At 39.5% G+C, this 144,179-nt stretch overlaps 1 protein-coding gene across 1 annotated transcript; it reads right to left on the bottom strand.

Annotated features, from left to right (window-relative positions):
- Positions 1-35,405: 35,405 nt before the first annotated feature.
- On the bottom strand, positions 35,406-108,114 carry LOC128652689 (vomeronasal type-2 receptor 26-like). The gene is made up of 5 exons (XM_053705620.1): positions 107,969-108,114; positions 107,713-107,827; positions 100,177-100,401; positions 48,676-48,799; positions 35,406-36,325 (listed from the first exon to the last, which is right to left on the bottom strand). Exons 1-5 carry the CDS (start codon positions 108,112-108,114, stop codon positions 35,406-35,408), a joined length of 1,530 nt encoding a protein of 509 aa, XP_053561595.1.
- Positions 108,115-144,179: the final 36,065 nt, after the last annotated feature.

The raw sequence follows: 144,179 nt of genomic DNA on the forward strand, positions 1-144,179 counted from the left end.
ATGCCTTGTGTTATTGGCTCACCCACGTGCATTGCTATTTCTTGAACAAAAAATATCTAAAAAATTAAGCAAATTAGATAATAGAAGTAAATTAGAATCACCTAGATTACAAGTTTTGAGTGCTATAGGGAAATTAAAGAACGCAACAAAAGTTGCATTATTTAACCCCCTATAGCGCTGCCATTACAAGTTTAAAAAAAAACGGCTTGTGCAGGCGATATGGCTGCGTTGAGCTACATACCGCACACAAAAGCAGCAGTGTTTTTTGTCGTGTTCGTGCATGCTTTCCCCATAGACATCAATGGGGAGAGCCGGCTAAAAAAAAGTCTAACACCTGCGATCGTGGAAACAAAAGCTCCGTAACGCTGCCCCATTGATGTCTATGGGGAAAAAAAAATATTGTGTAAACCCAACACCCTAACATAAACCATGAGTCTAAACTTCCCTAATCTGCTGCCCCCGACATCGCTGACGCCTGCCTACAGTTATTAACCCCTAATCTGTTACTCCCGATATCGCCGCCACCTAAATAAAGTTATTAACCCCTATTCCGCCACACCCCAACATCACCGCAACTTTATACAGTTATTAACCCCTAAACCTCTGGCCTCACATAACTACCACTAAAAAAAACTATTAACTACTAAACCGCCAGCCCCCCCCCACATCACAACAACGTAAACTAAACTATTAACCCCTACACCTACCCCTATACTTAACCCTAACCCTACCCCTAAACCTAACCCTAACACCCCCTAACTTTAACATAATTAAAATAGATCTAAATTAAATTTTCAATCATTAACTAAATAATACCAATTTAAAACGAAATACCTGTAAAATAAAACCTAAGCTAGCTACAATATAACTAATAGTTATATTGTAGCTAGCTTAGTTTTTATTTTTATTTGACAGGTAAGTTTGCATTTATTTTAATTAGGTAGACTAGTTAGTAAATAGTTATTATCTATTTACTAACTACCTAGTTAAAATAAATACAAACTTACCTGTCAAATGAAACCTAACCTGTCTTACTTTAAAACCTAACATTACAAAAACAAAACAAAACACTAAAATCACAAAAAAAAAAAAAAAAAAACAATTACAAAAAAAAAAATGAAATTACCCCAAAAAATAAAGATTATTCCTATTCTAATAACCTTTTAGAAAAAAAAACTACCCGAAAATAAAAAAGTCTAATCTAGAATAAACTATTAAGGGCTTTTGGGGGGGCCCTTAAAGGGCCTTTTGTAGGGCATTGCCCTGAGATAAACAGCTCTTTTGCTCCAAAAAAAATACAAACGCCCCCTAACACTATACAAAACCCCACCCCCACAAACTAACAAGGGCCCTTAAAAGGGCCTTTTGGGGGGCCCTTAAAAGGGCCTTTTGTAGGGCATTGCCCTAAGTTAAACAGCTCTTTTGCTAAAAAAAAAACACCCCCTAAAAATATACATTACACAAAATAACAAACAAATTATCAAAAATAAAAAAATATTCCTAATCTATTACCACAAAATAAAAAAAAATAATCTAGAATAAACTACCAAAAGGGTCTTTTGTAGCATATTGCCCTAAAGATATCAGCTCTTTTATTGAAAAAAATATTACAAAGACCCACTAACATTACAAACCCCCACCCCTCCAAACCCACAAAATAAAAAACTATCTAATAAACCTAAGCTACCCATTGCCCTGAAAAGAGCATTTTTATGGGCATTGCCCCTAAAAAGGGCATTTAGCTCTTTTACTGCCCAGACAATAAACTAAAAAATAAACCCATCCAAAAAAACCTTAAAAAAGCCTAACACTAACCCCAAGACGATCCACTTACAGTTTTTGAAGTCCTACTTGAATGATCTTCATCCTGGAGTTGAAGTCCTGATCCAGGCAGTGAAAATTCTTCATCCAGATGCCTCTTCAATCCTCATCCCAGCAGTGAAGTCCTGATCCAAGCAGTGAGAAGTCTTTATCCAGGCAGCCTCTTCAATCTTCATCCAGATGGCATCGTCTATCTTGATCCCAGAGGCTCGGAGCGAGTCCATCCTTAAGACATCCGGTGCGGAGCATCCTATTCATACGGTCGCCTCCATATAACGAATCTTCAATGCAAGGGACACGATTTAAGATAGCATCCCTTGCATTCCTGATTCATCATCCAATAGAATTAGAGCTGCTTAAATTCTTTTGGATGCTCCACGCCGGATGTCTTCAGGATGGACCTGCTCTGTGCCACCGGGATCAAGATAGAAGATGCCGCCTGGATGAAGATTGAAGAGGGCACCTGGATGAAGACTTCTCGCCTCTTGGATCAGGACTTTGCCGCCAGGATGAAGATTGAAGAGGCCGTCTGGATGAAGATTGAAGAGGCCACCTGGATGAAGACTTTTTGCCACCTGGATCAGGACTTCAACTCCGGGATGAAGATCATTCAAGCGGGACTTCAAAAACTGTAAGTGGATTGTCTTGGTTTTAGTGTTAGGCTTTTTAAAGGGTTTTTTGGATGGGTTTATTTTTTAGTTTAGGGTTTGGGCAGTAAAAGAGCTGAATGCTCTTATAAGGGCAATGCCCATACAAATACCCTTTTCAGGGTAATGGGTAGCTTAGGTTTTTTTAGAAATAGTTTTTTTATTTTGGTTGGGTGGTGGGTTTTTACTGTTGGGGTTGTGTTTTTTACAGGTATAAGAGCTGATATCTTTGGGGCAATGCCCCACAAAAGGCCATTTTAAGGGCCATTGGTAGTTTATTTTAGGCTAGGGTTTTTTTTTATTTTGGGTGGGCTTTTTTATTTTGATAGGGCTATTAGATTAGGTGTAATTATTTTTTATTTTGGATAATTTCGTTTGTTATTTTCTGTAATTTAGTGTTTGTTATTTTTTGTAACTTAGTATTTTTTTATTTTTTTTTATAGATACTTTGTAATTTTTAGAGTAGTGTTAGGATTTTTTAATTTGTAGTTTAGTTTAATTGGTAGTTAGTTTAATTTTAGTTTAATAATTATATTAGTTTAATTGTTAGTTTAAATTTAGTTTTTTTTTAATTTGACAGGTAAATTTTAATTTAATTTAAGCTAGGAAAATTGTAATTTGAATATAAAGTTAGGGGGTTGTTAGGTTTAGGGGTAAATAGTTAAATTTAATTAATTTCAATGTGGGGGGCTTTTGGTTTAGGGGTTAATAGTTTAGTTTAGTATATTTCATTATAGGGGCTTGCGGTTTAGGGGTTAATAGGTTTAGTATAGTGGCGGCGGTGTAGTGCTTAATAAATATAGTATAGTGAAGGCGATGTGGGCAGATGGCAGATAAGGGGTTAATAATATTTAATAGTGTTTGCGATGTGGGGGGTGGTGGTTTAGGGGTTAGTATGTTTTTTATAGTGGAGAGGATGTCAGGGAGTGGCAGAATAGGGGTTAATATTTTTTAAGTGGCGGTGATATCCGGAGCGGCAGATTAGGGGTTAATAATTTTATTATAGTGTTTGCGATGCAGGAGGGCCTTGGTTTAGGGGTTAATAGGTAGTTTATGGGTGTTAGTGTACTTTCTAACACTTTAGTTATGAGTTTTATGCTATAGCTTTGTAGCGTAAAACTCATAACTACTGATTTAAGATGGCTTTATGGATCTTGTCATTTTAGGCTGTAATGCTCGCTTTTTAGAAAGAATGGAAAACTCGTAATACCCGCGCTATGGAAATCCCATGAAAATTGTCATTTATAGGAGTGCAGTACTGATATTGCGTTACAGGCTAAAAGGCTTGCGGTACACCTTTACCAACAAGACTTGTAATGGCTGCGGTAGGGAGAATGATGCATTATGGTGAGTCCTGGGATTATCAGGATGACACCTATGGAATAGGGACATCAATCTGGGTACATGAAGGTTAGAGGTAGGTTCCCAAGAGTCGTCCTCCTGAGTAAAGCCCTTCCAATGGACCAAATACTGCAAATGTCCTCTATGAAGTCTGTAATCCAACAAAGTCTCAACTTCGTATTTATCGGTGTCCAGAGTGGATGAAGCAGGAGGTAAAACAAGATTTGAGTCTCTCATCAGTTTAGCCAGTTTCAATAGGGATACATGAAATGTCAGATGGATTTTCATGGATGGAGGCAACGATTTGGTGACAGCATTCTCATTGATTAATCCCGTGATGGTGAAGGGACCAATAAATATTCCACCAAGTTTCTTGCTGGGTACATGTAATTTCAGGTTTTTGGTGGAAAGCCAAACCTGGTCCCCTACATTATAGGTTGGTACTGGGTGTCTACGTAGATTGTAGCATTTCTATTGGGAAGCTTGTGCAGCTGTGATGTTCTGACAAAGATAATCGAAGATTTCAAGTAAATAATTATAATATTCATCCACAAGAGGTGATGGTGACGGAGTGGAATCAGTTAACAGTATCTTCGGATGGAAACCGTAGTTGGCAAAGAATGGGGACAGTTTTGTAGATGAGTTGACAGAATTATTGTAAGCAAATTCTGCTAATGGGAGGTATTGAGCCCAGTCATGTTGGTGATGAGAACAATAACAACGAAGGTATTGTTCCAACCATTGGTCTAATTTTTCCGCTTGGCCATTAGTTTGTGGGTGAAAAGATGTTGTGTATCTGTGGTCGATTTGAAGTTTCTCACACAACTTCCTCCAGAAATTCGATGTGAATTGCATTCCATGATCAGTGATCAGTATTGGTGGGAATCCCATGGAGTCTGACTACATGTTTCATGAAGAGATCTGCAGTTTCTGTGGATGTGGGTAATTTGTGATACGGAATAAAATGTGCCATCTTAGTGAAAAAGTCAATCACAACTAAAATGGTAGTTTGATCATCTGAGCTTGGGACTTCTATGATAAAATCCATGCCAACATGTTGTAAAGGCTTTTCTGGAGTCGTAATCGGCATAAGTAGGCCATAAGGTCATTGTCTCTCGGGTTTGGAGGTGGCACATACAGCGTAAGAAGATATATAATCCGAGATGATTTTCCTCATTGTCGGCCACCAGAATTGTCTAGTGACTGTCTCTAAAGTTTTAGTAACTCCAAGATGTCCTGAAGTAGGTGAATCATGAAAAGTTTGAAGCAGAGGAATAAGTAACTCATGTGGTAAATACATTTGTTCATTATGATAAAGAAGACCATCTGGTTTCAATCTTAATTCTGAGTGGGGAATTTCTTTGTCATTTAACAATGAGAGACGTATAGCTTCTTTGATACCTTGTTTTGTAGTCACACAGAGGAATCGTTCAGTTGGAATAATACTTGTGGGACTTGTACAAGTAGGTGGCTTGAGTTCTTTTCTTGACAAGGCATCTGAATTTCCATTCTTGTTAGTTGGTCTGTAGAAAATATATAAATTACATTGGGAGAAGTACAGACTCCAATGAACCTGTCTGGCAGAAAGGGCTTTATTCTTTGCCAATAATTCAAGATTTTTATGGTCTGTGTATATTATTATCGGAATAGATGCTCCTTCTAAGAGGTGTCTCCAATGTTCCAATGATTTCCAAATGGCTAAATGTTCTTTGTCCCCGATGGGGTAATTTATCCAGCAGGACTCATAACTTTGGAGAAATAAGAGACTGGGTGTATTGGAGATTCGGTAGATTCCCTTTGTGAGAGAATGGCTCCTATTGCGAAATCTGAGGAATCCAATTCTAGTATATACTGTAATTTTGGATCTGGGTAACGCAATATGGGTGCAGTAGTGAATCTTTGTTTGAGATGATCAAATGCTTCTGATGCTGTAGATGACCATTGGAATGGAGTAGATGAACTGGTCAGACGAGTTAGAGGTTTTGCAATTTTTTAATAGCTTTTTAAACATTTTCTGTAGTAATTTGCAAAACCAAGAAATCGTTGCAGTTCTTTCTTGGTTGTAGGTTGTTTCAAATTTTTACTGTTTGGACCTTGTTTTCCTCCATCTTTATTCCAACTTTTCTTGTGATAACCAAGAAAAGTTATTTCTTTGCTATGGAAAATAATTTTTTCTGGCTTGGCGTATAGTTGGTGTACTCTAAGTCTTGATAATACTTTCCTGACACCCTTAACGTGTTGTTCCAATGTATTTGAATATATAAGAATGTCATCAAGGTAGATAACAATACATACGTCAAGGAGGTCTCTGAAAACATCATTAATGAAATGTTGGAAAGTGTCTGGGGCGTTGCAAAGGCCAAAAGGCATAACCGTATACTCAAATAGTTCATATCTGGTCCTAAATGCTGTCAGCCACTCATCTCCCTCTCTGATACAAATTAAGTTGTATGCCCCTCGTAAGTTGAGTTTTGTGAATACTTTTGCTTGTTGTAAGCGTTCTATAAGTGCAGGTATTAATGGGAGAGGGTACCTATTCTTGATGGTCCTTTTATTCAATTCTCGATAATCAATGAGTGGCCTCAGGGAGAAATCTTTGTTTCTTACAAAAAACATACCCGCACCTGCAGGTGATGTGGAAGGTCTAATGAACCCTTTTTCCAGGTTTTCATTGAGATATTGCTTCAGGTGTTCTAATTAGAATTGACTAAGAGGGTATAGATATCCGTAGGGTAAAGATGATCAGGGTTGGAGTTCAATTGGGCAATCATATTTGCGATGTGGCTGTAAATTTTCTGTCTTCTTTTTACAAAAAACATCTAAAAAATCTATATATTTGGTAGGAAGATTTAATTCTGTGTCAGGAATCTGTATGAGAAGGTTATGTGGGTAACAAGTTTGTTGGCAATAGTTTGAACCTAGAGTGACCTGTACATTTTTCCAATCTGATTATGGTTGATGAAGTTGTAACCAGTTTAACCCTAAAACAATGGGGAAGAGGGGTGAAGGTAGTACGTCAAAAACTAGGTACTCAGAATGACCACATGATGTAGATACTAGTAGTGGTATTGTGTTATGTGTTATGGGACCCGTTGTGATTGTAGTACCATCAATAACTCAAATCAAAACAGTTTTTTGCTTAACCACAAGTGGAATTTTATTATTTACAACCAAAGTGCAATCTATATTATTTCCTGAAGATCCGGAATCAAGGATGAAAGTTGACAGTAATTAGCTTTCAGGGCATTAGTTACTGCTGAGTGTATGGTTAAAAACTTTCTTTTCTTGGATTTTAGCAATAGAGGACAGTACTTTACAGTATGACTGGGGTTAGCACAGTACATACAGAGTTGTTGAGACCTGCGACGGTTCCTCTCTTCAATAGATAAAGTTCCTTGAATAATACCGATCTCCATTGCTTCTGGGAGGTTTTTGTTGCTGCTTGAAGTAGATGGATCAGAAAATTGGTGTTGTGCACCCTAGGAACATATTCAGCTGAATTATGTTCAAACTTCCTTTATCTGAGTCGTATATCAATTTGGACGATCATTCTCATTAAGGCCTCAAGTGTCTTAGGGGGTTTAGTGTGAGCTAGCTCATCCTTTATAGGCTCTGATAATCCTAGCCTGAATTGTTTTTTTAAAGCAATAGTGTTCCACTGAGAGTCAGTAGCATATTGTTTAAATTCTGTGATGTAATCCTCCACATTCCTTTTTCCTTGCTTCAGGCTGCGCATATTCGTTTCAGCTGTATTTTGGATGTTTATATCCTGATAGAGTTCATTGTTAGTTTTAAAGAAATCTTCTAATGAAGTCAGGATGGGGTCGTCCGATTCGTAGAACTAGTCTTCCCATGCCCTGGGTTCTCCTCTTAAAAAAGAGATGACAGTTAAAACCCTTACTTTTTCTGTGTTGTAGGCTATTTAAGTCAAATACGGCTAGATTTGGAGTTTGGCGGTAAAAGGGCTGTTAACGCTCCGCGGGTTTTTTTCTGGCCGCACCATAAATTTAACTCTGGTATCGAGAGTTCAAACAAATGCTGCGTTAGGCTCCAAAAAAGGAGCGTAGAGCATTTTTACCGCAAATGCAACTCTCGATACCAGAGTTGCTTACGGACGCGGCCGGCCTCAAAAACGTGCTCGTGCACGATTCTCCCATAGGAAACAATGGGGCTGTTTGAGCTGAAAAAAAACCTAACACCTGCAAAAAAGCAGCGTTCAGCTCCTAACGCAGCCCCATTGTTTCCTATGGGGAAACACTTCCTACGTCTGCACCTAACACTCTAACATGTACCCCGAGTCTAAACACCCCTAGCCTTACACTTATTAACCCCTAATCTGCCGCCCCCGCTATCGCTGACCCTGCATTACACTTTTAACCCCTAATCTGCCGCTCCGTAAACCGCCGCCACCTACGTTATCCCTATGTACCCCTAATCTGCTGCCCTAACATCGCCGACCCCTATGTTATATTTATTAACCCCTAATCTGCCCCCACAACGTCGCCGACACCTACCTACACTTATTAACCCCTAATCTGCCGACCGGACCTGAGCGCTACTATAATAAAGTTATTAACCCCTAATCCGCCTCACTAACCCTATCATAAATAGTATTAACCCCTAATCTGCCCTCCCTAACATCGCCGACACCTACCTTCAATTATTAACCCCTAATCTGCCGACCGGAGCTCACCGCTATTCTAATAAATGTATTAACCCCTAAAGCTAAGTCTAACCCTAACACTAACACCCCCCTAAGTTAAATATAATTTTTATCTAACGAAATAAATTAACTCTTATTAAATAAATGATTCCTATTTAAAGCTAAATACTTACCTGTAAAATAAATCCTAATATAGCTACAATATAAATTACATTTATATTATAGCTATTTTAGGATTAATATTTATTTTACAGGTAACTTTGTATTTATTTTAACCAGGTACAATAGCTATTAAATAGTTAAGAACTATTTAATAGTTACCTAGTTAAAATAATTACAAATTTACCTGTAAAATAAATCCTAACCTAAGTTATAATTAAACCTAACACTACCCTATCAATAAAATAATTAAATAAACTACCTACAATTACCTACAATTAACCTAACACTACACTATCAATAAATTAATTAAACACAATTGCTACAAATAAATACAATTAAATAAACTATCTAAAGTACAAAAAATAAAAAAGAACTAAGTTACAGAAAATAAAAAAATATTTACAAACATAAGAAAAATATTACAACAATTTTAAACTAATTACACCTACTCTAAGCCCCCTAATAAAATAACAAAGACCCCCAAAATAAAAAATTCCCTACCCTATTCTAAAATACAAAAATTACAAGCTCTTTTACCTTACCAGCCCTGAACAGGGCCCTTTGCGGGGCATGCCCCAAGAATTTCAGCTCTTTTGCCTGTAAAAAAAAACATACAATACCCCCCCCCCCAACATTACAACCCACCACCCACATACCCCTAATCTAACCCAAACCCCCCTTAAATAAACCTAACACTAAGCCCCTGATGATCTTCCTACCTTGTCTTCACCATGCCAGGTTCACCGATCCGTCCTGGCTCCAAGATCTTCATCCAACCCAAGCGGGGGTTGGCGATCCATAATCCGGTGCTCCAAAGTCTTCCTCCTATCCGGCAAGAAGAGGACATCCGGACCGGCAAACATCTTCTCCAAGCGGCATCTTCTATGTTCTTCCATCCGATGACGACCGGCTCCATCTTGAAGACCTCCAGCGCGGATCCATCCTCTTCTTCCGACGACTAGACGACGAATGACGGTTCCTTTAAGGGACGTCATCCAAGATGGCGTCCCTCGAATTCCGATTGGCTGATAGGATTCTATCAGCCAATCGGAATTAAGGTAGGAATTTTCTGATTGGCTGATGGAATCAGCCAATCAGAATCAAGTTCAATCCGATTGGCTGATCCAATCAGCCAATCAGATTGAGCTCGCATTGTATTGGCTGATCGGAACAGCCAATAGAATGCGAGCTCAATCTGATTGGCTGATTGGATCAGCCAATCGGATTGAACTTGATTCTGATTGGCTGATTCCATCAGCCAATCAGAAAATTCCTACCTTAATTCCGATTGGCTGATAGAATCCTATCAGCCAATCGGAATTCGAGGGACGCCATCTTGGATGACGTCCCTTAAAGGAACCGTCATTCGTCGTCTAGTCGTCGGAAGAAGAGGATGGATCCGCGCTGGAGGTCTTCAAGATGGAGCCGGTCGTCATCGGATGGAAGAACATAGAAGATGCCGCTTGGAGAAGATGTTTGCCGGTCCGGATGTCCTCTTCTTGCCGGATAGGAGGAAGACTTTGGAGCACCGGATTATGGATCGCCAACCCCCGCTTGGGTTGGATGAAGATCTTGGAGCCAGGACGGATCGGTGAACCTGGCATGGTGAAGACAAGGTAGGAAGATCATCAGGGGCTTAGTGTTAGGTTTATTTAAGGGGGGTTTGGGTTAGATTAGGGGTATGTGGGTGGTGGGTTGTAATGTTGGGGGGGGGGGGTATTGTATGTTTTCTTTTACAGGCAAAAGAGCTGAACTTCTTGGGGCATGCCCCGCAAAGGGCCCTGTTCAGGGCTGGTAAGGTAAAAGAGCTTGTAACTTTTTAAATTTAGAATAGGGTAGGGAATTTTTTATTTTGGGGGTCTTTGTTATTTTATTAGGGGGCTTAGAGTAGGTGTAATTAGTTTAAAATTGTTGTAATATTTTTCTTATGTTTGTAAATATTTTTTTATTTTCTGTAACTTAGTTCTTTTTTATTTTTTGTACTTTAGATAGTTTATTTAATTGTATTTATTTGTAGCAATTGTGTTTAATTAATTTATTGATAGTGTAGTGTTAGGTTAATTGTAGGTAATTGTAGGTAGTTTATTTAATTATTTTATTGATAGGGTAGTGTTAGGTTTAATTATATCTTAGGTTAGGATTTATTTTACAGGTAAATTTGTAATTATTTTAACTAGGTAACTATTAAATAGTTCTTAACTATTTAATAGCTATTGTACCTGGTTAAAATAAATACAAAGTTACCTGTAAAATAAATATTAATCCTAAAATAGCTATAATATAAATGTAATTTATATTGTAGCTATATTAGGATTTATTTTACAGGTAAGTATTTAGCTTTAAATAGGAATCATTTATTTAATAAGAGTTAATTTATTTCGTTAGATAAAAATTATATTTAACTTAGGGGGGTGTTAGTGTTAGGGTTAGACTTAGCTTTAGGGGTTAATACATTTATTAGAATAGCGGTGAGCTCCGGTCGGCAGATTAGGGGTTAATAATTGAAGGTAGGTGTCGGCGATGTTAGGGAGGGCAGATTAGGGGTTAATACTATTTATGATAGGGTTAGTGAGGCGGATTAGGGGTTAATAACTTTATTATAGTAGCGCTCAGGTCCGCTCGGCAGATTAGGGGTTAATAAGTGTAGGTAGGTGTCGGCGACGTTGTGGGGGGCAGATTAGGGGTTAATAAATATAACATAGGGGTCGGCGATGTTAGGGGCAGAAGATTAGGGGTACATAGGGATAACGTAGGTGGCGGCGATTTGCGGTCGGAAGATTAGGGGTTAATTATTTTAAGTAGCTTGCGGCGACGTTGTGTGGGGCAAGTTAGGGGTTAATAAATATAATATAGGGGTCGGCGGGGTTAGGGGCAGCAGATTAGGGGTACATAAGTATAACGTAGGTGGCGGTCGGCAGATTAGGGGTTAAAAATTTTAATCGAGTGGCGGCGATGTGGGGGGACCTCGGTTTAGGGGTACATAGGTAGTTTATGGGTGTTAGTGTAGTTTAGGGTACAGTAGTTAAGAGCTTTATGAACCGGCGTTAGCCAGAAAGCTCTTAACTCCTGCTTTTTTCAGGCGGCTGGAATCTTGTCGTTAGAGCTCTAACGCTCACTGCAGAAACGACTCTAAATACCAGCGTTAGAAAGATCCCATTGAAAAGATAGGCTACGCAAATGGCGTAGGGGGATCTGCGGTATGGAAAAGTCGCGGCTGCAAAGTGAGCGTTAGACCCTTTAATCACTGACTCCAAATACCAGCGGGCGGCCAAAACCAGCGTTAGGAGCCTCTAACGCTGGTTTTGACGGCTACCGCCGAACTCTAAATCTAGGCCTTAGTAAGTTACAGGCATTCTTGAATTGCCTGTACATTTTCCTGTCTCCAGAAAAGGTATCAGGTAGTGAGACTACAGACTCATGAATAGGTTCAATTATGCTGGGTTTATGAGCTATTGAATCCTTTATGATGGTATGTAATGTTTGATTTTCCATTTGCAATTACCTAAGTCCTTGACCTATTTGGTTGACTCTTTGGGATCAATTATATACAAATTCGGGTATCTCTGCTTGATCCATATTCCTTTTGGGGCTTAGTATTATGTGACGTTGTATTCCAGTGGTTAAGTAAAAGATCACAACTGCAATAGCTACAGTCTCCTTTAAGTATATAAGTGTTTGTATCACCTTTGAAGTTAATTACTATGTGACAGGAAGTAAACTAATCATATGGTGATTAAGGTGTTAATTTAAATCTAGCTGTGAATCAGTTAACTCACAGGAGCTGACCTTACAAATTTAACAAGCTGCTTACATCAGCTGATTCAAAGTTCAAGCAGTAGCTTAATGTAACAGCTTGCTTGTTCCCGTTTAGGGATCAGAGACCTGTGACGTTAGGAGTGACGTCATATGGGGCAGAGCCAAGTTCCATGCCGGGAGAAACTGTTTGGCTATTTCCTACGGTAAGTGCTCGATTCAACGGCAGATTACCTGGTCACTGAGGAAAGAGTATTAACTCCTTGTGCGAATACACTTGACAGTCGGCTGTGGTTCACGTGGCTTGATCTGGTAGCAGGCGTCTCAGTACATGGAGAGATAGCAATTTAGAGAGAGTTACGTGCAACGAGATATTGTAGAGAATCCACTTGAGAAAGTTACTGCAGGTGGGGTTGGTGATAAACTCACACTGAGATTGAGGAAAACAGAAGGTAAATGAAGTTCCTTTGGAGAGCGCTCAGTACATCGACTTGCTGAGTACAACAATAAAAAATACTAAGCACCTGGTTCTGTAGGCATGGAGCATTTAAAGGTAAAGTGGGTTGGGCTATACACACAAGGGTTGAGCTATGAATCCTGACAATGAGTTTCAAAGACTTTCAAATAGTTTTGGACCACTTTTCTTTCACCAACTGCTCCAGGTCTCTAAGATTGGAAGGGTTCCTTTTCCCAACTGTTGATTTGAGATCTCTCTACCTGTGCTCTATGGGATTGAGATCTGGACTCATTGTTGGCCAGTTTAGTACTCTCCAGTGATTTGTCTTAAACCATTTCTGGGTGCTTTTTGACTTGTGCTTTGGGTCATTGTCCTGCTGTAAGACCCTTGACCTCTGACAGAGACCCAACTTTCTGACACTGGGCCCTACATTGCACCACAGAATTCTTTGGTAGTCTTCAGATTTCATAATGCCATGCACACATTCAAGACATCCAATGTCTGAAGCAGCAAAGTAACCCCAAATCATCAGTGAACCTCCACCATGTTTGACTGTAGGGACTGTTTTTTTTTTTTTAAAGCCTCATTTCTTTTTTTGAAAACAGTAGAATGATGGGCTTTACCATAAAGCTGTAATTTTTTTATTGTCTGTCTATAGCACATACTTCCAAGAGGATTTTGGCTTCCTCAGATACATTTTGGTAAACTCCAATCTGGATTTTTTATGTTGCTGTGTCAGCAGTGGGGTCCTTCTGGGCCTCTTACTATAGCATTCCTTTTCATTCAGATGGCAACTTAAAGTGCAAGCTGACACATTTTATCCTTGTGCCTGAATGTCAGCTTTGAATTTATCTTGACGCTTATCTAGGTTCTTTATCCAACATTCGAACAATCCGTTGCAACATTCGAACAATCCTAAATTAGGTAAATATGTATTAAAGGAAGCTGGCCACTGATACAGCTGGTCTTTTTTTATATATATTTCTTCTTTTTCTTCTTGGAATGTGAGTACAATAAGGTTTTCTACTACCAAAGATTATTTTGGAGCTTTAAAAATTATTATTATTATTAGAATTGACGTTTAATATTAAGTAGAGTATTGAATGACCATTTGTTCGGTATTCAGCAACAAAGAATCATATATTGTTATGGCAGACAAGAACAGTAGTCCAATCAAATCAAAGTGTAAGTTTAATTAGTTTGAAATATTTACGTCCCCTACAGTAGTTGTTAATAGTTGTTAGTAAAACCCTTTTTGTGATGTGTTTCTGCAAGTTACTCCTGAACCTAAAACCCTTCATCATAATATCATGACCACTTGTTATGGTGTTGATCTTTTTGAGAAAAACTAAATTTAGTTTCAGCTTTATTTTGTCCCTTAATGTACTTAAATATTTCTTTTATATCTCTTATCTGTCTTCCTCCATCTAAGCTTCACATATTTTAGTCATAAATTCCTTATTTGCAAAATTAATTTTTTTAGACCATTTACCATTTCAGTAGCCCTTCTTTAAACAGGTTCCTGTTTATATCCTTCTGGAGATATGGGCCCCTAGTTATCAAGCCATCAACTTCAAATACGCTGGAATTCCGCAGCGTATTTGTGGCGAGGCTGATTCGCCTTAGTTATCAAGCCCTGCTGCCCGGCAAAAGTAGAATTTTGTGATGTAAGCTTCGATCCGCCGGGCAAAGTCCGACACAGATCGATTCTTACGTCACTCCAGATGTTCCGCACACAAGTTCAGCACAATCTGACTACTTTTGCTAGTTATCAAATGACTAGCAGGTACGCTCGGCACTTTTCCAGCCCAGCGTACCTGGTTTTCAATCCGCCGCTCTGGAGGAGGCGGATCCCATAGGAATCAATGGGAGTCTGACCATAGCGAAAGTTCATGTTCGCTGCTGCCCGACATCCCATTGATTCCTATGGGAGCTGTCTACACCTAACACCCAAACATGTACCCCGAGTCTAAACACCCCTAATCTGTCCCCCCTACACCGCCACAACTAAATAAATGTATTACCCCCTAAACCGCCACTCTAATAAACTTATTAACCCCTAAACCGCCGCTCCTAGACCCCGCCGCAAATATAATAAATGTATTAACCCCTAAACCACCGCTCCCGGAGCCCACCGCCACCTACATTATACCTAGTAACCCCTATCCTGCCCCCCCTATACCGCCGCCACCTATAATAAATTTATTAACCCCTATCCTGCTGATCCCAGACCCCGCTGCTACTAAATGAATTGTTTAACCCCTAAACCGCCGCTCCCGAACCCCGTCTCCACCTATATTAAACTTATTAACCCCTAATCTGCCCCCCCCGTACACTGCCGCAACTAAATAAATGTATTACCCCCTAAACCGCCACTCCCGGAGCCCACCGCCACTCTAATAAACTTATTAACCCCTAAACCACCGCTTCTAGACCCCGCCGCAACTATAATAAATGTATTAACCGCTAAACCGCCACTCCCGGAGCCCACCGCCTCCTACATTATACCTAGTAACCCCTATCCTGCCCCCCCCTATACCGCCGCCACCTATAATAAATTTATTAACCCCTATCCTGCCGATCCCGGACCCAGCCGCAACTAAATAAATTGTTTAACCCCTAAACCGTCGCTCCCGGACCCCGCCGCCACCTATATTAAACTTATTAACCCCTAAGCTGCCCCCCCTACACTGTTGCCACCTATAATAAATTTATTAACCCCTATCCGGCCCCCCTACACCGTCGCCACCTATAATAAATTTATTAACCCCTATCCTGCCCCCCCTACACCGTCGCTACCTAGAATAAAATTATTAACCCCTAAACCTAAGTCTAACCCTAACCCTAACACCCCCCTAAGTTAAATATTAATTAAATACATCTAAATAAATATTATTCTTATTAACTAAATTAATCCTATTTAAAACTAAATAATTACCTATAAAATAAACCCTAATATAGCTACAATATAACGAATAATTATATTGTAGCTATTTTAGGATTTATTTTTATTTTACAGGCAAATTTCAATTTATTTTAACTAGGTACAATAGCTTACCTAGCTAAAATAAAGAGAAATAAAGAGAAATTTACCTGTAAAATAAAAACTAACCTAAGTTACAATTACACCTAACACTACACTATACTTTAATAAATTATTCCTATTTAAAACTAAATACTTACCTGTAAAATAAACCCTAAGATAGCTACAATGTAATTAATAATTACATTGTAGCTATTTTAGGAATTATATTTATTTTACAGGTAACTTTGTATTTATTTTAGCTAGTTAGAATAGTTGTTAAATAGTTATTAACTATTTAATAACTACCTAGCTAAAAGAAATACAAAATTACCTGTAAAATAAATCCTAACCTAAGTTACAATTAAACCTAACACTACACTATCATTAAATAAATTAAATAAATTAGCTACAAATAACTACAATTAAATACAAATAAATAAACTAACTAAAGTACAAAAAAAAAAACTAAGTTACAAAAAATAAAAAATAAAAAGTTACAAACATTTCAAAAATATTATAACAATTTTAAACTACTTACACCTAATCTAAGCCCCCTAATAAAATAACAAAGCCCCCCAAAATAAAAAAATGCCCTACCCTATTCTACATTAAAAAGTTACCAGCTCTATTACCTTACCAGCCCTTATTAATTACATTGTAGCTATCTTAGGGTTTATTTTACAGGTAAGTATTTAGTTTTAAATAGGAATAATTTAGTTAATGATAGTGTAGTGTTAGGTGTAATGGTAACTTAGGTTAGGATTTATTTTACAGGTAAATTTCTCTTTATTTTAACTAGGTAGCTATTAAATAGTTAATAACTATTTAATAGCTATTGTACCTAGTTAAAATAAATAGAAATTTCCCTGTAAAATAAAAATAAATCCTAAGATAGCTACAATATAATTATTATTTATATTGTAGCTATATTAGGGTTTGTTTTAAAGGTAAGTATTTAGTTTTAAATAGGATTAATTTAGTTAATAAGAGTTATAATATTTAGATGTATTTAATTAATATTTATGTTAGGGGGTGTTAGGGTTAGGGTTAGACTTAGGTTTAGGGGTTAATCATTTTATTTTAGTGGTGGCGGTGTAAGGGGGGGCAGGATAGGGGTTAATAAGTTTAATATAGGTGGTGGTGGGGTCCGGGAGTGGCGGTTTAGGGGTTAAACAATTTATTTAGTTTCGGCTGGGTCCGGGATCGGCAGGATAGGGGTTAAAAAATGTATTATAGGTGGCGATGGTATAGGGGGGCAGATTAGGGATTAATAAGTTTAATATAGGTGGCGGCGGGGTCCGGGAGCGGCGGTTTAGGGGTTAAACAATGTATTTAGTTGCGGCGGGGTCCCTGATCGGCAGGATAGGGGTTACAAAATGTATTATAGGTGGAGACAGTATAGGGGGGGCAGGATAGGGGTTACTAGGTATAATGTAGGTGGCGGTGGGCTCCGGGAGCGGCGGTTTAGGGGTTAATACATTTATTATAGTTGCGACAGGGTCTAGGAGCGGCGGTTTAGGGGTTAATAACTTTATTTAGTTGCGGGGGGCTCCGGGGGCGCCAGTATAGGGGGTAGAACAGTATAGTATAGTGTGAGTGCTTAGTGATAGCTTATCAATAAAGCTGTAGAAAAGCCGAAGAGCAGCGAGATCGGATAAGTGATAACTATCACAGTCCGCTGCTCATCGCCCCATACTTGGTGCGCGGCTTTTTGACAGCTTTTTTGATAACTTTGGCGAGATTTTTCAGGTCTGCGGCGGCGATGGTAGGCGAGCTTAGGCGGGCGTATTGGGCCGGCAGACAGGTTGATAACTAGAGGCCATGGCATCCAGACATGTTCTCATGTTAAAGCCTTACAAATGATATGTAAAGTGGCATAAGAACTTTACATTTTCCTCTTCTAATACTTATATAGATAGACAACCAAGCATTCCACTGGCCTTACCTACCATACTACTGCAATGTTTACCAAGTTCCTTTTATAGAAGTCAATGGCTGTTTAATCTTCTCTTATTAAAATCCCTTGGATTTTTCTTTTCTAAATGGATACATTTTGCAAATTATAATTGTGTACATTAGATCCCAGTCATTTCTCAAATTCTTGATTATTTTTTTTTTAATATAATTATTTTTATTATGTTTTTCAAGAAAATACCTCAAAATATACATCAGAAATATACCTAAAGAAAATAGTTAGTAAATTTTTACTTCATTGCAGAATATCATATCTTGTAAATGTAGAGACAAACTTTGTTTAAGAAACAAATAATTATAGAACGTCTAAAAGAAAGAGGAGAAAAGCAAGATTGGAAACACTACCAACAACTCCTCTTGATGTTAAGTATATACCAAAATGGGAGACCTATGTTGTTGTGAGTGAGGTGTCAATTACAAAGTATCTTATAGTATGAATTTTCAAAATTAAATAATGGGGTTATTTAATTAAATTGTATTGTGTGTGTGGTCTTTGTTAAAAAAATAAAAGCAACATTGAGTACAATATATTTTTATAAAGATAAAACATGTTCAACTTCATAGGTCCATTGTTGGAAATAAGGTACTTGCAATTTATTTTATAGTCTAGGGATCAATCTCTTTTTGCAATTAATCAGACATTGGAAGAGTTGTTTACGGTATAGGCATCAAATTGTAGGGAAGTTATTAAGGAGCATTATGACTGGATCAAGTGTGATATCTATCCCAAATGTACAATCAGTATAGATATTTATTTGATCCCAAAAGTACTGCAATGCTGGGCATGACCTCCAAATATGGTATAAGTTTCACATCTCCCCGCATTGTCGCCAACATTGTGGAGAAGCTCCAGGAAACATGTTATACAGTCTACAAGATGAGATATACCACCTAAATTAAATTTCATAATTTAACTCCATTATTGTACATGAGATGAGGGATTTATTGATAATATTGAAGATAGTACTCCATTGTGAGTCAGACAATGTAATTTTAAGTTATTTTTCACATCTAGTCCCATGAGAGGGTTTATGACAGGAGAAGGATCTTCTTAGTATTTTATATATAAGAGAAATGTGTTTTTTAAGATATGGAAGAAGAGTTACAAATCTGTTTAAAAATCATAAGAGACCTTAAAAATTTGGTTTTATGTAGACTATTAAAGATGGCATGATGTGCTTGAAAATAAATTAGCTACTTGTCAAAGGGTGGTCGAAATTCTGTTTTATGTTCTTTTTGGGATTTAAATAGGTGATTATGTAGGAATTGATAGATTGGAATATGTGAGGGTTTATTCTCTATTAGAGAAACAGTGATGATAAAAAAGAGGATTGTTAAATAGGGAGGTAAGAGTTGAAACAGGGCTAGATATTCCCTTTATTGAATGTATCAATTTATCCCAGACCCCCAAGATGCTAGACACACAACAGTTAGTATTTGCGCTTAAGGCCTAAACTTCTTAGAAAGTCAGCAGAGTTTACTTATTAATAGTACTTTAAGGATAGAGTACTCCCACTGCACCCAGGGTTTTGAAGGGCTGCTATGATTGCAACCTGCAATTCAAGATAATTGTATAAAAGGTTAGGGACACCCAATCCACGGTCTTCTTTCCTAAGGTAAAGTACTTGAAGTACTTGAATTCAATAAAGAAATGTGGGTATAAGCATCATTTTAATGGTATTAATATGTCCCATCCAGGAAAAGTGGCCTTGGTTGTGCTATATGTGCAAGAGTCTTTTAGTTTCTGTCTGTAGGGAGGCATAATTTTAATTAAACAGTTCAGAGGGATTAGAAGGTATATTTAAACCTAGATAGACGATAAAGTTAAAAAATGATAAGGCAGTTTTGGATTAATTCAATATTAGAAAGTGATATATTGAGTGGCATGATGACCAATGTATCTATGTTGATTGAACAATTTAAAACATGTTTTTATTCATGATGTAGTGTGCATAAAGGGAGTATAAACTTTCTATGACACCGGACAGTGAAAAAATTTAATTAACAAATTAAAAAGAATTCTGTGTTAAATGGACTATAGTGATCCCTTCTATATCAGGGCTAGTTCATACTAGGATAGCCAGTATTTCTACTGTAAGAGCAAAAAAGAGAGGTGATAGGGGGCAGCCTTGTCATGCACCATTTCTTATTGATAATTTTTGGGATATAGATCTATTTACCCAGACCTTAGCTGAGGGATTTATATACAAAGCCTAGATCAGAGTGAAAAACTGGGTAGAAATTTAAAAACTTGGACCCTTGATCTATAGATTGGAAAAGGGATGATAGTTGGGGAGCCAAATGTGTTTTAAAAAGTTGAGGCTATCTGGGCCATGGGATTTGCCATAAGGAAATGATTTGATAGCTTCCAAAACTTCTTGGATATTAGGGGTCAGATTAATGGAGCAATATTTAATGCTCCCACTCATGCACCAACTCCGCTAGAAGTAAGGTTTTTGTGTTTATCGAGTAGTGCTCGTATTACGAGTTTAAAATAAGGAGTTTTTGCTTGCACATTAACCAGATGCGTGTTAACATCAGAACTTTGAATATCATTCACACATTAACGTATTCCCCCAGTGAAGTCAAATGAGCCAGAAAAGTGTGTGTGTGTGTGTGTGGGGGGGGGAATTAACAGCCTACTTGCTTGTAAACTTGATCACATATTTCTAAGTGGGCTAACCCAACAGGAAAATATTAATATTTCATATTGCAATGTTCGTCACATAGAAGAATATGTTCTATTTATTCATAAATACATATTTCTACATATATCAGATTAAAAAAAATAAAATAAAATAAATATATATACTGTATATTTATATACACACATATATATATATATATATATATATATATATATATATATATATATATATATATATATAGTATAGAGTACTTAGACTTTGATAAATAAAGGTAAGTTATAGGATGTTATGGTCACTTTTAGACCTAGATAAATTAAAGGACAGAAAAATTAGGGATTGGAAGACAATGTTCAGCACATGCTAGTTCTATCTGGGTAAAGCTGACTTATATATTAATGGGGGAACCTCCATTTCTTGCTTAATTATAATAGGTGTTGCGGTATGGTGACTCCAGAGGGAATAGCAGTATAGATTGGTAAACTCTTCAGGAACAGAAGAGGAGTTCTGCCCGCATGAAGATAATATCCTATGCAAAAGTAAAGCTAGTGACTAATGAAGGAACTATTTTGTGTCCCACATATCAGCCCATTATATGAACCCTATTCTAACCTAACTTAATTATTATGAAGTCTGCAGGATATGAATATTTCACTAAGGGATGTTATACAGTAAAATAAGATAAAGTATTGACTACCCTTAATAACATTAACTTAGCTTAGACAGTGTTATTGTGTATATGCTTATAGGGCTTAACTGTAAATCACATATGATTTGCAATACTACTATAATGAAAACATTTTAGTCATGCATGTAAATTATACGGTTGGGATGCATGGACAGTTTCAACCCATTAGTGAGATCTCAGGCTAAAAGTTTTCATGAGAATAAGACTTGGGATATTGCTGAAAAGGTACAGCAGTTTGCTCATATTGCTTTAGAGTTTATTGTAACAGAACAGGACTCTGTGAGTTGCTACCTTAATGACTAGTAAAATGTCACTAAATATGTTAATGTGGGAGAGTCCTGGCGTATATGACTTAATCAACCCACACCATGGCGTTTGGAGCTGGAGGTACTGATTGGGGTAATGTGTCCTGGGTGTAAGAGTTGCCGGCTCCAAGGGCTCAGTACTACCAATTGCTTTGTTTTCAGAATCTGACTCTCAGAGACAGGACATAATTATCCTCCTAGCTCGTTCCCGGGGCAGTGCGGGACAAAGCTGGAGTTGCTGTTTGTCTAGCCATCAATGGGCCTCCGATCAGTTCTCTTAAGCAGATGAGATCTGCAAATAATTCTGCACAGCTCCTTCTCTAAGCTCTGGAAGTGGGTTTGTATAGTCTGTGTCATCTTAGTTTACCATCGATCTAGCGCCTCAATTTGCGTTATATGTCTCAGGTGTATCCTCTTCAAGGAGATAATATTTGCTTATAGCCATTTAATTGCAATAAGCTGTTCCCCCTTAGAGATGGTGATTACGGTCTAAGCGTGAGAGTGAAATCTGCACACACAAGGCACAGTTAAGTGTGGGGACAGTATACAGGTTTCAGTGATAGGGAAAGGCCTCAATGTAAATAATTCAGTACTGAGAGCAATTAAGCCGTGCCACGATCTAAAACCCTATATCTCAAGTCAGGACGCCAACAGACAAGTCTCTCCACAATTTTAAATTAGATAGTCCTTGATCTGCTTTGTAGAATTAAAGAACTGTGAAGAAAACTTGAAGAGCTGAAGCTCAGTGCGACCAGTAAGATGGCCGCTGCCCGGAAGTCCCCCTGTAATGTTAGGTTTTATTGTAAGGCAGGTTAGGTTTTATTTTACAGTTAACTTTGTATTTATTTTAACTAGGTATTTAGTAAATAGTTACTATTTACTAACTAGTCTACCTAGTTAAAATAAATACAAGCTTACCTGTGAAATAAAACCTAAGATAGCTATAACATAACTATTAGTTATATTGTAGCTAGCTTAGGTGTTTTTTTACAGGTAAGTATGTATTTAGTTTTAAATAGGTATTATTTAGGTAATAATTGTAAGGTTTATTTAGATTTATTTTAATTATATTTAAATTAGGGGGTGTTAGCTTTAGACTTATGCTTAGGGTTACATTAGGGTTAGGTTTAGGGGTTAATATATTTATGTAGTGTTAGTGATGTGGGAGGCCAGAGGTTTAAAGGTTAATAACTTTAGTATAGTGGCGGCGACATTGGGGGCAGCATATTAGGGGTTAATAAGTGTAGTTAGGTGGCAGCGATGTTAGGGGTGGCATATTAGGGGTTAATAACCATAATGTAGGTGGCGGCGATGTTAGGGGCAGCAGATTAGGGGTTAATAACTGTAATGTAGGTGGCGACGATGTTAGGGGTGGCATATTAGGGGTTAATAACTGTGATGTAGGTGGCGGCAATGTTAGGGGCAGCAGATTAGTGGTTTTTAGACGTGGTTTTTATGTTAGGTTCAAAGATAACTTTTTCTTTCCCCTAGACATCAATGGGGCTGCATTACAGAGCTTTTGTTTCCGCGGTCGCAGGTGTTAGGCTTCTTTTTTGTCGACTCTCCCCATTGATGTCTATGGGGAAATCATGCACGAGCACGTCAAAGCAGTGCTTGTTTTTCAGTGAGGTTTGGAGCTCAACGCAACCATATCGCCCGCACAAGTCTGCTTTTTACAAACTTGCAATAGCAGCGCTATAGGGAGGTAAATTAACACCGCTTTTGTGGCGGTTGTTAATTTCCCTATATCGCTCAAAACTTGTAATCTAGCTGTAACTGCCTAGTTAAAATAAATACAAACTTACCTGTGAAACAAAAGTAAAACCTAAACTGCCTTACACTAAAACCTAACATTACAAAAATAAAAAAGACTAAAATTACAAAAAATAAGAAACTACCATTACAAAAAATAACACACGAAATTATCCAAAACAATAAAATCTATTCCTATTCTAATACCCTGTAAAAAAAAAAATCCCACCACAAAATAAAAAACCCTAATCTATAATAAACTACCAAGGGCCCTTAAAAGAGCCTTTTGTAGAGCATTACCCTAAAGAAATCAGCTCTTTTTCTACAAAAGAAAAACAAACACCCTCTAACAGTTTACAAACCCCCACCTCCAAAACCCTAAATACAAATAATATTAACCCTAATCTACCCATTGCCCTGAAAAGGGCATTTCTATGGGCATTGCCCTTGAAAGGGCATTCAGCTCTTTTGCTGCCCATTAAAAATAAAAAATGGCTATTCTAAAAAAAAAAAAAACTACCCCAAAAAGAAAAAAAAAACATTACACAAAATAACAAACAAATTATACAAAATAATAAAAAAAAATATTCCTCATTGCCCTAAAGAAATGGGCTCTTTTTCTAAAAAATAGAAGCAAACACCCCCTAACATTACAAACCCCCATCCCCCAATCCCACAAAAAAAAAACTAACTAAAAAAACCTAATCTACCCATTGTCCTGGGGTTGGTTGGGTGGTGGGTTTTACTGTTGGGGGGGTCTTAGTATTTTTTCAGGAAAAAAGAGCTGATTTCTTTAGGGCAAAGCTCTACAAAAGGCCCCTTTAAGGGCTATTAGTAGTTTATTGTAGGCTAGGGGGTGTTTTTATTTTGGGGTGGCTTTTTTATTTTTATAGGGCTATTAGATTAGGTGTAATTGTTTTTTTTTTGCATAATTTAGTGTTTGTTATTTTTTTGTACTTTAGTATTTTTTTTGTTTTTGTAATTTAGTATTTTTTATTTTTTGTAATTGTAGATTTTTTTTTTTAGTAGGGTTAGGTTTTTTTTAATGAGTAATTTATTTAATTTGCAGTTATTTTAAGTTAAGTCTAATAGTTATGTTAGATTAATTTATAGTTTAAATTTATTTATTTTTTATTTCCCAGGTAAGTTTTTATTTATTTAAAAATAGGGATCTTGTAATTTTAATGTAAAGTTAGGGGGTTGTTAGGTTTAGGGGTTAATAGTTTAATTTAGTTTTTGGCAATGTGGGGGGCTGGCGGTTTATGGGTTAATAGGTTTATTTAGTGGTAGTGATGTGGGAGACCAGAGGATTAGGGGTTAATAACTTTATTTAATGGCAGCAATGTCAGGGAGCAGTGGAATGGGGTTAATATCTTTATTATAGTGTGGGCAATGTTGGGGTGCGGGGGAATAGGGGTTAATAACTTTAGTATAGTAGCAACAATGTCGGGGAGCGGTAGAATAGGGGTTAATAAATGTTATTAGTGGTGGTGATGTCGGGAGTGGCAGATTAAGAGTTAATAACTTTAATTTAGTGTTTGCGATGTGGGAGGGCCTCGGTTTAGGGGTTAATAGGTAGTTTATGGGTGTTAGTGTACTTTGTAACACTTTAGTTATGAGTTTTGTGTAACAGTTTTGTTGCGTAAAACTCATAACTGCTGCTCTCAGATGGCGGTATGGATCTTGTCGTTATAGGGTGTAGAGCAAGCTTTTTAGCCTCACCGCAAAACTCGTAATAGCTGCGCTTTGGAAATCTCATGAAAAAAACATAATTTTTTTTGAGTGCAGGACTGAGGTTGCGTTACAGGCTAAAAGGCTTGCGGTAATTACAAAAAAAGAACAGTGCGCCAGCAAAACAAATGTGAATGACCGTGTTGATAATAGCAAGCAGAAGTATTGGTCACATATAGTAAAAATAAATCAATAGTGATATATGTCCAAAATAAAATAAAGTCCAGAAACTAATACCAAAATACTCAGTAACTTAGCTGGTACTGGTGTGTGGGTATTTCTCAATATATCAGATTGTCAATCAACAGATGTAATCACGATTCACAGACAGAGGAGGCTTGCAACTTCTTCAAAGCTTTTGTTGGTGTCCCAAAAGGAATGAATCTGCAGAAATTTAGAATGAAAAAGAAGAAGGCGCCACCATAGTGCACAATCAGTGGATCAAACAAGCCCAAATGCGCAAGTATAACTGGTACTTACAAGCTCCCAGACACTTGAGAAGTGTCACAAACGCCTTCTGGAACTTTTTGAGTCGTCCAGCTAACTCTCACTCTTGCATAGGTCCACTCTTATGGATATTAGTTGGATACCGGCTGTATTACTCTCCCAACAACACCACAGGTTAAAGGATCTGGTCTTGAATTTCACAGCCTCTTGTCCTGTGTTATAGGTGGCCTAACTCGGTAGGATGGATCCCCACAGCTATAAGCGTGCTTATAGCACACTGAATATCAGGGATTTCCAAGAAGTGGTGAGAATATATGATTAAAATATGTAATAATAAAATTAAGTTTGTGTCAACAAAGTCTTCTAAAAGTTAAAATGACTTTATTTAACAACACGTTTGTCGGTCTTAGGTGACCGTTTCAACAGGTGCACCTGATGAAACGGTCACCTAAGACCGAGAAACGTTGTGTTGTTAAATAAAGTCATTTTAACTTTTAGAAGACTTTGTTTCCACAAACTTAATTTTATTATTACCTATTTTAATCATATATTCTCACCACTTCTTGGAAATCCCTGATATTCAGTGTGCTATAAGCACGCTTATAGCTGTGGGGATCCAGGCTACCGAGTTAGGCCACCTCTAACACAGGACAAGAGGCTGTGAAATTCAAGACCAGATCCTTTAACCTGTGTTGTTGTTGGGAGAGTAATACAGCCGGTATCCAACTAATATCCATAAGAGTGGACCTATGCGAGAGTGAGAGTTAGCTGGACAACTCGAAAAGTTCCAGAAGGCGTTTGTGACACTTCTCAAGTGTCTGGGAGCTTGTAAGTACCACTTATACTTGCGCATTTGGGCTTGTTTGATCCACTGATTGTGCACTATGGTGGCGCCTTCTTCTTTTTCATTCTAAATTTCTGTAAAAGGCTTGCGGTACAGCTATACCGTCAAGACTTGTAATGGCTGCGTTGCTGTTAAAGCACAAACGCAAAACTCGTAATCTATGTAATTGTGATTTAAGTTATTTCTTATAGAGACCGTTGGTCTGATCTTTCAGGCCTATACACATGTTCCCTCAGTGATCCAAATTGTTTCCAGATTATCAGTTTCAGTAGACTTTATATTGTATTCCCTACCCTGTTTTTTTCAAATAACTGCAGCATGACAGTGTTATTGCCACTAAACCAACATTGTTATTATGGAAGTATATTTGGGTAATTTATTTTCTAAGCTGTGAGTGTGTGCACAGATTGCAAGACCATTTCTACTAGAATTTGAAGAACTGGAACTTGGGCTAACAGTTGTGCCATGTGCTGAGGGCAGGTGCATTTATTAGTGCTACCCCCTTTTACACATTAAATTACTTCTCAAAAAGCATTTATCTAGCCCAGGGATAGCCAACTTCCTAACCTACGGGAGCCACGGATCAGTATTTTTTTTTTAAAATAAAAAGAGGCCACAGATCAATATTTTAGAACTCTTAAGCATATAATTTGATGGCTGCAGCCAAATTATATCTTTTTTTTAAAATCCAGTGGCATGGTGTCTGATTTGGGGAAGGTTGCAGGGTATCCACTATCTGCTTTCCTCCCTCTAGATGCTTCTTTTAAGTTGCGGCCATCTTGATTGTCCACCACCAGAATTCCTCAAAATACAAATTCCCCCCCTCCCCCCCACTTTTCCTTTAGGCCACAGAAGCTATTTCACATCTTCTTAGTTTTCCCTTTCCCCAGGGGCTGAAAAAAACTGGTGCAGAGGGTCACATGTGGGCCATACCTGATCTAACCAAAAGATTGATAACAGTTTTTCATTAGATAATTATTTATGTTTATAGCTGCAGCTGAGCCTTTTCAATGCAACTACAATTAGCTATTTACATTTTAAACTGTTGCTTCAGTGAAACAATGGTGCAATACTTACCATGTGTCTGTCCTGTTTTTTGTCACCAAAATCCAAATTCCTAATATGCAGCTACACATGTATTAATTAAATTAGATTCAACAGCTAAAATTATGTGAAAAACCCCAGAAAACACTTTTCAACTTATTAATGAGAAGTACCCCAAAGAGTTATTGAATGTAACACTGATTTTGCGCATGCGTAAAACAAGCTAAAATGATGCACCTGCAGTCTTGGATGGTACTAGGAAGCAGCATCACCAAACATAAAAATCCAACATGCTCAATCAATTAAAGCTAATCAATTAATAATAGGCACTTTTATCCTAATAAAAATGTACTGAATTAAATATCCAAATAAACACACATGTCCATTATACTGATAATGCCCTGTTTAAATATTGTAAAGAGACACACACACACATATTGATGGTTTTGAAGCTCTACAGCTTTATTGGTCCTATCACCTATTAGCATCATTACTTACAATTAAAATGGATCAGTTAACTTATATGCTCTTTAACCTGTGATGTAATCACTAAAACCACAAAATTGTCATTTTTTGTTGTTGTTAATCCTGTGCCATTGCTTTTTGCATTACAAAACTGGGTGTATAACAATTATTTTATTGGCAGTTAAAGATTGCAAGCTTAAAAGGCCATAATAGTCAAAAAAAGGACATGCTCTAAGTCATTAATATGATCTAACGAATTAGAGCATATCATTATTTAACTATTATGGGTCAATAAAAATTATTAAAGTGAAGGTAAACTTTGTTGAATGAAAGCCTGGTTTTTAAAAATACTATTAAAAACAGGGGCACTTTCATTCAACAAAGTTTACAAAGCAGCCATTTTGATTAAAAACGTACCTTTGTTTTTTTCACAGCCAGAGCAGCTTCCCCCACCCGGAGTTCCTCTCTTCACACGTCATCAATGACTAATCCGGCTTCCTCCAATCACGGCATGGCCTCAGGCAATGACTCCCCGGGTGGAAAGCTGTCAATGGAGGAAGCCGGATTAGTCATTGATGACGTGTGAAGAGAGGATCTCTGGGTACGGGAAGCTGCACTGGCTGTGAAAAGAACAAAGGTAAGTTTTTAATCAAAACAGCTGCTTTCTAAATTTTGATGAATGAAAGTGACCCTGTTTTTAATAGTATTTTTCAAAAACCGGGCTTTCATTCATCAAAGTTTACCTTCACTTTAACAGCAGAAACATGTTATGATTTTGACCACTGAAAAAACACACTGACAATATATGCAGAAGTTCAGAAATCATTATCTAACAAAAACAGAGTTTGACCATCCCTTAAGTGTTTAATTATATTATGCATTGCATTATCCCTACTTCATGTCCATATACAAGGAAAATAGTAGCAATAAGCTAATTTACATTGTCTTAAATTAGAAATAACAAGATTTTCAAGACATGTGTACCTTAAAGGGACACTAAACCCAAATTCTTTCTTTCATGATTCAGTTTCTTAAAATTGCATGCTCTAATTTACTCCTAGGCCTCTACTTATCAAGCTCCGTACTTACCTGCATTCGCTGGCCCCAATACGCCCACCTAAGTTCGCCTAACCTTGCTGCCGCGGACCTGAATACGTTCGCAAAATTTATCAATAAAGCTGTCAAAAAGCCGCGCACCAAGTATGGAGCGATGAGCAGCGGACTGTGATATTTATCACTCATCGATCTCGCTGCACTTCAGCTTTTTCCCAACTTTATTGATACCGCTGTCACTAAGCACCCACAATATACTATACTGTTTTAACCACTATACCGCCGCCCCCGGAGCCCCCCGCAACTAAATAAAGATTTTAACCCCTAAACCGCCTCCCAGACCCCACCGCACTATGATAAATATATTAACCCCTAAACCGCCGCTCCCAGACCCCGTCGCAACTATAATAAATATATTAACCCCTAAACTGCTGCTTCCGGACCCCGCCGCCACCTACATTATACCTATTAACCCCTAATATGCCGCCCCCTATACCGCCACCACTTACATAAAGTTATTAACCCCTATCCTGCCGATCCCGGACCCCGCCGCAACTAAATAAATTGATTAACCCCTAAACCGCCGCTCCTGGACCCCGCCGCCACCTATATTAAACTTATTAACCCCTTTTCTGCCCCCCTATACCGCCGCCACCTACATTACATTGATTAACCCCTAAACCTAAGTCTAACACTAACACCCTCTAACTTAAATATTATTTTAATAAATCTAAATACATATTACTATTATTAACTAAATTATTCCTATTTAAAACTAAATACTTACCTGTAAAATAAACCCTAAGATAGCTACAATATAATTAATAATTACATTGTTGCTATTTTAGGATTTATTTTTATTTTACAGGCAACTTTGTATTTATTTTAACTAGGTACAATAGTTATTAACTATTTAATAACTACCTAGCTAAAATAATTACAATATTACTTGTAAAATAAACCCTAACCTAAGTTACAATTACACCTAACACTACACTATCATTAAATTAATTAAATAAATTAAATATGATTACCTAAAATTAAATACAATTAAATAAACTAAACTATAGGACAAAAAAAAAAAACACTAAATTACAGAAACTAAAAAAATAAATTACAAGAAGTTTAAACTAATTACACCTAATCTAAGCCCCCTAATAAAATAATAAAGCCCCCCAAAATAATAAAATGCCCTACCCTATACTAAATTACAAAGTAATCAGCTCTTTTACCAGCCCTTAAAAGGGCATTTTACGGGGCATTGCCCCAAAGTAATCAGCTCTTTTACCTGTAAAAAAAGAAATGCAACACCCCCCAACATTACAACCCACCACCCACATACCCCTACTCTAAAACCCACCCAAACCCCCCTTAAAAAAACCTAACACTAACCCCCTGAAGATCACCCTACCTTTAGCCGCCTTCACACAGCCGGGTTGAACTCTTCACTCAATCCGGGCAATGTGATCCTCCATCCGGCCGAAGTCTTCATCCAAGCAGGACAGAAGAGGTCCTCTATCCGGCCGTAGTCTTCATCCAAGCGGCATATTCTATCTTCATCCTTCCTGCGCGGAGCGGGTCCATCTTCAATCCAGCCGACATGGATCCATCCTCTTCCAACGACGTCCTAACACCGAATGAAGGTTCCTTTAAATGACGTCATCCAAGATGGCGTCCCTCGAATTCCGATTGGCTGATAGGATTCTATCAGCCAATCGGAATTAAGGTAGGAAAAATCTGATTGGCTGATTTTATCAGCCAATCAGATTGAAGTTCAGTCCGATTGACTGATCCAATCAGCCAATTGGATTGACCTTGCATTCTATTGGCTGATCCGAACAGCCAATAGAATGCAAGGTCAATCCGATTGGCTGATTGGATCAGCCAATCGGATTTTCCTACCTTAATTCCGATTGGCTGATAGAATCCTATCAGCCAATCGGAATTCGAGGGACGCCATCTTGGATGACGTAATTTAAAGGAACCTTCATTCGGTGTTAGGACGTCGTTGGAAGAGGATGGATCTGCGTCGGCTGGATTGAAGATGAACCCGCCGCGCCGGAAGGATGAAGATAGAAGATGCCGCTTGGATGAAGACTTCAGCCAGATGGAGGACCTCTTATGCCCTGCTTGGATGAAGACTTCGGCCGGATGGAGGACCACATCGCCCGGATTGGATGAAGAGTTCGGCCCGGCTAGGTAAGGACGGCTCAAGGTAGGGTGATCTTCAGGGGGTTAGTGTTAGGTTTTTTTAAGGGGGGTTTGGGTGGGGTTTAGAGTAGGGGTATGTGGGAGGTGGGTTGTAATGTTGGGGGGGGGGTTATTTTTTTTTACAGGTAAAAGAGCTGATTACTTTGTAATTTAGTATAGGGTAGGGCATTTTATTATTTTGGGGGGCTTTATTATTTTATTAGGGGGATTAGATTAGGTGTAATTAGTTTAAACTCCTTGTAATTTTTTTTTTATTTTCTGTAATTTAGTGTTTGTTTTTTTTGTACTATAGTTTATTTAATTGTTTATTTAATTGTATTTAATTTAATGATAGTGTAGTGTTAGGTGTAATTGTAACTTAGGTTAGGGTTTATTTTAAAGGTAATTTTGTAATTATTTTAGCTAGGTAGTTATTAAATAGTTAATAACTATTTAATAATTATTGTACCTAGTTAAAATAAATACAAAGTTGCCTGTAAAATAAAAATAAATTCTAAAATAGGGTTAGTGTTAGACTTAGGTTTAGGGGTTAATAAGTTTAATATAGTTGCGGCGGTGTAGGGGGGCAGGATAGAGGTTAATAACTTTAATATAGGTGGCAGCGGTATAGGGGGGTCAGGATAGGGGTTAATAAGTTTAATATAGGTGGCGGCGGTATAGGGGGGCAGGATAGGGGTTAATAAGTTTAATATATGTGGTGGTGGGCTCCGGGAGTGGCGGTTTAGGGGTTAAACAATTTATTTAGTGGCAGTGGGCTCCGGGAGTGGCGGTTTAGGGGTTAAACATTTTATTAGAGTGGCATCGGGGTCCGGGAGTGGCGGTTTAGGGGTTAATAAGTTTAATGTAGGTGGCGATGGTGTAGGGGGGCAGGTTAGGGGTGTTTAGACTCCGGGTACATGTTAGGGTGTTAGGTGCAGACATTTCCCATAGGAATCAATAGGATATCGGGCAGCAGCGAACATGAGCTTTCGCTGCTGTCAGACTCCCATTGATTCCTATGGGATCCGCCACCTCCAGGGCGGCGGATTGAAAACCAGGTACGCTGGGCCGGAAAAGTGCTGAGCGTACCTGGTAGGAATTTGATAAATTCCAAAAGTAGTCAGATTGTGCCGAACTTGCGTTTGGCACATCTGGAGTGACGTAAGAATCGATCTGTGTCGGACTGAGTCCGGCGGATCGTAGCTTACGTCACTATATTCTACTTTTGCCGGTCTGTAGGGCTTCATAAATATGGCGAATCAGCCTCGCCACAAATACGCTGCGAAATTCCAGCATATTTGCGGTTGACGGCTTGATAAATACAGGCCCTATTATCAATTTTTCTTCGTTCTCTTGCTATCTTTATTTAAAAATCAGGAATGTGATGCATAGGAGCTGGCCCATTTTATGTTCAGCACCATGGATAGCGCTTGCTTATTGGTGGGTAAATGTCAGCCTCCAAAAAGCAAGCCCTATCCATGGTGCTGAACCTAAAATGGGCTGGCTGTTAAGATTTACATTCCTGCTTCTAAAATAAAGATAAAAAGAGAACGAAGAAAAATTGATAATAGGAGTAAATTAGAAAGTTGCTTAAAAGTTCATGCGCTGAATCATGAAATAAAAAAAATTGGATTCAGTTTCCCTTTAAACTACTCTTAACTTGCAAATCCTTGTACATTTTGCTATTAAAATAAAAGTGTTATATAATTTTAAAGCATTTATTTGCTCACACGATGTTTAATCTTCATCCTTCCGGCGCGGAGCGGGTTCATCTTCAATCCAGCCGACGCAGATCCATCCTCTTCCAACGACGTCCTAACACCGAATGAAGGTTCCTTTATATTACGTCATCCAAGATGGCGTCCCTCGAATTCCGATTGGCTGATAGGATTCTATCAGCCAATCGGAATTAAGGTAGGAAAATCCGATTGACTGATCCAATCAGCCAATCGGATTGACCTTGCATTCTATTGGCTGATCCGAACAGCCAATAGAATGCAAGGTCAATCCGATTGGCTGATTGGATCAGCCAATCGGATTTTCCTACCTTAATTCCGATTGGCTGATAGAATCCTATCAGCCAATCGGAATTCGAGGGACGCCATCTTGGATGACGTAATTTAAAGGAACCTTCATTCGGTGTTAGGACGTCGTTGGAAGAGGATGGATCTGCGTCGGCTGGATTGAAGATGAACCCGCTCCGCTCCGGAAGGATGAAGATAGAAGATGCCGCTTGGATGAAGACTTCAGCCAGATGGAGGACCTCTTATGCCCTGCTTGGATGAAGACTTCGGCCGGATGGAGGACCACATCGCCCGGATTGGATGAAGAGTTCGGCCCGGCTGGGTAAGGACGGCTCAAGGTAGGGTGATCTTCAGGGGGTTAGTGTTAGGTTTTTTTAAGGGGGGTTTGGGTGGGGTTTAGAGTAGGGGTATGTGGGAGGTGGGTTGTAATGTTGGGGGGGGGGTATTTTTTTTTACAGGTAAAAGAGCTGATTACTTTGTAATTTAGTATAGGGTAGGGCATTTTATTATTTTGGGGGGCTTTATTATTTTATTAGGGGGATTAGATTAGGTGTAATTAGTTTAAACTCCTTGTAATTTTTTTTTTTATTTTCTGTAATTTAGTGTTTGTTTTTTTTGTACTATAGTTTATTTAATTGTATTTAATTTTAGGTAACCGCAGTTAATTTATTTAATTAATTTAATGATAGTGTAGTGTTAGGTGTAATTGTAACTTAGGTTAGGGTTTATTTTAAAGGTAATTTTGTAATTATTTTAGCTAGGTAGTTATTAAATAGTTAATAACTATTTAATAATTATTGTACCTAGTTAAAATAAATACAAAGTTGCCTGTAAAATAAAAATAAATCCTAAAATAGGGTTAGTGTTAGACTTAGGTTTAGGGGTTAATAAGTTTAATATAGTTGCGGCGGTGTAGGGGGGCAGGATAGAGGTTAATAACTTTAATATAGGTGGCAGCGGTATAGGGGGGTCAGGATAGGGGTTAATAAGTTTAATATAGGTGGCGGCGGTATAGGGGGGCAGGATAGGGGTTAATAAGTTTAATATATGTGGTGGTGGGCTCCGGGAGTGGCGGTTTAGGGGTTAAACAATTTATTTAGTGGCAGTGGGCTCCGGGAGTGGCGGTTTAGGGGTTAAACATTTTATTAGAGTGGCATCGGGGTCCGGGAGTGGCGGTTTAGGGGTTAATAAGTTTAATGTAGGTGGCGATGGTGTAGGGGGGCAGGTTAGGGGTGTTTAGACTCCGGGTACATGTTAGGGTGTTAGGTGCAGACATTTCCCATAGGAATCAATAGGATATCGGGCAGCAGCGAACATGAGCTTTCGCTGCTGTCAGACTCCCATTGATTCCTATGGGATCCGCCACCTCCAGGGCGGCGGATTGAAAACCAGGTACGCTGGGCCGGAAAAGTGCTGAGCGTACCTGGTAGGAATTTGATAAATTCCAAAAGTAGTCAGATTGTGCCGAACTTGCGTTTGGCACATCTGGAGTGACGTAAGAATCGATCTGTGTCGGACTGAGTCCGGCGGATCGTAGCTTACGTCACTATATTCTACTTTTGCCGGTCTGTAGGGCTTCATAAATATGGCGAATCAGCCTCGCCACAAATACGCTGCGAAATTCCAGCATATTTGCGGTTGACGGCTTGATAAATACAGGCCCTATTATCAATTTTTCTTTGTTCTCTTGCTATCTTTATTTAAAAATCAGGAATGTGATGCATAGGAGCTGGCCCATTTTATGTTCAGCACCATGGATAGCGCTTGCTTATTGGTGGGTAAATGTCAGCCTCCAAAAAGCAAGCCCTATCCATGGTGCTGAACCTAAAATGGGCTGGCTGTTAAGATTTACATTCCTGCTTCTAAAATAAAGATAAAAAGAGAACGAAGAAAAATTGATAATAGGAGTAAATTAGAAAGTTGCTTAAAAGTTCATGCGCTGAATCATGAAATAAAAAAAATTGGATTCAGTTTCCCTTTAAACTACTCTTAACTTGCAAATCCTTGTACATTTTGCTATTAAAATAAAAGTGTTATATAATTTTAAAGCATTTATTTGCTCACACGATGTTTAATTGCTGATACGTTTGGCAAGTTTAATTTTCCTTTAAGAAACCAAAACATATAATTTCTATGAAGTGTCATAGGTCTGTGGTTTAGTGACCACTCCACCATTTAAAATTGTTTCAATCTATATGATGAACCGAAAACACAGTTTATTATGCCAGAACTATTTATATACCACACCTTAATTATAGACTGATATATATTTCATTTGTTTCTATAACAGTTTCGTATATAAAACTAATTTTATCATCAGTGTAAAGATGGCATGTCTAATCACACATTGGATCATGCATACAACAGATATAATCTAGCTTCTTGTATGTTTGTGCTTTCTTTCATTTGTTAAAGTTACTCTGGTGTTCAGTTCAGGTTTTATTAGAATAATGTAACATTTTGGAAAAAAGATACAGAACAGGAGTCCAGCAGCAGAAGCCAAGATGGCAAATATTTCCACAACCACCATATATTTCCCTTTGGTGCTAAGATAGGCTGGGATAAAGGAGATCCAAACACTACAAAAAATTAGCATGCTGAAGGTAATGTACTGAGCTTCATTAAATGTATCTGGTAGTTTCCTCGCCAAAAAGGCAACAAAAAAACTTAGTAAAGCCAAAAACCCTATATAGCCAATCACAAGGTAAAATGCTATGGTAGATCCTTCCTTACATTCCGCTATTATCTTCCCAACCTCTACTTGGCTATTATTGTACAGGAATGGTGGAGAGTAAAGGAGCCACACAACACATATGATGCCCTCTCCAGAAGAGCAAACAAGAACTAAAGAACTGGATGTGTTCTTACCAAATTTCTTGGTTTGTTTTGGATTAGGTTTAGTAGCATTAAAGGCCAAGATAACAATAACGGTTTTGGCTAAGACACAAGAAACACCAACTGCAAAAGAATTTCCAAAGACTACTTGCCGAAGGAGGCAGGATACCTTTGTAGGTTGTCCAATGAATAGGAAGGGACATAAAAATGATAGTATGAGGGAAAGGAGGAGGGTGTAGCTAAGATTCAGGTTGTTGGCTTTAACTATTGGAGTCTTCTTGTACTTAACAAATATTGTTAATACTATAGCTGTGAAGCCAGTGAATACAGCAGTCATAAGAGCAAGGGTTAATCCCAATGGTTCCTCATTTGACAGAAAATCAATTTTTCTTAGAATACACTTATTCCTCTTAGCATTAGACCACTGATCCTCAGGGCAACGCCAACAGCTTTCCATATCTGAGAAAACAAAAAACAAACTCATTACAATCAAACAAGTGGATAATGTTCTTAAAGGGACAAAAAAAAATCTTTCATGATTTTGATAGAACATACAATTTTAAACAACTTTCCAATTTACTTCTATGATCAAATATGCATCATTATCTTATTATCCTTTTCAGAAGTTACAGCATTTCACTACTTGCAGCTAGCTAAACAAATCTAATTAGCCAATCACAAGAGACAAGTGTGTGCAGACACCAATCAGCAGCTAGATCCTACTAGTGTAGGATATGTACATATCCTTTATCAACAAAGGATACCAAGCGATTAAAGCACATTTGAAAATAGAAGTGAATTCAAAAGTATCTTAAATTGACATTTTATCTGAATCATGCAAGTTTAATGTGACTTTCTATTTCTTTTATAAATGGGAAATAAATATCTAAGAAATAAATCTTAGAGACAATGGAAGTTTGTGTGCAATATTTTTTGGAATAATTTTTATTAGACAGTGTTAATATGAGTGTAACTGTACTTTGTAATGTATTTTTGAAGTGTTTTGGGCAAATTTTTAATTTCACAACATAGTAACCACAGCTCTGAAATCGCTGTAAAGATTCTATAGTTGGTCAAGATTGCTTTGGCAAAATCTCTATTTCCCTCCACTTGTAATATCAGTGCAATTTCAATGGTGTGCAAACGATTGTGAAAAGCCTAGCACAATTGTTTGCGTACCACTTGTAATCTAGCACTAAATTGGTTACAAATAACCTCCTAGATTTAGCGTTTGGCGTTAGCCATCAAAAGCAGCGTTAAGGGCTCCTAACGCTGCTTTTAGCCGCCCGCTGGTATTTAGAGTCAGCCAGGTAAAGGTGTACCGCTCACTTTCAAACCTCGACTTTTCCATACCGCAGATCCCCTTACGACAATTGCGTATCCTATCTTTTTAATAAGATATGCCTAACGCTGGTATTTAGAGTCTTGGAAGAAGTGAGCGTTACACCTCTACCGACAAGACTCCTAACGCCCATGAAAAGGCTGTAGTTAAGAGCTTTATGGGCTAACGCCGGTATATAAAGCTCTTAACTACAGTGCTCTAAAGTACACTAACTCCCATAAACTACCGATGTACCCCTAAACCGAGGCCCCCCACAACGCAAAAACTATAATAAACTTTTTTTAGCCCCTAATCTGCCAACCGCACATCACCGCCACCTACATTATCCCTATGAACCCCTAATCTGCTGCCCCTAACATCGCTGACACCTACATAATATTATTAACCCCTAATCTGCCCCCCCCCCAACGTCGCCGCCACCTAACTTCAAGTATTAACCACTAATCTGCCAACCGGACCTTGCCGCTACTCTAATAAAGTTATTAACACCTAAAGCTAAGTCTAACCCTAACCCTAACACCCCCCTAAGTTAAATATAATTTAAATTAAACAAAATAAATTAACTCTTATTAAATAAATTACTCCTATTTAAAGTTAAATACTTACCTGTAAAATAAACCCTAATATAGCTACATTATAACTCATAGTTACATTGTAGCTATTTTAGGATTTATATTTATTTTACAGGCAACTTTGTATTTATTTTAACTAGTTACAATAGTTATTAAATAGTTATTAACTATTTAATAACTTCCTAGATAAAAGAAATACAAATATACCTGTAAAATAAATCCTAACCTAAGTTACAATTAAACCTAACACTACACTATCATTAAATTAATTAAATACATTAGCTACCAATACCTACAATTAAATACCATTAAATAAACTAAACTAAATTAAAAAAACAAACAAACACTAAATTACAGAAAATAAAAAAATATTACAAGAAACAACTAATTACACCTAATCTAAGCCCCCTAATAAAATAAAAAAACCAAAATAATAAAAGTCCCTACCCTATTCTACATTACAAAGTAATCAGCTCTTTTACCAGCCCTTAAAAGGGCCTTTTGTAGGGCATGCCCCAAAGTAATCAGCTCTTTTGCCTGTAAAAAAAAATACAACCCCCCCCAACATTAAAACCCACCACCCACATACCCCTACTCTAACCCACCCAAACCCCCCATAAATAAATCCTAACACTACCCCCCTGAAGATCTCCCTACCTTGAGTCATCTTCACCCAGCCGGGCCGAAGTCTTCATCCGATGGGGCAGAAGAGGACATCCAGACTGGCAGAAGTCTTCATCCTATCCGGGCAGAAGAGGACATCCGGACCGGCAGACATCTTCATCCAAGTGGCATCTTTTATCTTCATCCATCCGGAGTGGAGTGGAGCCATCTTCTTCCCAGCCAACACGGATCCATCCTCTTCAACTGACGCCTACTCGCCGAATGAAGGTTCCTTTAAATGACGTCATCCAAGATGGCGTCCCTCAAATTCCGATTGGCTGATAGGATTCTATCAGCCAATCGGAATTAATGTAGGAAAAATCTGTTTGGCTGATTCAATCAGCCAATCAGATTCAAGTTCAATCCAATTGGCTGATCCAATCAGCCAATCAGATTGAGCTTGTATTCTATTGGCTGTTCCGATTGAATCAGCCAATCAGATTTTTCCTACCTTAATTCCGATTGGCTGATATAATCCTATCAGCCAATTGGAATTCGAGGGACGCCATCTTGGATGACATCATTTAAAGGAACCTTCATTCAGTGAGTAGGCTTCGGTTGAAGAGGATGGATCCGCGTCGGCTGGGAAGAAGATGGCTCCGCTCTGCTCCGGATGGATGAAGATAGAAGATACCGCTTGGATGAAGATGTCTGCCGGTCTGGATGTCCTCTTCTGCCCGGATAGGATGAAGACTTCTGCTGTTCTGGATGTCCTCTTCTGCCCCATCGGATGAAGACATTGGCTCGGCTGGGTGAAGACGACTCAAGGTAGGGAGATCTTCAGGGGGGTAGTGTTAGGTTTATTTAAGGGGGGTTTGGGTGGGTTAGACTAGGGGTATGTGGGTGGTGGGTTTTAATGTTGGGGGGGGTAGTATTTTATTTTACAGGCAAAAGAGCTGATTACTTTGGAGCATAGTAAAAATCAATCGTAACACCAGCAGAGTAACAGAGAAACAGCTGGTCCTACTAGTTTGGGCTAGTTGCCGTAATCTAAGACCTGCTGTGTACTACAACAAGGGCGTTTAAAAGTAATGCTCTGCACAGTTATTTGCTACTGTGGGATACAACAAATACCTCCCACTTAACCCAGGGTTGAACATATAATATTTGGGGTATTGCAAGCAGAAACAACATTTGGTGACAAATAATGTTTGGCAGACATGTTATAATTACATCAATGCATGTATACATATATACAAATTACAGAATATAGAAATATGTAGGTAGCAATTGTAAAGGAAAACATACAATAATAAATGAAAGAACACATATCAGAGTGACCAATACATAAACACATGTAAGTATACTATTATGGGACATGTTTTACAGTTTGGAAATATTAAGGTTAAAGGAAATATGTCTTAAATTGGACACATGGATCATTAACAAATACCTTGATCTCAAAATGATACCTAGAGGTCTCAGGGTAAAAAAGTTTCCTAATTTTGTCATCACTGATAGTGAATTTATCAGTGAGTGGAATGATGTTTTATCTGAATGTTCACTGAGACTGATGGTTTTGTTAGTTAAGTATAAGTCTAACCAACTTCAATTAGTGAGGAATGAAATTGTTAATGTTAAGCTCCAAAATGGTCTTGCAAAATATAAAGAGCTACAAGAATATAGTAGCTTTGACAAATTGTTGGCCGAGGTAGTTGAGAATAACAGAATAACCCTCATTTCTACTAAACATACCAAATTCCTTAGAGATCAGAGGGATTATAATGAGGGAAAAGTATTTATATGGCAAAAACAAGCTAGGTTTAGAGGCAGAAACTCCAATAAAAATAAGAATAAAAATAAGAATAAATCTAATACCATCGAAGGGAGTGAAGCCTCAGGTAGTGAGGAATCAAGTGGTAGCTCATTTAGTTACAAAAAAAAACAAAAATAAAAATAAAAACAAGAATAAAAACAAGAAAAATGTTAGCTTTGCAGACACAGATTCAACCGATGATGAACATTCATCACTTATTGCCACTACATCAGGTGAGGACTTTTCAGGATCTGATAATGAAACTATATCTTTTCCCTTAGCAGTAGATCCATCAACATCCACAAACTTACTAGTTGCACCCAGTAATGTTAGTAGTGCTGATGTAGAACTTAGCCAAGGTGCTAGGCTTAAAGTAAGCAAAAACTTAATAAGTGGGACATCTAGTACTGCAAGGTTAAATACAGATGATGGGGTGCCTAATGTGTTATCTAACAACATTAACACTAACAAACAGCAGGTTGTTTGGCCTGTCATCAAACAACCCACAGGGGGAGAAACGGAAGTGGAGAGCAAACACAGGTATTGTCTAAGAGACAACAAACGTCCAACTTACGTAGCGTTATAAATCTGTCTTCACACACACTCACTCCAACTGAAATTAGGGTGTTAAATTATGGCTTGGGCTTTTGTCCAAATAATAGCTTCAAACTATTTAACACCCTAGTGGACGTAAACAGATTTATAAGAAAGCTTACCCTTCAGAAACACTTTCAAAATTCTGAACTTACATACACAAATACTGATAATATTGTCTCTCCAAACAGAACTGAACCTCTTCATTCTAATATCAGTAATTTTCAGGATGTTTGTGATATTCCTGTATTGGAAAGCTTACAGACTGAATCAGATACCCTAGAAGATTCTGCTAAGGGTATTTTTCCAAAATTTAAATCACCATCTAAGTTTTACCCGATTCAGAGTAGAGGCAAGACATTAGAACTCTACCATAAGAGAGTGGTTGAAGATTTAACCTCGCTATACTATTCTGACAGACCAAGCTCCCACAACTTGTCACTAAGAGAGAAAGAGGCGCTAAGTGCCCTTAAAAATAATGATTCTCTCATTATTAGAAATTCTGACAAGGGTGGGAGCGTGGTGCTCTTAGATAAAGATTCCTACATCTCTGAAGCAATGAGACAATTGAGTGATCCAGTCACTTATTGCACATTGCCATATGACCCTACCAAAAAGTTTCAAAGAGAATTATCTAGCTTGTTGGATGATGGAAGATATTTGGACCTTATGGATGATGAAACCGTTAAATATCTCTATGTTGATAACCCAGTGGTCCCTATCTTCAATCATCTGCCAAAAGTACATAAGAGTCTAGAGGAAGTCAAGGGACGTCCAATCGTTTCTGGCATTGGCTCCCTTTTGGAGCCATTGTCAGAATGGTTGGACGCCATCTTGCAACCCATTGTTCTTTCATTGTATAGCCATATCAGGGACACCACACACATTTTACAGCTTCTAGAAGAGGTGGTTTGGACACCACAGAGTAGTTGGCTTGCTATAGATGTGGTGTCCTTGTATTCCACCATCCCCCATGATATGGGCCTTAGTGCCATCAGATACTTTTTGGAATCTTTTTACTCTATGGACAAGTCAACAGCCAATTTTGTCATCAGAGGGACCAGCTTTCTGTTAAAGCACAATTATTTTGTGTTTGAAGGGGTTTTCTATCTGCAGAGACAGGGCACCGCCATGGGGGCCAAATTTGCCCCCTCTTATGCCAATATCTTTATGGGGTGGTTAGAGATCAATTATATCTATGCATATAGAAACCCTTTCACCCAACATATACAAATGTATAAACGCTTTATTGATGACTTGATCATCATGGTCCTCTGATGAGAAGACTGCTGTTGAATTTGTTGACTTTCTCAATTCTAGTAACAATGGAGTAAAATTTACCCATGAGTGGCAGAGATCTGAAATTCATTTTTTGGATGTTAGCCTTATGGGAGAGATCAAAACTGGGAACATCAATTCAAAATTGTATCGGAAACCTATTGCAGGAAATACCCTTCTACATAGCAAAAGTGCCCATCCTAAACATGTTTTTAAAGGCATTGCCAAAGGGCAATTGCTCAGGGCTAGAAGGATCTGCAATAGGGAATCAGATTACAAGGAGGAGAGAAAGAGGTAAAACATAGATTGCTTGAGAGAGGATACAATCACTCATTGGTTAATAATGTCTTGAATGAAGTCACTAGTATTGAAAGAAAAGACACCTTGCAGAGTAAAACCAACAAAACACCTGACAAACGTACAAATTTTATCACTAAATATTCGTCAGAATTTTATGAAATCTGCAATATTCTAAAGAAATATTTTCCCATATTATATGGGGATAAACAACTTAAAGCAGTAGTGGAAAAAGGTTTTAAATGTGTCTATTCTAGAAATTTAACCCTAGGAAATATCCTGTCTCCTAGCCAATTACCACAGGATCCTAAACCAACTACTTGGCTCTCTGTGAATGGTACCTACAAATGTGGAGTCTCAAGGTGTAAGGCCTGTGACTTTATTATAGAAGGTAAAAGTTTCTATTCATGTGTCACGAATCAAACATACGAGACAAAAGGGTGCATTAAATGCTCCACTAGCTATGTAGTCTATCTTATCGAATGCAATGTTCACCATCTGCAATATATTGGCATGACATCTAGAGATGTACGCACAAGAGTGCGTGAACATTTAGGCTATATAAAAAATGAAAAAACTTGTTCTGAGTTGGCCAGGCATTTCATTGAAGTTCATTGTGGAGATGTCAGATCATTTAAATGGCAGGCTATTGAAGCCATTAGGAGACCATCTAGAGGGGGAGATAAAGATGCTATATTAGCACGCCAAGAGGCATTCTGGATATTTAAACTCCGTACTCAGACTCCTAATGGCTTTAATTCAGAGTTTGATTTAATCAACCACTAGTGCTAAACCTTATGCTCGGCATTAATGTCACCATACACATTCCAGTATTTTTTTTTGGCTAGTTTTGGCTGTTTCATGTATACATGTGAGTACGCTTATATGTATATATATGTATGTACATGTGTATATATTTTTTATAGTCTAATAGGTAGTGTGCATGTTAGTTTTTAGAAACTTTAAGGTTCCCTTATATAACACTTTACCTTGTACCAGATACTTCCTGGCTTTATTAAGCGTACATTTCTATTCACATCAATACATAGATTTACAGCCATACTTGACTTTGATAAACATGTAGCCATACTTATAAGCCTAATCCCTAAATTAAATTAAATTATAGTTACCGCACAATAGACATCTATAATAATGGAGAATGAAATATTTCCCATCTATTGTTGTTGAGCTTTATTGATTGTTCTATTTAGGGATTTTGATGTTAGTCACTTATTTGCTTATATCTTATATCTACTTTTGTTTATCTAAGTATAAGCCATAATAGTATTCTTACATGTGTTTATGTATTGGTCACTCTGATATGTGTTCTTTCATTTATTATTGTATGTTTTCCTTTACAATTGCTACCTACATATTTCTATATTCTGTAATTTGTATATATGTATACATGCATTGATGTAATTATAACATGTCGGCCAAACATTATTTGTCACCAAATGTTGTTTCTGCTTGCAATACCCCAAATATTATATGTTCAACCATGGATAAAGTGGGAGGTATTTGTTGTATCCCACAGTAGCAAATAATTGTGCAGAGCATTACTTTTAAACGCCCTTGTTGTAGTAAACAGCAGGTCTTAGATTACGGCAACTAGCCGAAACTAGAAGGACCAGCTGTTTCTCTGTTATTCTGCTGGTGTTACGATTGATTTTTACTATATCACAATAAAGTTCGTTGGATTACTTTTAAACTTGGGACTCCTGAATCTCCTTCTTTTTCTTTATTTTACGGGCTACAAGGAGTCAATTTTTCCTCATCAGGAGCCCTTACAGCCTCATCTTTCTCTATGGCAAGCTGTTGTTTTACACTTTTCCCCCTAGGAGAGCTGAAGATACGGCACTAAGTGGATTGGAGACACACGCTGCAAACCCCTCAGACGCCGGGCTTGCAAACCAAAGGCAACGCTGCAATAGGAGGCTCGTCTAGTGAGTAATCCCGCACCGGAGCTGCGGTTCACCATGACGACGGAGCCTGTATCCTGCAGGTGATGGGATCCTTTGATGCAAGTTAAAGGAAAAGCATTTGAGGGGTGAGTTTGAAAGCTGTCTTCCTATTCATTTGTCCCTGCTGGGAATTTGGAACTGCTGCTGTATTCTGGCTTGATTCATAAGTTTATTTGGTGCACGTTCACTGTGCTCTCCTGGGGGTGATACAGCTATTTGGTCGTATGACTTTTTTTCCCATAGTGTATATATATTTTCATTTGATACGGAGCAAATATACCTATGGGAAGCCTGCTGTGTTCTATTTGTACTTTGGGGCATGCCCCGCAAAAAGCCCTTTAAGGGCTGGTAAAAGAGCTGATTACTTTGTAATGTAGAATAGGGTAGTGACTTTTATTATTTTGTTTTTTTTTATTTTATTAGGGGGCTTAGAGTAGGTGTAATTAATTTAAAATTCTTGTAATATTTTTTTATTTTCTGTAATTTAGTGTTTGTTTTTTTTGTAATTTAGTTTAGTTTATTTAATTGTATTTAATTGTAGGTATTGGTAGCTAATTTATTTAATTAATTTAATGATAGTGTAGTGTTAGGTTTAATTGTAACTTAGGTTAGGATTAGCTGTTAAATAGTTAATAACTATTTAATAATTATTGTACCTAGTTAAAATAAATACAAAGTTGCCTGTAAAGTAAATATAAATCCTAAAATAGCTACAATGTAACTATGAGTTATATTGTAGCTATATTAGGGTTTATTTTACAGGTAAGTATTTAGCTTTAAATAGGAGTAATTTATTTAATAAGAGTTAATTTATTTTGTTTAATTTAAATTATATTTAACTTAGGGGGGTGTTAGGGTTAAGGTTAGACTTAGCTTTAGGGGTTAATAACTTTATTTGAGTAGTGGCGAGGTCCGGTCGGCAGATTAGGGGTTAATAAGTGTAGTTAGGTTGCGGCGACGTTGGGGGGGGGCAGATTAGGGGTTAATAAATATTATGTAGGTGTCGGCGATGTTGGGGGCAGCAGATTAGGGGTTCATAGGGTTAATGTAGATGGCGGCGGTGTCCGGAGCGGCAGATTAGGGGTTAATTGTGTAATGCAGGTGTCAGCGATAGCGGGGTCGGCAGATTAGGGGTTAATAAGTGTAAGGTTAGGGGTGTTTAGACTCGGGGTTCATGTTAGGGTGTTAGGTGCAGACTTAGGAAGTGTTTCCCCATAGGAAACAATGGGGCTGCGTTGGGAGCTTAACACTGCTTTTTTGCAGGTGTTAGGTTTTTTTTCAGCCCAAACTGCCCCATTGTTTCCTATGGGGGAATTGTGCACAAACACGTTTTGCCAGCTTACCGCTACCGTAAGCAACACTGGTATTGAGGGTTGAAGTGGCGGTAAATTCGGCTCAACACTCCCTTTTTGGAGCCTAACACAGCCCTTCAGACAACTCTAAATACCAGCATTGTTTGGAAGCAGCGGTAGGAAAAAAAGCAGCGTTAGCTACGCGGGTCTTTACCGACAAAACTCTAAATCTAGGTGAACTTCTTTAGCTTTTTTTATCATGTTAAATAGCTGCTTTTAGTTGTTGTATTTCAATACCTAAGTATTTGCTGTGGAAAAGCTGTGGAAACATAGCCAGGAGAATAAATTACACTCCCAGTGGAGTGGTAGTAGAGATCAGTCATCAAATGTTTATTTTCACTTGTTCTCTCTAAGTACAGAGATAATTACACTGTTATCTCTAATTAAACAGAGACAACATAAGGATGGTGTTTGTGTGTGTGTATGAGAATGTGTGTGCGTGTCTGTGTGTGTGTGCGTGTGAGAATGTGTGTGTGTATGCATGTGTATATGTGTGTGTGTGTGTGAGAGAATGTGTGTGCGTGTCTGTGTGTGTGTGTGAGAATGTGTGTGTGTGCATGTGTATATGTGTGTATGTGAGTGTGTGTGTGAGAATGTGTGTATGCGTGTCTGTGTGTAAGAATGTGTGTGTGTGTGTGTGTGTATGTGTATATGTGTGCATGTGAGTGTGTGTGTGAGAATATGTGTGTGCATGTGTGTCTGTGTGAGAATGTGTGTGTGCATGTGTGTCTGTGTGAGAATGTGTGTGTGCATGTGTGTCTGTTTGAGAATGTGTGTGTGTGTGCATGTGTGTCTGTGAGAATGTGTCTGTGTGTGCATGTGTGTCTGTGTGAGAATGTGTGTGTGCATGTGTGTCTGTGTGAGAATGTGTGTGTGTGTGTGTGTGCATGTGTGTCTGTGTGAGAATGTGTGTGTGTGTTTGTGTGTGCATGTGTGTCTCTGTGAGAATGTGTGCATGTGTGTCTGTGAGAATGTGTGTGTGTGTGTGTGCATGCGTGTCTATGTGAGAATGTGTGTGTGTGTGTGTGCATGTGTATATGTGTGTTAGGAGAATTGATAGTCTTGCAAGCTGAACCCATTTTAACGGGGTTTGGTTTCAATGAGCAAAACTAAGTACAACCCCAATTCTAATAAAAGTTGGGACAGTATGGAAAATGCAAAAAACAAAATCAAAGCGTAATTTGGAAAATTCAACTCACTCTGTACTTAAAAAACATTATTGACACATTATTAACACATTATTTGATGTTTTAGTTTGTAAATGTAATGTATTTTTTAAAATATACACTCATTTAAAATCTGTTGACTCCAACACGTCAGGGGCAATTTATAACTAATAGCGATGTGACAAGTTGAAATAAGAAGGTGATGCGAAACAAGTGAGGCAGTTGTGTAATCATAGTATATAAGGAACCTCTAAAAAGGCCTAGTCCTTCAAGAGCAAGGATGGGTTGAGGCTCGCCAATCTGCCAACAGACCCCTCGGTGAATGATCTAACACTTTGAGAACAACATTTCCCAAAGACAAATCGGTAGGATTTGGGGCATTTCACCTTCTATAGTGCACAATATAATTAAAAGATTCAAGGAATCCGGTCAAATCTCGGTGCGGTAGGCAAGCCCGAAAAAAACACTTCTGAATGCGCGTGATCTCTAATCCCTCAGGCATCACTGTCTCAAAAACCGTCATGAGTCTGTAAAGGATATCCTGACATGGGTTCAGGAATACTTTGGTAAACCTTTCACCGCTGCATGCACAGATGCAAGTTAAGGCTTCACTATGCAAAGCAGAAGCCATACATCAACACTGTCCATGTAAAACAGATTTAGCAGAGAAGCTTTAGCACGTCTAAAATTGATTAAGTGCACCCTATATCTTCAATGGAGATCGTAACAATGCAAAATATTTCTGGTATTATGCGTCAAGGTGTTTGACTGGGAAGTATTCAAAGTATATCTATATACTTATATGTGCATTTATGCGTTTATATGTGTAAATATGTATGTGCACATATACTCTACATACATATATATATATATATATATATATATATATATATATATATATATATATATGTACACACATATAGAAATGTATACACATACAGAAATGTATACACAAACACACACACATATATAGAAAAGGGCACTCACTGGACTTTAACAAAATATCCTCAGAGTTTCTTTGGGGACACGTTCTGTTTTATGTTTTGACATTTGACAAAGTTATGTCTTGGTAATACTTGTTTGAATTAAAATATTTTGTTAAAGTCCAGTTAAAGTCCAGTGAGTGCCTTTTTCTATGGGAGACTGTTTACAATAATTTAAAGTGCATCCTGGCGGTTGTGACATTTTGTAAGACTGTGCTTATATATATATATATATATATATATATATATATATATATATATATATATATGTATGTGATGTAATATATAATGTCATTGTAACATGTTGTGTAACATATTGTATTAAAAATATTGATTTCATTTTATTTAAGCATTATTTAAGAACACCTCTAAACATGAAAAAATATTTTATCAATTCCATTTATTAAGTAATTATTATTGTAATTAGTATTCTTTTATTGTTTTAAGAAAAGTGTAAAGGGTTTAGGTATATGAAATACTTTCAGCTGTAAAGCAGTTGTATGTGTTTTAAGTATAACAAAAGTCAATTATATATACAGTATATACATGAGAGAGAGAGAGCGAGAGAGAGATAGAGAGAGAGAGAGAGAGAGAGAGAGAGAGAGAGAGGGAAAGAGAGAAAAACAGAATTATAAGTAACCTCAGGAATGAGAAGGTTTAATTGCCACAAAGGAGAGCTAAATGATGGACGTTACTTTATTTTGGGCTGTGTGTAATTGTGCTCATCTGTTCACAGATAAATAAAACCTATAACACTACATAATTTTGTTGCTTAAACAGCAGTGTATACTTCATCTGAGCTATTTCTATTAACATTCTATTAGAAATCAATGGTTACTGACCAGTGGTGTTAGTAATCTCTCCCTCTGGACATGGGATACAGTTGTGACAACACTTGGCATTTTCTTTTTTATAAACCTTCACATATCCCGGCAGGCAACTCTCACTGCATACAGACCGAGGAACCTAAGATCACATGACATTGTCAACTATTATGGTGTCTAACTGGAATTATATGTCACATTTTACTTAACAAATTCCATGCATATGAAGGAGCGCTATTGAAACGCTAAAACATTTAGGTTAGAGCTGTTTATTATTAGGAGGAAATGCTTAACTATTAAACTTTCATGATTCAGATAGAACATGCATTTTTTTTTCAGTTTACTTATATCATCTAGTTTGCTTTGCTTTCTTGGTATCTTTTGATAAAGTTTGTTTGCATGCAAACAATTTATTGTGTTGAGATACGCACGCTAAATTCCAGCACTCGAGTGAAAGCATTAAATAGCTTGCCCAATATAGGCTATAAAAATAGAATATTAAAAAAACAATCAATTCCAAGAAAACAAGTTTTACACAGTGTAACGTTACAAAAATAAAAAGCACTTTGGAAAATATAGAAAACCACGGCTACTGTCTTCTATGATATTTTATTGTTTACACGCTTACTAAAAAATCATGCCAAAACTAGAAACATTTTTATATAATCGCGAGATTGTGTGTGTGTTTGTGTATATATATATAGGGTTTGATTAAATTACCCCAAGAGCTAGTGGTCCCATGAAACTACTTAGTCGCCCACTTTTTCAATGAGTCATACGAAAACTTGTAATTCACCGTTATATACTTTTATTACACATTTGTATTATTCTCTTACCTAAAAAGAGATATTTTTTCTTCAAATGCCAGCAAGCTGAGGCAGGAATAGACAGGCGCACAGACAGTCAAGGACAGACAGTCAGCCACACACAAACAAGTACACACATACATATACATACAGCCACAAAACACACACACACACAAATACACACACACACAAAACACACACATACATGTACACACATACATATACATACAGCCACAAAACACACACACACAAATACAGACACACACACACAAAACACACATACAAGTACACACATACATATACATACAGCCACAAAACACACACACAAATACAGACACACACACACAAAACACACACACACAAATACAGACACACACACAAAACACACACATACACAGATACAGACAAATACATATACAGAGCCAGGAGATTTATGCACCTAGGAGATTTATGTTACCAGGAGATTTATGTAACCAGGAGATTTATGCACCTAGGAGATTTATGTAACCAGGAGATTTATGTAGCCAGGGGATTTATGTAGCCAGGAGATTTATGTAGCCAGGAGATTTATGTAGCCAGGAGATTTATGTAACTAGGAGATTTATGTAAACAGGAGATTTATGTAGCCAGGAGATTTATGTAGTCAGGAGATTTATGCAACCAGGAGATTTATGTAGCTAGGAGATTTATGTAACTAGGAGATTTATGTAGCCAGGATATTTATGTAACTAGGAGATTTATGTAGCCAGGAGATTTATGTAACTAGGAGATTTATGTAGCCAGGAGATTTATGTAACCAGGAGATTTATGTAGCCAGGAGATTTATGTAACCAGGAGATTTATGTAGCCAGGAGATTTATGTAACCAGAAGATGTATGTAGCCAGGAGATTTATGTAGCCAGGAGATTTATGTAGCCAGGAGATTTATGTAACCAGAAGATTTATGTAACCAGGAGATTTATTTAGCCAGGAGATTTATGTAACCAGAAGATTTATGAAACTAGGAGATTTATTTAGCCAGGAGATTTATGTAACCAGGAGATTTATGTAGCCAGGAGATTTATGTAACCAGGACATTTATGTAGCCAGGAGATTTATGTAACTAAGAGATTTATGTAGCCAGGAGATGTATGTAACCAGGAGATTTATGTAGCCAGGAGATTTATGTAACCAGGAGATTTATGTAACTAGGAGATTTATGTAGCCAGGGGATTTATGTTACCAGAAGATGTATGTAGCCAGGAGATTTATGTAGCCAGGAGATTTATGTAACCAGGAGGTTTATGTTGTAAAATCACAAAATAAAACTAAGTGCTGTTGCCACTAAAATAAATGAAGTCTCTGAAATAGTGCTGTAATTGGTGGTATAGGGGCCCCTCAAACACAAAGAAAGTCTCACCAAGCGAGATCCATATTAGGGTAAGATTAATACGTATTACCTTCCTCCCATGGGTGGTCTAAAGTTCGACCGGCTTGTCAAATAACACCTCCGTGAGGCGCGTATGTGGCTCGTGACGTCACCGACCAGGGGCGTTGTCTCCAAGCTAAGATCCTATTGGTCAGGATCGCTGAGCATGAAGTATAGTGGCCTCTATATTGTAGAATTGTAGAGTTAAACAGGTCCCCGCTCTTAGTGCAGATAAGCACGCAGGATTAGACTTGTCATACAGCAGCTCCATAGGAACTTGTAGCTTATTATTAGTTCCAGTTTATTCTTGCTCTCCTTGGGCTCTGTGTATTCGATATCCAAAAAGCTTTACCTGGAACAGTGTCCTTCTCAGCACAGTCTTAATGCTCTTGTGTGGGTAACATAAAACACAGGATAGCTGCGGCTTCTTATCATCAACGCGTTTCTCCCTCTTACAGGTCTTTTTCAAGATGAATTTGCTCCAGTCATAGCTTCCTTTTAAACAGTCCAAACACATTACCTATTGGTCAGGTTGGATTAATTAGTGAGACAATTGTATTCCCTGTGGTAATACTATTGGCAACAGTATTGGCAACTTTCTAGCACTTGTAATAAAAAAGAACCGCAAAGAGCAAAAAAGGAAAGAAAAATTGTTTGAACATAAACTCTTACATAGAGAATTACGTTAAAAATGTATGTAAAAGACTAGAGTTTTTAAGAATAATAATACAGTAAAGAGTCCGGAATATGGACAGACATCTAGGAAATATATATACACATGTGTAAAATTCGTTCTCTTAAAAATATATATATATTGTACACTAATAGTGAAGAAGTTAATATATATAACATATTATAAAGTTTACCTAATGGTAATAGGCAATATTAGATAGAAAAAATATATATATATGTGTGTATATCACTGGCGGACAGTAGCCGCTTGAGTGCAAAATTCGTGAAAGAATGTAGTTACGCTGATGCATTTAAAAGGGTGTATATTGTGATTTGGGTATATCAAAGATGGGGGTGAGGGGGGTAAGTATAATAAGAAATTAAACTAAGATACTATTAAGGTGTGATCAGCACACTTAGTGCATTTATAATAAAGGAATAATATAAGTAATAGTGCGAAAATGTTTCACTGTGAAAGAATTTTTAATATATAGTGCAAATCAAGGATGTGTATTACAACTCCTATCAGAATCCATATTTAGGTTCATAATATATACACATATAGGCATATATAACTTGCAGGCTTCTTATTCAAAGAGATTCTCTCTGATAAATGATATAAGTGTACACCACACCCACACATAAGCACATATATATGCATATACATATCTATATACACATTACTGTATTTAAACTAGTGGATATTTAGAAATTAGCATATTAATCCAGAATAAATGGTGAAATGTCTAGTTCAGAGTTCAGACCAGCTGGATATAGAGTATCATATTTATATATGTACTCTGCCTCTTTTATACGTAATATTTTATCTATGTTTCCTCCCCTCCAGTGGCACTTGATATGTTTAATTCCCCAGAACTTTAAATCCTTCGTTCTCACTATGTGTACTTCTTTGAAGTGCTTATATAGTCTGGTATCTTCTTTATTTTTCTCTATACAGAGGAGGTGCTCTCTAATCCTGTCTATTATCATCCTCTTAGTCTCCCCAAAGTATATTAAATTACATGTGCATTGGAGTATATATATATGACCCCTTTAGTTGTGCATCTGATAAGATCTTTTATTGGGATTATTTCTCCTGTAGGTGGGATTTTTAAGGAGGTTTTCTTACAACTAGAAAACAGAATAATGTCCCAGGAGCCGGCAAATATAAAATATATCCAATCTTTATTTGAGTAAATGTAAAAACAGCATACGGTTCAGTCCATCAGAACAACAGCACAAACTGACCAGATTAAAACACAACAAGCGGGAGAGAAGCTGTGCTCCTCATGCAGCAGACATGTTTCGTGCTTACCAAGCACTTGTTCACTGCTTAAAGGAGCAGCAGCTGCCTTCCGCTTAAATAGGCTACAGCTGTGACTATATTTAAAGATACATCACACATATTAATATTTAGATATTTAAAAATAATTATCTCCCTCATGCAGTGTATATAACTTGTTTAGATATAAAAGCACTCTACATAGTACAGGAAAACATACGAATTGATAGACATTTCATGATACTTTGAATGGCAATTATATAGCAATTTATAGAGTGCTAAAACGTTAAAAAGATTTGATTCATGAAATAGCAAAACTTATAAATCATAACTAATATCCTAATTCAATCCAAACAAATAATACTACAGAAAGTCTATCTAGTCTGTATAGATAGAATTTATCATATATATACAGATCCCTATACACATAGATCTATATCCCTCCTTAGGTTTAGACCATGGGGCATAGACGTATTTAGGGTAAATATCCAATACACCTCTCTTAAATTAAGTTTATTTTGTCTATTGCCTCCTCTTCTCCACCGTGGAACATGGTCTATACCCTGCAAGGATAAAAGAGACGCATCAGAGTTGTGGAATGTTTTAAAGTGTCTTGCAATGGGGGTGTCAGAATCTGGATCCTCTATGGAACGCACATGTTCAAGGAATCGTTCTTTTAGGGGTCTTTTGGACCTCCCCACATACTGTTTTGAACAGCCTCTGCATGTCAAAAGGTAAATGACATGTGTAGTAACACATATTATGTAAAACTTGATCTGATGCACTTTTCCAGTAATGGAAGAGGTGAAAAATTCACTTTCATTCACAGATTCACATGTTTTACATATCCTGTGTCTACATTTAAAGAAACCCTTTTTTTGTTTAAGCCAGCAATTCTGTTTTAATCTCGGTAGATCAGATGGTGAAACATAATTACCCAAGGTTTTTTCCTCTTTTGGAGATGAATTGGCAACCTTCACTGACTATCCCTTTAAGGATTGGGTCAGTATGTAAATTCGGTAGGGATTCCTTTATTATTTCACAGATTTTGTTATATTCAAGGCTATAAGTAGTAATAAACTTAGGTTTGCCTATCTCCATATGTCCTTTATTTTTATTTTTATATTGCAAAAGTGTGGTCCTCGGTATAGTATCTACCTCTTTGCGAGCTTTTTCGCCCCCATAGCAGTTCCACGTCCCTGGAGATAGAAACCCCCATCGAACATAAAGAAATTGTGAGTCAGAAGATATTCAATGGAGTTTAACAGAAACTGTTTAGTTGCAGGGTTAAAGTTACTTTTGTTGTTTAAAAAGTAATCTATCGCATGTAAGCCTTTGACATGTGTGATTGAGGTATATAGGGATGTCACATCCAGCACCAAAAATCTATAATTAGATTTCCATTCCACAGTTTCAAGTTTTAAAATTAAAGAGGTAGTATCCTGTATGAAACTAGGTAATTCCTTAACAATTGGTTGAAGAAAACTGTCAATCAAATCTGAAAGGGGTTTGTTTAAAGAATTAATGCCGGCTATTATAGGACGCCCAGGAGGGTTGGTAATGTCCTTATGGATTTTTGGCAAATAGTGATAGATAGGGATAACTGGATGTTCAGGGACTAAACTTTCTTTAGTAGCCTCAGTGATGATGTTGTTACATCTAGCATATGAAATTAATTCAACCAATTCTTTTCTGAACTTTACAGTGGGGTTGTCTTTCAATTTTATATATACTTCCCTATCCTGTAGCTGTCTATTGGCTTCTTTTAAGTAGTTGACCCTGTCTAGGACCACTACATTCCCTCCCTTGTCGGAGGGCCTTATGATGATAGACTCATTCTGATTTAATTTGTCTAGGGCGCTCTTTCCTTAAAAGACAGGTTCTTTTTGCTCTGTTTGGGTGTACTATTTAGTGCCCTAAGTTTGTCTTCAACTACTTTCTGAAAGATCTCTACAGCATTAGATCTGGAATGTACAGGATAAAATTCACTTTTTTTCTTGAATTTACTTAAGTTAACATTTTTTTCAGTAATCAAACCTTCAGTGTCAATTGTATCTTCATCTAAAAGTTCCTGTAAATCAGTGACACAACAAATGTCAGTGAATGTCAGGTTATCATGATTGACAATTCCCTCTGATGTATTACTCATCACATTATTGGTTTCATCCTGTGGCCTCTCAGCATTACCAAAGTGTTTGTGCAACATTAATTCGCGCACAAATTTGTTAATATCCACAATGGTGTTAAACAAGTTGAAATGCTGAGAGGGCACAAAATTCAAACCTTTGGACAATACTTTTAGATCTAATGTAGTTAGTTGCATACTAGACAAATTCAAAACATTATTTTCTCCTAAGCATATTTCTTCTTCCGATTCCCTGCTCTCGTTTGATAGGGGGTCTGTTGTTTCTTTGGAGTCTCTTCTGTTCTCCCTTCCCCCACCTTGTTCACAGTTTGTTTTTTTGCCTTTCCCCTTTTGCCTCTATGTATGTTTTCTTTTTTACTGCTGGCACAGTCTCTCGCTGTTCGTTTTTTGAGACACTGGTGGATGGCATTTCTTGTGGAATTTGTAAAACTGTGGGGATAGTTTCCTCAATGTAATTCTCCCCATCAGAGGACGCTATTTCATACTCAGTGTCATTATCAGAAAAACTGACTTGTTTTTTAGATTTGTTCCTCTTGTTTTTGTACCACCTCCTTCTCTTTTTAGGGTCCCCACCCTCATTTGAGTCCCATCTATACACAGAATGGTGATCATAGTCATGTTTGTCCCTTAGAATTTTCCTGGACTTATACTCCCAAAGCTCCTGACGAAAAGTTTGCATATTTTTTTCAAACTGTTTATCATACATTTTAAAGTCAGGGTCTTTTTGGATTGTTTTTAGTTTATCTTGTATATCCTTAATTTCAATTAGAAGATCCACTCTTTGTTTCTGTTTGTGTTTTATTAATAGATCTATTAAGGCAAATGAGCATGTGTCCAATATAATGTTCCATTTCATCATGAAATCATTATCAATTACTCTAAAGGAGGGGAACTTTCTGATGCGTAGTCCTCTAGGGATATGTTTGTTGTTTTTGTATATGAGGAAAGTCTTAATGTCTAACTCCAATTTTAAATCTTTTTTCCTTTATACATCAATTTCATAAAATAAGGTATCGATGGTATAAACCACTTCATCCTCAATGTCTTACAACTATGCTGACAGGCCTTACATGTATGGCATGGGAAGTAACCTGCCACTTTCTTTCTGGAGAGGTCTTTATATGTGTTGGTTTGTATTTTATTTTCTTGAAAAGCACTGGGTACTAGTATCTGTTTTAGATTTCTTGTTTTCCAAAAAATGAGTTTCGGTCTATTGGTCAGTTTGTTTCCTATAATGGGGTCTGATTGTAAAACATGCCAATGCTTATTAAGAATCTTTCTTATAGTTCCATGATCATTACTATAGTCGGTAATGAATGGGGTATCGATAATGTCTTTTGTGTCCTCAATGTTTTTTTGTTTATATGTAAGGAGTGTCTGCCTATTTGTTGATCTATCTCTTGTAGTCGCCTTATTCACTAGATCTTCATCATATCCCCTGTCCTTGAACTTCTCAACAAGTGTCCCTATTTGTTCCTCAAAGTCCGATAGTCTAGAACAGTTCTTTCTAATTCTTAAGGCCTGACCAACAGAAATGTTGTTCTTCCATTGATGTAGATGACAACTTTTTGAGTGTATAAAGCTGTTTGAGTCTACATCTTTGAAGTGTGTCTTTGTTTCAATTGAATTATTTATTACCATAATTTCCAAATCAAGAAAAATAGCACTTTCTTTACTATAGTTATGTGTGAATTTCAGGCCTCTGTCATTAGTATTCATACTTATTAACATATTATTTAATTCGGTTTCAGAACCTCTCCAAACCATTAACATATCGTCTATATATCTCCTATATATTATATATTAAGTTCTGGGGAATTAAACATATCAAGTGCCACTGGAGGGGAGGAAACATAGATAAAATATTACGTATAAAAGAGGCAGAGTACATATATAAATATGATACTCTATATCCAGCTGGTCTGAACTCTGAACTAGACATTTCACCATTTATTCTGGATTAATATGCTAATTTTTAAATATCCTCTAGTTCAAAAACAGTAATGTGTATATAGATATGTATATGCATATATATGTGCTTATGTGTGGGTGTGGTGTACACTTATATCATTTATCAGAGAGAATATCCTTGAATAAGAAGCCTGCAAGTTATATATGCCTATATGTGTATATATTATGAACCTAAATATGGATTCTGATAGGAGTTGTAATAGATAGGAGTTGTAATACACATCCTTGATTTGCACTATATATTAAAAATTCTTTCACATTGAAACTTTTTCGCTCTATTACTTATATTATTCCTTTATTATAAATGCACTAATTGTGCTGATCACACCTTAATAGTATCTTAGTTTAATTTCTTATTATACTTACCCCCTCACCCCCATCTTTGATATACCCAAATCACAATATACACCCTTTTAAACGCATTAGCGTAACTACATTCTTTCACGAATTTTGCACTCAAGCTGCTACTGTCCGCCAGTGATATACACACATATATATATATATATTTTCTATCTAATATTGCCGATTACCATTAGGTAAACTTTATAATATGTTATATATATTAACTTCTTCACTATTAGTGTACAATATATATATATTTTTAAGAGAACGAATTTTACACATGTGTATATATATTTCCTAGATGTCTGTCCATATTCCGGACTCTTTACTGTATTATTATTCTTAAAAACTCTAGTCTTTTACACACATTTTTAACGTAATTCTCTATGTAAGAGTTTATGTTCAAACAATTTTTCTTTCCTTTTTCGCTCTTTGCGGTTCTTTTTTATTACAAGTGCTAGAAAGTTGCCAATACTGTTGCCAATAGTTCGGTCGAACTTTAGACCACCCATGGGAGGAAGGTAATATGTATTAATCTTACCCTAATATGGATCTCGCTTGGTGAAACTTTTTTTGTGTTTGAGGGGCCTCTGTACCACCAATTACAGCAGTATTTCAGAGACTTCATTTATTTTAGTGGCAACAGCACTTAGTTTTATTTTGTGATTTTATATTATATCGGAGACGTCCAATTTTTACATCTTTACGTTTATGTACTCTATCGAATTGTTTTATTAAATTTTTGGCATAGCCAGTTGATATACCTGACTTTGTGATTCACTGCTGCACATTTAGCTTTCTAGCACTTCTCCATACACATTGTTCTCTGACATTATCTTTTTTCCCTATACGTTAGGGACTATAGGGTTGGAGTAGTTTGGTGCTCTCTTGCGCACACTTTTTTCACTCACAGGAGATTTATGTTACCAGGAGATGTATGGATCCAGGAGATTTATGTAACCAGGAGATTTATGTAGCCAGGAGATTTATGTAACCAGGAGATTTATGTTACCAAGAGATGTATGGAGCCAGGGGATTTATGTAGCCAGGAGATTTATGTATCCAGGGGATTTATGTAGTCAGGAGATTTATGCAGCCAGGAGATTTAAGTAGCCAGGAGATGTATGGGGCCAGGAGATTTATGTAACCAGGAGATTTATGTAGCCAGAAGATGTATGGAGCCAGGAGATGTATGTAACCAAGAGATTTACGGAGCCAGGAGATTTATGTAGCGGGAGCTGTATGGAGCCAGGAGATTTATGTAACCAGGAGATTTATGTAGCCAGGAGATTTATGTAATCAGAAGATGTATGTAGCCAGGAGATGTATGGAGCCAGGGGATTTATGTAACTAGAAGATGTATGTAGCCAGGAGATGTATGGAGCCAGGAGATTTATAGAGCCAAAAGATTTATGATCCAGGAGATTTATGTAGCCAGTAGATTTATGTAACTAGGAGATTTATTTAGCCAGGAGATGTATGGAGCCAGGAGATTTATGTAATTTGAGATTTATGTAGCCAGGAGATTTATGTGACCAGGAGATTTATGTAGCCAGGAGATTTATGTAACTTGAGATTTATGTAGCCAGGAGATTTAAGTAACCAGGAGATTTATGTAACCAGGAGATTTATGGAGCTGGGAGATGTATGTAGCCAGGATATTTATGTAGCCAGAATCTGTACATAGCCAGAAGATTTATGTAACCAGGAGATTTATGTAACCAAGAGATTTATGTAGCCAGGAGATTTATGCAGCCAGGAGATTTATGTAGCCAGGAGATATATGGAGCCAGGAGATTTATGAAGCCAGGAGATGTATGTAGCCAGAAGATCTATGGAGCCAGGAGATGTATGGAACCAGGAAATTTATGATCCAGGAGATTTTTGGAGCCAGGAGATGTATGGAGCCAGGAGATGTATGGAGCCAGGAGATTTATGTAACCAGGAGATTTATGTAGCCAGGAGATTTATGTGTCAGGAGATATATGAAACCAGATATATGCAACCAGGAGATTTATGTTGCCAGGAGTTTCATGTAGCCAGGAGATGTATGGAGCCAGGAGATTTATGTAGCCAGGAGATGTATGGAGCTAGAAGATTTATGTAACCAGGAGATGTATAGAAACAGGTGATATTTGGAGCCAGGAATTTTATGATGCTAGGAGATGTATGGAGCCAGGAGATTTATGATCCAGAAGATTTATGTAACCAGGAAATGTATGTAGCCAGGAGATGTATGGAGCCAGGAGATTTATGTAACCAGGAGATTTATGTAGCCAGGAGATTTATGTAACCAGGATATGTATGGAGCAACGAGATATATGTAGCCAGTAGATTTATGGAGCCAGGCGATGTATGAAGCCAGGAGATGTATGGAGCCAGGAGATGTATGGAGTCAGGAGATGTATGGAGTCAGGAGATGTATGGAGTCAGAAGATGTATGGAGTCAGGAGATGGATGTAACCAGGAGATTCATGTAGCCGGTGAGATGTATGCAGCCAGGAGATTTATGTAACCTGGAGGTTTATGGAGCCAGGAGATGTATGTAGCCAGGAGATTTATGTAACCAGAAGATTTATGTAACCAGGAGATTTATGTAGCCAGGAGATTTATGTAACCAGGAGATTTATGTAGCTAGGAGATGTATGTAGCCAGGAGATTTATGTAACCAGGAGATGTATGTAGCCAGGAGATGTATGGAGCCAGGAGATTTATAGAGCCAGAAGATATATGATCCAGGAGATTTATGTAGCCAGAAGATTTATGTAACTAGGAGATTTATTTAGCCAGGAGATGTATGGAGCCAGGAGATTTATGTAACTTGAGATTTATGTAGCCAGGAGATTTATGTGACCAGGAGATTTATGTAGCCAGGAGATTTATGTAACTTGAGATTTATGTAGCCAGGAGATTAAAGTAACCAGGAGATTTATGTAACCAGGAGATTTATGGAGCTGGGAGATGTATGTAGCTAGGAGATTTATGTAGCCAGAAGCTGTACGTAGCCAGAAGATTTATGTAACCAGGAGATTTATGTAACCAAGAGATTTATGTAGCCAGGAGATTTATGTAGCCAGGAGATTTATGCAGCCAGGAGATTTATGTAGCCAGGAGATGTATGGAGCCAGGAGATTTTTTTAATCCAGGAGATTTATGTAGCCGGGAGATCTATGGAGCCAGGAGATATATGGAACCAGGAGATTTATGATCCAGGAGATTTTTGGAGCCAGGAAATGTATGGAGCCTGGAGATGTATGGAGCCAGGAGATTTATGTAACCAGGAGATTTATGTAGCCAGGAGATTTATGTGTCAGGAGATATATGCAACCAGGAGATTTATGTTGCCAGGAGTTTCATGTAGCCAGGAGATGTATGGAGCCAGGAGATTTATGTTGCCAGGAGCTGTATGGAGCCAGAAGATTTATGTAACCAGGAGATGTATAGAAACAGGTGATATTTGGAGCCAGGAATTTTATGATGCTAGGAGATGTATGGAGCCAGAAGATTTATGTAACCAGGAGATGTATAGAAACAGGTGATATTTGGAGCCAGGAATTTTATGATGCTAGGAGATGTATGGAGCCAGGAGATTTATGATCCAGAAGATTTATGTAACCAGGAAATGTATGTAGCCAGGAGATTTATGTAACCAGGAGATTTATGTAGCCAGGAGATTTATGTAACCAGGATATGTATGGAGCAACGAGATATATGTAGCCAGTAGATTTATGGAGCCAGGAGATGTATGAAGCCATGAGATGTATGGAGCCAGGGGATGTATGGAGTCAGGAGATGTATGGAGTCAGAAGATGTATGAAGTCAGGAGATGTATGTAACCAGGAGATTCATGTAGCCGGTGAGATGTATGCAGCCAGGAGATTTATGTAACCTGGAGGTTTATGGAGCCAGGAGATGTATGTAGCCAGGAGATTTATGTAACCAGAAGATTTATGTAACCAGGAGATTTATGTAGCCAGGAGATTTATGTAACCAGGAGATTTATGTAGCTAGGAGATGTATGTAGCCAGGAGATTTATGTAACCAGGAGATGTATGTAGCCAGGAGATGTATGGAGCCAGGAGATTTATAGAGCCAGAAGATTTATGATCCAGGAGATTTATGTAGCCAGAAGATTTATGTAACTAGGAGATTTATTTAGCCAGGAGATGTATGGAGCCAGGAGATTTATGTAACTTGAGATTTATGTAGCCAGGAGATTTATGTGACCAGGAGATTTATGTAGCCAGGAGATTTATGTAACTTGAGATTTATGTAGCCAGGAGATTAAAGTAACCAGGAGATTTATGTAACCAGGAGATTTATGGAGCTGGGAGATGTATGTAGCTAGGAGATTTATGTAGCCAGAAGCTGTACGTAGCCAGAAGATTTATGTAACCAGGAGATTTATGTAACCAAGAGATTTATGTAGCCAGGAGATTTATGTAGCCAGGAGATTTATGCAGCCAGGAGATTTATGTAGCCAGGAGATGTATGGAGCCAGGAGATTTATGAAGCCAGGAGATTTATGTAGCTGGGAGATCTATGGAGCCAGGAGATATATAGAACCAGGAGATTTATGATCCAGGAGATTTTTGGAGCCAGGAGATATATGGAGCCTGGAGATGTATGGAGCCAGGAGATTTATGTAACCAGGAGATTTATGTAGCCAGGAGATTTATGTGTCAGGAGATATATGCAACCAGGAGATTTATGTTGCCAGGAGTTTCATGTAGCCAGGAGATGTATGGAGCCAGGAGATTTATGTTGCCAGGAGCTGTATGGAGCCAGAAGATTTATGTAACCAGGAGATGTATAGAAACAGGTGATATTTGGAGCCAGGAATTTTATGATGCTAGGAGATGTATGGAGCCAGGAGATTTACAATCCAGAAGATTTATGTAACCAGGAGATTTATGTAGCCAGGAGATTTATGTAACCAGGATATGTATGGAGCAACAAGATTTATGTAGCCAGTAGATTTATGGAGCCAGGAGATGTATGAAGCCAGGAGATGTATGAAGCCAGGAGATGTATGGAGCCAGGAGATGTATGGAGTCAGGAGATGTATGGAGTCAGGAGATGTATGTAACCAGGAGATTCATGTAACCGGGAGATGTATGCAGCCAGGAGATTTATGTAACCTGGAGGTTTATGGAGCCAGGAGATGTATGTAGCCAGGAGATTTATGTAACCAGAAGATTTATGTAACCAGGAGATTTATGGAGCCAGGAGATGTATGAAGCCAGGAGATGTATGAAGCCAGGAGATGTATGGAGCCAGGAGATGTATGGAGTCAGGAGATGTATGGAGTCAGGAGATTTATGTAGTGGAGTCAGGAGATGTATGTAACCAGGATATTCATGTAGCCGGGAGATGTATGCAGCCAGGAGATTTATGTAACCTGGAGGTTTATGGAGCCAGGAGATTTATGTAACCAGAAGATTTATGTAGCCAGGAGATGTATGTAGCCAGGAGATTTATGTAACCAGGAGATTTATGTAGCCAGGAGATTTATGTAGCAAGAAGATTTATGTAACCAGGAGATTTATGAAAAAAAATAAATAAACCTAATCCCTATAAAAAAAGCCCCCCCCCAGGGGGCGGAGCTTGGCCACGAACCGAGATGGCAGCTTGTTAGCACAGCTCCTAGGCCCTTGTCCCCAGGTTAGCTTAATTAAATATAAATGGTGATCTAAACAAACCCTACCACACAGCCTTATTGCCCTAATAGCTAGTACAGGGTGAATCGGAGGTCTCATGTGCAGCGGCTCACATACATGGCACCATGCAGCTGCTATAGGCACACTACAGACGGAACTTGGCGAGCAGGAAAAAACAACCTCACGGCTGCAAATAAGGAGAAGATCGGGTCATATCTGCACAGTCCAGCGTAATATACACAGCTGGCGGAACCTACCGCTACCCGGAACAGGGAGACTTTAAGGTAAAGTGAGGACCGCAGCATATACGGCCGCAAGCGGGAGGCGGGAGAGTGCGCAGGCCAAACGAAGTAAAGAAGCGCTCATAAAAGAGGCCTCGGCACCTGCCACAAAACGCAAGGGACAACTTCAGCATAACAGGCTGGCATATGGGGCTGAGGGGGCAAAGCGGCTGACATCGCTGCAGAGCAAGCACAGCAGACAGGGACATAAGAACGGATCACTCGAGCAAGCCACGTGGAGGGTAAGCAGTGATAACCGCACTATAATTGTGGACTGACAGCAGGGACAACTACACAGCCCTAACACAAATCACATCAAGCCTGATAAACGCTATACAATCCAGGGCCCCACAATCACCAGGGGATTAAAAAAGACTTGATAGTGAGAAATATTGTGTAACAAGCACAATTTACCAGCCACAGAGTCAATACATATAAGCGCCCCACGTGGCGGTTCAGAGGCAGAGAAGGGAGCACTGCGGGTGAAAACTGGTACTATATACACTTCTCTAGGTGTATAAATCAGCCTTATTATCACTTCTCAAATAGCTACCAGCAGCTTAGACAGGCGCTTGGCACGCCGAAGGCCGGACTCAGGTTGCATACGCAATAGCACCCACAGAAAATATAAGCAACCAGTTAATAATAAGACCTGCTTACAGTATAAACTTTATAGACGCGCAGAAGGGTAATGCCGGCCAAAAAGATATTAAAAACAGATATTAACCCTAAGACAAAGATGATGGACCAATACTTAAAGTCTGCAGAAGAGCCAGTACAAGCCCCTCTAAAAATCACACAGACCCCATCCCCATCAACAGAACCAAGCGAGATTGAACTGATAACCCCCGCCAACCCTCTTAAACAAGTGGAAATCACAAGAGAGGATCTGAAACTGTTAGCCTCTAAAGAAGACATCAAATCTGCCATGGCGGACATGAGGAATATGTTCCAAGAGATGAAAAGGGACATTAAAAGAATAGATAATAGAGTGGTGAATCTTGAAGAAAGTCATGATATTGTCACTCAAGACATGCACCATCTATCACAACTCCTGTATAATCAAGAAGAAACTATCCAGAGCTTACAAGAAAAGATAGAAGACCTTGATAACAGAGGGCGTAGAAACAACCTGAGGATTAGGGGCATACCAGAGAGCGTGCAACCCTCAGCCCTACCGGGGTATCTACAGGATTTGTTCAGAACCCTTAAAGGCTCCAGTACTGCGGCAGAAGTAATAATGGAACGGGCACATAGGGCCCTGAGGGCTAAACCCTCCCCGAAAGCACCGCCAAGGGATGTGATTATAAAATTTCTTAATTATCAAGAAAAAGAAGAAATACTACGGCATGCAAGGCAAAAGCCACAGTTCACTCATGCAGGAATACCCATACAAGTTTTCACAGATCTCAGCCCAGTAACCCTGCAGAAACGTAGGGAGCTTCATTTTATCACATCGGTCCTGAGAGAAAAAGACATACAATATAGATGGGGGTTTCCAGTCTGCATAAATGCTTCAAAAGGAGACAAGACGGCCTTATACAGAGGCCCAGATGATCTGGAAAGATTTTGCGAAGTCCTTCAAGTGAACATTGCACCACCCAAAGACGGCTCTACACAAGATAGAAACATCCCGCTGGAACCCCGGGAACGGAAAGACAGAGCTCAAAAAGAGACATAGCCTTCTATGTAAGGACAATGTTACAGAACTTACTTACCTCATGGAAAGACTGACCTGGCTACTCGTAAAAGGATGGGTAAAGTTATCAAAGTTGTAGAGTTTTAATTTTTTTTTTTTTTTTATATATGCCAGAATGTTAAAGTTTTACACTGTTGCTGCTAAGGCAGCTGAGGTTTAGGTCTTCTAGTAATAACTATAGCTAAAAGGCTGTTACCAAAGTTAGAAGTTTTACTGAGACATACCGGCTCACTGTTATAGCTAAAACTAATAACCAAAGGTTTTTTTTTTTTTTTTTCTTGTTCTTTCTTGTTTTGTTTTTATATTGAGAAGACAAGCTGTTGTTCACTGATAATTGTTATATTAATGCAAGTAAAATACTGTGTGTCACATTACTTCACCCAATTACTTACCAAGGTATGAGACTCGCACAGGGTCATTATCAAGGGGCCCTCCTGTACTTTGCTCAGTGTGATCTGGATATATCCAAAAGGACTTACATATGAAAGACTGATGTAGTTTTAATAGAAACTAAAATTTAGATCGTTATGCAGTATTTGTTGAAATGTTTGGATATGGACATGTTTTTATCGACTTAAGTGCACACTGAATTTCTTAAAGGAGTGCCCTAGACAAAACAGTTGATGTTAAACTTGAAACTGTATGAAGAGATACTGGCACTATACACTGTTTAAATGTTTGTATGCCAATAGATAAGGGTGATTGCACAGTCCCGGCAAATAGATATACGTTTCATGTTTTAAGATTAATTCTATTAATCTGCCCAATAACACACACACACACACACTGCCGCAGGCTGGAGAATATTGATAGCAGGAGAAAGGATAGTTCAACACGCACATACATAAACTGAGGTGAAAGTATGATAAACATAATGAATACGATCTAAAAAGGCACACACATATAGATAACAACAGGACAACATGACTCATCCCATACACTAGGCAACTACGAATGCAGTACGGAACAGGGTATGGGGTTTACATAACAGCCAATGACCGCAAACTTGACGAGAACCCTAGACTAACATGCCCTGTAGAATTTTAAGCAGGCGTGCAGTTTTGCCGGGCACAAACTAGTCACCCTGAGAAAATAGGGGAACTGGGCAGGGAAGGGAAGAGAGGAAGAAAAAAAAGAAAAAAAAGGCAGGGCAACTAAGATTAAATACAAGTAGGGCTAATACGTATCAGAAGGCTGGTCTGGGGACAAGGGATAACATCCCTCATTTTAACGTAGACGTCTGAGACACTACGTGATACACAGCACACAAGTAGTACTAACCGATTTATTGGTAATACTGCACTCACGGTACAGGGGCTGATATCCCTTACAATAGACTGAACTATGGCCACGCCTATCAATGCGGCAAAACAATCAAAACCCCCTCCAGGACATGAAACAAATAGCATGGCGGACGGGGAAACAGGGGAAATACAAAATAGAGCTCATAAACTACGTCTCATCACTATTAATGCTAAGGGCCTAAATAGCCCGGCAAAGAGATCAATCGCCTTTAATGACCTACGAAAACAAAAAGGCGACATCTTGTTTATACAGGAGACCCATTTCAAGAGGGGGAGGGAACCGAGGGTACTAAGCTCCAGATATCAAACAACATTCCTAGCCTCAGGCCCTACAAAGACAGGGGGGGTGGGAATCCTTATCAACAACAGTGTACAATTCCAGGCAGCTCACGTAGAGAAGGACAAGGGAGGACGATATATCATAGTAGTGGGGCTTCTATATAATAGGTATGTGACGCTAGCGAACATATACCTGCCCAATCAACAGCAACATATAACTATGAAGGCAGTGACACAAAAACTCCTGGAGATAGGTAAAGGGGAAATGATAGTGGGAGGGGACTTCAACACACCCTTAGACCCAAAAATAGACACTTCTAGCGGTTCCTCTAATATTCCGAAAAAAGTCCTGAAATCAATAGCAGCACAGATACAGCAGTTACAGCTGCGAGATACATGGAGGGTGATGCACCAAAAGGCAAGGAATTACACATTCTACTCGCACCCGCACAACCTATATTCCAGAATTGATGTCATACTTGCTGACCCAGCCATGCTCTCACAAATCATCTACACAGACATAATGCCCATCACTTGGTCGGATCACGCACCTGTGGTCTGCGAATTTGAATGGCAAGAAAGACCGTTTCTCCCCCATATATGGCGGTTAGATGAATCCCTACTGAACAATCCGATAATTATAATGGAAATAACGAAAGAATTAGAGGAATATTTTAAAATTAATAAAACAGAACAGAGCAAACCTTCCATGATATGGGAGGCACATAAAGCAGTGATACGAGGAGTAATGATTAAAATTAAAGCACAACAGAACAAACAGTCCAGACAATACTATAACTCATTGAAAGCACAACTCGCGTATTGGGAGAGGGAACATAAACAAGACACAACCGCTACAAATGTATATACTTCCCTAAAAAAGGTCAGGTCTGAGCTACAAAATTTACAAAGAAGCCCAAACGAAAGCTTTACATTTAAAACAACACTATTTTGAATACAGTAACAAACCTGGGACCTCACTAGCGAAAGCACTCAAGAGAAAACAGTATAGGGCATATGTCACGAGAATCGTAGATAAGCAGGGGAAAAAACACGATGACAGCAAGGGTATCGCGGAGACGTTAAGACAGTATTATTCGACATTATATAACCTAAAAGGAAACAAACAACCGCCAAACATGAATCTAGAAACTGGGGACATAGACCGCGAGATGGAATCTTATATAGATGATATAGAAATCCCCCAAATTAGTGCAGAAGAGGCAGAAAGATTAGAAGCCTGCATAACACCTGCAGAAATTTTAAAAGCAATAAAAGACTCACCCACAGGGAAAAGCCCGGGTCCGGATGGACTAGGCATGGCATACTATAAAAAATTTGGACAAATACTGGCCCCTCATCTTGCAGACACTTATAATACCCTACAAAAAGATGGAGGGTTTGCAAGGAATCTGCTGGAGGCACATATCACAGTTCTTCCCAAACCGGGAAAGAACCCAGACAGACCTGAAAATTTTCGCCCCATCTCCCTACTCAACTCAGACGTAAAAATTTATGCGAAAATACTAGCCACAAGAATAAACAGGGTTCTCCCAGGGTTAATTAATTCGGATCAGGTGGGATTTGTACCGGGTAGGGAGGCAAGGGATAACACCTTGAAAGTGCTGCAGTTAATACAATACGCTAAGCTAGAACACATCCCAATGACACTGACGTCTATGGACGCCGAGAAAGCCTTTGACAGGGTGAGCTGGAAGTTCTTGCGGTTCGCTCTGTCAAACATGGGCTTCAGTAAACATTTCATTGAAATGATATTTTCACTTTATACCGCCCCATCAGCCAAGATTAAAGTTAATGGACTACTGTCCACGAGCTTTGACATCACAAACGGGACACGACAGGGCTGTCCCCTATCCCCAATCCTGTTTGCAATATCTATAGAAATTCTAGCCTTGAAGATCCGCGCAGACCCCCGAGTGTCGGGAATTAAGTTAGATAGCACAGAACACAAGATAGCCATGTATGCTGATGACATTCTGTTAACCCTTACAAAATCAGAGGAATCACTACCACAAGATTTAAAGATAATTCAGGAATATGGCAAATATTCCAATTTCCTATTAAATGTAAATAAATCAGAGGTATTACATATAAACTTAACGGAGGACAAAATGTCCACATTGATGTCCGTCTGCCCACTACGTAGGCAACCAATCACAATGAAATATTTAGGAATACAGTTATCAGCAGACCCAGAGGCCATTTTTGAAGCTAACTATAAACACCTAGAAAAGATGATAATAGGAGATTTATCCAATTGGAAAAATAAGAACCTGTCATGGTTAGGTAGAATTAGTGTTATTAAAATGAATGTCCTCCCCAGAATCCTTTATATTATGCAGGCTTTACCAATTCCCCTCCCGAAAGACTTTCTGAGTAAACTCCAGAGCTCCCTAGAAACTTACATTTGGGGTGATGTGCGGCCTAGAATAAATAAGCAAACAATGTACCTGTCAAAAGAAGAAGGTGGCCTAGGAGTACCAAACATACTGACATACAGGCAGGCCCTGATGCTACAAAGAATAGTTGAATGGTGCTCCAATGACTGCTCGAAACAATGGATACAGATAGATAGGGCAATCCTACACACTAACAACCCGGGGTATTTAGCGTGGACATTAGGGAAGGACCGACCACGGACTGTAGATGAATATCCTCTTTATAAGGAATTATTCAAGGTGTGGGATAAAATCATCCATACAACCACACGGATATCCTCACCGACGTCCCCCATGACCCCATATATGGACAACCCAGCCCTCGCGTTGAGTATAACAAGGACATACTTAGCTCAGGGGAAGAAGGTAGGGCAAAACACAATCTCAAGGCTGACTCAACAACACAAAATCAAAAAATGGGAAGACATTAGGGACACAGAAACACACTTAAGCTAGCTATCATATGCCCAGATCTCCCATTTCATATCGACACACAAAGACAAAAGCTCACTGCTTCGAGAGTTGACAGAATTTGAACAACTTTGCTATGCCGGACAGACACGCTCACACCTGATATCCACCATATATAAGAAACTACGACAAAATGACTCAGGAAGCCTTCCAACATACACCACAACATGGGAGAAGGAACTAGGAGAGGAAATAAATGTAAAAACATGGAAAAACACATTCCTTAACAATAAGACCGCTTCCATATCAGCACAGATACATGAAACTAACTTCAAGTTTCTCACCAGGTGGTATCTCACCCCAAGTAGGTTAAAAAGATTGTATCCGAATACCTCAAGTAAATGCTGGAGAGGCTGCGAGATGGAGGGTACCGTTCTGCATGTGTGGTGGGAGTGTCCTAAACTCCAGCAATTCTGGACGGACATCCTCGCACACATTTGTGGAACTCTAGAGATCATTATCCCCAGAGACCCAAAAATAATACTTCTATACGCAGGGCTGCCCAAGATTAAATGCAGAGCGAGGAAAAAACTGTTAATGATTCTGCTGAATAGTGCAAAAATTCTAATACCCCGACGCTGGAAAACTGTTGCACCCCCCACCCAACAAGAATGGGTAAGTCAAGTAGACCTGCTGTTACAACTAGAGAGGTACCACCATATCAGGAATGGCACTGCAGAGACACATGAAATAATGCTGCAAATATGGAGCAAACGTTAATGATCTAAAGATCACACCAAATAAAGAGAGGGGCCCCCTGTCTCTCCCACCCCACCCCCCCCCTCCCCCTCCTTTCACAAATACAAACCTCCCCACGTATGGACCTAGTAGCACCCGCTTACCCCCCAGTTCCGCGTGAAGGTTAGAGACACATATGATAGCCACCTGAGATTCCACCAGGATGACAAGACAGAAAGCGCAGAAGGGATAATACAACTAATTCAGGGGACATGAACATAGACAGGGGCACAGGGAACAGAATAAGCCTGTGTGGACAACATACCAAGGCCAAAACGATGGGCAACATTACGAAGTGCAAGGCCCGGTTGTTGGGAGATACAGAGAAGTAATCAGGTCCTGGAATGGGGAGGGAAATGAAGGGGTAGTTAATGGCAGGCTAAGAAATACTGTGAGTGCAGGACAGAAAGGTTTAAAACAGCTCTGTGAAAAAACATGTATGAGACTATTGTATTATTTTGAATATCGATGTTATACTTTTCTACTATGATTTTGCTGTAAGAAATTATGTTTGTATTTTTGAATTATACAATAAAGCTTTTTGAAAAAAAAAAAAAAAAAAAAAAAAGCCCCCCAAAATAAAAAAAAACCCTAATCTAATACTAAACTACCAATAGCCCTTAAAAGTGCCTTTTGTAGGGGATTGTCCGAAGTTAAACAGCTCTTTTACTTTAAAAAATACTAAGGGGGATATCTATCAAGCCATCAACCGCAAATATGCTGGAATTCCACAGCGTAATTGTTGCAAGCTTGATCCAACCTAGTTATTAAAGCCTACAGACTGGCAAAAATTTAAATCTGTGACGTAACATACGATCCGACACAGATCGATGCTTACGTCATTACAGATGTTCCGAATAAACATTCGGCTCTATTTGACACTTTTTAAAAGTTATCAAATAGTTAACAGGTACGCTTGCGGCTATTCCGGCCCAGCGTATCTGGTTTTCAATCCGCCACCCTGGAGGCCGAAGATGTGATAGGAATCAATGGGAGTCTGAAAGCAGCGAAGCTCATGTTCAATGCTGCCAGATATCCCATTGATTTCTATAATAGAAAACCAGCTACGTTTACACCTAACATATCCTGGATGGTTTTAAATGGAAGAAAGAATATGTCTGGCTTACAGTGGACGCTGTCGCATTATACTCTTCCATACCACATAGTAAGGGTGTGCAAGCAATTTCTTTCTTTTTACAAGATTACAGTGACTTTTCCCCTGCCTTCCAGACATATGCTGTTGGAGTGATTGAGTTCCTTCTCACTCACAACTTTTTTAAGTTTGAGGGGGATTTCTATCTCCAGAGATGCGGCACAGCTATGGGAGTCAAGTTTGCTCCATCTTATGCCAACTTGTATTTAGGTTGGTGGGAGCTGTGCCGCATCTTTGGAGATGGAAACCACTTCAAAAAGGACATCAAACTATACAGGAGGTACATTACTGACCTACTGTTAGTGTGGTCAGGTGATATAACAGATGTCCCCTCTTTCATACATTATTTAAATTCAAACAATATGAATTTGAGTTTTACTTTTGAAATGAATTGTGTACAAATTAACTATCTAGCCTTTACTTTGAAAGGAACTGATGGATACAATGTATCGATGAGTGTATATCGCAAGCCCATATCAGGCAACACTTTGTTGCATGGCAATAGTAGTCATCCTAAGCAAATTAGATTTGCTGTTGCAAAAGGGCAATTTACAAGGCTAAAGAGGAATTGTTCTAGTCAAGTAGATTTTGAAAGGGAAGCTAATTCACTCACAGAAAGATTGAAGGAGAGAAGGTATCCATTTCATGACATAGTGAGATCGAGAAAGTCAGTGGAACATATCGAAAGAAAGGTCTTGCTACAAGAAAAAAAAAATCAGTACCCAAAACATCTCAGGGAGTATATTTTGTAACATATTATAGTGCCCAATACCAGAAGGTTTGTGGGATAGTCAAGAAACATTTTCCTCTCCTAGCGGCTGATGAGAGATTGGTGAAAACCATTGAATTTGGCATCAAATGCTCATGTAAAAAAAGCTGTACATTTGGTGGAATTTTGGCACCCACAGAACTCAAAAAGATTGAGAACAGTAACAGTTCATGGTTGAGACATGTCGGTATGTATTAATGTGGCAGCAGACGCTGCAAACCTTGTGTCTATATACAGATTACTAAAAGCTTTGTTTCTTCAGTCCCTGGTCAAAGTTTCGACATCCAGACATGTCTCAACTGCACTGCTAGTAATGTGATCTATCTCATCACCTGCATACAGTGCTATTTACAATATGTAGGTCTCACTTCTAGAGATATGAAATCCAGAATAAGGGAACATTTGTCCACCTTTAATGTAGGGAAAGCAACAACACCCTTGGTGCAACATTTCCATGATAAACATGAAAATAATTTTAATTCGTTCAGATGGTGTATAATTGAAAAAGTAGTGCTTCCCAAAAGAGGTGGCAATCTGGACCAATTACTGGCGAAGAGGGAGGTCTATTGGAAGTTTAAATTAGATACCAGTATACCCAAAGGCCTCAACTCCAAATTTGACCTGATTGGGAACTATTGGGAATAATTTATACACCACATAGATATCATGTTCATGTAGTATTTTCCATGCATTTTTCCCTTTCTGTCCCCCCCTCCTACCCCCTTTTTCATGCATCCATACTTAATACATATATCTAATGTTCAATATTTAATATTTAATATGTATTCCTCTTCTTTTTCCAAGTTGGCACACTGTGTAATATGAATTTACAATCCACTTACATATGTTAACTCCATGAATTATGTTTTTTGTGTCTTTTCTGTCTTTTTTGATTAATGTATTATTTCGAGTTCTGTATATATACCATATATACCATTATACATCTAAATTTTTATAGAATATTCCAATGAATTTTGAAATTATATTTAATGAATTTACATACATTTTTTTATACCACAATTGGTCATTAATTATTATTATTATTCCCCACATAAAATGTTCTCTATTCATGTGCTAGTTGTATTTAGACTAAATCCAGCAGGCGTGTCTTTGATTTTACTACCAATCAGAATTGGTATAAATCACCTGTAAGGCACAGCACCTACAGGCTATGACTACGGCTAACCAGCCGAAACGCGTAAGCCCAGGTGCTGCACCCGCAATGTGTCTATGTTTGGAGCTTCTATCTTGTTATTTTTAATGAATTAATTAATGCATATATACTTTTATTCTACTAAGGAGAATCCAGCCATTTCTTTATTTCCTGCATTGTATCCAGCTTCTTTGGATTGCTCCCAGCAGCGTTCCGTGTACCACCTGTAGGTCTAGCTTGACCACTCCCTCCCGGCGTCTATACTGATTTGCCTGAGTGAACAATAGAGCGGGTGTATCGCTCAAGGAGGAGGACTGAGACGCTGTTACCTCAGTTGTATACGCCGGAAGTGGTGAGAACTGGGCAGACAAGCTGTGGATTCCGGTGTTCCAGTTTCTCCCTGAGTGCTATGGCAGAGAGTGTGACAGAGTAAGTGTACGAACCGAGGAGGAGCCTTTTCGTGGCCGAGACATGCTATTCTCAGCCGGAAAAAATGCCAGGACAGGTGAGACAGGCGATTAGCCGCATATTCCGGTGTTCTGGCTTCTCTTTGACTCTTTGTCTGTTTTACTGTATACAGCTGTACACTTACATTTGGCTATAGCAGGGGTTACTATCCCAATACATATTGGACATAGTTGAAATTGAACTTTCGACGGACATTAGGGGTGAGAAGTTTATGCAGCCACAGGGCACCTAATAGGGTGTATTCACGGTTGCAGTGAATTAGGAGTACTATTAATCCCTCCAACTCCCCTGTTTTTTTATTACAGAGTCTAAACACCCCTAATCTGCCGCCCCGACATCGCCGCCACCTAAATAATGTTATTAACCCCTATTCCGCCACTCCTGGACCCCGCCGCCAACTAAGTAAATGTATTAACCCCTATCCCGCCGCTCCCGGACTCCGTCGCCACCTAAATAAATGTATTAACCCCTATCCCGCCGCCACTAATAAACGTATTAACCCCTAAACCTCTGGCCTCCCACATCACTACCACTAACTAAACCTATTAACCACCTAATTACCACGTCCCTATCTTAAAATAAATTTAAACTTACCTGTAGAATTAAAATAAACTATTTTTAAACTATTAACCTACCCTAACTATTATACTACACTTAAATTAAACTACCAATTAAATTAACTAAATTACATATTAAAAAAAGCCTAACCCTACTCAAATTATTTAAATCTACTGATTAACCTTATTAAAAAAATTACTAAACTACAAAAAAAAAAAATAAACGCTAAGTTACAAAAAATAAAAAACACTAAATTACGGGACAAAAAAATATTATCAAAAATAAAAAAGAATTACACCTAATCTAATAGGCCTATAAAAATAAAAAAGCCCCCCCCCAAAATAAAAAAAAACCTAGCCTACACTAAACTACCAATGGTACTTAAAGGGGCCTTTTGTGGGGCATTGCCCCAAGAAATTAGCTCTTTTACCTGTAAAAAAAAATACAAACACCCCCCAACAGTAAAACCCAACATCCCCACAATCAAACCCCCAAATAAAAACCCTATCTAAAATAACCTAAGCTCCCCATTGCCCTGAAAAGGGCATTTGTATTGGAATTGCCCTTAAAAGGGCATCTAGCTCTTTTACTGCCCAGACCCTACTCTAAAAATAAAACCCACCCAAAAAACCCTTAAATAAACCTAACACTAATCCCCGACAATCCACTTACAGTTCTTGAAGTTCTGCTTGAAGGATCCATCCAGCCGGAAAGAAGTCTTCATCCGGGGCAGCAATAAATCTTCATCCGGGTGGCCTCTTCCATCTTCATCCATCCGGTGAAGTCTTCATCTAGACGGCATCTTCTATCTTCATCCATCTGGTGTGGAGCGGGTCCATTCTGAAGACATCCGGCGCGGAGCTCCTCTTCAATACGGTCGCTGCCGTAAACTGGAACTTGAATGCAAGTGACGTCATCCAAGATGGCGTCCCTTGCATTCCTATTGGCTGAAAGGTTCCAATCAGCCAATAGGATTAAAACTGCTAAAATCCTATTGGCTTTTCCAATCAGCCAAAAGGATTTGAGCAGCTCTCATCCTATTGGCTGTTCCAATCAGTCAATAGGATTGAGCACTCATCATTTCATCTCCGCGCCGGATGGATGAAGATAGAAGATGCCTTCTGGATGAAGACTTCGCCGGATGGATGAAGATGGAAGAGGCCGCCCGGATGAAGACTTCTTGCCGGCTGGATGGATCCTTTAAGCGGAACTTCAAGAACTGTAAGTGGATCGTCGGGGGTTAGTGTTAGGTTTATTTAAGGGTTTTTTGGGTGGGATTTATTTTTAGAGTAGGGTCTGGGCACTAAAAGAGCTATCACATAAAATGCCCTTTTCAGGGCAATGGGTAGCTTAGGTTATTTTAAATAGGGTTTTTATTTGGGGGGGTTGGTTGTGGGGGTGGTGGGTTGTACTGTTGGGGGATGTTTGTATTGTATTTTTTTTTAAAGGTAAAAGAGCTGATTTATTTGGGGCAATGCCCCACAAAAGGTCCTTTTAAGGTCCATTGGTAGTTTAGTGTAGGCTAGGTTTTTTTTTATTTTGGGGGGGCTTTTATATTTTGATAGATCTATTAGATTATGTGTAATTCTTTTTTATTTTTGATAATGTGTTTTTTTTTCTTCGTAATTTAGTGTTTTTATTTTTTGTAACTTAGCATTTTTTTTGTAGTTTAGTAATTTTTAATAAGGTTAAATAGTAGATTTAAATAATTTGAGTAGGGTTAGGCTTTTTTAAAATTAATTAATTTAATTGTAGTATAATATTTAGGGTAGGTTAATTAATAGTTTAAAAATAGTTTATTTTAATTCTACAGGTAAGTTTAAATTTATTTTAAGATAGGGATGTGGTAATTTTAATTTAAAGTTAGCGGTTGTTAGTTTTAGGGGTTAATAGCATAATTTAGTTTATGGCGATGTGGGGGGCTGGCAGTTTAGGAGTTAATAGGTTTAGTTAGTGGTAGTGATGTGGGAGGTCAGAGGTTTAGGGGTTAATATGTTTATTTAGTGGCAGCGGGTTCCATGAGCGGCGGGATAGGGGTTAATGCATTTATTTAGGTGGTGGCGGGGTCCGGGAGCGGCAGGAAAGGGGTTAACAACTTTAGTTAGGTTGCAGTGGGGTCCAGGAGAGGCTGGATAGGGGTTAAACATTTTAGTATAGTGGCGGCGTTTAGTGACAGGGTATAAATAAATTTGGTAAAAAGCCGAATTGATCGATGACTGTAATTGGTGCGCGGCTTTTTGATGGCTTTTTTATAAATATGGAGATCGTATTCAGGTTTGCGGCCGCGATGTTAGGCGATGTTAGGTGAGCGTAATGGCGCCGTCGAATTCAAGAAAGTTGATGACTTGATAGATATCCCCCAATGTCCCCCCTCTAAAAGTAAAACCCAACAAACCCCCCAAAATAAAAAACCTAACACTAAAAAATCCTAAACTACCCATTGCCCCTAAAGGGGTATTTGTATGTGCATTGCCCTTAAAAGGGCATTCAGCACTCTTTTAATAGTGCCCAATAAATCCCTGATCTAAAACAAAATAAATTCCTAACTCTAACCCCCAAATAGGTACTCACCGTTCCTGAAGTCCGGCGGAGAAGGTCCTGTTCCAGGCGGTGAAGTCTTCTTCCAAGCGGCCGTCATCTTCTTCCAAGCGGGACCACTTGCTTCTTCATCCAGGACCAAGCCGGCGTCGAGCGGAAACGAGCGCGGAGCAGGATAAGCGACCGCGGAGCCATGGAGCGTGGAGGATTCTCTTCATACGATCGCCGCCGTACACTGAATAGTGAGTTCAAGGTACGCATTTAAATATGGCATCTCTTGCATTCCTATTGGCTGATATGATTCTTCAAATTGAAATCAGCCAATAGGATGAGAACTACTGAAATCCTATTGGCTGTTCAAATCAACATTCCAAAAACAACTTGATGGCACATTGGATAAAGTAAACATAGAATTATCTGATATGAAGTTTAAGAAATATGAAAAAGATTACAAGGATTATGATCTGGGGGGAATAACAGTAAGAGTACCAAGAGTCACTTTTTCAAGTTTTGAAAGTATAGCATCTGGCAATGACTCTGAATCTGAGACACGTACAAACACTACTATTGCAACTACCTCAACACCCATTAGGACCCAAGACCACACAACAATGGAGATGGGTGTGAGGACAAAAAAAAGTAATGGGCTAGAAGGAGAAAGAAAAAGAGAAAGAAAAGGGGATACAAGAAGCAGCAGAATTACAAATACCCAGATATCCCAGTAACAGAACACAATTAAGAAAGAAGAATGCCAAAAATTGAAAATAATCAATCTCTCCTCTACACAACTAAGTCAACTTGAAGAGACAGTTCTCTCTAAGGGTTTGGGGTTTTCTCCATCTAGAGGCTTTAATTTGTTTGATACTATTTTAGATATAAATACATTTGTGAGAAAAATTAATTAAGAAAAACTTTTTAAAGATCTTAATGCCCCTGCCAGTGATGTGGACTCACTCTGCAGTGATCACAATATTGTTGGTATATACTAGGTTTTCAATATCATTTATTAATATCTTAGCAGTTGCCAACCAATAAAATGTATATACGTAACAATATATTTATTAAATTTAATATTCATTCCTTAGTTCATTGGTTAGTTAACTTTATAGACACAAACAATTCAATTTATGTAGAAACTAGATTATGAATCAATTAACACGATTATTCTGTTACAATATTCTTTACAAAGCAAACCAAAATATATCTCTAAAATGAACCTTACTCACAATAAATACCATAAATAAGAATCCCAGCGCAGTCTATAATTAGCTGATAACTCTAATTCAATGCCCACTATGGATTACAAATTTACTCTGCTTAATTTACCACAACTAGAGAAGTTTACTGTATATATAATTTGTAAGAGATTCCACAATAATAAGCCTGACTTAGAGATATGAAATACAAAGGCCTTTATATGTCAATTAATCTGGCCTGAAATAACCTCTTATTTAGCCACTTTAAAATAAATTCTAAAATATATCACAATATCTACAAATAACTTAATAAATATTAATGCCCAGCCCTCTTCTTAATATCAATTGACTTAACGCTATTATATTTATTTCCGGATCATGCAAGGCTATGAAACATATATTAAAATGCAAATATCCTTTTAAATCATTGGCTACAATTAGGCTACAGTAACAGCTTTAGAGTACCTTTATTAAATATTATATATACAATTGCTTATACTTTATCAGATCACCAGTTGAGAGTTCAGTTAATATTCAAATATGTCTTGTCATGGATACTGGGCTGCAAGGCTTAAATTCATACCCCCTACAACCTCACCCCTGTTGTTTCTCAGTGGAAGCTTTGGTTTGCTTGTTTTTGAAGAGCTGGGGTATGACCAGGAAAACCCTCCTAGGCTGGCCGGGCTCTGGGAACTCCCAGTCGGCCACCCAAGCATGGACACCCGCCTAACCCCTCTCAGAATGTCCGGGCTCCTGGAACTCCCGGTCGGCCACGGGACAGCAGGACACCCGCTAAATTTAACCCAGGTTGCTCCAGCAACCATGTGCCCCAGAGCTCCGCTCTTTTGGGGATTAGTAGATCCTGGGGAGTACAATGGGTGGGGGAATTTCCGGAGGGGAGCTGCTTTAGGAATTGGGGGTTTTGGACACTCCTAACCTAATAACTTCAACGGACTGTAACTTCAGTCCCCAGTAATGAATCATGCTGATTTTTGGACTGTTAAATCCGGGGACCGAGAGCTTTAAAATGACATCTGGGAAGTGCTGCCACTCCACTGGGATCACCCTGAAATTGCCACCCCTATGTATTGAGATTATGTGGGACGCCGGTCAGTCTGGAGGGGCAGGAATGGCGGGAAAATAGTGGGATTGTCCTTTGTGTTATCAAGATGAACTGTTTGTATAAAAGGAATGTATGTTTTACAATAAAATCAGTTCTTGTTTAACCTGAATACTAGTCTGTCTAGTTATTTGGGTGTGCTCCAGCTAAAATCACTTTCCTGGGCTACATAGCAGCCTGTTCCAGGCAGAGGAAAGATCATCAGGCAGAGCTACCAAGTCTGGATAGCTGGAGTCTGCCACAGGGTGGGACCCTGGGTACTGATGCTGCCGCGCATCAGGGGTGGCTACAGGCTGTGGTCAGTAGCCAGCTACATAGCTGCAGTCGGCAGGGAGGAAGCAGAACCATTTGGCGGAGCAACCCAGTCGGGGTAGCCGGGGTATCCGTCACATTGGCTGGCAGCGGTGGGATGCTTCCAACTTCCTGGGACATTCAAACCACCAGCTAGAAGTGATATTGATTGGAGACTCGAGGAAAGACTGCGGGTACCAGGAACAGGACTACCCCCACCAGAGAAATGCTGGGAGAGGACCAGGCGGCCGGTGGGTCAGATGAGGACTGGGGCAATGAGCTATCCGTTACAATGCCAAGTTAGCCCCAAGTACAGTATTTACTCTGGGGACATCCACGTCTTATGTACAGCGTGAAGTGCAGTGGCGGTTGTCGTTATATGACACCCGGCCACCAGAGGAGGTCATCACCAAGATCGTTTTGGAGGTTGCCCAGCTCAAGTTAGCAGAAATCCATCAGTTCATAGGAGGGGCTCCATCAGCCCATGGAGTGCTGGCTCTTCGACCGCACAAGCTACCCCATGGGGCCTTTCGAGCCTACAAGGAAGAGGAGGAGGATATTGACTGTTACCTTCAGGTCTTTGAGACCCAATGCAAACTGCAGGGGGTAGCCTATGCCAATAGACTGTCTGTCCTGATCGGTAAATTGTCAGGGCGGGCTTTGGCAGCTTTCCACGCTACCCCTTCTGAGGACCAAAAGGATTATAACACGGTGAAAGACCATATCTTTGCCCGATATAGACTCACACCGGAGGCCCACCAGCAGAAGTTCCGGGCACTAAGGAAGCAGGATGAACAGCCTTTCACAGAATGGACCCACCAATTCACCCGGTCGATGATGTCCTGGCTAGCCGGCTGCAAGGCCACTACTGGGGCCGAAGTGGCACAGCTTTTTCTACTGGAAGATTTTTATAATTATATTCCAGTTGAGATTAAAGAATGCGTCCAGGACCGGCGGCCCACCACAGCAGACCAGGCGGCTGTCCTGGCAGATTGGTACACAGATGCCCGCTGCCAAGTTCGCTCTGCCCCACAATCCCCGCACAGCTTCGGTGGTAGTCCGACCCCCAGCGGCTACCAATAAGCTTCCAGGCCATCCGGCCATTGTCCCTCCGGGGATGTTTTTCCTGTGGACACCCCGGCGGGAATGCCCGAGTCAGGTCCGACAACAGCCAGTCACTCAGCCAAGACATCTCCAGCCCACAGCTTGGGTGAGAGCTCCCGCCCCAACCTACCCAGCCGCTGCCCACTATGCTTATGCACTGGCTGACTATCCTGAATGGGCTGAAGAGGAGATTGGCACCCTACAAGAAGCCTACCTGGCATCCGCAGACAACCGTCAGCACCACTGCCAGACCATTTGGGTAAATGGAAAGGCAGCTCAGGGATTACGGGACACTGGATCCACCATTACCCTGATCCAGCCTCATCTGGCCTCCTCTTCTACCGCTACTGGGAGAACTCTTGCTGTTCGAGTGGCCGGAGGTGCCATGATACGAGTCCCTATGGCCTGTGTCCATCTGGCTTGGGGCGCTGGAGCCCGCACTGTGGACGTGGACATTATGCCAGACCTTCCCGCAGATATTGTACTAGGAAACGACCTTGGCCTACTTGTTTCCACCTTTTTGGGGGATACTCCCCTGGACACCTGCCCAGTAACCACCCGCAGGAAGGCTCAGCGGCAAGCCAATACACCACAGCTAGGGACCCAGGTAAAAAAACCCCACCCGACTCCTCTCCTTCCCCGACAGCCTACCCTCACGCCCCAACACCCAACCTTGCACCCTGCCCTCCTTCCCGACCAACTATCCTGGGCCTCCTCTTCTGAATTGCCCAAGAGACTCTGAGCGACCCGACCCTTACCCACTTCCGAGACCAAATAGGGACTGATCCCCAGGGCCCCAGGGAAGAACGGTTCCAATGGGAAAATGGCCTGTTGTATCGGGTCTCCCGGCGGAAGAAAGTGTCATTGCCCAAACGTCAGCTGGTGGTACAGAAAAAATATCGATCCAACCTGCTGCGAATAGGGCACAATATCCCCTTGGCCGGGTATTTAGGCAACTCCTGAACACACCATCGCCTTACTCAGATCTTTTTCTGGCCCAGAATCACGCGAGAAATTAAGGAATATTGTAGGACCTGCATAGTGTGTCAGAAGGTAGGGAAGACCGGGGACCATACGAAAGCCCCCCTTAACCCCATTATTGATGAACCCGTTTAGCAGAATCGCTGTGGATATAGTAGGGCCCCTACCTAGACCTAGTCCCTCCGGGAAAAAATACATACTCACGGTAGAAGACTATGCCACTAGGTATCCAGAGGCGATACCTCTGGCGAATATCCAGGCGGAGATGGTGGCCAGTGCGTATTCACCAGGGTAGGCTTCCCCTGAGAAATGGTCTCTGACCAGGGGACCCAGTTTACAGCGGAGGTCACCCAAAAGTTATGGGAACTGTGTATGATAAAACCCCTGTACAGTGCCCCCTATCACCCCCAGACCAATGGGCTTTGTGAACGGTTTAACGGGACATGGAAACAATTGCTTCGGACATTCTCGGCTACTCACAAAGACTGGGAAAAATTCCTGCCGCACCTCCTATTTGCCTACAGAGAGGTGCCACAGGAATCCACTGGGTTTTAACCCTTTGAACTGCTGTATGACCGAAAATTAAGGGGGCCCCTAGACTTGTTGCAAGCCCACTGGGAGGTATCAGCAGGGGAGGAAGGACCCTCCATTGTGGAGTACATCCTGAAGTTCAGGGATCGGCTGAAGGACCTCACTGCCATGGTGCGGGAGAACCTGCAAATCGCCCAAAGGAGACAGAAATGTTGGTACGACCGTAATGCTGGTAGCCAAATTCTCACAGTAGTGCAGAGGGTTCTTGCCTTGAAACCAGTCAAAACGAACAAGTTACAGGCTTCCTGGCAAGAGCCCTATCGGGTGGTGGAACAATTGAATAACACCACCTACCTTGTAGCAAAATGCTCCGATGATCGGGTCCAACGGACCTTTCATGTGAACATGCTCAAGGAGTATGTAGAAAGACCCCAAAATGTAGCCACTATCAGTGCCCCAGCTATGGAAGACTCTGAGAGCCTTCCCATGCCAGAGCTCCCCGGGCCAGATGAGACCCCTCAAGGAGTAGCCAACATAATCCTGGATGTCAGGTTAGCAGCTGGACAGAGACACCAGATCTGGCATTTACTAGAGGACAACCAGGAGATGTTCTCCAATGTCCCTGGGTACACCACAGTGGCTGTGCACCGAGTGGAAACCCCGGGACCAGCTCCCCTGAGACAGGCAGCTTACAGAGTACCCAAAGCTGTCAGAGACAGTATGCACCAGGAGCTCTGAGGAATGTTGGAGCTCAGTGTTGTTGAACCGTCCAACAGTCCCTGGGCCTCCCCGGGGGTGCTGGTCCCCAAGAAAGATGGTACTACCCGGTTTTGCATTGACTACTGTAAGCTCAATGACAGAACCACAACCGACGCCTATCCCATGCCCTGCGTCGATGACCTCTTAGATAGAATCACCAGGGGCCACTTCCTAACTACCCTTGACCTCTGCAATGGGTATTGGCAGATCCCACTGGACCCTGACTCCGTTCCCAAGTCCGCCTTCATCACCCCTTTCGGCCACTACCAGTTTAAGGTCATGCCGTTTGGGATAAAGAACGCTCCAGCCACCTTTCAGAGGATGGTGGATCGCCTGCTGGATGGCCTCCAATACTATGCCTGTGCCTACTTGGATGACATTGCCATCTTTAGCGACACCTGGGAGGATCATTTGATCCACCTGGGCATCGTTCTAGATTGCCTCAGAACCACCGGGCTGACCCTGAAACCCGACAAATGCACCATAGGCTGCTCGGAAGTCCAGTACCTGGGCCACCGAGTAGACTGTGAGCAACAGCGGCCGGAGTCCACCAAGGTTGAGGCAGTGGCAAACTGGCCCACTCCTCGAACTAAGACCCAGGTCTTAGCCTTCCTAGGAACCACTGGCTATTACCGAAGGTTTGTCCCCAATTATAGCACCCTAGTCAAACCCCTGACCAACCTGACTCGTAAAAGACTGCCCCGACAGGTACTGTGGTCCCCAGAATGTGAAAACGCCTTTCAGAGAATCAAGTCTGCCTTGATCTCTGCCCTCTGCGCCTAACCCCACCAAATGTTTTTGTGTCCACACAGATGTCTCCATGTTTGGATTGGGAGCAGTACTAAGGCAGATAGACGAAGAAGGACAAGACCACCCCATAGCCTACATTAATAGGAAGCTGCTGCCCAGGGAGGTAGACTATGCGGTGATGGAGAAGGAATGCCTGGCACTAGTATGGGCCCTCAAGAAATTACAACCGTACCTCTATGGAAGACCCTTCACTGTCCTCACCAATCACAACCCCCTGGTGTGGCTGAACCGAGTGCAGGAGATAATGGACGTCTACTAAGATAGAGTTTATCCCTGCAGCCCTTTAACTTTAAAGGGACAGTAAAGTCAAAACTAAACTTTCATGATTTAGATAGGGCATGCAATTTTAAACAACTTTCCAATTTACTTTTATCATCAAATTTGCTTTGTTCCCTTTGTGGTATTTTTTGAAAAGCTAAACCTAGCTAGGCTCAAACTGATTTCTAAACAGTTGAAAACCGCCTCCTAGCTCAGAGCATTTTGAAAGTTTTTCACAGTTAGACTGTGCTAGTTCACATGTGTCATATAGATAACATCGTGCTCACTCCCATGAAGTTATTTAGGAGTCTTCACTGATTGACTACACTGCATGTCTGTCAAAGGCACTTAGATAAGGAGGCTGTATGCAAAGGCTTAGATACAAGGTAATCACAGAGGTAAAAAGTATATTAATATAACTGTGTTGGTTATGCAAAAACGGGGAATGGGTAATAAAGGGATTATCTATCTTTTTAAGTAAGAAAAAAAATGGTGTAGACTGTCCCTTTAATGTTCAGTATAGGCCAGGAAAGAGCAATGGGAATGCTTATGGACTTTCCAGGCAGACTGAAATAGAATGCTCCACGGACATCCCCCAGTAGACCCGTGGGGATCTAGCTGGGTCTGCCGATCTGGAAGGGGGGAGTTGTCATGTATACTGGGCTGCAAGGGTTAAATTCATACCCCCTACAACCTCACCCCTGTTGTTTCTCAGTGGAAGCTTTGATTTGCTTGTTTATGAAGAGCTGGGGTATGACGGTTGGCCGAGCTCCTGGAACTCCCGGTCGGCCGCCCCAGCACGGACACCCGCCTAACCCCTCTCAGACTGCCCGGTCGGCCATGGGACAGCAGGACACCCACTAACTTTAACCCAGGTCGCTCCAGCAACCATGTGCCCCAGAGCTCCACTCTTTTGGGGATTAGTAGCCCCTGGGGAGTACAAGAGGTGGGGGAATTGCCGGAGGGGTGCTGCTTTGGCAACCGGGGGTTTTGGACACCCCTAACCCAATAACTTAAATGGACTGTAACTCCGGACCGAGAGCATTAAAATGACACCCTGGAAGTGCCGCCGCTCCACCGGGATCACCCCAAAACCGCCACCCCTATGTATTGAGATTATGTGGGACTGTGGCTCCTATGGAGGCGGCGGTCTGTCTGGAGGGGTGGGAATGGCGGGAAAATAGTGGGATTGTCCTTTGTGTTATCAAGATGAGCTGTGTGTATAAAAGGAGTGTATGTTTTACAATAAAATCAGTTCTTGTATAACTTGAATACTAGTCTGTCTAGTTATTTGGGTGTGCTCCAGCTAAAATCACTTTCCTGGGCTACATAGCATCCTGTTCCAGGCAGAGGAAGGATCATCAGGCAGAGCTACCCAGTCTGGGTAGCTGGAGTCTGCCACAGGGTGGGTCCCTGAGTACTACAGGCTGTGGTCACTAGCCAGCTACATAGCTACAGTCGGCAGGGAGGAAGCAGGACCCATTTGGCGGAGCAACCCAGTCGGGGTAGCCGGGGTATCCGTCACATGTCTATCGTCATATTTTTAGGGGAATTATGCACAATTGGAAGATAATTCATTTTAATAATCTCTTATCCACAAGGAGTGTCTCAACGAATTTGTCTTACAGAAAACTGTGTTCGCACACTCTTGTCTCTCTGTAAGCAAAATTGGCAACAAGCAGGATTGTATTCAGAAGAAGTGATTTTCCAGCCTCCAGTTAAATTTAAAAGACCTTTATTAGTTTCTTACAGGGTCCATCATATCAACCAACAACGTTTCAAACCTATTCCAGGTTCTTAATCATGTCATGATTAAGAACCTGGAATAGGTTTGAAACGTTGTTGGTTGATATGATGGACCCTGTAAGAAACTAATAAAGGTCTTTTAAATTTAACTGGAGGCTGGAAAATCACTTCTTCTGAATACATATTGGGGTTTGGCTAACCCTTTCCTGTGCCCCAGAAAGGAAAAAAGAGGTGCTGTCTTTCACCATTTGCATTTAAGCAAGCAGGATTGTAACAGTCACCGAGAAAAATTTCTAGCCAAAAAAAAGCCCTATTCTCTCGGCTAGATTATGAATTTTGCGTTATGAGTGAAAAAGCCTCATAACGCTGCTTTTTCACTACCGCTGCTATTACGAGTTTTGCAGGTATAGGTGTACCACACACCTTTTTGGCCGTAATGCAACGTAACTACCGCACTTTTTAAAAAGTCCTTTTTCAATGGGACTTCCATAGCGCCGGTATTACGAGTTTGCCTGTCCGGCCAAAAAGTAAGCAGTACAGCCTATGGCCTCTATTTATCAAGCTGTCAACCGCAAATACGCTGGAATTCCATAGCGTATTTGTGGCGAGCCTGATTCGCCTTAGTTATCAAAGGCTAGAGACCGGCAAAAGTAGAATTTAGTGACGTAACATACGATCTACCGGACTCAATCCGACACAGAACGATGCTTACGTCAATCCAGATGTTCCGAACGCAAGTTCAGCACAATCTGACTACTTTTGCTAGTTATTAAAGAACTAGCAGGTACGCTCACCACTTTTCCAGCCCAGCGTACCTGGTTTTCAATTCGCCGCCCTGGAGGCCGCAGATACCATAAAACCCCTTAACCTTAACCCCTAAACCGCCGCTCCCGGCCCCCGCCGAAACTAAATAAAGTTATTAACCCCTAAACCGCCGCTCCCGGACCCCGCCACCACCTACATTATATTTATTAACCCCTAATCTGCCCCCCTACACCGCCGCCTCTATATTAATTTTATTAATCCCTAAACCTAAGTCTAACCCTAACACCCCCCTAACTTAAATATTATTTAAATTCATCTAAATAAATATTCCTATAATTAAATAAATTATTCCTATTTAAAAATAAATACTTAACTGTAAAATAAACCCTAAGATAGCTACAATATAATTAATAATTACATTGTAGCTATTTTAGGATTTATTTTTATTTTACAGGCAACTTTGTATTTATTTTAGGTGTAATTAGTTTAAAATTCTTGTAATTATTTTTTTATTTTCTGTAATTTAGTGTGGTTTTGGACTTTAGTTTATTTTATTTAATTGTAGGTAATTGTAGTTAATTAATTTAATTTATTTAATTATAGTGTAGTGTTAGGTGTAATTGTAACTTAGATTAGGATTTATTTTACAGGTAATTTTGTATTTATTTTAGCTAGGTAGTTATTAAATAGTTAATAACTATTGTACCTAGTTAAAATAAATACAAAGTTGCCTGTAAAATAAAAATAAATCCTAAAATAGCTACAATGTAATTATTAATTATATTGTAGCTATCTTAGGGTTTATTTTACAGGTAAGTATTTAGTTTTAAATAGGAATAATTTATTTAATTATAGTGTAGTGTTAGGTGCAATTGTATCTTAGGTTAGGATTCATTTTACAGGTAATTTTGTATTTATTTTAGCTAGGTGGTTATTAAATAGTTAATGACTATTTAATAACTATTGTACCTAGTTGAAATAAATACAAAGTTGCCTGTAAAATAAAAATAAATCCTAAAATAGCACCAGAATTGTCGAGTAACAGACCAAATCATTTGGTTCTTGCCTGGGTGACCTACAGCTTTAGGATAGTGGTAAGTGTGCAATAGTTTAGTTTGAAGATTCTCAGGTACAAAGCACTAACCAGTAGGTTTCTCAGGAGGTGCATTGGTTTGTGCAGCCAGGATCTCCTCCCCTAAGGGAGAAGTCAAATTATTATGTATGGTGGCCAAAATATGGTCAGGAGGTATAACTGGAAAAGGTACAGACTCCTCCTTGGACAGAGGAGAAAATTGACGAGAGAGGGTATCAGCCCTAAAATTCTTACTACCAGGCAGGTAGGAAACCACATATTTAAACCGAGACAAAAATAGCGCCCATCTGGCCTGTTGGGGCCGACAAACGTTTTGCTTCGGATAGATAAGTCAAATTATTGTGGTCAGTAAGAATACCCTAGTACCCTCGAGAAGGTGCCTCTATTCAGTGAGTGCCAAAATTATGTAAGAAACCGCATGGATGCAAGGAACCGTCAGGTGTAGGACGTTGAGACAAGAGGGCACCTACTCCAGTCTCAGATGCATCGACCTAAACAACAAAAGGCAGGACAGGGTTAGGATGAGCCAGAACTGGAGCGGCAGCAAAGGCAGTCTTAAGACTCTCAAAAGACTTATTGGCAGTAGGTGACCAATGGAGTGGATCATTCTCCTTACGGGTCATGTCAGTGATAGGTTTGACTAAGGAAGAAAAGTTTTTAATAAACTTCCTATAGTAATTGGCAAAGCCCAAAAAATGTTGAAAAGAGTGAAGACCAACTGGGCGAGGCCACTGCAGGACTGCAGACAACTTGTCAGGATGCATGGAGAACGTTGCAACGGAGGTTACATAACCTAGAAAGGTTACTTGAGTCTGATGGAACTCACATTTCTCGAGTTTACAAAACAGGCCCTTCTCACATAGTCTCTAAAGTACCCATGTAACATCAGAATGATGACCCTCAAGAGTGGGTGAGTGTATGAGGATATCATCTAAGTACACAACAACACACAGTTGCAACATGTTAATAAATTCCTGGAAAACAGCTGGAGATTTACATAGGCCAAAGGGCATTACAAGATACTCATAATGCCCGCTCCTGGTGTTAAATGCTGTTTTCCATTCGTGGCCCTCCTTAATCTTAATGAGATTGTATGCTCCTCTTAAATCAAGTTTAAGAAAATACCCTAGCTCCCTTGAGGCAGTCAAAGTGTTCCGTAATGAGGAATTGGGTAAGCATTCTTAATGGTAAGACGATTAAGACCCCCTATAATCGATGCATTGTCTTAACTCATCATTCTTTTTCTTTACGAAGAAGAAGCCAGCCCCTGCAGGAGAGCAGGATTTGCAGATGATCACCTGTGACAGAGCATCGGCAACATACTCCACCATAGCACAATTGAATGCACCCAGGAGAGAGTAAACCCATTCCCGAGGAGGAATAGCTCCGGGTTTCAGGTCTATGGCACAATTGTAAGACCGGTGAGGAGGCAACATACCTGCACGCACCTTGTCAAAAATGCCTTGGAACTCTCTGTACTCATCAGGCAATTGAGATACCGAAGAAGTGCACAGGACTTTGACTTGTTTCTGAAGACAGGTGGAAAAACTTTGCGGAGACCATGACAATATTTTGGACCTACGCCAGTCGAGACTGGGATTGTGCTTTTGGAGCAAAGGATAACCCAGAACAACTGGAAAATGTGGAGAGTTAATCACCTGGAACTGGAGGGTTTCAAAATGGAGAGCCCCAACAGCCATGGATAAAAGAGTGGTTTCATGAGTAACGAGTGCAGGCTGAAGGGGCCTGCCATCAATGGCCTCAATAGCAAGCGGAACGGACTGAGGCAATACAGGAATGGATTGCTGTGATACAAAAGCACTGTCAATGAAATAGCCCACAGAACCAGAGTCAACAAGAGCCTGGGTGACTATGGAGGAATCCACCAAGGAATGGACAACCATGACCAAAGGTTTCTCCTTTATTAGTTTCGGGGATGAGGATTAACATCCCAAGGGCTGCCCCCGACAGGACCCTAGGTGTGAGCGTTTAACCGGCCGTGTAGGACAGGACTTTAAAGGTGGCCCTGTAACCTGCAATAGAGGCAGAGCCCCTCCCTCCTCCTAAAGGCCCTCTCCACCGTAGAGAAACGTGTGAATCCCAACTGCATCGGCACAGCAGTACCTGGTGACTCGGCACCAGGAGACATGGGAGGAGAGGGAGGCAAGGTTGAGAATGATAATATAGGAGACAACAGAACAGGAGGCTTCCACAAGTGTTCCTTGAAAGATGGCCTCTCTCTGAGTCTGATGTCAATTAGGATTAAAAAAGACACCAAAGCCTCGAGATCCTATGGTAAATCTCTTGCAGCACCTTCGTCTTTAATCACATCAGAGAGCCCAAGAAAGAAGGCGACAACAAGGGCTTCATTGTTCCAACCAACCTCTGCGGCAAGCATACGGAACTCAATGGCATACTGAGCAACAGATCTCGTACCTTGCTGAATGGACATGAGTCGTTTGGCAGCAGAGGAGGAGCGAGCCAGAACATCAAATACCCTGCGAAAGGAGGCCACAAGTTCAGGGTAATTAGAAATCACAGGTTTATTAGTCTCCCACAAGGGATTAGCCCAGGCAAGGGCCATGTCAGAGAGTAAAGAGATGAGAAATCCCACCTTAGCTCTGTCAGAGGGAAACGCCTGAGGTAACATCTCAAAGTAAATGCCCACCTGGTTCAAAAACCCTCTGCACTGAATAAGGATTGCCTCCATAACGCTGAGGTAGAGGTGCAGAACTGGACATGCTCCTGGTAGGACTAGGTGCAGCAGCGGAAACAGGAGCACCCATAACTTGTGGAACACTCTGGTCCAAATGTGCAGTTGCGAGTCAGCAGGGTTTGCAGGGCTAGTGCAAATTGATCCAAGCAGTGATCCTGTTCATCTATCCTGGAAATTATACTAGGTAAAGGTGGATTATTAATACCATCAGGATTCATGGCCCTTGCGTAATGCCAGGGTACCAGGAATCAGACTGAGACGAGAAGTGCAAAAATATTCACACCTTTATTAATAACAAAAATAATAAAACGTCCACAAGTCAAATAAGCCAGGAGTCAAAATTGGAGCTGGTGTTCAGACGAGCTGAGTCAGGAACCAAAGCAAGTAGTCAGACAGGCCGGAATCAGGTACTAGGAGAACAGCAAAGTCAGGAACAAGCCAGGGATCAAGAACCAGAAGAGACGTCAGACTAGCCAGGTAATGCACAGGAACTGGAACAGAGGAACTCACAAACAGGTCTGAGACAAAGCAAGGGCAAAACCTACTGAACAGAGGCCCTTTAAATAATAAGTGATGACATCACAATTCTGATACTGCAACCTGTCTCACACGGACGATGTACAACAGTCTGGTCATAAGAGGGTGTGCAGGAAATGAGCAGCATCACACACTCTGCACCAGATTCATCAAGAAAAGGTGAGCAAACAAAGCAGGGAAAAAACCCTGACAAAAACTAACACTCATTGCTTGCAAGCTAACATGAGTCCACTTTAGATCGACAGTGCTAGATTCAAAGGTAGTTATTTTACATTAGAATGTTCTTCACATAGAAGAAAATATTCTTTTTATTTTTAAATATATACAGTGCCCTTCACTAATAGTAGTACCCTTGGTAAATATGAGCAAAGAAGACTGGGAAAAATTGTCCCTTGTTTAACCTTTTGATCTTTTGTTCAAAAAATACACAAACATATTCTGCTCTTGAGATCAAACAATTGCAAACGCAACACAGGTTTATAAAAAAAAATCTTTGTTAAATATATGTGTGGCACAATTATTTGCACCCTTTTAGTCAATACTGTGTGCTAACTCCTTTTACCAACAGCTCTGTGTATTCTCCTATAATGCATGATGAGGTTGGTGAATACATGGCAAGGAATCTGAGACCATTCCTCAATACAGAATCTCTCCAGATTTTTAAAATGTTGAGGTTGAAGCTGGTGAACTCTCCTCTTCAGTTCAACCCACATATTTTCTATGGGGTTCAAGCCAGGGGATTATGATGGCCATGGACCTTGATTTGTAGTTAGTAAACCATTTATATGTTGATTTTGATATACGTTTTGGATCATTGTCCTGCTGGAAAATCCTATCATGGCCCATTTTAAGCTTTCTGCAGAGGTAGTCAGGTGTTCATTTAATATCTGTTGATATTTAATGAGTCCATGATGCCATGTATCCTAACAAGATATCCACATCCTCTGGCATAAAAACAGCCCAAAAACATTCAATAGCCACCACCATATTTAACCCTGTGCATGAGGTACTTTTCAATATGGCTACCTCTCTGTGGAAAAGATTACAAGTTGCACAAAAAAAACACTCGTATTATGGCTTTTTCGCATCTAGGGTTGCACAGGTATTATAAGTTGCAAAATAACTTATTTCGCGCTCGTTAACCAGCATAATCCAAAAAGCCAAATCGGGTGCATGTTCACGTTTCCCCCCATAGAAGTCAATGAAGAAGAGAAATAGAAAAAAACCCACTAAAACCCTAATCCTTTGCTCAAAGCCCATGAAGTGTACATGAAAATGCGAATATTTCCTATTGCGAAAATGTTTTTCATAATGAAATATGTTCTATTTATTTCTAAATAAATATTTCTCTATATATGTTATGATTTTTGGACAGATATATCTATGTATAGCGAGATATGTATATAAATATATATATATATGTCTAGATATCTTGAGATCTATATGTGATTATCTGAAATCCCTGTGAGATATTGTTTAATGTGCATAAGATTATTATGTGAAATATTTTAATTATCCCCATAGTTAAACATATGCCTATACATATAAATCCATGTTTCTCTATGTATGTGTATGTCTGTCAAAGTAAAACCCCTTTGTCAGCTTTTTTTTCCTAACACCCGAGATCTCTTATCTTTGAGCCCTCATAACTTTTGTGTGCAATATTTTTTTTAAATCATTTTTATTAGACATTGTTAATATGAGTGTAACTGTACTTTGTAATGTATTTTTTATGTGTTTCATTAAACTTTTGTGTTGTGGAAAACTGTTAACTATAGCTCTTCGAGTGTGGAAATGATTGTTGCATAAAAGGTAATTGCGGGGGGCGGAGTCAACCGCTGACAAGCATGGCCGCACTTCTCTGGAGCTCTCCAGCAGAAAATTAAGAAAAGAGATAAAAATGCGTAATAGGATGCCTTAAAACCCTCATTTCAAGATAATAACCTCCTGAGCATACTCCTGGGAGATAGAACGAACAATGCTACGGCACAGGTTCCTGTAACTAACACCCTTACTTAGGGCCTACACTTCCAGCAACCAGAGATTGAATTTCATAGACCCTCCGTATATAAGTGATACAGTGATTACAGAAACACTGTAAGTCTCCCTCCCGCTACCTGCTGCCACAATTCATAGGAGAATGGAGGTGGCACTACTTCAATCGCTGAAAAGTTTGGGCGACAAAGTGGATCTCCACTTCACCCAGCTCTCATGCTGCCTTTCCAACTGTCTCTGCTCCTGTAGCCCTCAAGATGGCGAGCTGCTCCCTCCCGCACCACTCACTGAGCCTTGGGCACTCAGCGCATCTGAAGCAAACCGGACTCCGGGGCAAAGAGTTACTTCTCATGATATGGCAAGGGATCCCGATCCTTCGAGGACAAGAGTCCGGAAAACAGAGAATACAGCTCACTCACACATAGACCAGCTGCGATGTCTCAGTGAGACCCGCCCGTCGACAATAGATTGGATGCCCCAGCTTTTGGAAGCCGACTTGCCTATCCCCGAGGTACATCCCTTTACCGCCCACGCACTCATCTCCGACATGCGGGATCCCCGCACTTTCCAGGGAGCCTGCAGTGCCACGGTGAGCTCAATGTTAGCCCAACACTCTTCGGGCATCCGATACTTTGAGCGTGCTTCCCTGATGAGTGTGGGGCCCCTTCTCCTGGAGGAAGAGATCGATCTCCAGTACCCTCTTCTGTTGACAGCACTAATAGATCCACCGAAAGACAAAACATCAGAGAGGAGGTGGATAGTGGAGGGACTAACACCTGTAGCCATACCTAACATTACAACACTACCGGTACAGATTTTACAGTGTGATCCCATGCTCTGTGGCGATTGCAATGATCTGAATCTTTTTTCCAAGCTGTGGGACTTTGAGACCCTGATCTACATGGAGCTGGTTGGACAGTTGGAGAGCCCTTTTGATCCAGGGGGTTAATCTAGCCTTGGCTCTCCCTGCTTGCCTGCGTGGCGTCCGTAAGAGACACCTAGCACAGGGATATCTATCTAGCTGGTTTCTAATATGCTAGATTAATATGTAACGAACTATGACAGCCTGAATTAACCTAAATAGGTCTGGGATGCAGCTGTTATTTGCAGCCTCGTGCTGAATGCTATGTTATGTACTATTTCATAATGTTTGTTTATGCACACTGTTATTGTAGGGCTAAATATTTGCGCTACATACACACTCAGTATTAATAAGAGCCAATCTACAAGTTAGTGGGAAAAATGCAGCACTGTTATTAGATTAGCCTTATGAGTAGCTGTATTACAGTTATTTATTGATTAATGCTCCAGATCATTATGTGCATTTGCATATCTTCATTTATATTTAGAGTGGAGACGTTGGTGTATTACTTGCGATTAGAGTTCTTAGTTGTGTAGGTCTAAAATATTAAGTTACATGCCCCTTTGTATCTGTGTAGATCTCCATATATTGCCGCATCACTGGTTATGTATATTGTGATAACTCCGTATCTCCTAGTAGCTTCAAACTCAGCTTATATGGTCTGACAATTTATGATATTATTAAGAGTTACACTACTGCTATCTGTAATGTTCACCATGTATATAAGTATCAAAATAAGTATGTCTGTTCAGAGGAATTTTTTTATGGGAAAGGGTCATGCTATGCCTTTGAAATCTGTATAGTTTTTACCTATATCTTGACAGTTCTATTTATGTATGCTTTGTACTTTGATATTACCTAGCACTGTGTTCATAACTGCTTATTTCACTCTACTCTACAAACTACAGGTCCTAATAATATATTCTGATACCCTTAACATAGTGATGTATGCTGCTATTTTCGATGTGAGCACGAGTCGACCTGCCTATTGATTCTCATTTCTATAAAAATGCCAGTGTTGTAGATCCTTGCTCATGAAACCTTTATCTAGATCTAGATCTTTTTCTAAAGACATCCTAGCTGTTTAGATGCAAATCCGGTATATCCTTTCAAATCATTCTGAGTCAGAAAGTCCACTATAGACACACTAATTGGATGTCAGGATGCTGCTGTGTGTATGGATACTGTATGTTTACTTAGAAGGGTTCTGTATATACCCTTAACATAGTGATGTATGCTGCTATTTTCGATGTGAGCACGAGTCGACCTGCCTATTGATTCTCATTTCTATAAAAATGCCAGTGTTGTAGATCCTTGCTCATGAAACCTATATCTAGATCTAGATCTTTTCTAAAGACATCCTAGCTGTTTAGATGCAAATCCGGTATATCCTTTCAAATCATTCTGAGTCAGAAAGTCCACTATAGACACACTAATTGGATGTCAGGATGCTGCTGTGTGTATGGATACTGTATGTTTACTTAGAAGGGTTCTGTATGCTAATCTAAGCATGTTCTACTGGTTGCGGCCGGGCCAGTGGAATTGGCATTATTCTCAAGGAACCCGCCCGGGGCTCCTCTCCTCCCTTTCCCGCCGGTACTTGTTGCCTGCGGGTCATACCCCTATTCCCTTTTCCCTTGTCGCCGGTAGATGGCATCTCCCTAGGAGAGGAGCTCCTCTGGAAGCCCCTTATATCTTATCTTATACCATGTTTCATATCATCTATCTTATATCTCATGTTACATACATCCTGATACCCTGCTGTGAGAATAATTGCTCCAGAATGTAATCTGCTCCATATTATACATAAAAGTCTAGGGACTTTGGGCAAGTTTCTACTTAAGTATATGTATAGAGTTCAGCTATAATGATGACAGCCTGGGAAACTTGTAAACTCCAATGGGACCTATGGCTCCGTCCCCCACCCTTACCTTTAGCTACTGTCCACCCTTATTTTAGGTGGACAAATAAGCGGTGTTAACCCGCCATAGATATTGCTTTGTTATAAGTTGCTCTCAGCCTTCTGTCTATAAAGAAAATGAGGCATTTTGCCCTCCGTTTACGTGTATCTAATAGGAGCAACTTGTTATGACTCCCTATAATTTGTCAATCTTCAAATAATAAATACACTTATTTTATAATTAATATACCATTCTATAGGAAGTATAACTTTCTCGGGTTGTTTAAATTCTATCATTTTCTTATGTGTTTATATAGGAAACAAAAGGAAAAAAGAGGTAATGCTTGATTATATGTATTTGACTTTGTACTTGCATACAATGTTTTTTATATTTTTTATGTTCCTTTATTGAGATACATATATAATACTTGAATTAAGATCTTTTTATTCTCTTATATGTAAAGGTTCCAGTGTCCAATGGATAAACAATGTCTTGTATGCAAAATTTACCAAAGTGATGCAAAATGTACATTATGTTCATGTTCTTTCTTTTTCTTGCACTGCCTTGATTAAAAAAAAAAAAAGGTAATTGCGAGCACGCACTCGTGATTTCTCAAGACTTGTAATACTTGCCCAATGGAATTTGATTGTGAAAAGACCATATTGTGTGCATGAAAATCCATACCACACAACTTGTAATCTTGCCCTGTGTCTGCAAAAACCACCTCTGGTGTTTAAAAAGCTCTATTTTGGTTTTATCTGACAATAGAACCCAATCCCAATTGAAGTACCAGTAATTTCTGGAAAACTGAAAATGCTTGAGTTTGTTTTAGGATGAGAGTAGAGGCTTTTTTCTCAAAATACTTCCAAACAAATTGTGATATAAGGGATATTGGATTGTAGTTTTGGAGACTTTCTGACCCCAAGATGCAACTAAATTCTGCAATTCTCCAACTGTGATCCTTGGAGATATTATTGTGTAGTTCATCAACAAATCTAGACAAGTCAGAAAAACCTCTGGATACTTTCGGCTAGACAGTACAAAAGCACTGTCAATGAAATAGCCCACAGAACCAGAGTCAACAAGAGCCTGGGTGACTATGGAGGAGTCCACCCAGGAATGGACAACCATGACCAAAGGTTTCTCCTTTATTAGTTTCGGGGATGAGGATTAACAGCCCAAGGGCTGCCCCCGACAGGACCCTAGGTGTGAGCGTTTAACCGGCCATGTAAGACAGGACTTTAAAAGGTGGCCCTGTAACCCGCAATAGAGGCAGAGACCCTCCCTCCTCCTAAAGGCCCTCTCCACCGTAGAGAAACGTGTGAATCCCAACTGCATCGGCACAGCAGTAACTGGTGACTCGGCAACAGGAGACATGGGAGGAGAGGGAGGCAAGGGTGAGAATGATAATATAGGAGACAACAGAACAGGAGGCTTCCGCAAGTGCTCCTTGAAAGATGGCCTCTCTCTGAGTCTGATGTCAATTAGGATTAAAAAAGACACCAAAGCCTTGAGATCATATGGTAAATCTCTTGCAGCACCTTCTTCTTTAATCACATCAGAGAGCCCAAGAAAGAAGGCGGCAACAAGGGCTTCATTGTTCCAACCAACCTCTGCGGCAAGCATACGGAACTCAATGGCATACTGAGCAACAGATCTCGTACCTTGCTGAATGGACATGAGTCGTTTGGCAGCAGAGGAGGAGCGAGCCAGAACATCAAATACCCTGCGAAAGGAGGCCACAAGTTCAGGGTAATTAGAAATCACAGGTTTATTAGTCTCCCACAAGGGATTAGCCCAGGCAAGGGCCGTGTCAGAGAGTAAAGAGATGAGAAATCCCACCTTAGCTCTGTCAGAGGGAAACGCCTGAGGTAACATCTCAAAGTAAATGCCCACCTGGTTCAAAAACCCTCTGCACTGAATAAGGATTGCCTCCATAACGCTGAGGTAGAGGTGCAGAACCGGACATGCTCCTGGTAGGACTAGGTGCAGCAGCGGAAACAGGAGCACCCATAACTTGTGGAACACTCTGGTCCAAATGTGCAGTGCGAGTCAGCAGGGTTTGCAGGGCTAGTGCAAATTGATCCAAGCGGTGATCCTGTTCATCTATCCTGGAAATTATACTAGGTAAAGGTGGATTATTAATACCATCAGGATTCATGGCCCTTGCTTAATGTCAGGGTACCAGGAATCAGACTGAGACGAGAAGTGCAAAAATATTCACACCTTTATTAATAACAAAAATAATAAAACGTCCACAAGTCAAATCAGCCAGGAGTCAAAACCGGAGCTGGTGTTCAGACGAGCTGAGTCAGGAACCAAAGCAAGTAGTCAGACAGGCCGGAATCAGGAACTAGGAGAACAGCAAAGTCAGGAACAAGCCAGGGATCAGGAACCAGAAGAGACGTCAGACTAGCCAGGTAATGCACACTCACAAACAGGTCTGAGACAACGCAAGGGCAAAACCTACTGAACAGAGGCCCTTTAAATAATAAGTGATGACATCACAATTCTGATACTGCAACCTGTCTCACACGGACGATGTACAACAGTCTGGTCATAAGAGGGTGTGCAGGAAATGAGCAGCATCACACACTCTGCACCAGATTCATCAAGAAAAGGTGAGCAAAATGGCTGCCAGCAGCACATGGCAAACAAAGCAGGGAAAAAACCCTGATAAAAACTAACACTCATTGCTTGCAAGCTAACATGAGTCCACTTTAGATCCACAGTGCTAGACTCAAAGGTAGTTATGAGTATTTTACATTAGAATGTTCTTCACATAGAAAAAATGTTCTTTTTTATTTTTAAATAAATACAGTGCCCTTAACTAATATTAGTACCCTTGGTAAATATGAGCAAAGAAGACTGGGAAAAATTGTCCCTTGTTTAACCTTTTGATCTTTTGTTCAAAAAATACACAAACATATTCTGCTCTTGAGATCAAACAATTGCAAACGCAACACAGGTTTATAAAAAAAAAATCTTTGTTAAATATATGTGTGGCACAATTATTTGCACCCTTTTAGTCAATACTGTGTGCTAACTCCTTTTACCAACAGCTCTGTGTATTCTCCTATAATGCATGATGAGGTTGGTGAATACATGGCAAGGAATCTGAGACCATTCCTCCATACAGAATCTCTCCAGATTTTTAAAATGTTGAGGTTGAAGCTGGTGAACTCTCCTCTTCAGTTCAAACCATATATTTTCTATGGGGTTCAAGCCAGGGGATTATGATGGCCATGGACCTTGATTTGTAGTCAGTAAACCATTTATATGTTGATTTTGATATAAGTTTTGGATCATTGTCCTGCTGGAAAATCCTATCATGGCCCATTTTAAGCTTTCTGCAGAGGTAGTCAGGTGTTCATTTAATATCTGTTGATATTTAATGAGTCCATGATGCCATGTATCCTAACAAGATATCCACATCCTCTGGCATAAAAACAGCCTAAAAACATTCAATAGCCACCACCATATTTAACCCTGTGCATGAGGTACTTTTCAATATGGCCACCACTCTGTGGAAAAGATTACAAGTTGCACAAAAAAACACTCGTATTATGGCTTTTTCGCATCTAGGGTTGCACAGGTATTACAAGTTGCAAAATAACTTATTTTGCGCTTGTTAACCTGCATAATCCAAAAAGCCAAATTGCGTGCATATTCACGTTTCCCCCCATAGAAGTCAATGAAGAAGAGAAATAGAAAAAAACCCACTAAAACCCTAATTCTTTGCGCAAAGCCCATGAAGTGTACATGAAAATGCGAATATTTCCTATTGCGAAAATGTTTTTCATAATGAAATATGTTCTATTTATTTCTAAATAAATATTTCTCTATATATGTGATGATTTTTGGACAGATAAATCTATGTATAGCGAGATATGTATATAAAAATATATACATGTCTAGATATCTTGAGATCTATATGTGATTATCTGAAATCCCTGTGAGATATTGTTTAATGTGCATAAGATTGTTATGTGAAATATTTTATTATCCCCATAGTTAAACATATGCCTATACATATAAATCCATGTTTCTCTATGTATGTGTATGTCTGTCAAAGTAAAACCCCTTTGTCAGCTTTTTTTCCCTAACACCAGAGATCTCTTATCTTTGAGCCCTCGTAACTTTTGTGTGCAATATTTTTTTTAAAATCATTTTTATTAGACAGTGTTAATATGAGTGTAACTGTACTTTGTAATGTATTTTCTATGTGTTTCATTAAACTTTTGTGTTGTGGAAAACTGTTAACTATAGCTCTTCGAAGTTTGGGCTGTAGGAGAACTTAAGATACTCCCAGGGATGCCCTTGTCTAGTACCCTATCTGAAACTGTCAGTCTTATGTGAAATAGAAAATAAGCAATGCAATTTTAAAAAGATAGATAGATAGATAGATAGATAGATAGATAGATAGATAGACAGACAGGCAGATGATAGATTCCTGCCTTTGCAAAACCTAAGCAATTTTTCTTCCTTCTTGAATGTTCTTCATTTGTCACTCTATTGGGATTATTTCTTTTGTTCTACCTTTTTGTTCAAATGGTTTTGTAAATAAAATTAAAAAGTATAAACTATGTTGTAAAACTCTTCTAGACTTGCTTTATAGTGTTTATTATAAACAATGTATTATACCTGGATGTCTCTCTTAAACTTTACCTTTTTATAAATTTAAACTAAAAACATACCTGGGAAAATTGTGGATTCCAATGAATGGCACTTTCATTAATAAAAAAGCGAGTACCGCTGGCATCTTGGTTAAAGTTTCCAACTAAAAGTTTTCTCATAGTTTTATTTGGCAACCAAAAAAGATTTATAACATCAAATCTTCCTGGAGCGTTTCCCTTGTCATCAAAGAACATCTCCTCTCCACCGGGAATTTTAAAATGCACTTTCTTTAAATATTTGTTGAGCTAGAAATCAAAGAAAATATTTTTAAAACCTATTTTCTGGTGCTTAATTTGATTGTCTGACCATAGAGGGCAATATTATCTCTGATTCTAAAGACGGAACTGTTGGAGATTTACAGCATTGCTAAATGCTCTAATCATTAATGTTATCTAAGCAGATTCCTAAAGTATGACAATCCATTAACGTCACAAAGCGGTATCAATGATTTGAAGCTTTTTTTGGTGATCCACAACATTAGAAGCTGGGGATCATTGCTGGCCTAGTAGACACTACTACTAAGGATATAGTGGCAGTGGCAGTTTGTTCATATAGGGCAGATTCACAGTACCTGCAAGCAAGCTGGATGTGGGGAGGTTATTTGAACCTCTCAATCTCATTTTCCATTGCAGTTATAGACACTCAAGACTCCTTATTTGAAAACTACCTGCTCTTTCAAATGATGGTCTTGAAAGGCACCAAGCGCCCCCCCCCCCCCCAAATTTTTATTTTTTCTATATACACAAAATTGGAATTTTACTGGGAAGTGGATATATAAGGGAGCAAAATATATACATACAATGTGTAGACCCCCAATATAGTTTATTTTATAGCATACAAGTGCCTTTAAATAAAAAAATACATATATATATATATATATATATATATGTATTTTTTTATTTAAAGGCACTTGTATGCTATAAAATAAACTATATATATATATATGTTAATTTTGTCTGAACAGCTAGGCAATCACTCTGTAGTGACAGTAAATACCTAGCAGAAACAAATGACACAATGGAAACCCATACATTTTTATTATAAGCCCTAAAAGCTTATATGGGCTGCTCTGTCAAATGCATATATTCTTCTTGATAAGAGTTTAGTACCTTGATCAATAGCACAGTAGCAACAGTTTTCACTTAGCTATGTTCAATGTTTTTCACTGTTTTAACAAATATATATAATAACACAGTCTGTAGGATTTGCTCTCTAACCTTTCACAGCATGAGCCAGGGTGTCAGGAACTAATAATAAATTCAAAATCTGCACTCACTGGACTTATAGGTGAAAACAATCTTTATTCAGGTGATGTTTCAGAGCTCACTAGCCCCTTCCTCAGACCAACAGCAAACAAGTGGGTGAACAAACAATATATAGCAGTAACCCCACCCCCACCATTCAAAACATGTGCCAAAATTAGTAGTCAAGGTGATTTTGTAAACAAATGTTGTGTTGCTCTCAAAATAGCTACAGTAAGTGATCCATTATAGTATTACTAATAATATAGTGCATTCATATGATCAACGCTTAATTGTGTATATAAATCATACTCATAACCCTATTAGACGCATAACAAATGTAATCCCATAACATATAGGGGCCGCTTTAACAAGACCTGAATGGTCCTTGTTCCCCTTGTTTCCTCTGAGGCTGCGGACATCAATCGCCTGATCCTATATGATCGGGCTGATTGACACCCCTGCTAGTCGCTGGTTTGCCGCAAATCTGAAGGGGGCGGCATTGCACAAGCAGTTCTGGTGAACTGCTTGTACAATGATAAATGCCGACAGCGTATGCTGTCTGCATTCAGCGATGTCTGTCGGACATGATATGCTACAGCGTATCATGTCGGACAGACATTGGTAAATCTACCCCATAGAGTCTAGTACATATTCATAATCAGTTTGAGCTAGCAGTCTATATATCTTATCCCTATAAAAAGACATACTATATCTGTAATTCTAATTAACAAGTGCTAACTGTTATATACACATCAGGGATGATGTCAGAAACCACCCCCAGAGAAAAACACAAATCATCATATCGCTCTTTTTAGGTCTGGATTTATGTTGCTGGAACATACTCTGCATAAGAAATGATCAATATATCCCCTTATCATATGGTGCACCAGTGTGAAAATGCTCAAATAAGTAACAATCTATACTATCCTGTGTGATCCCATTTGTGTATCAAAGATAATCACTAGGAATGGTCACCCATCAAATCGACAGTGTGCAATCCATAGGCGAGCCATCTCAGTAACGTGATGATGTCGGCAAACGGCTACACATTGATCGTTGCTAGGCAATCAGTGTACACAACACATGCTAGTATGATAACACATAGAAAATGCTAATTAAACAATTGTCATGAGCACAATCACATGTTGATACAAGGTGATGTGTAGGGAAAAACTACAGTGAAGAGACACTGAACAAGCACTATTTGGTTAGCGTATACCCCATGTCAGTCTGCCCTACTCTGAAAATCTAAGTCTAACTATATACATTGCAGGGACTACTATAATAGGAGTGCCAATGAAGATAACATAGTCTAAGGAATACTATCCCCATCAGGGGATGTGTGCTACTAGCTATATCAATAAAAATAGATAAAGACATCACTTCTATAGGGTGAAACATATATAGGCGCTCCTTAAGCTCAAAAGTATCAAACAATCTATGGCATTGACTCAGAGAAAGCATATATGTCTATCCAAGTTAGAAGGTGCTAACAACTTCAATGACAATGATCACCCTTATCCCTGTATGTGTTCTACAGGGTGGGCTCTGGGATCTAGCGCTATTGAGGCTATCAAAATACTGACCGAATCAGAACCCCTAAAGATTCAAACCCATAGCTCTATACTCTATGGTGAGCCTCCTCCTAATCGCAATGGGCTAGAGTATAATCACTCAATTACATCTTCATCCGGCATCTTGGAGATTAAGCATACATTACCCAACATTCTAAACAGCAGAATATCAGGTTATGAAGCATAACTTTCTTCAAATGTCATTAGAGGAAACAATGCCAATCAATGATAGTGTTTAAACCATTAGGACATCCATCCCAGGACATACTTGACAATGGGAGAAATCTCAATGTATCCTTCCTGGTAAAATATTTTATAAATAAATAAATGAGGATACACAGTATTCAGCTGATAAATCCATAGGGCCTCACATTGTAGTAATTGCCTTGCTCTATCACCACCACGGAAGAGTCGAGTACAAGATGCTTATAGGCTGGTGTGGTGTAATGTTCTGCCACTCACAGGTCCACTCAATTGCAGCGGTAGAGACTGCCTTCCACATCCACAAGATATGAGCGAGGAGCAACCCTATGAACACAGGTACCCAGTCTCCAGCGACCAGTCCTGTCACCAGGGAGCGGCTTCATATGGATTGTCTCTCCAATGCTTAGTTTAGTTATGTCTTTGGCAGACACATTGTATGTCAGTTTGGAGATCTATTTCCTCTGTCGCAGTTTTTCCAGTACACTTGTTACCACACAAGGATTTAAGTAATTTATTTGCCACTGGCAATGAAGTCTTCAGTCTCCTTGACATCAAGCACTGTGCAGTACTACTGTCCATGCTTTTGGTTGGGGTGTTCCTCCATTGTAGAATTGCTTTCCACAGGTCATTACCTTCATACGTGTCCTTCTTGCAAACATTCTTCAGTATCTTTATAGCTGATTCTGCTTTACTATTAGCTTGAGGGTGCCGCGGGAAGAGGTAAGATGCTCAAACCCCCAATCTGTTGAGAACCATCTAAATTTCTCACATGCAAATTAAGGTCCATTATTTGAGATTACCCTGTCAAGCTGTCCATGACGTGTGAACTGTGCTTTACAACGCTTGATTGTAGTTTTAGCAGACAGGTCGCGAAGGAGCTCAATCTCCAAAAGATCAGAATAGTGATCAATGATTAGTAGAAAATCTTGCCCAGCATAATTAATTAAATCCATGCTTACAATTTGCCAAGGCCAGGTGGACAGCACATGCAACATCATGGGTTCTTTCTGTTGTGCCTGTGCATATGCATTCAATGCTGAACAACAGCTAACAAAGTCTCTAATCTCATTCTGCATGTGGGGCCAATATAGGGTATCTCGTGCCTGCCTATAGCATGCCTCTCCACCAATGTGACTGGCATAAATGCATGTCAGCATCTTCAATCTTAATGATTTAGGAATGATGACCCTTGGCCTCCATCCTGAATGTTGATTTCATCTTGGAAAGTCCGGTATTCTCTCACAATTAATGGCACCTCTGCCTTTGTATCTGAACACTACAAAGGATTGGAGGTGGCGCCTACGGCGATCTGGTTAATGTCATATAAAACAAATATAAAGATATATATCTGATAAAAACACTTCCAAATAAGTACCTTAAAATATAAAATTGCATTTAATATCTATTGACAGTCTAAAACAAACAGTCATATGACACCGGTGTCAGTCACATATCATAAAATATCTTCAAATATCTGCAAATATCTTCAAAATAAAAAATACATTTGAAGTTATTTTGAAGATATTTGCAGATATTTGAAGATTTTTTATGATGTGTGACTGACACCGGTGTCATGAACTTTCAATAGATATTAAATTCAATTTTATATTTCAAGGTACTTATTTGGAAGTGTTTTTGTCAGATATATATATATATTTATATATTTGTTTTGTCTGACATTAACCAAATCACCAAAGGCGCCAGCTCCAATCTTTTGTAGTTTGCTATTTCAATTAGCTGCATATGAGTGAGAAGTGCAGCAAGTAAGGTTAGCAGTTATCTGGGAATAAGCCCTTGATTCAATAGAACTTGTATATTTAACTTTGAATCAGGACAACCTTTCAGAACAACAGACTTTAGTGCTTGCAAACTCTCGATTTCTGTCTGCTGTTTTATCTGAAGCAGTCGTTGGTCTGTGATGTTTAAATAGTCTGGATGGTTAATCTGCGACAGCACATCCAGGTCCTGTTGAACATTGCAAACTGTGTGTTGTGCACACTTGCTGCAGTAGCTCTGCTAAGAGTGTCACTAATGTACATTTCAGGTCCAGGTTTATAGACAACATTTAGGCAATAATTTTTTTAACCTGAACAACATGCTCTGTAGGCGTTTGGTGCACAAAAAAAGTGTTTTTTTGAAAATAGATAACAGAGGCTTATGTAGGGTTGCCACCTGTCCCTTAAAATACAGAACACTTAGAAGTTGCACCTGCTGCAGGGTGTGCAGGGAGGAATATAATGGCTGAGGTGGCAACCCTAGGCTTATGGTCAGTTTTTGAGGTGATCTTGTAAAGGTAGTGATGAAAGCGCTGGCAGGCAAACACAATACTCATGCATTCCTTTTCAATTTGTGCTTAGTTTTTCTCAGTAAATGTCAGTGCCCTTGAAGCAAAAGCGATAAGCTCGTCAGCTTGCAATAGGTAATACCTGAGTCCACTTTTGCTTGCATCACTTGTAATCATCACAGGTTTTGTAACGTCATAGTACTTCAGGACAGGTGTATCAGTGACCAAACGTTTGATGTCCTGCACCGCATTATCATGCTTAGTAAGCCAATGCCAAACTGCATCCTTGTCCAGAAGCCTTCTCAACAGATCTCAAACCTCTGAGAGGTGCAGTAGGAATTTTGCTAGGTAGGTAACACATCCTATGAAGTGCTGCAGGGATTTCACATTCGCCGGCTGTTTCATATACAACATGGCTCTGATTTTTTCTGGGTCAGCCTACAAACTCTCAAAGGATAGTATGTGTCCATGGAAGCGGACCTCTTTGACATTGAATTGCAGTTTTTCATGCCAAGGGGAATAAATATCAAGTCATCAACCGCAAATACGCCGGAATTCCGCAGCGTCCGTCCTAGTTATCAAAGCCTTTGAGCAGCTCTCATCCTATTGGCTGTTCTAATCAGCCAATAGGATGAGAGCTCAATCCTATTGGCTGATTGGAACAGCCAATAGGATGAGAACTGCTCAAATCCTATTGGCTGATTGGAGCGGCCAATAGGATTTTAGCAGCTCTAATCCTATTGGCTTATTAGAACCTTTCAGCCAATTGGAATGCAAGGGACACCATCTTGGATGACATCACTTGCACTGAAGTTGAAGACCATATGAAGAGGAGCTTCGTGCCGAATGTCTTTAGAATGGACATGCTCCATGCTGGATGGATGAAGATAGAAGATGCCATCTGGATGAAGACTTCTTGCCACCTAGATGAGGACTTTGCCGGCTTGATGAAGATGGAAGAAGCCGCCAGATGAAGACTTCTTGCCGGCTGGATGGATCCTTCAAGCGGGACTTCAATAACTGTAAGTGGATTGTCGGGGGTTAGTGTTAGGTTTATGTAAGGGTTTTTTGGGTGGGTTTTATTTTTAGATTAGGGTCTAGGCAGGTTAAAGAGCTAAATGCCCTAAATGGCAATGCCTATACAAATGCCCTTTTAAGGGCAAGGGGGAGCTTCGGTTATTTTAAATAGGTTTTTTATTTGGGGGGTTTGTTTTTTGGGTGGTGGGTTTTACTGTTGGAGGGAATTTTTTTTTATTTTTTTTTTTACAGGTAAAAGAGCTGATTTCTTTGGGACAATGTCCCACAAAAGGCCATTTTAAGGGCCATTGGTACTTTATTGTAGGCTAGGGTTTTTTATGTTGGGGAGCTTTTTTATTTTGATAGGGCTATTAGATTAGGTGTAATTCTTTTTTATTTTTTATAATGTGGTTTGTTTTTGGTAATTTAGTGTTTTTTATATTTTGAAACTTAGCGTTTATATTTTTGGTAATTTAGTAATTTTTAATAATGTTTAATAGTAGATTTAGATAATTTGAGTAGGGTTAGGGTTTTTTAATATGTAATTTAGTTAATTTAATTGGTAGTTTAATTTAATTGTAGTATAATAGTTAGGGTAGGTTAATTAATAGTTTAAAAGTTTATTTTAATTCTACAGGTAAATTTAAATTTATTTTAAGATAGGGATGTTGTAATTTTATTTTAAATTTAGCGGCTTGTTAGGTTTAGGGGTTAATAGCTTAATTTAGTTATGGCGATGTAAGGGGCTGGCGGTTTAGGCGTTATTAGGTTTAGTTAGTGGTAGTGATGTGGGAGGCCAGAGGTTTAGGGGTTAAAACATTTATTTAGGTTGCGTCAGGGTCCGGGAGTGGCAGGATAGGGGTTAATAACTTTATTTAGGTTGTGGCGGGGTCCTGGAGTGGCAGGAGAGGGGTTAATAATTTTATTTAGGTTGTGGCGGGGGCCAGGAGCAGCAGGATAGGGGTTAAACATTTTAGTATAGTGGCAGCATTTAGTGACAGGGTATAAATAAAGTGGGTAAAAAGCTGAATAGACGTGAGATTGATGACTGCTAGTTAACAACAGTCCGATGTTCATCACCCAGTACTTGGTGTGCATCTTTTTGCTGGCTTTTTTTATAAATATGGAGATCATATTCAGGTCCGCGGCTGCAATGTTAGGCGAGTGTATTGGTGCCGGCGAATGCAGCATAGTTGAGGCTTTGATAAATATCTCCCAAAGTCTTAGTTTCACCTGCCTACAATGATTCATCAGTTCCAGCAGTTTGCCATCATGATCTTGCTCTGCTTCCTTATCTGTATCCCCACAGCCAACCACAAGGATGCCATCAGCTATTGGTTCAATACCACTGAGTCCAGCCAATAGTTCATGTTGTTTATGTTGATACACCTCTGGTGCAACTGATACTCCAAAAGGCAACTTGAGCTGCTTTTTCTGCCCCAGGGAGTCCTGAAGGTTGTCATGTAGCTACTTGCATTTTCGAACTTACATTGCATCCCGGGCATCAACAAGCATGAACAGACGTGCCTTAGGCAGCTTGTACAAAACATCCTTGAGAGTTGTCATGATATAGTGAGATCTCCTCAGTGCACCTATGCATATTCTTAGTTTGCCATGCTTCTTTACAGTCACCATGTCTCTTATCCAAATCAGTTGGTTCAGTCCCTGGTGCTAAATGTCCATTGGCCTCATACTGGTTGAGCTGCTCCTTAACTGCCAGTATTATGGCCACTGGCATATTGCATGGTGCACATTGCACTGGAGGGACACTAACATCAGGGTCAAAATTAACTTCCCCTGGTACAGATTCTACTGGAATCAATAAAGATGTGGTTAGCTCCTCAATTAAATAAAAAGTTCAAATTTATTGACAAGTTTAAAATACAAACGGAAGCTTGCAAAACACAATTAGTGGTACAGCGCAGCACTATGGCTTATGCGTTTTGGCTGACAATCCGTAATCATAGCCTGATCAGGCTATGATTACGGCTTGTCAGATGAAACGCGTCCATTGTCTGTATTCTGTGGAGTTTGTGGGACCCCTCAGGGCCAATGAAGTCCAGGAGAACAGTACGGAACAGGAAGAAAGGCACGCAGGATGGTAAGCAAAGGCCTTTGGGCCTATACTTGGCTAGAAGTTTATACAGAGCATTGGAAGAAGGGGAGTAGAGTATGTTTTGAGAACCTGGTACATTTGTTTCACACTATTGATAGTATTGACAGTTTGGGACTGACACACTCACATTTGCAACAGATTATACTGGCCCAGTAAAAACATCACTAAATTCTTTTAATAGCAGAAGTTTTTTCAAGGCCCTTTGAACTGATTGTCCATCATGTTTATGTTGAGCTCTGTGGGGATAAAGAAATGCTGATAATAGAAAAGGTTTTGGAAAACAGCACACTGTTAATTAGGCTTGTGGGGCACGGAATGTAGGACCTGCCAAGTCCCAGGATACAGTCCAAACAACAAAAGGTATTCCAGCCTCCATAAAATTTATTATTATTTTTCTTACATGGGGTCCTCAGAAGAAAAACATACAACGTTTCAAGCCTGCTATAGGCTCTTAGTCATCTATAATTGCAGATACACAGGTAAATGCCTTTATATACCCTCACCTGTTATTCATCTTCATGTGAAAAAGACTAATTATATGATAGTGACATCTTGTGGATGCAAAACATAGTGCATCACAAAGTTATTTTTTTTCTTAATCACAAGATGATTGTTACATATATATATATAAAAAAACAATATAAAACATACAACCCATATATACATTGAAAACAGAGTTTTTTGCACATTATTAGCACATTTTTATGAGAAAAAGATTTTTTTGCCTTTATATATTATCTTTCCAATATCAAAGTGATTTAGAGAAACAAATTCCAGTCAAAATCCTTGTTCATACCTTTGGGCCTCTATGGCCCCAAGTTATCAAGGTCTGTGGGACCTGATCCAACAGTGCGGATCAGGTCCGACAGACCTCGCTGAATATGGAGAGCAATACGCTCACCGTATTCAGCATTGCACCAGCAGCTCACAAGAGCTGCTGGTGCAACGCTGCCCCATGTAGACTCGCAGCCAATAGGCCGCCAGCAGGGGGGTGTCAATCAACCCGATCGTACTCGATCGTACTCGATCGGGTTGATTTCCGGCAATGTCTGTCCGCCTGCTCAGAGCAAGCGGACAGGTTATGGAGCAGCTGTCTTTGTGACTGCTGCTTCATAACTGCTGTTTCTGGTGAGCCTGCAGGCTCGCCAGAAACACAGGGCATCAAGCTTCATTCGGAGCTTGATAAATATGCCCCAGTGTCTCTAACTTATATATCCAGAACATCTCTCTAGTTTTTAACAGGTGTTCTCTGTTGCCCCCTCTCCTGGTTCTATCAACCTGTTCTATGATTTGAAACCTAAGTTGGCTGATATTGTGACCCATAGAGAGGAAGTGAGAGGATACTGGAGCTTCTTTATTTTTACATTTGATGTTTGATTTATGTTCAGTTATCCTCTCCCTTACCTCTCTACAGGTTTCGCCGATATAAATTAGGCCACCTGGTTATTTGATAAGATAAACACAGTTAGTTGCCCTGCAGGTTAAATATTTATTTATTTTAAATTTTTTCCCATTGATAGGATGGTACAAAATCTCACCTTTTAGAGCTACAGTTGCTGCAACCCAGACAGGGATAGCACCCACTTTTTTTCGGACCTATAGTCCTCTGATGGTTTTGTTTGCTGCCACCTATGTCTGAGTGGACCAAAATATCTTTGATGCTCCGATTCCTTTTATAAGCTACCATGGGATTTATTTTAAATTCAGGAACCTCAGGATTGCACTCCTTCAAAATATACCAATATTTCTTTAAGATGCCAGTAATTTTAGTACTGAGTCCATTAAATTGTGTTACAAAAATCATACGGTATATCTCTTGTTCTTAGTTTTTTTAGTTCCTATTGTATCATTCATGATTACATTAAATTGTTCAGCAATGGGGGCGGAGCTAACTACAGAGCTAGCGAGTCGCACAGAGCTGGAGCTCTCCTTCTATCCCAGCCAAAACTAAATTTAAAAGTATTCAAAAGAACCCCTAAAAAAAACCTGATTGATGGCAATATCCCCTGCACTCCCCATACTCCGTTATCCTGACGTTTATCTTGTTTGTAGCTAGTCTGGTTCCATTTATTTATTTATTTTTCTTCCCCTCTCCTGCTGCATCATCATCCTGCACTGCCTGTAATACCGCCATGGACTATAAGAGATCGAACGCGCTCCCATCCTCACTTACCGCTAACCTCCACGTCCTACCGAGACCCTCCAGTGACAAATTGGTCACTCTAGAGGTACCGGCACCGCTATCTTTCCACACAGTGGAGATCCTGAGTGAGTACAATAGCATAAATCACCAGTAAGAGACTTGGAAATAAGGCTGTCGATCTTGCCCCATGTAACCTGTACCATATATCCCATTCCCACAGCCTGCTCTTGAACTCTTAGAAGGAGAAACAGTTGCAGGCCTGAAGCATCCCTATATATATATAATACCACGGGGCATAGTTTCAGTAACCAGATCCCTCTATAACAAACGCATTCCTCATAAACCCACCTCTGGGCCTAATTCAGTAGGATAACGCAGTGTAAGTTACATCCAAAGCTCAAAGATAACATTTGACACTACCTGTGCCCTATTGAACATTAACTTGCAACTCCAGTACTCTGACCTCTACTCTAGCCCTGTTAGGATTCAACTGATGAAAGACAGTTGTTTGGATAAGCAACTGCGAAACTGTTATAAAATGTCTCAATGGAGCTGAGATTTATCTTATCAGGAAGACAACCAGCTAGCTCAAAGTGAATTTTTGGTAAGATACAGTTGAGGTATATTCAGGTATGAACCTGGTTATGATCTCAGAAATAAATCAGAAGAATGTATCTCTCTATGAGGAAGAGCTATATATATAATTAAGCAGGCAGTCCTGATTAACTGAACAGTGTCTCTTGTTATCATATACCAGGTGAGTAACGAATTGCAGTGATGAGAAACTTCACATATATACATATATACAAATTAGAACATGTTCATGCTTCCCACAACCTCAGGTCACTTTGCTTGTAGTTATTTTCAGTGAGAGGAGAGTTTCTGATCTGCAGCTGACAGGCAACAGTGAAGCAATGCAATCAGGTAAGAGACAGAGCGGCTGTATGGAAACTGGAACTCAATTACAGGTTGTTATTCCTTAGAGCCTTTAATGTAATTAGTCAGTGGCAGACTTAGTTACAGTGACTGTGACAAACAAAAGTGCAGAGGTTTGGTATTGTAGCACAACTGTTTCCTTTAAAAGGAGATGATTTCTGCAGCTTGTGGGAGTCAGCATGAAATGGGAATCAGTCTCCCAATTTGTAAAGATCATGTGCTGCAGGCAGTTTAATGATTGGAAAGTGGCCTATTGTTTAGGATGCTTGAAATATCTCAGTAGATAAAGGAGATTAGAACAATAATTTGTAATCCAAAATAATTTAGGATAAAACAGAGAGAGCAACTATGTTACTCCTATAACACTCAATAACTAAGCACTTGTCTAAGGTTAGAAGACAGGTGATATAGAGTAGGTAGGTTGGTCTAATGAATAAAGGTGGTATTGGAAGTTATTCACACAAGTCAGTTTAAGGTGGAATACCTGACAGAATCCCCCCTTCAAGCAAACCGCACCACGGTTTGTGGCTGAGGTCTATGAGGATTGCGTCTATGGAATTGAGCAACAAGCCTAGGGGCAGTTATATGAGACTCCGGTTCCCAAGTGTCCTCATCGGGGCAGTAGCCCTTCCAACGAAACAAGTATTGTAGTTCACCATTATGAATCCTGGAGTCAGTGATCTCCTTCACTTCATATTCCTCAGAGTCCAATAGTGGTGTTGTTGGTGGCATCACCTGAGTCTTGGTGATTTTAGCTGGTTTCAATAGGGAGATGTGGAAGGTCGGATGGATGGTTAATGTAGAGGGCAACTGAAGGGTGACTGCATTCTCGTTGATTACACGAATGATCTGAAATGGTCCTATGAATAGACTGGCTAATTTTTTACTGGGAACTTGAAGTCATAGATTTTTTGTCGACAACCATACCCAATCCCCTGTAGTATATGTTGGTTCTTCGCCTGAGATCGTAATAAATTTTCTGCACTACCTGTGTGGTCTCCATATTTTTGCGAAGTAGTTGGAAATTCTCAGTTAGTTTATCAGCCAATTCTTCAATGGAAGGATTCGATGTGACTTGTTTTGAATTTACTGAGATATTGGGATGGTATGCAAAATTAACAAAAAATGGGGATAACTTAGTAGAGGAATTGGTAGAGTTATTGTACGAAAATTCAGCTAAAGAGAAGTATTTTTTCCATTCATCTTGATGATTTGCACAATAACATCGTAGGTAGGATTCAAGCCACTGATTAAGGCGTTCAGCCTGTCCATTGGTCTGCAGATGATACGCAGTGGTGTATCTGTGTTTAATTTGGAGTTTCTGGCAGAGGTTTTTCCAGAAGCGAGAGGTAAACTGAGTCCCTCTGTCCGTGGTTAGTATAGATGGTAAACCATGTAATCTAACAACGTTATCAATGAAGAGCTGAGCGGTTTCAGAGGAACTGGGAAGTTTGTGAAATGGTATGAAATGAGCTTGTTTTGTAAACAGATCTATAACGACTAAAATGGTATTCATACCTGATGATACTGGTAGTTCAACGATAAAATCCATGCCCAAATGGGACCATGGTGTATCTGGTATCTGAATGGGCATGAGTAAGCCATAAGGAGCTTTCTTTTCAGACTTAGAAGATGTGCAGACGATGCAGTTATGTACATATTCCATAATGTCTTGTATCATCTTAGGCCACCAGTAACACCTAGAGATTATTTCATTTGTTCTTGTAATACCTGGATGACCGCAGAGAGGAGGATCGTGGTGGTCCTTAATTAACTCCTTGCGTAGGGAGATAGGAATGTATAATTTATCCTTTTTATACCATAAACCATCTGAGGCTTTCTGTAGATCGTCTGGAATATGGGTTTCCAAATGAAGAGCCTTGTGGTACTTAGCCTTGTCACAGTAAGTTAAGCCAATGAATTTCTCATGAGAGATGATTTCTGTTGGATTGTCATTATTTACAAGTATATGATCTCTTCTGGAAAGAGCATATGCCTTGCCATTTTTTGAGGCAGGTCTGTACACTATCTGGAAATTAAATCTACTAAAAAATAGAGTCCAGCGTACCTGACGTGCTGAAAGTGTCTTATTCCGCTGTAAGTACTCCAAGTTTTTGTGATTGGTATACACCAAGATGGGAAGTAATGTGCCCTCTAGGAGATGTCTCCAGTACTCAAATGATCTCTTGATGGAAAGCAATTCTTTTTCCCCTATAGGGTAATTCCTTTCAGAAGGAGATAACAACTTTGAATAAAAAGCTATGGGATGTAAAGGGTGTGTGATATCTTGTCTTTGTGAAAGTACTGCTCCAAGTGCATACTCCGAGGAATCAACCTCTAAAACAAACTGTAATTCAGGGTTTGGATGACATAAAATTGGAGCAGAAGTAAAAGAGGTTTTTAGGAATGTAAATGCTTCTTCAGCCTTTGGGTTCCATTGAAATACGGTTGATGATCCAGTTAAAGCTGTCAGAGGTTTAGCTATTGTGGAATAGTCCTTGATAAACTTTCGGTAGTAGTTGCTAAACCCTAAGAACCTCTGAAGTTCCTTTCAGTTTTTTGGGGTAGGCCACTTTTCAACAGCTTCCACTTTGTTCGGTTGCATTTCAATTCCTTCTGGGGATATAGAGTACCCCAGAAAGGAGATCCTGATGGTATGGAAAGGCATTTTTCTGCTTTGGCATACAAACTGTGAACTTGTAAACTGGATAAAACCCATCTCACATGCTTAATGTGATCCTCTAAAGTTTGTGAATATATTAAAATGTCGTCTAAATAAACTACGACACAAATATCCAACAGGTCCCTAAACACATCATTGATGTAATGTTGAAAAGTGGCAGGGGCATTACATAGGCTGAACGGCATTACCAGATACTCATAGAGCCCATATCTGGTACGAAATGCCGTCAGCCACTCATCTCCCTCTTGTATGCGAATGAGATTGTACTCGCCCCTTAAATCGAGTTTAGTAAATATGGTCGCCTCATGCAACCGTTCAATCAGTTCGGGGATTAGAGGGAGAGGATATCTGTTTTTTACTGTGATCTTATTTAGTTCCCTGTAGTCTATGATGGGACGTAATGACTGATCCCGCACCAGCAGGAGAGACAGAAGGTCTTATAAATCCCTTCTTCAAGTTGTTGTCTAGATAATACTTGAGGTGTACCAATTCAAGTTGACTTAAGGGATATAGATGGCCATAGGGTATAGCTGAGCCCAGCTTAAAATCTATGGGGCAATCATAACTACGGAGAGGAGGTAGTGTTTCAGCCTCCCTTTTACTAAACACTTCAGAGAAATCTGCATAATCGGGAGGTATTTGTAAACATTCCTCAGATATATTTATAGAATGAGGAGTGTTTAAACAGACTTTTTGACAGTGAGAGGAATCTAAAGAAACCTGTAGAGTTTTCCAATTTATTACAGGTTCATGTAGTCGGAGCCATTGCATGCCCAATACAATAGGGAAATGGGGGGAAGGGAGGACATCAAAGCGCAAAAATTCATGGTGGTTATAGTGAGTATTTACTAATATGGGTACAGTATGGTGAGTTATTGGGCCGCTAGAAATATATGTACCATCAACAACACGAAGAGACACAGGCTGTTGTTTTTGCTCAAGTGGTATTTTATTAATTCTAACAAACTCCAAATCAATATAAGTCCCATGTGCACCTGTGTCAACTATGGCTTCTGCTGGGTAGCATTGTCACTGCAAGAAGAGAGAGATGGTACAGTAGTTAGATTTAGCCTGAGGAGAATCAACAGTATTACTCAAAACCCACTTACTCTTCTTGTTTTTCTGTAATAAGGGGCATTCTCTCACAGTATGTGCTGGATTGGCACAATATAAACATAATGCTTTAGACCTCCTTCTTTGTTTTTCCTCCTGGGATAACGGACCTCTTAATAGACCTATGTCCATAGGTTCCTGTGTGACAGCAGTCGCGCTGGGATGGTAAGTAGATGGAGATGGCCTTTTATAAGTTTGATCTGAACCATGGCGTTCATTCTTTCTTTCTTTCAGCCGTCTATCAATTTGTACTGAGAGTCTCATTAAACCTTCTAAGGAATCAGGAAGTATACTACTCGGGCCAGTTCATCCTTTATTGCGTCAGACAGTCCTAAACGTAACTGATTCCTTAGTGCTATATGGTTCGATTGAGAGTCTGTTAAAAAATGATTGAATTCAGTGATGTATAGTTCAGCAGAGCGGGAACCTTGTTTTAGTGCCCTATAGCAACAAACAATGCTCAAACAGCACCTTAGTTTTCTTGTACCCTTAATAGGGTTCCCTGGTGACCGGTGGTACAGAGGGGACTGCAATCCTCTCTCATATGTCAATATAATGAAATTCCACAGCACCCAGGATTCAAAAGAAGAAATTTATTGAGGTACAAACAGCAGCAACTGTAACACACTTGTTACTTTTGTAAAGATTTGTGTTTGTTGCTCTTTTGTATATTGTCTCTGATACTATTTCTGTGTAAAAGAGATCAAATACGGTGAGCTTATTGTTAAAAAAATAGTTGATATTATCAGAAACTTGATAGCATGTTCTGAATAATATGCCTTTTCTGAACTAAAGAGGTTTTGTAGCGTGATCATATATATATAAAGAGCTATAGTTTAGATAGCGAGTTTAACTTCAGTTAGATAAATTGTATCTTAGTTATTATCCTCTGAGTCTCCGTTCAGCCATTCATCTTCACACACTCACACACCAAAATAAAAGTTATATTTACAATATCATTTAAGCGGTATTACACTTAACTTTTAGTCAGCTTGAATATGATTGGTGATTCAGTTCAACATACATCTGTGAAGATGAGAGCAGTTTTATGCGGTAAATTGTTGGCACAGTTCGTATGCATAAAATACAGTCAGGGTGCAATTTACCTTAATCCGATTCAAACCGATGCTGTAGGAAAAACAGGAGAGAGCGTCTTACCTGGAAGAGACTCGAGCGGTTTGTGAGACCACGGCGTGTGAGCGTGACTTACTTCCGGTTATCGGTGAAGCGAGGAGACAAACAAACAGAGAGGTTCAAACTGATAACTTGTAAGAAACATTTCAGTAGAAATAAGATTAACAACTTGTCTTGATTGTAGTCCAGATTGAAGAGAATCAGAAGTTAAAGTTGAGATAACAATTTCTTGCTTTGACCTGAAAAGGAAAAATAACCTGCGAGTATAAGCAGGATAGAGAAGTGTGCTTGACATACACTTCAATTAACAGGCAATTTGTAAGTGGAAAGGTGAGCTTTAAATAGGGGTGAGCAGTTGATGGGAGGTTCTACTTAAAGAGATATTACATCTCCCCCCCGTTAAGGGAGCACCCCTGGAGAACCTGGATGAGGTTTGGAAGGATAGCGACGATGGAAACGTTTAACAAGATCAGATGCATGAACCGCAGACTGAGGTTGCCAGGAATTCTCCTCAGGACCATAACCTCTCCATTGTATCAGATATTCCAATCTTTTCCTCCTGATTCGAGAATCCAATATCTTTTCCACTTCAAATTCCTCTTGGTCATCAAGAAATGTAGGGGGTGGAGGAGTTAGTTTTAATCTTTCATGATCTGATATATAAGGTTTTATAAGAGAGACATGAAATGTATTGTGTATTCGATAATGTGTTGGTAGGTGAAGTCTCACTGCGTTAGGATTTATGATTTTGTCAATAATGAAAGGTCCTATAAATTGGTTATCTAACTTTTTACTTGGTGTCTGTAGCCGTAAGTGCTTTGTGGATAAAAGGACTTGGTCACCTATTTTATAGTCAGGTGTTTGTCGTCGTCTTTGATCATAGTAAAATTTTTGTCTGTCCTTGGCTTCAGCTAGGTGAGTCTTTAGAATCTTTAATCTGTCTTGTAAATTATTTGCAAAAGTGGTAGCGCTCGGGGAATTAACTGTTGTGTTAGTGATTGTTATGGAGGTAGGGTTGTATCCATAAGTGGCAAAAAATGGAGTCATTTTTATTGAGGAAGAGATGGAATTATTGTATGCAAATTCTGCCATAGGAAGGAGAGTGACCCAGTCATCTTGTAAGTGCGTAATGTAGCATCTAAGATATTGTTCTAATGTTTGCTTGAGACGCTCTGTTAACCCATTAGTCTGAGGGTGAAACACTGTTGAATACCTTGCATCTATTTTTAACAACTTACATATTGATCTCCAAAATGCGGAGGTAAATTGAGTGCCCCGGTCACTTATTATGGTTGTTGGTAAACCATGTAATCTGACTATAGAACTGATGAAAGTCTTAGCAGTTATCATAGCAGTGGGTAGAGCTTTAAGTGGAGTAAAATGTGCTAGTTTGGTCAACTGATCAACTACTACAAATATCGTATTATATTGTTGAGATGGGGGTAACTCAACAATGAAATCCATGGATATGACTGACCATGGTCTATCAGGAATAGGTAGGGAGGTTAAGTATCCAATGGGTTTCTTGTGTTCTAACTTGTTCCTTGCACAAATATCACATCCTGCTATGTAATCTGTTATGACCTTTTCCATCTGTGGCCACCAAAAATAACGTTGGGTCAATTCGGTGGTCTTTTGAATTCCGGTATGTCCTGATAGCATGTTATCATGTGTGTATGATAATATGAGTTTACGTAAATTTTGTGGGATATAAAGTCTTCCTTTATGATAAAGTAAACCTGTGGTTTCATCTTTAATGCAATCTTGAGGTATGGTTATCTCTGTTGTTAAAGCTGAAAGTATCTCTTTCTCTAGGTTTGTGAGTGATCCTAAGAATTTTTCTTCTGGTATTACTAGTGTTGGTTCAATTGCTGTTAAGTTATTTTCGTATTGTCGTGACAAAGCGTCTGCTTTGGCATTGGCTGTTCCAGGCCGGTAGGTTATCTGAAAGTTGAATCGGTCCATAAATAAAGCCCATCGAACCTGACGAGATGAGAGGGTTTTATTAGTTTTCAGATATTGTAAATTTTTATGATCAGTATATACCAAAAATGGTTCTTTGGTTCCTTCTAATAAGTGTCTCCAATGTTCTAGAGCACATTTTATCGCTAATAATTCCTTATCACCGACACTATAATTTCTTTCTGCAGGTAGGAAAGTCTTAGAGTAGTAAGCGATAGGATGGATCTGTTTTGTTATGACGTTTTGCTGTGACAATACAGCACCAATCCCTGAATTAGATGCATCCACTTCTAGAATAAATGTTTGGTTATAGTCCGGTAGAGCTAAGACAGGCGCGGTAGTGAAAAGGTCTTTTAGCTTAATAAAAGCTTCTTGAGTCTCATTGTTCCAAAGAAATTTCCGTTTATTACTAGTTAATTGAGTGAGTGGTTTTACCACTGAAGAGAAATCTTTGATAAATTTCCTATAAAAATTTGCAAACCCCAGAAATTTCTGGAGTGTGCGTAGAGTTGTGGGCCTGGGCCAATTGATAATTGCTTGGATCTTTTGTGGATCCATTTCAATCTTATTGGGCTTTAGAATATAACCTAAGAATTTAATTTTAGATACATGGAAAATACATTTTTCTAATTTAGCGTAGAGTTTGTTTTGTCTCAACCTTGTCAAGACCCACCGAACATGTTTTTCATGGTCTTTTAAATTCTTTGAGTAAATTAGGATATCATCCAGATAGATGATTACACAGATATCAATGAGGTCATGGAAAATTTCATTTATGAAATGCTGAAATGTTGCTGGAGCATTGCATAATCCAAATGGCATAACATTATACTGGTATAATCTGTATCTGGTGCGAAATGCGGTCTTCCATTCATCACCCTTTTTTATACGGATTAAGTTGTAAGTCCCTTTTAAGTCGAGTTTCGTAAAAATCGTGGCACCAGTTAGTCTTTCTAGTAATTCAGGAATTAAAGGTAAAGGGTACCGATTTTTTATCGTTATTTTGTTTAAAGCTCGATAATCAATAATGGGGCGTAATGTTCCATCTTTGTTTTTAACGAAAAACATCCCAGCAGCTGCTGGTGATGTAGAGTGAGATATGAATCCCTTTCTGAGATTTTCGTCTAAATACGTTCGTAGATCTTGTAATTCTTTTTGATTCATTGGGAATATTTTCCCATGTGGTATCTGTGAGTCTGGTATAATATCTATTGGACAATCAAATGTCCTATGGGGAGGCAAATTTTCTGCTTCCCTTAAATCGAATACATCTCCCAAATCCTGATAAACTAATGGTACACTTTGTTCCACTGTAGCTATGTTACAGTGAGGGTAACAGGTGGTTTTACAATAACTAGAAGTAAGGAGTACAGTGTCTTGACTCCAATCTATTTCAGGGTTATGTGTCTTCAACCAAGTATACCCTAATATAATTGAATGGTTAGCTATAGGTAATATATCAAAAGATAAATATTCCGTATGTCCCCCAATAGTACCCATTAAGAGTGGTATGGTATGGTGAGTGATTGGTCCCTGTTTTACTAAGGTTCCATCAATTAATTTTACAAAAACTGGGTTTGCTTTGCACACTGTGGGAATTTTATTTTGAACAACAAAATCAGTATTAATATATACACCCGTCGCCCCAGAGTCAAGTAATCCTTCAGTCTGTAGATGGTGTTGATCCCACTGTAAGGAGAGAGGTATAGTTAACTGTTGTGTCTTAATAGATTTATGTAACTGTTTTATGTGATGTATCTTACCCTTCTTTTGTTTTGATAATAAATGTTCTTTGTGTGCGCAGTACAGGCAGAGGTTAGATAACCTTCTCCTTATTTTTTCTTCTGGGGTAAGTGGTCCCCTAATAGTCCCAATCTCCATAGGTACAGGGTTGGTGAGGGATTTTTCTTGTGAGGTTTGTGCAGGATATGATCGTCTTGGAACACTGTCACTCGCCATTCTTTCTGCCTTTCTCTCCCTTAGACGTCTGTCCAAAGTAATACATAATTTAGTGAGCCCTGATAAAGTCTCAGGCATTTCTAGACGTGATAATTCATCTTTTAATCCTTCAGATAAGCCTAACCTAAATTGGTTTCTGAGGCTTATCTGATTCCACTGGGAATCTGAGGCCCACATCTGGAAGTCCGTTATGTATTCCTCAACGGTCCTCTTCCCTTGTCTTAAGGCACGTAATTTGAATTCTGCATTAATCTGAGTATCAGCATCCTCATATAAGGTGGACATGGCAGAAAAAAAATCCTGTAAGGAATTCATTATAGGATCATTTGCCTCAAATAATCTGTTGGCCCAAGTCCTGGGTTCACCCACTAAGTAAGATATGGTGGTACAGACTTTTATTCTCTCGGTATGATAGGTTCTGGGTTTGAGAGAGTAAAGTAAGTTACAAGCATTTCTAAAATCTCTGAAAGTAGCACGTTTTCCAGAAAATGGAGTTGGAGGCTGAATCTGAGGCTCAGGTAACTCCAGCTCTTTAGGGGTTAAACATTCTTTAATCAATGCTTTTAATGCAGTGTTCTCTGTTTGTACTTCAGTTAAACCATGGGCGAGGTAGTCTAATTTTTTGTTAATGTTGGTAATTTAATTTTGAACCTCTTGTGCATCCATGGTGGAACTGTTACTTAGCAGAGTATGAGGCCTGTTAATTCTGTAACACACTTGTTACTTTTGTAAAGATTTGTGTTTGTTGCTCTTTTGTATATTGTCTCTGATACTATTTCTGTGTAAAAGAGATCAAATATGGTGAGCTTATTGTTCAAAAAATAGTTGATATTATCAGAAACTTGATAGCATGTTCTGAATAATATGCCTTTTCTGAACTAAAGAGGTTTTGTAGCGTGATCATATATATATAAAGAGCTATAGTTTAGATAGCGAGTTTAACTTCAGTTAGATAAATTGTATCTTAGTTATTATCCTCTGAGTCTCCGTTCAGCCATTCATCTTCACACACTCACACACCAAAATAAAAGTTATATTTACAATATCCTTTAAGCGTTATTACACTTAACTTTTAGTCAGCTTGAATATGATTGGTGATTCAGTTCAACATACATCTGTGAAGATGAGAGCAGTTTTATGCGGTAAATTGTTGGCACAGTTCGTATGCATAAAATACAGTCAGGGTGCAATTTACCTTAATCCGATTCAAACCGATGCTGTAGGAAAAACAGGAGAGAGCGTCTTACCTGGAAGAGACTCGAGCGGTTTGTGAGACCACGGCGTGTGAGCGTGACTTACTTCCGGTTATCGGTGAAGCGAGGAGACAAACAAACAGAGAGGTTCAAACTGATAACTTGTAAGAAAGATTTCAGTAGAAATAAGATTAACAACTTGTCTTGTTTGTAGTCCAGATTGAAGAGAATCAGAAGTTAAAGTTGAGATAACAATTTCTTGCTTTGACCTGAAAAGGAAAAATAACCTGCGAGTATAAGCAGGATAGAGAAGTGTGCTTGACATACACTTCAATTAACAGGCAATTTGTAAGTGGAAAGGTGAGCTTTAAATAGGGGTGAGCAGTTGATGGGAGGTTCTACTTAAAGAGATATTACAGCAACGTTTCGGGAATATTTCCCTTAATCATGCATAGCATCAACAGGTGATTACAGAGCTTATATAGGGAAAATGTTAACCCTTCACATTTCTTAACACCATATATTAAACACCTTATGTTAGAAATAGCGCCATCTAGTGAAAATTACACAATAATGTGACTTTAATTTTAATAAACACTACCTTATAATTAAAAACATGTATTTCAACCTGTTAATCTAATTAAAAATAAAACTTATATATCACAATTACTTTTTGTTTGCAGACCAATGGTATGAACAGGTGAGAGGGACAGCAATGGGTTCCAATGTCGCTCCATCATACGCCAACCTTTTTATGGGATAAATAGAAGAGAGATTTGTCTATGAGAATTCACTTTTTAAACTCTATGGAGCAGCCTGGTGGCGCTTCATAGATGATGTGTTTGGCGTGTAGTGGGGTGACATTGGAACCCTCCTCTCCTTTGTTGAAGAGCTAAACAATGCAGTTAATGGTGTTAAATTCACCTTATCCTTTAGTGAGGAAAGTATAGTCTTCCTTGACACTGTGGTTTACAGGAATATGGATGGTCTTCTGAATGTGGACATCCATAAAAAACCAACAGACAGAAACACATTATTGGCTTTTGACAGCTATCACCCTAACCAATTAAAACATTCCCTCTCACGTAGCCAAATGCTAAGAGTAAAGAGGATAGTGACAGACAGACAGGTGGCTGAACAGAGACTTGATGAAATGGCAGTCAGGTTTAAAGAAAGGGGTTATCCAGATCCTTTAATCAATAAAGAAAGGGAGAGGTTCCTGGAAGAGAAACCAATCATTATTGGGAAAGAGAAAAATTCACAGCGTATGGTCTGTGTAACTCAATTTAACCCCTATAGCAAGGATATATCCAAGATCATCTATAAGCACTGGAATGTATTGAGAAATTGTAATCCTGATATTGATGCTTTTAGGGAACCCCCAATGATGGCTTACAAAAGGGTACCTAACTTGAGAGATAAGCTAGTAAGGAGTGATGTAGGGCCAAGGAAGACAATGAACCAAAAGTATATAACAGCTAAGAAAACTGGCACATATCCTTGTCTTGGATGTGCGAGCTGTAATGCTGTAATTAAAGGCGAGTTTTTTGTACATCCCCTAACAGGCAAGAAATTCAAGATCAGGGATTTCTACACGTGTGACTCATCCTATGTCATTTACCTTATAAAGTGTCTGTGTTCCAGGATCTATCTAGGTGAGACCACTAGAAAGGTGAGAGATAGGATGAGTCAACACAAGTCGAATATCAGATGTGGAGATATCAATGCTCCTGTGTCCAGTCACTTTTTAGAGGCTGGACATAGTATCAGCCAACTAAGATGGCAGGTCATTGACAGTGTAGGTAAGCTACGTAGAGGAGGCAATAGGGAACAACTGCTAAAACAAAAGGAATCCTTTTGGATCCACAATTTGAATGCAATGCCCCCTATGGGTTTAAATAGGTAGCTTGATCCAGCAGTGTTTCTGTAATGATGAATTCAAAATAAAGTATAAACTATTAAGTATAATCTCTGTTTAAATTTTGTTTTTAATTTGATTAACAGGTTGAAATACATGTTTTTAATTATAAGGTAGTGTTTATTAAAATTAAAGTCACATTATTGTGTAATTTTCACTAGATGGCGCTATTTCTAACATAAGGTGTTTAATATATGGTGTTAAGAAATGTGAAGGGTTAACATTTTCCCTATATAAGCTCTGTAATCACCTGTTGATGCTATGCATGATTAAGGGAAATATTCCCGAAACGGTGCTACTGTTTGTACCTCAATAAATTTATTCTTTTGAATCATGGGTGCTGTGGAATTTCATTATATTGTTTTAGTGCCCTCATTTTAGTTTCAGCTGTTAATTATGTGTTGGTGTCAGAGTATAATTCATCCATTGCAGCCAAAAATCTAGGGAGAGACGAGATAATGGGGTTGTTGGTCTCAAAGAAAGAGTCTGCCCAGGCTCTTGGTTCATCCCTTAAATAGGTGATCGTTGTCAATACCTTCACCCTATCAGTGGAATAGGTTTTTGGTTTTAACGTAAAGGTAAGGAGACAGGCATTCCTAAATTGTCTGTACAGCCGTCTATCCCCTGAGAAAACATCTGGAGGAGAGATGTGTGGTTCAGGGAGGCTCTCAGAGGTGGTTGCCTTCGGTGTTATAGCATCCTTTATGATCTTCCCTAAGGTTTCATTTTCAACCTGTAGGTTGGTGAGGGCTTGACCCATTTGATCCACTTTTTGAGATAAAGCATACACTGTCTGCGGCAGTTCCGCTGGATCCATTTTATTGGCTTAGTTAATTCCACTGATGAAAGACAGTTGTTTGGATCAGCAACTGCGAAACTGTTATAAAATGTCTCAATGGAGCTGAGATTTATCTTATCAGGAAGACAACCAGCTAGCTCACAGTGAATTTTTGGTAAGATACAGTTGAGGTATATTGAGGTATGAACCTGGTTATGATCTCAGAAATAAATCAGAAGAATGCCTCTCTCTATGAGGAAGAGCTATATATATAATTAAGCAGGCAGTCCTGATTATCTGAACAGTGTCTCTTGTTATCATATACCAGGTGAGTAACGAATTGCAGTGATGAGAAACTTCACATATATACATATATACAAATTAGAACATGTTCATGCTTCCCACAACCTCAGGTCAGTTTGCTTGTAGTTATTTTCAGTGAGAAGAGAGTTTTTGTTCTGCGGCTGACAGGCAACAGTGAAGCAATGCAATCAGGTAAGAGACAGAGCGGCTGTATGGAAACTGGAACTCAATTACAGGTTGTTATTCCTTAGAGCCTTTAATGTATTTAGTCAGTGGCAGACTTAGCTACAGTTACTGTGACAAACAAAAGTGCAGAGGTTTGGTATTGTAGCACAACTGTTTCCTTTGAGAGGAGATGATTGCTGCAGCTTGTGGGAGTCAGCATGAAATGGGAATCAGTCTCCCAGTTTGTAAAGATCCTGTGCTGCAGGCAGTTTAATGATTGGAAAGTTTCCTATTGTTTAGGATGCTTGAAATATCTCAGTAGATAAAGGAGATTAGAACAATAATTTGTAATCCAAAATAGCTTAGGATAAAGCAGAGAGAGCAACTATGTTACTCCTATAACACTCAATAACTAAGCACTTGTCTAAGGTCAGAAGACAGATGATATAGAGTAGGTAGGTTAGTCTAATGAATAAAGGTGGTATTGGAAGTTATTCACACAATTCAGTTTAAGGTGGAAAACCTGACAAGCCCACAGAAGCTATATAACTTCAAAACCTACATTGCATACAGGCAGAGAGACCATCATTGCACTATTCTCCTGCAGAAGCATTACACAGGCCCCACTTAGGCTATACTAGCCATTCTCCAGGAACTCCCCTCTCCTCCCTTTCCTGCACACACTTGGGGGTGCGGGTCATATCCAAATCCCTTTTTCCGGACTAACCCAGAGGTGATATTATCCCCGGAGAGGGGACACTATTATCCTGCATCTGACCTAGTGGCAGAATCCCTGATTCTCCTGTTTTAAGTTTAAAAGGAGAGATGGAGGGCTAGGGCATCATGATCTAGAGGCGCGGGGCTGTCACCCACCCCAGTTGTCAATTATCCCAGGACAGCAACTCACTCATATCTGTGGTAGCCCTGAGACTGTTCTCTCTTATTATGGTGCAATCAATCAAGAGAAAGCCAAAACATCAGGACAACCCTAAGAGGACCCTAACTGACCATTTTCACAGCAAAAATTTCTCAGACCCAGATCTCTCAGGAGAAGATTCCAGAGACTCAGCAGCCCCCATAGCTGAACACACTAAGCTAGATACATCACATAAAGATTAAACAACAATCTCCCAATCTACCTTCCTGGAATCCATCAAAATATTAACTGACAAGATGGACACACACTACTCATCGCTGAGACAAGAACTTTGCCAATCGGTAGGTGAACTGAAACAAGAGATCTCCTCCCTTGGGGAGAGAGCAGAGATATTGGAGAGAAAACACGAAGATCTAGCAACTGACCACTCCAATCTCCTGGCCTACTCCCAGTCTCTGGTGGAGCAGATTTCAGATCTGGAGTCTAAATTGGCAGACATAGAGGATAGATCACGCCGCAACAATCTCAGGATCAGCTGCATCCCGGAAGACATCCCGTCATCTGAGCTCCAGAAATATCTGATCACCCTATTTAAGGATCTCCTAAATACCACAACAGACCAAGATCTTCTGATGGACAGAGCACACAGGACTACACACCCTCGCAATTCCACTCCTGACACCCCTAGGGATGTCATCCTACGTTTGCACTACGATACCACCAAAGAGAAAATTATGCGTGCCTCTTTTACCAATAGACCTCTCAAGGAACCTTATCAAAAGCTACAAATCTTTCCTGACCTGTCTCCACACACGCTAGCTAAAAGGAGAACTTTTCACCAGTTTACGTTGGCGCTGAGACAACATAAGATCAAATATAGATGGTGATTCCCAATGAAGCTTTATGTGCAACACCAAGACTGCTCCTACACAGTTTCATCCATAGATCAGGGCATGAAACTACTAAACACCTTGGGACTAGCTGGGACCTCTGACCCCCTTCTCAGGAAAAAAGGAAAAATAGGCAACCTCAGCGCCTCAGCCCCAGAGTGGCACTCCTGAAACTCCATCCCTGTACACCAAGAGAGAGAACTTCCTTGATGTAACTCTTTATACCTCTGGTTTTTGCCACAGCCTACCTACCTTCTCATTTGGAGAGCTCCCTTATTTGGGAGACAATTGAGATTTGTTTAAAAGTTCATACCGAGGATTGGAGTGCACTAACGGGTGCACATCGTACTCTTTTTCCATTCCCTAATCCTCAGCTTTTTCAAGCAAGACCTCCTCATTGGACGACTCCCTGACAGGTAAGCCAAGAGCTCACATACGGGTACTTATCTTACTTCACTTTAGCTCTTGGCTATACATTTACCCACTCATTTGTTATAACTTTATTCATGTTTTAGGTTTATAGCTCATAAGATGTTGTTGAATCGTTATTTAAATTACTATCGCCTAGATTAAGAGTTCTGCATTAGCCGTCCAAACCAGCGTTAGGGGGTCCTAACGCTGGTTTTGGCCGCCCGCTGGTATTTAAAGTCAGTCAGGAAAGGGTCTAACGCTCACTTTCAAGCCGTGACTTTTCCATACCGCAGATCCCCTTACGTCAATTGCGTATCCTATCTTTTCAATGGGATCTTTCTAACGCTGGTATTTAGAGTCTTGGCTGAAGTGAGCATTAGAACTCTAACGACAAAACTCCAGCCGCAGAAAAAAGTCAGGAGTTAAGAGCTTTATGGGCTAACACCGGTTCATAAAGCTCTTAACTACTGTGCTCTAAAGTACACTAACACCCATAAACTACCTATGTACCCCTAAACCGAGTTCCCCCCACATCGCCGCCACTATAATTACATTTTTTAACCCCTAATCTGCCGACGGTACACCGCCGCAACCTACATTATCCCTATGTACCCCTAATCTGCTGCCCCTAACATTGCCGACACCTACATAATATTTATTAACCCCTAATCTGCCCCCCACAACGTCACCGCTACCTACCTACACTTATTAACCCCTAATCTGCTGACCGGACCTCGCCGCCACTATAATAAATGTATTAACCCCTAAACCGCCTCACTCCCGCCTCAAAAACCCTATAATAAATAGTATTAACCCCTAATCTGCCCTCCCTAACATCGCTGACACCTAACTTCAAGTATTAACCCCTAATCTGCCGTCCAGACCTCACCGCTACTATAATAAATGTATTAACCCCTAAAGCTAAGTCTAACCCTAACCCTAACACCCCCTAATTTAAATATAATTTAAATCTAACGAAATAAAATAAATCTTATTAAATAAATTATTCCTATTTAAAGCTAAATACTTACCTGTAAAATAAACCCTAATATAGCTACAATATAATTAATAATTACATTGTAGCGATTTTAGGATTAATATTTATTTTACAGGCTATTTTGTATTTATTTTAACCAGGTACAATAGCTATTAAATAGTTAATAACTATTTAATAGCTACCTAGTTAAAATAATTACACAATTACCAGTAAAATAAATCCTAACCTAAGTTACAATTAAACCTAACACTACACTATCAATAAATTAATTAAATAAACTACCTACAATTATCTACAATTAAATCAACTAAATTACAAAAACAAACAAACACTAAATTACAAAAAAAAAAAAACACTAAATTACAAAAAATAAAAAAAGATTACATGAATTTTAAACTAATTACACCTACTCTAAGCCCCCTAAAAAAATAACAAAGCCCCCCAAAATAAAAAAATGCCCTACCCTATTCTAAAATAAAAAGTTTACAGCTCTTTTACCTTACCAGCCCTTAAAACGGCCTTTTGCGGGGCATGCCCCAAAGAAAAAAGCTCTTTTGAATTTAAACAAACATACAATACCCCCCCAACATTACAACCCACCACCCACATACCCCTAATCTAACCCAAACCCCCCTTAAAAAAACCTAACACTAAGCCCCTGAAGATCTCCCTACCTTATCTTCACCACGCCGGGTATCACCGATCCGTCCAGAAGAGGCTCCAAAATCTTCATCCAATCCGGCAAGAAGAGGTCAAGAAGAGGGTCCGAAGTCTTCATCCTATCCGGCAAGAAGAGGACATACGGACCGACAAACATCTTCATCCAAGCGGCATCTTCTATCTTCATCCATCCGACGAGGAGCGGCTCCATCTTTAAGACCTCCGGCGCGGAACATCCTCTTCTCCCAACGACTAGATGACGAATGAAGGTTCCTTTAAGGGACGTCATCCAAGATGGCGTCCCTCTAATTCCGATTGGCTGATAGGATTCTATCAGCCAATCGGAATTAAGGTAGGAAAAATCTGATTGGCTGATTGAATCAGCCAATCAGATTCAAGTTCAATCCGATTGGCTGATTGGATCAGCCAATCAGATTGAGCTCGCATTCTATTGGCTGATCGGAACAGCCAATAGAATGTAAGCTCAATCCGATTGGCTGATTGGATCAGCCAATCCGATTGAACTTGAATCTGATTGGCTGATTCAATCAGCCAATCAGATTTTTCCTACCTTAATTCTGATTGGCTGATTGAATCCTATCAGCCAATCGGAATTCAAGGGATGCCATCTTGGATGACGTCCCTTAAAGGAACCTTCATTTGTCGTCTAGTCGTCGGGAGAAGAGGATGTTCCACGCCGGAGGTCTTGAAGATGGAGCCGCTCCTCGTCGGATGGATGAAGATAGAAGATGCTGCTGGGATGAAGATGTTTGCCGGTCCGGATGTCCTCTTCTTGCCGGATAGGATGAAGACTTCAGACCCTCTTCTGGACCTCTTCTTGCCGGATAGGATGAAGACTTCGGAGCCTCTTCTGGACGGATCGGTGATACCCGGCGTGGTGAAAATAAGGTAGGGAGATCTTCAGAGGCTTAGTGTTAGGTTTTTTAAGGGGGGTTTGGGTTAGATTAGGGGTATGTGGGTGGTGGGTTGTAATGTTGGGGGGGGGTATTGTATGTTTTTTTACAGGCAAAAGAGCTGAATTCTTTGGGGCATGCCCCGCAAAAGGCCATTTTAAGGGCTGGTAAGGTAAAAGAGCTGTAAACTTTTTATTTTAGAATAGGGTAAGGCATTTTTTTTATTTTGGAGGGCTTTGTTATTTTTTGGGGGGCTTAGAGTAAGTGTAATTAGTTTAAAATTCTTGTAATCTTTTTTTATTTTTTGTAATTTAGTGTTTGTTTTTTTTGGTAATTTAGTGTTTGTTTGTTTTTGTAATTTAGTTTAGTTGATTTAATTGTAGATAATTGTAGGTAGTTTATTTAATTAATTTATTGATAGTGTAGTGTTAGGTTTAATTGTAACTTAGGTTAGGATTTATTTTACTGGTAATTCTGTAATTATTTTAACTAGGTAGCTATTAAATAGTTCTTAACTATTTAATAGCTATTGTACCTGGTTAAAATAAATGCAAAGTTGCCTGTAAAATAAATATTAATCCTAAAATCCTATATGATTGATACTTTACTAAGTACTTTTTACTGTTTTTACTGTTTTACTTAGTAAAGTATCAATCTTTTTTTATAAACACTTGCTATTGTGTATTAATTTGACCTGACCTGGTCCCCTGGATTTCTTGCTGATTGCCTGCTGTGAGAACCTGCCATAGTCTGTTGGGTGACTGTATTGATCCCTTCCTGCCTGATTAGCATCAATGAAGATGCTTTACCAAATGTGAGTATATTTTCAAATATATACAACATCATCCTCTGGTTCAAAACTGTACTAGGCCATATAGGCACCTTTGTGTTTGCTTGTATCTCCATCACAGAAACACACCACTCTGTCCAAGAGGTCGGTCTGCTGGGTGACTGTGATTGATCCCAGACTGCTTCTGTTGCACTAACTGGAGTGCTTCCTAGATTGTGAGTTTATATTGGCACCACTAGATCACATCTACTCTGTTGAACAAACAATATTGGGCCATGTGGCGCATCTGTCTCTCTTATGTCTTATTAATCCTAAAATAGCTATAATGTAATTATTCGTTATATTGTAGCTATATTAGGGTTTATTTTACAGGTAAGTATTTAGCTTTAAATAGGAATAATTTATTTAATAAGATTTATTTTATTTTGTTAGATTTAAATTATATTTAACTTAGGGGGGTGTTAGGGTTAGGGTTAGACTTAGCTTTAGGGGTTAATACATTTATTATAGTAGTGGTGAGGTCCGGTCGGCAGATTAGGGGTTAATACTTGAAGTTCGGTGTCAGCGATGTTAGGGAGGGCAGATTAGGGGTTAATACTATTTATTATAGGGGTTTTGAGGCTGGAGTGAAGCGGTTTAGGGGTTAATACATTTATTATAGTGGCGGCGAAGTCCGGTTGGCAGATTAGGGGTTAATAAGTGTAGGTAGGTAGCGGCCACGTTGGGGGGGGCATATTAGGGGTTAATAAATATAATATAGGTGTCGGCGATGTTAGGGGCAGCAGATTAGGGGTACATAGCTATAATGTAGGTTGCGGCGGTGCCCGGAGCGGAAGATTAGGGGTTAAAAGTGTAATGCAGAGGTCAGTGATAGCGGGGGCAGCAGATTAGGGGTTAATAAGTGTAAGGTTAGGGGTGTTTAGACTCGGGGTTCATGTTAGGGTGTTAGGTGCAGACTTAGGAAGTGTTTCCCCATAAGAAACAATGGGGCTGCGTTAGGAGCTGAATGCTGCTTTTTTACAGGTGTTAAGTTTTTTTTTCAGCTCAAACTGCCCCATTGTTTCCTATGGGGGGATCGTGCACAAGCATGTTTTTTAAGCTGGCCGCGTCCGTAAGCAACGTTGGTATTGAGGGTTGAAGTGGCGGTAAATATGCCTGTACGCTCCCTTTTTGGAGCCTAACGCAGCCCTTCAGAGAACTCTCAATACCAGCGTTGTTTAAAAAGTGCGGGGGAAAAAAACCACGCAGAGCTAACGCACCCCTTCTAATGCAAAACTCTAAATCTAGGTGTATGTTATCCTAGAGAACAGTTTTAGTCCTTCGGACTTATTATATTGGACTTTCAGTGATATTTGAAGGAACCAAATTGTCAATACCCCTAGACCTGCTCTTATCCCTAAGTTCATACCCATGCACCTTAAAATGTTTACCCTAATTGAATGGTATCTATTATCCAGTTTTGACCTGTTTATATAACATTATTGCTCTATGTTCTCTCTTACCTTGTCCATTCCAAAGAGAAATATTAACCCTCCTAATATGTCAGGGGAGCTGCATGCTCGGCCGGACTTTGTTTCTATTATGATTGCACTTCACTGACAACCCTTCTAGATCTGTCTCTCTTTTCAGGTTTTACACTCATACATCCTTAAATGTCATGTCTCAACTCCCATATATATAATGCCCTGTTGGAAATATTTTTTCACAAATACACTTACATCCTCCTCTATCCTTCACTTCTTTGAATCTTCTCCTCTACTCCTTCCACAACTACTTAAGCCCTCGTCCTTCCCCTCAAAATAACCACCCACCTACTTCACCCATAGTGTCATACACACTCCCATATTCTGCTGCTCCTGCCCAATCAATCTATCAATTAAAACTGGGGGGGGGGGGGGGTTGTGCCCAGTGCCTCCCTACTTCTCCATAGCTACAACATCTTCACCCCTCCAGCTTCTAGTCACATACTACCACCGCCTACTACTTCCCTGGCCTATTCAAGGTCTTCCACTTTCTTTTTTCCTTCTCACCCCTATCCCTCCTTGCTCTGTTTCATCCGAAACTTTATCCAGCTTAACATTTACCTATATATTAACCTTCCACAGATTGAACACCCCAAGCTCCGCCCCCCTTCCTTATTCCCTCTTCCCTTACCCCTACATATACTGTTTCACATGACATTATTTTCCTATGCCATTTTACTTTCCATACCCCCCATCCTTAACCCTTCACTCTTTTTAACCAAAGCAGCTCTGGACCGCTGTCTTCCTCCCCCAGAAAAATAATTCAGAAAGCGAAGTTCATACCAATTTGCTGTGTCAGAATGTAATTAGTACCTTGACCATACTAGCACCAATTTACTCAAAATATTCTTAGATAATCGACGGAACACACACTAATACTTCACCCCTCCCGTCCCTACCCCCCCTTTCCCCCCCCCATCTCTAGCATCTAACCCCGCACCACCATGGAGGGACTACACCTACTCACTCTTAATGTCCAAGGGTTAAATTCTCCCACCAAATGCAGTTTGTTATTTACTTTTCTACGCAAAAGACACATTGACATCACCTTTATCCAGGAGACCCATTGGACCCCTGTACCTGAGATCACCCGCACATCCAAACATTTTCCCATACTCCTAGAGGCCACATTCCCCTCCAAATCCAGAGGAGTAGCTATCTACAAAGGCAAAAATGTCCATTACGACCAGATCTATATTGAAACTGATTCCCAGGCAAGATTCAATATCGCCATATGTAAACTAAACACCCATTTAGTCACCCTTCTTAACGTTTATGCCCCGAACATTAAACAAGTAAAATTTCCTAGAACCCTCCCCAAGTCAGTAGCAATAATTAAACAAGGAGACCTTATACTCGGGGGGATTGTAACTTAATTTGGGATGTAAAGGTAGACAGAATGTGACCCCCACTCTCTAGGAATGACAGGGCAATTCACTCTCTATCCTTAGCCTTCCAATCACTAATAGCACAATATGAATTATATGACATATGGCATGCCCTGCATCCGCAAGATAAGGAATTTACCTTCTATTCCTCCCCACATAAGTCACACACACGAATAGACTACTTTTTTTCTAACGCAAAATTTCTAGACACTATTCATTCCGTATCTATCATCCCAGTTTCTTGGTCCGATCATGACTCACTTCACTTACATGCAGGACTGGACTGTCACAGACCCTCTCCTCAAAACAACCCTTCAGAACAAAATTCTAGACTATATTGCCCTTAACGACAATAACCAGACCACAGCTCAAAATCTTTGGGCCACACTGAAGGCAGTAGTGAGGGTCCACCTTATGCAGTTCGAATTTGAAGCCCGCTCGAAAAGTAAAGCTACCTTATCTTTCTTGAATATCCAGCTCCGCTACCTAAAAGTGAATCTCTCTCATGCCTATTCTCCCATCATAAATGAAGAAATAGCCAAAACATTGAAACAAATCCAAACCCTAGAACTAAAAAAAAACAAATCATGTTAGAGAAATTTAAAAAGATCTATTATCATTTAGGTAATAAAGCCTCCACTCTTTTAGCTACCAAACTCAAGAACCGAATAGCCCAAGCTAGAATAATGACCATACAATCCCCATCGGGAGTGCACATTTCTGCTCCGGCTGACATTGGAAATTCCTTTAGACAATACTACTTAAACCTATACAATATAGAGGCCAACATAGAATCTCCGGCTTGCCCCATAGGAGATATCTCTGAGTACCTTAAATCTCTCTCTCTCCCCTCGTTGAACCTAGAGGATGTTTCCTCCCTTACAATCCCGATAACAACAGAGGAAATATCGAAAATTATCCAAAACCTGAAACTAGGGAAAGCCCCTGGCCCTGATGGCTTTACAGCCAGATTCTACAAAGCCTTTCATCCCCAGATAGCTCCCATCCTCTGCAGATTCCTTCAAGAGATATTCTCAGGAGCCTCCTTCACTGCAGAATTCCTAGAAGCTGTGATAATCACAATTTTGAAACCTGGTAAGCCCCCTGATCTCTGCAGCAGTTACCGCCCCATTTCATTAATTAACCTCAATACCAAGATATACGCCAAACTTTTGGCCAATAGGGTCACAAAAGTTATCTCCCCTCTCATAGCAAATGATCAAGTTGGATTTAATCCAAATAGGAAAGGTGCAGATGCGTCCAGGCGGATACTGGATGTCCTCCACGTGGCTGACCGAAGAGGCGCTCCCTTCCTGGCCCTGTCGCTTGATGCTGAAAAAGCGTTCAACAGGGTCAAGTGGGATTTCTTGTGGGAAACTATGAATACTTTCCACTTCCCTATCACTTTCATATCTGCGGTTAAAGCCCTTTATAATTGTCCGGTGGACACTATCCGAGGGGTAGGGTTTCAGTCCTCCAAATTCACTATAGCAAATGGCACCAGACAGGGCTGCCCCCTGTGCCACCTTCTGTTTGCTCTAGCCATAGAACCCTTAGCCCAATCCATTAGGCATGACCCCCGAACTACAGGCCTCCCCATTGGACCTCGCACTCATAAAATTTCCCTTTACGCAGATGACATCACCCTTTTCCTAACATCGCCCAAAGAATCCCTCAAGATTTTGGGAGTCCATCTTAGCCCAGATCCTGCTGACACTATAGCTCAGAATTATTCAAAAAGGCTTTTAGAATTCAAAAGACTCCTTGAGTCATGGGAGTTCCGGGAAATTTCCTGGACAAGTCGCATTGCTGCGGTTAAGATGTCCCTCCTCCCCAAGATCACATACCTCCTACGATCCATTCCATATAATATCCCTAGAGCACTCTTTAATAGATTCCAAAGTTTGATTACCTCCTATGTGTGGAGAGATCGTAGACCTAGAACGTTGGGACGCACGCTTGAAAAGCCGATCTAACAGGGAGGCTTAGCAGTGCCGAACATGATTTCGTACTATAACACTGCTAGATTGTCGCACATCCTCCGCTGGAATGACCCTGAAAGACAACTAAACTGGTATACCTTAGAGTCCTCATTATAACCCCCTGGTATAAACCTCACTGATCTCCTGTGGATCCCTACTCATCATAGACGAGCCGTTGATAACCTACACCCCATTTTTCAACACGCATTACAATTTTGGGACCAGATTAGACATAACCCAGACATCTCCCCCCACCCTTCCCCCATGCTGAAAATCTCCACCGCGCTTTACTGCCTCCCAGACTCTCACTATAACTTATGGCCACAGTTGCAAACACTACAGGTGTCAGACTTCTATGAAAACAATATATGGCTCTCACACCCTGCAATATGCGCTAAATTCCAACTCCCACCTAGACTAAATTTTGAGGGATTCCGTCTAAGCACTCGTTTACGCACTTGGAGCTACCCCAAACAGACATTACGCCCTATGACTGTCTGGGAGAGGGCATGGTTGGGAGCTCATAGTCTCAGGCATCTCTTATCCTTCCACTACAGTCTTCTTACCAACCCGAACCCCTCCCACAAAATATCACAACACCATGCGTGGGAAAAAGAAATAGGGTTCACTGCCACTCTGGATGTTTGGCATGCAAGAATCAAGATAACCAAAAAACTCCTTCACTGTGCCACCCTCTGGGAACTATACTATAAAGTTCTAGTTCGCTGGCACCTCGTCCCAACTACGTTACATAAGATATAACAATCACAATCTCCTGAGTGCTGGAGAAATTGCAAAACTCACGGTATCCCACTGCACATTTGGTGGTCTTGTCTGGTAATCCAGCCGCTATGGCAGAAAATATATACACTCCTCCACTCACTTGGCTTCACTCCCCCATTCACTCCTGAAGTAGCCCTCCTACACATACAGATGCCCAACCTTGCCCCCTCCGGAGGCCCTTACAATTTATGTCCTTATGGCCACAAAACTTGCCCTAGCCAGAGCTTGGAAAAAGGAAGGACCTCCAACTCTCCCCCAAATAATCTCCACTGTACACTATATTGGTCAAATGGAACAGTACTCGTACAAAGTACTTGACAAGACTGATTCCTTTCACGAAATCTGGTTCCCATGGATTACAAAATTCCCAAATTGGACCACAAACCTTTAGACCCCGCTTCAGAGCGCTCCCTCCCCACTTTCCCTGCCCTTCCTTTCTCTTTTTTTTTCTTCTCTCTTCCTTCCCCCACCCCTTGCCTTCCCCTCCCCCCCTATCATGACCACCTTTCATAAATTCCATTTTTACATACCTTAAAAACATATGAACACAAACACTATTATACTGTTAACAACAGACACAGTAGTCAAATGCATATCCATTACAGATCACTTTCAGAAAAGAGACCCTATCTATGCCTTTTTATGTTTTTCATTACCTATATATATATGCATAAAAAAATTTGACTGTATAACGCTCCTATATGTATTCCATCTATACCTGTAGATGGCTTCAATTTGTTTTATTCTAAGGCACTGTTGTTATATATAAATCTGTCTCAATAAAAATATTTTGTTTAAAAAAAGTGTAGTAGGATATTTTCTATTGACAAACCTTTTTTCCATTTGTTCCAATCTGCTAATAATGTGCAAAATACCTCTGTTTTTAATGTATATATGGGTTGTATGTTTTATATTGTTTTTTTATATATATATGTAACAATCATCTTCTTGTGATAAAGAAAAAAAATAACTTTGTGATGCACTATGTTTTTCATCCACAAGATGTCACTATCCTGTAATTAGTCTTTTTCACAGGAAGATGAATAACAGGTGAGGGTATTTAAAGGCATTTACCTGTGTATCTGCAATTATCGATGACTAAGAGCCTATAGCAGGCTTGAAACGTTGTATGTTTTTCTTCTGAGAACTCCATGTAAGAAAAATAAAGATTATTTTTAAATTTTCAGGAGGCTGGAATACTTTTTGTTGTTTGGGATAAAGAAAGGCATCAGCCCTAGACGCTCACAGGTTAAGTGTGGCTTTTGACAGGCTTCAACAATTTCGAACTTTAGCTTGTGTATTCTTCCACGTATGACACATTCTGTCCTGAAGAGTCCTAGAGATTTCATAAACTCACCTGCGTATAACTTTAGTCTGGTGTCACTTGGCAGTAGACGTGCTTCTGGTGCTAACATCAAGCACATTACATCACATGTTGCTCATGAATCCAGCTGGAAGGATTGGGACTTATTTTTTAAATTTAAAGTAACACACCATTTCTTTCCTCTGGCTTGCATAGTGACGATCAATTGCTCACTTCAGTGGTGTGTGACTCTTCCTTATATATTGTAGATGTGTTCTCCATGGTGTGTAAATTTCCTATTGATGGCTTTCTTTTACTTGACAAACAAACGTTAGCAAAATGATTCATTCTTCTACAAGACCTACAAGACTTCCGTTAATCTGGACATTGCTCTTTAATTATTTGATGCACAGTCCCACAATATTTGCACACTGTAGGGTTTGCATCATTTGTGCTAAACATGCAGCATTTTTGCTGCAGTTTTCTTATGTGTTGTAGCTGAATTGCAATGTTTATGCTGTCAGTCTGTTGTCTGTCCTGTTCCATAACTTTCAAATGTCTGTCAGTAAGCTCTGCTGTACGGCACATTTCAATAACTGCATTTAAAGTTAAGTCATGTTCTATTAGTAGACGCCTGTGTGTGCTCTCACCAGCTATACCGAGAACAATTTTGTCCCTTATTAATTTATCCCTTAGAGTACAATTTTCACAAGTTGCTGCCTTTTCTCTCAAGCATGTAACAACATTATCATGAGATTCTCCCTCTTCTTGTTTGCAGCATCTAAACATATACTTTTTATATATAACATTTTTAGCAAGTTTAAAATTAGCTTCCAGTGCATCTAAAATGGCTGTAAAATTATCTTGCTGCTCTGCTGTGAGGTTCAGATTATAAACATGCCTGCATTCACTGCCCATGACTCTTCTCAGAGTTGCTGCCTGCACTGTTGCATATTTCTTAATCAACACTGTAGACAGGGAATAATCTTCAAATCCAGCTCTGAAAGTTTCCCAATTGCTGCTCCAATCCCCACTGATTCTCATCCCCTGTGGGGGAGGTATGCAATTCCTTGCAGTCATATTGTCTTTAAGCCTCTGAGCTCTCAAATATCAGTTTTAAGCTGTAACTCACAAACCTGTGCTGTATCCCAAAGCTGCTGTGCTCCAAACAAGAGGCTCAGTCCTGATTCCAGTCACTTCTGACACCATGTTTCATGTATAGAAATAGAGACACTACAAGCTATTAGTGTGAGGAATCATGATGAACTACAGTACTGCATCCAGGTCAGAGGTAGAAACAGGAAACAGTAAGTATAAGGCAATGCAATATTACCATAGACAAACAGAGTCACAGTATTTGCATAATAACTCCATAACAGCATCCTTGATGTAAGATCGCATGTGTTGAACGAATGGTTGTAATGTGGCATCAATGAATGTTGCTATTGGTTGTAATAGTGAGCCTCTCGAGGACGCAACCGGTTTTCCAGGTGGTTTCTTTATACCTTGGGTATTTTCGGAATGGTGTATAGTTTGGTACATACCCGTTGCTTTGTGCACAAAAGCTCAAAGGTCTCATGGTCGATCCACCCATTGTAAAGTCCACTTAAGAGTACTCCATCGACCTTTTCTTTGAACGTTCTACCTGGGTTTCCACCAAGTTTTTGATACGTCAGTGTGTCAGCCAACTGGCTATAGATCTTGTCACTGTATTGCACATAGTCCATCACTACAAATTGCACCCCCTTTGTTGACTTGATGGATGACAATGTTGGAATCTCTGGATATCCTTCTAACAGCTTCCCTCTCTGCTCTTGTGAGATTGTGCTGTTTCAGGGTGGTATGCATTGTGTCCATGTCTTGTAGTAGTATCCTGATCCTGGTGAATCACTTTAAACTGGGGTTAGTGTTCACAGGTTCATTAGCTTTTTGGTTTAAAGCTGTTGACCATTTTACTGGTTCCCATATCCCTGAAGTGATCCTTCTGTTTAAGATGGATCCTTCTGTTTAAGATGTCTCTGGAATTTCATGATGTCCACATACGTGTCAAAACGGTAAGTCCCTTATTCAGTACATTCTTTTAATCCTCTGTAAGTATTTGAGTACTGATGTTGACCACTATGTTTTCAGTCAATATTTGGGTGGAAGGGGAGTATGTCTTTTTGATACACCTGAGAAGGTTGTAACCCCCCTGAAAGACATGTTCAGTGGTAGATACTTGTGTGCCCAGAGTCTGTTGGTTATTTTCATTACCAGATCCAGAACTGCTGTCCATGGTGTTGAGAACCTTCCTTGTGTGGAACCTTCTCCTGCGGGGCCTTAGAGGTCTTCAAATCTGGGTTCCAGATAACAATAGATATACAAATTTATCATTGTAGTATTTTTGAACACCAGCAGATCATTTTTGTAAGTTCCCATCTGTGTTTGTAATTGGTAATCCAATCCTCTTTCTTATCACTGAGGAGGGTAGATTCTTGTTTCTCTTTAAACATATGAGAAAAATTAGAGAAAATGTGCAAAAGCATTGTTGTTTCTCTTTAAACATAGTTAAGTCTGCACTGACCCTCACAGTAAGATTTCTTACTTTCTCTATCACCAATTAAATTAGATCCATGTAGCATTTATTTAGGATCTGACACCACTTAATACAAAAGGCTTGGCTATTCAGCCCAATAGTGGGCACATTCTTCATCCTGGAGCCTCTAGGGATCATACAGCTCTGATAGTATTTAGATAAATATTTAGCATGCAGCTGTAAGTCAAACTCCATTTTCTTGAGTTTAATTAGAGTATGATAGATTTGTACTAGATTGTTCTTCATGTCCCATTTCTTCCACAACCATAAAAAGTTGGGCAGCATCTTCTGTTGTGAATGCAACATGCCCACCCCTGCAGATGTATTGTCAGCTTGTGGAGACTCATTTTGTTCACAGGGATCCATTGTACAAGTGTTGATAATATCCAATGCAATGGTGAAATAGTTTAGTGAGGGGTTAGGTCTTGGACTAAAGTCAGTGGATGCAAAATCAAAATAGTTGCAATTACAAAGTTTGTAAGATTTACACTTTCACTCCACAGCATCAGCCAGGGTGTTATGAAACAATAATAAATTCCAAACTGTATTCAAATCCGCACTCACTAGACTTATAAGTGAAAAAATTATTTATTCAGGTGATGTTTGGTAGCTCACTAGCCCCTTCCTCAGTCCAACAGCAAACAAGTGTGTGAACAAACAATATATAGCAGTAACCACACCTCCACCATTCAAAAATTGTGCCAAAATTAGTAGTCATGGTGATGTACTTTGTAAACAAATATGAAGTGTTGCTATGGAAATAGTTAAGTGATCCATTATATATATGGGTTTGAATCTTTAGGGGTTCTAATTTGGTCAGTATTTTGATAGCCTCAATAGCACTAGATCCCAGAGCCCACCCTCTGGAACACATACAGCGATAAGGGTGATCATTGTCATTTAAGTTGTTAGCACCATCTAGCTTGGATATACATATATGCTTTCTTTTTGTAGGGACGTTCATAAGGAGCACCTATATATGTTTCACCCTATAGTTTTTATCAATTTTTATTGATATAGCTAGTAGCACACATCCCCTGATGGATAGTATTCTTTAGACTATCTTATCTTCATTGGCACTCCTATTTTAGTAGTCCCAGAAATGTATATAGTTAGGCTTAGATTTTTTCAGATTTTTTCAGAGTAGGACAGACTGACATAAGGGTGTACGCTAATTAAATAGTGCTTGTTCAGTGTCTCTTCACTCTCGTTTGTCCCTGACGATTGTTTAATTAGCATTTTTTATGCGGTAACAAACTAGCATGTCTTGTGTACACTGATTGCCTAGCAACGGTCACTGTGTAGCTCTTTGCCGACACCATCACGTCACTGAGATGGCTCCTCTTTTGGATTGCACACTGCTGGCTTGATCAGTGTTCGTTCCTAGTGATTTTCTTTGATACACAAATGGGATCACACAGGTTAGTATAGATTCTTACTTATTTGAGCGTTTTCAAATAAGGTTTGGTGCGCAATATGATAAGGGGCTACATCGACCATATATTATGCAGAGTATGATCCAGCAATATAAATCCAGTCCAGGTAAAAGGCATGTATGCTAAGTCTCCCTGAACAAGGTGAGCATATGCAAATACAAGGTAAGTTTGCTTGGTCTCTGGAACAAGGTGAGGATGCACAGGTATCAGGTAAGTGTTCTTTGACTTACAGGATCTAGGAAAATGGTAGGAAAGGCAATAACTTAGCCCAGAATGAAGGGCAGAGTGAGTTTTTATAGGAATTCCCACACCTGAGTCTTCCAGAGGGGAGTTCCAGGAACTAGGACATGGTCCATTTAAATCCCGACACGGTTCGTTTGCGTACACCTAGGGAAAGCTGCAGCAGGAGCAGGAGGTGTCAAGTCTCAGTGTCCCTCCAAATGGGACACTGAGTTTGAAGCAACCACTCTCAGCATTTGCCGAGACCAGAGAGATGCTACCGGGAGTAGAGCTCCCCGGGTAAGCTCCTTACAGAAGGTCCTTTAGCACAGACTCTGGAATATATAACTCTAATCTTCCTATTAGCAGGGCCCTGGACTCTCTAAAGAAGAAGCAGATTCCCCAGTGCGATATAGTAAGTATTATATCTAATTTAGGGCCAGACTATGAGTTGAGCACAAAATATCGCTTTCTGCTAAAGTGATATTTGCATTCAAATTAGTAATTAGTGTGCACTGGTATTACAAGTGAGGTGCAATGCGAATGCTAGGAAGCAATGCACTCACAAGGGTGCCGTTTTCAGTGCCTTTTTAATCTAACACTCTACAGCCACCAACTTTACCCCCCAAAAAACTGCCTAGTGCAGTTATTTTATAAAAAAAAATGCTAAAATTTTTAATTTTGTAATAAAATATACACCACTGTATTTTGAGGGCATTTGCGGCAAATTTGTATAATTAACCAGAGCTAATCAGATTGGAGCTTGATGCCCTGTGTTTCTGGCGAGCCTGCAGGCTCACCAGAAACAGTAGTTATGAAGCAGCGGTCACAAAGACCGATGCTCCATAACCTGTCCGCCTGCTCTGAGCAGACGGACACACATCGGCCCATTGTCCGCGAGTCAGCAGGGGGCAGTGTTGCACCAGCAGCTCTTGAGAGCTGCTGGTGCAATGCTGAATACGGCGAGCGTATTGCTAGCATTATTCAGCGAGGTCTGGCGGACCTGATCCACAGTGTCGGATCAGGTCCGCCAGACCTTGATAACTTGGGGCCCTGATCTCTTGTTAATTTTATAAGCTAGTAATGGCTGGTAATTTATCGAGATCCTGCAAACAGGCAAAATTGTCCGTTTGCGGGTGCGCAATAAATTTATGATCCACTTGTAATCTAGCCTAAAATATTTGCCTCCACAATTTTCCTATATTGGACCAGATTACAAGTGGAGCATTATTTATAGCTCCTGCTCGCGTGCTACCTCTGCTAGAAGTTAGGGTTTTGCATGCATCGGTTAGTTGAAAGTAAAAAGATTTCAGTCCAAAACTTGATACGCCCAAACAGCCAAACTTTGAATATCACAATTACGTTAAAGTCTTCCCCAATAGTAGTCAATGGAGCCAAAAAGTTGAAAAAACCCTACTCGCACAGAAACCTCATTGCATATTCTCAAGTGCGCTAACACGACATAAAAATATCGATATTTCACATTCTTATGCTCTTCGCATAGCAGAATATGTAATATTTATTCATAAATACATATTTCTACATGTATTTGGAGGTATTTTGGTACATTATATATCTATACCTATATAAATAGATGATTATATAGATATATACAGATATATATAGGAATATATATTTATAAATAAATATAACATATTGTGCTATGTGAAGAACATTGGAATGTAAAATATTTATAGTAAATAAATAGCATAACACTTTATTAAATATGAATATTGCATAAATATGATTTTACATGTTTTCAGCTTCTTAACTGCAAAGGGCTCAGATGCACTTATATATATGTTTATATGTGTGTACATATGTCTTTATGTGTTTAGATGTGTATATATGTCTGTAAATACATATACACACATATAAATACATAAATACAGTCATTTGATAATTCAGTACACTCTGTTCTATATTAAAAGCACATTATTATTACATTATTTGATGTTTTACTTTGTGAATTTAATTTATTTTTGAAAATATACAAATCTGATGACTGCAACACGTTCCCAAAAAGTTGGGAATTTAGGACTAATAGCGATGTGACAAGTTGACATAAGAAGGTGATAGGAAACAGGTGAGGCAACAGTGTAATCATATTATATAAAGAGCCTTAAAAAAAAAGCCTAGTCCTTCAAGAGCAAGGATGAGTCGAAGCTCACACCCTAAAAACAACATTCCCCAAAGACAAATCGGCTTAATTTTGGGCATTTTCACTTTCTACAGTGCACAATCACCTAGATTACGAGTTTTGCGGTACGGCTATAGCGCTGAAAAATTGTCCATTGTGTGTGGAATGGCCGGTAATACATATTACGATTCGCTGTGGTATAGGCTGTAACGCAAGCATTGTAGCCTGTTGATGGTGACCGTATGAAGAGGATCCTCCACGCTGGATGTCCACACCTCCGGTAAAGAAGCTCCGTGCCTCCACAGCTCCACTGTAAAAGAGCTGAATGACCTTTTAAGGGCAAAGTCCATATAAATGCCCCTTTAGGGGCAATGGGTAGCTTAGGTTTTATTGAGACTTAGGTTTTTTA

The sequence above is a fragment of the Bombina bombina genome, chromosome 3 (genome assembly GCF_027579735.1).
Source record: "Bombina bombina isolate aBomBom1 chromosome 3, aBomBom1.pri, whole genome shotgun sequence".
NCBI classification, from domain to species: domain Eukaryota; kingdom Metazoa; phylum Chordata; class Amphibia; order Anura; family Bombinatoridae; genus Bombina; species Bombina bombina.

Excerpts from the sequence above, each read along its gene's own strand:
- LOC128652689 (XM_053705620.1), bottom strand. The coding sequence starts at position 108,114 with ATGGTGACTGTAAAGAAGCATGGCAAACTAAGAATATGCATAGGTGCA. Across the intron at positions 107,828-107,968 it reads GTTGATGCCCGGGATGCAAT|TGGTATTGAACCAATAGCTG; the intron begins GTAAGTTCGAAA and ends GGCTGGACTCAG. Across the intron at positions 48,800-100,176 it reads GGAATCCACAATTTTCCCAG|GTTCCTCGGTCTGTATGCAG; the intron begins GTATGTTTTTAG and ends ATGTGATCTTAG.